Here is a 134,279-nt window from a genome sequence, read left to right as displayed (position 1 = left end):
GCAATTATGGGCTGTGAGGAAGGAGTGATAGATTTTGATGGGACAGTGAGTTGGATGGGCCAAATGGCCTCGCTTATCAGTCCCTTCACATTCACCATTGAGTCTATCCAACAAGTCAGCATGTTTTTACCACCAAATGCAAAGGGTCATTTTAATTTTGTACGATTGTATAAAATGGGCAATAGCCAGCCAGTTTTACACTTCTCCTGAGTTTTATTTTTCACTGACAATGGAGGAGATGTAAAGTTGGCTGGGTATTCAACTGGATTGATTCCTAGGGTGAGAGATTGAGTAAACCGGGCCTACATTCTCTGGAGTTCCAAAGATTGAGAGGCGATCTCATTGAAACGTATAAAATAGTTGGGGAACTTGACAGAGTAGACGCTGAGAGAATAAAAGCAAAATACCGTGGATACTGGGGATCTGAAATAAAAACAGAGAGCACTGCAGAAAATCAGCAGGTCTGTCACTATCGGTGGAGAGAGAAACAGAGTTAATGTTTTGAGTCCAATACGACCCTTCTTCGTAACTCTGACGCCGAGAGGCCATTTCCTCTGGCTGGAGAGGTCAGAAGTGGGGATATTCGCTGATGATTGCACAATGTTCAGCACCATTCACAACTCCTCAGACACTGAAGCAGTCCATGTCCAAATGCAGCAAGACCTGGACAATATCCAGGCTTGGGCTGATGAGTGGCAAGTAACGTTCACGCCACACAAGTGCCAGGCAATGACCATCTCCAACAAGAGAGAATCTAACCATTGCCTCTTGATGTTCAATGGCATTACCATCACTGAATCCCACACTATCAACATCCTGGGGGTTACCATTGACCAGAAACTGAACCGGACTAACCATATAATTACTGTGGCTACAAGAGCAGGTCAGAGGCTAGGAATCGTGTGATGAATAACTCACCTCCTGACTCCCCAAAGCCTGTCCACCATCTAGAAGGCACAAGTCAGGAGTGTGATGGAATACTCCCCACTTGCCTGGCTGAGTGCAGCTCCCAAACACTGAAAAAGCTGGACACTGTCCAGGACAAAGCAGTCTGCTTGATTGGCACCACATCCACAAACATTCACTCCCTCCACCACTGACGCACAGTAGCAGCAGTGTGTACCATCTACAAGATGTACTGCAGGAATTCACCAAAGCTCCTTAGACAGCACCTTCCAAACCCACGACCACTACCATCTAGAAGGACAAGGGCAGCAGACAGATGGGAGCACCACCACCTAGAAGTTCCCCTCCAAGTTACTCACCATCCTGACTTTGAAATATATCGCTGTTTCTTCACTGTCGCTGAATCAAAATCCTGGAACTCCCTTCCTAACAGCACTGTGGGTGTACCTACACACATGGACTGCAGCTGTTCAAGAAGACAGCTCACCACCACCTTCTCAAGGGCAACTAGGGATGGGCAATAAATGCTGGCCCAGTCAGCGAAGCTCACATCCCGTGAATGAATAAAAAAAAGCTCACTCATCTCTGTCTCATCACTACTCTCATCAATCCTCCTTGTTACTCTAATGTGCTGTAAACGTCTTAGATGGAATTAATGACAATGACCCTGCCTGATTATGTGTTCCTTTCTAACTCTGTTCTTGTTATTGGATTCTTAATATGTTCTCACTGTTCATGTCTGTTCCGCATTCAAGTGACAGCTGTGTTCAGTGGGTAGGCCCCAAGTTTTGGAATACGCTCCCCCAAAATCTCCGCCTCTCTACATCACTTTGCTCCTTTAAGTCTCTCCTTAAAACCTATGGCTGGGATTTTCCACCCCTGCCCGCCACCGAGATTGTCCAGTCCAGTCCCGGTGAAAGTCAACGGACTTTTGGCTCGGCCACTGAATCTCCTGCGGCGGGTCCCGCCACAAAGCGGGTGGAAAATCCCAGCTTACGTCTTTGACCAAGCTTCCGACCATCCATCCTAATATCTCTTTATGTGGCTCGATGTCATATTTTGTTTTATAATGCGCCTTGGGATGTTTCATTATGTTGAAGGTGCTTTACAAATGTAAGTTGTTGTTCTTGTTGTTGGAGCACTCTTGTCTGTTAGTCAGAAAGCTATAGTTTTCAGCCCAACCCCAGGACTGGAGCCCATGATCCCCAAGCTAACATCACACAGCAGTATTGAGGGAGCGCTGCACTGCTAGAGGCACTGCCCTTCTGATAAGGCATTAAACCAAGGTCTCATTTGTCTGTTCAGTTAGACACATAACAAATCTTCAAAGATGAGCAGGGTGACCTGACCAACATTCCTCCTTCAGCCATGAGCTTATTTGCTCATTCCTCCCTTTCCTGTTTGCGTGTAAAGGGATTTAAGACATTTCAGACCAGTCATCATATACATGGATTTGGATTTATATTTTACGTGACTGAAGTGAAAATAAATGTGTTTTGACTTAAAGGTAGAAAAACAATTTTGAATGTTTCTTAAAATTACCTGAGAAAATGGTTGTCAAGACTTGTTTTATGCTTTTGTTAACAGCATTGGAGGAGATGAATCGTTAAGAACGTCCACGACTCTGCCAAGTAAGGACATCAGAATTATGTAAAATTTTTATTTTGCTCATTCCTTGAACGTTTTGGAATGTTCCTACAAGGTAACTTTTAAACATAAAGATTACCTCACACTAGCTCAAACTGGTAAAAGTCAAACTAATCACTGATAATCCAGCAGTTCTTCTTCACATAAAGCCTGGTCCATGGGTTGCATCTCTGGGTAGAGGGGTTGAATCAAACACATTGGAATTACTCATAAAACAATTTAAATACTACATAACAAGCACTAAAGGGTCTTTCTGGATGGGTGGGCTGGGCAAAATAATCCTCAGTGTTGATTTTAACTGTTCCCACTGGGATGGGTGTCTGGAGGAGGAACTGAGCAGCAGTGGATGCTTGTTTTACAGCCTGCTCAATCCTATATCATCATGCTGAATCAATACTTTAGTGTGTTTCCATTACGCAAATGCTCCTAATCTTTGTTTTCACTCTCAAAATATTTTCACTTCATGCTTTTCAGAATTAACTTCCATCTGTCACCTGATCTCTGTGTTGCTCATGGCTCCGTTGCTAGCACTCTTGCCTTGAAGCCAGGGCTTGGTAGCAAAAATAAAGGCTTCCACTTGAGTGCAGTGCACAGCAAGTGCTCCACCGTTGGATGTGCTGTCTTTCGGATGAGACATTAGACTGAGACGCCAGGCTGAACTTTCACCCCTGGGTCAGGAGCTCAGGGTCAGGACATTTCCTGGCCCTGCAAGCCTGACCTGGGAGAAAGTGCCCCGGAAGTTGGGATTTTCATCTCGGGGTTGCGGGGTTCTCTGGAAGTCGGGTTGGGCGGCTCCGGAAGTGCGGAGGCTGCTGGGTGTGGAGGCAGGCTGGGCGGAAGGCCTGCCTCAGTGCACCAGCACTTTGTCAAAAGAAAAGCCCTCCTGCCCTCACTACCCTCGCACCCGCACATATTCCCCATGCCCCACACATGGCAACCCATGCACCTTGTGCTCTCTACCTACCCCCATGGCACCTCATATACTCCAGGCCAATCTATGCACTCCACCCATCCCCCAGCCCATCATACACTCTATGCCAACCAATGCTCTCCACCCACCCCATATCCCTTTATAGCCCCTATGCCACCTAATGCCAACCCATGCCCCCCACCCACCATCCTTTGCCCTTACACCTGCCATGTCAACTCACCCAGTATCCACCATGGGCAGACCTCAGGGGCGGTGCACGTGCTGAAAGCTCCCTGAAGGTACAGTGCTGTTTCAGGGAGCTGAAGAATTTAAAAAACATAAATAAAGAATTTAAAAATGTTAAAAACATGTCCCCTCACGTGACTCTGTCACATGAGCAGGGACATGTTAAGAATGAGTTTTAAAAGTTTTTATTTTTTAAATCATTGGTCGAAACCTCATCCCACTCGTGAATGAGGTTTTGCAAAAAACGCAAAGGCCCGCTTGGCCTATTCGCCCACCTGCCAACCGAATGGTTGGACGGGCAGCGAAAAATCTAATTTAATTAATTGATTAAGAGCCGTAATAGGTCTTTTAATTGTCAGCGGGTGCATTGCCACCTCTCGCGAGCGCCTGCCAAGCGAAATATTACAAGAGTGCGCAATGATGTCAGGACGCTCATCCGACGTCATCGTGCACTATTTTACTCTCGTTCGGGTCAGGCACGCGCCTGCCTGACAAGGGAAAAATTCTGCCCTAAGTGTCTATTGCAGACCTTTTTTTTGAAATTCATAAAAACCTATTCATTACAACATTCCTTCAACTAAATAATCCACATAAGAACACATATTTCATTCAAGTGCTTAATCTCATATAAAAAGAAGCATTAGAATTCATAGTCCCATTTCAAAGAGTCTATAACCACTTGGAGCTGTCAGTCAAACTGTGAAGTGGAAGGCACCCCACTGTGATATTGGAAGATTGTGAAATCAGCCACACAGCACAAATCCAGTAATAATAACCCTCAGCTTTATGTGAACAAACAGTGAAATAGCAAGCAATGATCTCTTCCAGCACTACACATCATTTTTTCAAAGCTTTAAAGGGCAGGAGTTTTAAATTCATTGACAGCATGACTGGCTTTTGACATTTCTTTTTGACACTTTTGACAGTTCGTCTTGACAGTTCCACTTGACAGTTGCTTTTGAAAGTTTTGAAAGCTTTTCTGACAGTACTAATGAGCTTATGCACTTTTACATGCACATTCATGTCTACTTTTAACAATCCCAAAGGGAACCTTCCCTCTCCCAAAGGCCACATGACCTGCCTAAAGGTGTCCCATATCAGATCCAAAGGGGCACCCTACCTCTCCAAAAGTGTACCCCACCTCTCCTAAGAACTCGGCAAAGTTTTGACCTGCTCCTACCAGTTTCCCACTCCTGGCCAATGAAAAGCAGACAACTGGAGGTAACTGCTGTTTTATATGGGCAGCTGCTTCTGTGAAATACGCACGTGCAAATCCTCACCTAGCCCCAATCCTGCCCCATGAGAATGCTGCGTTCAGGGGCGGGACTCCTGCATTTCAGCCACCTCTACTGTTTTTGCAATGATGGGGAGGCTGACCATCATTGCGAAAATTCAGGCCCCTGTCTTCCTCACAGGTGGATGTAAAAGATCACATGTGGCACGATTTTGAAGAATGGCAAGAGGGTTTCCCCCAGTGTCCTAGCAAATTTTTATGTGTCAATACAAAAAAAAAACAGATTATCTGGTCATTATCACATTGCTATTTGCGGGAACTTGCTGTGCACAAATTGGTTACCTCAGTTCCTACAATGCAACGGTAACTTCAGAAAATACTTCATTAGCTGTAAAGCACTTGGGGCTGACTGCTGGTTATGAAAGATGCTAATAAAGGCAAGTTTTTTTTCTCTCTCTGGGGCCATTTACAATTTTACCATTTGCCAAACCTCCAACTTTTGTGCCATCATTGAGTGTTTATTTAATTGTAGATATCACAGGTAAGGTGGAAGGATAATTATTTTGAACCCTAGGAGAAACTCATTTTGTTTGAGTGCTCCCCCATTTTATGAAAGAAAACAATGGATGAAGTGGGATTTAGTTTTGAATTTTTCACCCCTGAAATCTTATTACAATCACAGCCGTTTCCGCCATTTCTCCCAACACTTCTGTTAAGATTCTGGTTTGAGATTGGGAGACCCCCCGCCCTGCTGCATTGCTTTTTTTAAACTTCTTTCAAGGCATTTCAGGCAAGGCTCCATATTTGGTGTAACATTCCAGGGCTGTAACTTTCAGTGAGGGTATCGTAATTCCATATTTGGAAAATGTAGGACTGTAGCTTTAAGAATAATCCTGTGTTGTAAGATCAAATGGTCTGTGTAAACAAATGTGTTAGCAGCACGGGGAACCTATAGGAGGAGTTCTTTAGTTATGGAGTTTGATACACACAAAAAAAACAGCGAGACTTTGGGAGAGAGAACTTAAAAGAGCAAGACTTCGGGACAGAGAGCTTAAAACAGCGAGACTTTGGGACAGAGAGGTTAAAACAGCGAGAGTGCGAGAGAAGAACCCTGCTGCAGTCAGCAGCAGTCACTAGAGGATCTAGGCTATCTAGAGGATCGAGCATCAAGTCTATACTCAAGTAGGAGTAAGGGTAAAATAAAGCAAGGGTCCATATTCTATTTAGTTGAAATATGGGGAGCTCAGTTCCGTGATCTGCACATGCTGTGCTATGTGGGAAATCCTAGATGCTCAGACGACATAGAGAGGGGGATAGAAGATGAGGGGAGTCGCAATATTGATCAAGGAATCAATTATAGCAGTGAGGAGGGACGATATCTTGGAAGGATCATTAAATGAAGCCATATGGGCAGAAGTAAAAAACACAAAAGAGGCAAACACTCTGTTGGGTGTATACTATAGGCCCCAAAACAGTCAGGGAGAGATAGAGGATCAAATATGTAATCAAATTTCAGAGAAGTGTAAGAATAATAAGGCAGTAATAGTAGGGGATTTTAACTACCTAAATATTAACTGGGATAGTTTTAGTGTGCAAGGTAGGGAGGGGGCAAAATTCTTAAGTTGCATCCAGGAGAACCTTTTTAGCCAGCACATACCAAGCCCAATAAAGGAGCAGGCAGTTCTGCACCTAATATTCGGAAATGAGCCGGGGCAGGTGGAAGGCGTATCAGTAGGGGAGCATTTTGGAGATAGTGACCATAACTCAGTTAGGTTTAGGATAGTTATGGAAAAGAATAAGATTGGACTGTGAATAAAAGTTCTAAATTGGGGAAAGGCTAATTTTACTAACATGCGATACGATTTGGCCCAAGTGGACTGGGAGCAGCTAATTGCGGATAAAACTGTGTCAGAGCAGTGGGAGGCATTCAAGGAGGAAATAGCGAGAGTACAGGGCAAATATATTCCCGTAACAACAAAGGGGAGGGACCAAGTCCAGAGAACCCTGGATGTCAAAGGACATAAAGAGTAGGATTAAAAAAAAAGAGAAGCTTATGGCAGATACCAAGGGCTCAATACGGCAGAGTCCCTAGAGAAGTATGGAAAGTGCAAGGGGAGAGCTTAAAAAGGAAATTAGGAAAGCTAAGAGAGTGCATGAGAAAGCATTGGTGAGTAGAATAAAGGAAACCTCAAAGGGGTTTCTTCAATATATAAAGAGCAAGAGAATAACTAGGGAAAGAGTAGGGCCAATTAGGAACCATAGAGGTATTCTGTGTGTGGACCCAGAAGACATGGGTACAGTCCTCAATGACTTTGTGTCGGTCTTCACAATGGAAAAGGACGACGCAGGTATAGACATCAGGGTGGAGGACTGTGAATATTAGAGGAAGTTAACGTAGGGAGAGAGGAAGTACTGGTGGGTTTAGCGACCTTAAAAGTGGATAAATCCTTAAGCCCGGATGAGATGTATCCCGGGCTGTTGAGGGAGGCAAGGGAAGAGATATCAGGGGCCCTGGTAGTAACTTTCAAGTCCTCTCTGGCCACAGATGAGGTGTCTCACCTGAGGACTGCTAACGTTGTCCCATTATTAAAAAAGTGGGTAAGGGACAGATCAGGAAATTACAGGCCTGTCAATCTAACCTTGGTAGTGGGGAAGTTATTAGAAAGAATTCTGAGGGGCAGAGTATATCTGCAACTTGGAGGGAAATGGATTAATCAGGGATATTCAGCATGAATTTGTTAAGGAAGGTCGTGTTTGACAAATTTGATCGAATTTTTTGAGGGAGTAACCAGGAGTGTTGATGAGGGTAATGTATTTGATGTGGTCTACATGGACTTTAGCAACCTTTAGCTTTTGATAAGATCCCTCATGGCAGACTGGTCAAGTAAGAGCCCCATGGGATCCAAGGCAAAGTGACACGCTGGATCCAAAATTAGCTGAGAGGCAGGAAGCAGAGGGTGATGGTAGAGGAATGTTTTTGTGACTGGAAGTCCGTTTCACGTGGTGTTCCACAGGGCTCGGTGCTGGGGCCCTTGCTGTTTATGGTGTACACAAATGATTTGGACTTAAATGTAGGGGGTATGATCAAGAAGTTTGTGGATGACATGAAAATTGGTAGGGTGGTAAATAGTGAGGAGGATAGCCGTAAACTGCAGGAGGATTTCAATGGACTGGTCAGGCGGGCAGAGCAGTGGCAAATGGAATTCAACCCGGAAAAGTATGAGGTAATGTACTTGGGGAGAGCTAACAAGTCAAGGGATTACACTATAAATGGTAGGACCCTGGAAAGTACTGAAGATCAGAGGGACCTTGATGTGCATATCCACAAACCCCTGAAGGTAGCAGGACAGGTAGATGAGGTGGTTAAAAAGGCATATGGTATACTTACCTTTATTAGCCGAGGTGTAGAATACAAGAGCAGGGAGGTTATGCTGGAACTGTATAAAATGTTGGGTTAGGCCACAACTGGAGTACTGTGTGCAGTTCTGGTCGCCACATTATAGGAAGGATGTGATTGCACTGGAGAGGGTGCAGAGGAGATTTACCAGGATGCTGCCTGGGCTGGAGGGTCTGAGGTATGAGGAAAGATTGGATAGGCTGGGGTTGTTTTTCTTGAAGCAGTGAAGGTTGAGAGGGAACCTGATAGAGGCGTATAAGAATATGAGGGGCATAGATAGGGTGGATAGGAAGGCACTTTTTCCATTAGTAGAGGGGTCAATAACCAGAGGCCATAGATTTAAGGTAAGAGGTAGAAGGCTAAGAGGGGAGCTGTGGAGAAATGTTTTCACCCAGAGGGTGGTGGGAGTCTGGAATTCACTGCCTGAAAGGGTGGTTGAGTCAGTAACTCTTGTAACATTTAAGAAGTATTTAGATATTCACTTGCATTGCCATAGCCTCCAGGGCTATGGGCCAAGCGCTAGAAAATGGGAATAGCATAGTCAAATCTTTATTGACCAGCGTGGACACAATGGGCTGAATGGTCTCTTTCTGTGCTGTAAACGTCTATGAGCCTATCAGTATAGTTGTTGTTGCTGTCTTGTAAATAAAGTTAAATGTTTCCACTAAGAAAAGTTGTCTGAAGATCAACTCTATAACAATCTGGCGAAGAGGAGAAATCAGATTCGGTACTGTACCTCGCCCAGCGATTGTGAGTATCTAAGTTCGTTAAAAATAAAAGAAGATATACTCATCCAAAATGCTACAGTTTGGCAGAATCGATCCCTTTGAGCCAGCCACAGACGATTGGTCTCAATATATAGAACAACGCCTTGTGGATCTTTTTTCAAGCAAACAAAATCACAGGGGAGGAAAAGAAGAGAGCTATTCTCCTGAGTATTTGTGGGAGTAAGACCTACAGTTTAATTCGAAGCTCGACAGCCCCCAGCGCTCCAGATTCAAAGACTTTCAGTGAATTAGCCGACCTCGTTAAGGGACAATTTCAACCCAAGCCCTCAGTCACAATGCAGAGGTTCAGGTTCAATTCATGAAATAGAACCCCAAGGGAAACAATTGCTCCCTACGTGGCAAAATTAAAACAACCAATGGAATATTGTGATTTCGGTGAAACCCTGAATGACATGCTCAGGGATCGTTTAGTATATGGCGTGCAGGAAGGCACTATTCAGCGAAGATTGCTGGCTGAAGTGAATCTTGATTTTAAGAAAGTGTTAGATATAGCGCTGGTGATGGGAAGCGCTGTAAGGGATTCACAAGCAATTCAAGGGGAACAAAATGGCGGCCATTCTCCTAGTCGGGCGGGAACAGTCGCTGAAAGTGGTGTGAAAAGCCGGGACTCTGCCTCAAAGCGGGAAACAGCCCCTGCTAACCGAAAAATGAGAGGAAACAGCTTAGCAACTAAATCGAAAAATAGCATTCATTGATGTGGAAACAATCAGTCTTCTAGCGATTGGCAACTTAAAAAAGTAGAATGTTATTTTTGTCACAGGAGTGAACACATAATGAGACAGTGCAAAGCAAGATTTAAACAGACCTCCAAAGCCCAATGAAGTCTATAGTGTAGATGAGCTAGAAACAACCAATTCTGACATTTATTCATTATTCAACATGAAAGCTGGGAAGACAGAGCCAATACGTGTTACAATGTAAGTGAAAGGCAAACCATTAAAAATGGAAGTAGAAATGGGTTCTCCTACCACTGTAATAGGAGAACACACTTTCAGATATTTAAATAAAGGTGATCAACAATTAAATTTGGAACAAACATCTGCCAAGTTGAAAACGTACACAGGAGAAGAAATCCAAGTAAAAAGTATCACCAGAACAACAATTCATTATAGACAGCAATCAGGACAGCTACTAGTACTGATGCTATTATTGATGGTATTAGAAGGTAGAGGGCCAAGCCTTCTAGGCTGAAATTGGTTGAGTGAAATTAACCTTGATTGGCCAATGAGATTTCAAAAGGAAGCTGGAAGAGTTCCTGTCTTGAAAAGGAAACAAGGTAAGGTACTTCAGGTAAAAGCAAAATACTGCGGATGCTGGAAATCTGAAACAAAAACAGAAAATGCTGGAAAAACTCAGCAGGTCTGGCAGCATCTGTGGAGAGAGAAACAGAGTTAATGTTTTGAGTGCATATGACCCTTCTTCAGAGGTACTTCAAAAACAGCCTGGAGAGTCCAAGGACCACAATTAGATGAAAAAGGAGTGCGTAAACATTCAGCAACCTGAAGAAATGAAGACTGTCTTAAACAACGACATAGAAGAACAGCAGAAGAAGCTCAAGGAGATTCTGCTGAATGACAGGGTTCAAGGTGAAGCAAGTTAGCTTCGCCAAGAAAAGGAAAACCTGTTGAAAGACCTTCACATCCTACAAGATCTGTCTGGTCAAAGTTTGTGCCTTTGAAAAGTTACAAAGAGAAACAGGAAGAATTTAACACCTCTCTGAACAAACTGAAGAACCAGTTGACAGAGCAGATGCAGCAATGTTCAAGTTTCCAGGAGGAAGCCAACAGATACAAGAAGGAGACAGAAGAGCTGAAGAATCAGCAGAATGAAGCTAAAGAGGTTTTGAAAGTACAAGTCATAGAACTTTCCAAGATGTGAGTAGATAATGAAGTCATGGGTAGCTCAACTACTGAACTAAGACAATTTGAGGTGCATCTGAGAGAAGTCTGGCAGTCAGTGAAGTCAAAAAGAAGGCCGAGACTAAATTATGTGGTAGGAAGAAGAGGACACATAGAAAGAGGATGCAGAAATACTGACGAGGCACTGTCTTCAAACAAGGCTAAGCCTAATATTTCCCAATTTGGAAGGGAAGGTGGAGAAAAGTCAAAAGAACCAAAATAAATTCTTCTGATTTTTAACTTTTCTTTGAATTTGTTAACTGGTTGTGTAGCAGCAATTATTCTTTTCCACATAATATCTCCCAATATCTTTTTCTTCAGATATTCTTCGTGAATTTAACCCTTCACTGACTGGGTTTTCGGTTGGAAAGGGGAATCTTGAAAATCCCAGAACATTTCTGAATCAAGCTGTTCCTGGAGCCTTAGCTGTGTAGGTACTTGTGTTGCATTCCTGTGATTGTCATATCTATGAGGCAGAGTTTTATGCGGGAGTAATGCCAGTTCTTCAATGTAACTTGCACAACTGCAGCTGCACCTTCTTTAGGAGTCATTCTCCTTACTCCTCTCTTACCTTCCCACTTCCAGCAATTTTATTCACTCCAGATCATATCAAGAGATGGCTGAGGCACAGGATAAATTAAACGCTATAGGCCATGACAATATTCTGGTTGCAATACAGAAGTCTTGGGCTATAGGTCAAGCCATTCCCCCTAGCCAATCTGTTCCAGTACAGCTACAGCACTGGAATCTACACAGCAATGTGGGAATTTGCCCAGATTTGTCCTGTCCAGAAAAAAACAGGAAAATCAGATAGAGCCAATTACCACCCCACCAGACTACCCCTCAATCATCAGCAGTGGAAATGTCCATTCGGATCCTTACCTCATTACAGCCTTGGTTCAGACATGGGCAAAAGAGCTGAACTCCAGAGGAGAGGTGACAGTCACTGCCCTTGACATCAAGGCAGCATTTGACCAAGCGTAGCATCAATGAGCCCTAGTCAATAGGAATCAGGGGGAATACTCTCCACTGATTGGAGTCATACCTAGCACAGAGGAAGATGGTTGTGGTTGTTGGAGGTCAATCATCTCAGTTCTGGGAGATCATTGCAGGAGTTCCTCAGGGTTGTATCCTAGGCCCAACCATCTTCAGCTGCTTCATCAATGACCTTCCTTCCATCATAAGGTCAGAAGTGGGGATGTTCGCTGATGATTGCACAATGTTCAGCACGATTTGTAACTCCTCAGATACTGAAATAGTCCATGTCCATATGCAGCAAGACCTGGGCAATATTCAGACTTGGGCTGACAAGTGGCAAGTAATATTCATGCCACACAAATGCCAGGCAATGACCATCTCCAACAAGAGATTCTAACCACCTCCCCTGGTATTTAACAGCTTTTCTATTCCTGAATCCCCCACCTGAGGGTTACCATTGACCAGAGATTGAACTGGATCTGCCATATAAATACTGAGGCTACAAGAGCAGCTCAGAGATTGAGGATTCTGACTCTTCAAAGCCTGTCCACCATCTACAGGCCAAGTCAGGACTTTGATGGAATACTCTCCACTTACCCAGATGACTGCAGCTCCAACAACACTCAAGAGACTCTTGTTTGATTGGAACACCGGCTATCACCTTGGACATTCATTCCCTCCAGCATAAATACACAGTGGCAGCAGTGTGCACCATCTACACAATACACCACAGCAACTCAGCACACACCTTTGACAGCACTTTCCAAACCTGTGACCTCTACCATCTAGAAGGACACGGGCAGCAGTTGCATGGGAACACCACCACTTGCACGTTCTGCTCCAAGCCACACATTATCCCGATTTGGAAATATACTGCTGTCCCTTGACTGTTTATGGGTCAAAATCCTGGAACTCCCTCCCTAACAGCACTGTGGGTGTAGCTACACCACATGGACTGCAGCTGTTCAAAATGGCAACTCACTACCATCTTCTCAAGGGCAGTTAGAGATAGGCAATGAATGCTGGCGCAAGTCACTTTGGGTGTATAATAAGCTTGCTCAAACATGAGATGGACATATTATAATGAGATGCAAATCACAGAATCACAGAATTATTACAGCACAGAAGGAGGCCATTTGGCCCATCACGTCTACATCGGCTCCCCGAATGAGCAATTCACCCAGTGCCATTCTCCCGCCTTCTCCCCACAACCTTGCACATTGTTCCTTTCCAAATAACAGTCCAATCCTCTTTTGAATGCCTCAATTGAATCTGCCTCCACCAGACTCTCAGACAGTGCATTCCAAACCCTAACCACTCACTGCAAGAAAAAGCGTTTGAAGGAATAGGTCACAGGTCACATGACCCGTATCCTGCTATTCATGCCAAGCACAAGGTACGTTGGTGTGTTCCTCAGATCTAGTGTCGATCGAGGCAGTGGGTGTTGGGAGGGAGGGCAATATGAAAGCTTAGAAAGCCATAAACACCTTTGCAATCCATCACAGGCTACTGTGCATCTATGATTTTAAAAATATCTGAAGTTCCTGGGACAGGTGGGATGCCGCCCACCCTGCTATAGTGTGGCAGGGTTAGGGTTAGGGTTAGGATTAGGGTTAGGGTAAGGGTTAGGGTTAGTGTGGCAGGACTCTTTGGCCCACCAAACCCTAATTTAAATCCCCATATTCAAAAAAGCAAGAAGTGAAATCTGAAGGAGAAACGCTGTTATTATTCAAATGCATGTTTTTCTTTTAATAACTAGAGATCTTCCAGGGCAAGTGAGAAGATTAGTGGACATCATGAAAAATCATTCGGTAAGATTTCCCTAATTATATTAAATCTTTGCTTTCTGAAACTTTAATCCAAACTGGAAAGCCTCATTGATGAATGGGGCCTTCTGTTCATACATGATAACCAAATGAGAACAGTTCATGACCCTCAGTATAAATTAGACTGTTTTATATAATTATCTGCAACACATTCCAAAACTGTGCCTAAACTTGGTTGAATCATTAAATTAGCAGCAGTTGGATTCCATACAGCAGTTCTGATGAAGCTTTGTAGGCTCAAACTGGAGCATCTCAAGAGGAGATTGCATAACTCAACCTATTAACCAACAGGAAGCAAAAAGGTACATGACCATGAGACTACCAGCGATCACATTGGCACACCACAGTTCTAAGGCTTCTTATCCCTTTATCTCACTGAATTACCAGTGAACAAAGGGCTGTGTACAGGCCTTAAGAACATAAGAATTAGGAGCAGGAATAGGCCATTAGGCCCTTGGAGCCTGTGCCATCATCCAAAAAGATTATGGGCAGAATCGTCCCAGATTTGTACTAAGTAGCTCCCGCAGTAACGGGAGTGAACAAAGACGTTTTACCCTTTGGCCGCAATGGCGGGTTTTCGTGCCGTTTCGTCCCCTTCCCGCCTTGTGAATTATGCGGTCACGGGAAACACGCCGGGTCGCTGGCGGGTGGCCTCCAATTTGCCCGCCACGTCGTTACCTTGCTTTTTCCTCACACCGAGCGGCATATTTAAACTGTAGCCACGTGCACCGTTCTGAATGCCTGCAGCCCAGGACTGCTCCGGTGAAGACATGGCCCCAAAAGCCAAGAAGAGTGCAGCTCCCTGATTCAGTGACGCATCCCTGGGACGCCTTCTGGACACTAAGGAGGCCTGCTGCAATGTCCTCTACCCCCAATCTGGCTGCAGGAGGCCCATCAGCCTCACCGCTCAGTCCTGCAGTGTTGAACTCCATCACTGCCATGGTTGGCCTCCAACAATGTCAATGCATGAGGTGTGTGGGGCAACTCGATCTCACTCCAGCTTCCCCTTCCCCTCAAGGAGTCAGCCAGGGGCTGCTGGGCACCCGTGGGGAGGAGGACCAGCATCTCGACACCCCGGGGCCAATCACCCAGCTGACTCCGGGAACGTTCAGCTGATCCAAATCCCCTCTTCCTGTGATCCACACAGCTCCAGCACCACAGATCGCAGAGGGTGCAGCTGGCCCACAGCAGGGCACCCAAAGCATCCAGAGGAAGCATGCCGAAGCCATCACAGACAGGGCGTAGCAGTCAGCAGGCTGTCCGGGGAGCACCAAGACGTAGCGGCAGCGTTAGGAAGGTTAAAAGCCTGGGCACGGATGTCAATCAATTGTACATAATAGTCACTATTGTAAATAAACTCCCAAGAATGTGTCCTTGTCCATGGCTCCTTGTCATGATGAACAGTGTTTGTGACATTCAGATGAGAAACCTTGGTTCCTGCACAAGATAAAGGCAGGTGTCTCAGTCCAGGGCCTCTTCCCTGTGCAGTGTGTAACCTTCAGGCCAAAGTGATGGTCCGGCTTCATACTCACTGGACACATTATTGATGCCTGCACCTCAATGGTTCTTGTTATTGCTGCCAGGATGTTGTGGGCAGGGGTCACAGAGTTCCGTCATTTTCTCTGTGTGCTCTCAGCACTTTTGAGATGGGGTTGCTCTCCCAGCTGTTCAGTATCTGTGTCCGGTGACGCTGTTCTCCCGAATGCTCAGGTGCTGAAGGCTGACAAAGGATCAGGTGCATTTAAAGTTTCACAGTTGCATCTCCCATGATATGAGCCTGATCACAGAGTGCAAGCGAGCTGCCCTCGGCCAGACAGGAGTCAAGTATTCACAGAGGGTATGTGAAGATCTAATGGCGTGTACTCACTGCATGTCGTCATCATCATCCTGGAATTGATAAGGAAGAGCCAGCATGGATCTCTTAAGGGGAAATAGTGTTTAACTAACTTGCTGGAGTTTTTTGAAGAGGTAACAGAAAAGGTCGACGAGGGTAATGCTGTTGATGTGGTGTACATGGACTTTCAAAAGGCATTTGACACAGTGCCACACAACAGACTTGTGAGGAAAGTTATTGCTCATGGAATAAATGGGACAGTAGCAACGTGGATACAAAATTGGCTGAAAAATACGAAGCAGAGAGTAATGGTCAATGGATGTTTTTCGGGCTGGAGGAAGGTTTGTAGTGGAGTTCCCCAGAGGTCAGTATTGGGACACTTGCTTTTCCTGATTATATATATTAATAATCTAGATCTTGGTGTGCAGAGGACAATTTCAAAATTTGCAGTTGAAACGAGGCTTGGGAGTGTTGTGAACTGTGAGGAGGACAGTGTGGAACTTCAAAAGGACATAGACATGTTGGTGGAATGGGCAGATAGGTGTCAGATGAAGGTCAATGTGGAGAATGTGAGGTGATGCATTTTGGTCGGAAGAACATGAACAGACAATTTAAAATAAGGGGTAAAGTTTTGAAGGGGGTTCAGGGAAGAAAGACTTGGGTGTATATGTGCATAGATCATTGAAGGTGGCAGGACAGGTGGAGAGAGCTGTTAATAAAGCATATAGTGTCCTGGGCTTTATTAATAGGGGCATAGAGTACAAGTGCAGAGAGGTTATGGTGAATTTATACAAGACACTCCTTAGACCTCAGCTAGAATATTGTGTGCAGTTTTGAGCACCATATTATAGGAAGGATGTGAACACATTGGAGACAGTGCAGAAGAGATTTACAGGAATGGTTCCAGGGATGCGAAACTTCACCTATGAGGATAGATTGGCAAAGTTGGGACTGTTCTCTTTGGAGAGAAGCAGGCTAGGAGGAGATTTAATAGAGATATTCAAACTCATGAGGGGACTAGACAGAGTAGATAGGGAGAAGCTGTTCCTGCTCATAAAAGGATCAAGAACGAGAGGGCACAGATTTAAAGTGATTTGCAAAAGAAGCAAGTGTGATGTGAGAAAAAACTTTTTCACACAAATGGTTCAGGTCTGGAATGCACTGCCTGGAAGTGTGGTGGAGGCAGATTCAATCGAGGCATTGAAGAGGGCATTAGAAGATTGTTTTAATAGAAACAATTTGCAAGGGTTCAGGGAAAAAGCAAGGCAGTGGCACTGGGTCATAATGCTCATTTGGAGAGCTGGTGCAGACTCGATGGGCCAAATGGCCTCCTTCCATGCTATTAAGATTCTGCGATTCTGAGATTCTGTGAATCTAGCTGCTATTAAGGCCTTTGCTGCATCTCCATGACATGGGTGGGACGGGAAAATCTGGAGAGCCGAACAGCTGCCTGCCAGTGGCGGGGCGAGAAACTCCCGCCCTATGGCTGATCGTCTACATCAACTCCACCCTCCTGCACTATCCCCATCTCCCTTAATGCCCAAAAATCTATCGATCTCTGTCTTCAATATGCTCAGCAACTGAGCATCCACAGCTCTCTGAGGTAGAGAATTCTAAAGATTCACGACACTTTGGGTGTGAGAATTTCTCCTCACCTCAGTCCTAAAGGCCGGTCCCTTATCCTGGGACTGTGACACTGCGTTCTGGATTCCCCAGTCAGCCAGGGCTACATTGACCTATGACCTATGCACAATGCAGACAGAGCATTGAGGGAGTACTCTGCTGGCTCACACTGAATTCCATTGTGGAGCACACATTTCCTGTCTGCCTCACAATGAGACGCCACATTTGAAGATGTTGTGGGTCAGTGAATTGGCTATACAGTGTTGTAGCCCTATTCATGGTCCACACTCCCTTTGATGCATTTTTTTTAGGTTATGTGAGCATCACTGGCAAGGCCAGCATTTATTGCCCATTCCTAATTGCCCTTGAACTACCCCTCTTAAATATCTGCAGTAGGTCGATGCTGGATGGTCCATCTGGTTTTAGGCTTATTCACCTTTTCTGTGGAGGTTTGATACAACCGAGTGGCTTGCTCAGCCATTTCAGAGTTAACCACATTACTGTAGGTGTGAAGTCACTTGTAGGCCAGACCAGGTAAGGATGGCAGATTTCCTTCTCTGAAGGACATTAGTGAACCAACTGTGGTTCTATGACAATTCAGGATTTTCAGGGTTATCAATAATGAGACTAACTTTTTAATTGAAATGAAATTCTTCCACCCACCAAGGTGAGGTTTGAACTCTCATACCTGGACCATTAGTCCCTGGAGAGCTGCCTGAATAACTAGTCCAGTAACATTACCACTATGGTACTAACCCCACTCCCCTGCTCGGAGCATGAGATCAGTATATTTACCTCATGGCATTGTACCTGCGATAGGAATGGCTGAAATACTGACAACATTTCTCGTTTTTCTCTTCCAGAAAATTGATTTTCAGAATGACTGGAAGATTATCAACTTGTTTATTGGAGGAAATGACATCTGCAATTACTGCACCGATTCAGTAAGCAAGTCATTATATCTGTGTGGGAACAGAACGGCTCATGGTCTTAGAGTCCGAGGGTGCCCTTTAAACCTAACTGAACAGGCAGAAAACCCATGGGAAGGGGTGGAAAAGCAGCTTTACATTCCAGCGATTGACTTCACAGAGATTAAAATCTGAAGGGGTATAAAACTAGCGCCACACCAGATCTCCATAGTTTCCTGCTGGGTGGGTAAACTTACAACTGTCCCCATAGAATTATACAGCACAGGAGGAGGCCACTCAGCTTTTGTGTCTGTGAAAGAGCTATCTAGTTATCCCAATCCTCTCTTTCCGCACAGCCCTGCCAATGTTTCCATTTGAAGTGTCTATCCAATTCCCTTCTGAAAGTCGGGTGTTTTGACAATGTGATTGCAGAGTTAGAGGAGATGATTTTCATGGAATAAGCACTGAAATAATTTGCAGGTTGTCCTTTAAATTGTGTAGGCACATAGGAGGCATGCTATCACGTGAGCCGTGTTTTAAGTGTTCTCCCTACCACACTCGTAAAGCGAAATACCAAAAAAAAGCCAGATATTTATGGCGAGACTGGGAGAAAGCAGGAATGAGTGTTTGTGGCCAGAAATGCCACATTTACACGACAGGGCCTCATTAGCATTGTTTTTTACTCCGTCCCAGCAGTCAATAAGATTGACAGCTGGACAGGAACGCCTGCAGTGAAAGGCCACAGCTGGGGTTACCGGAGAATGGTCTCAGGCAACCAGGGAACATTGGGGTGTGGTTGGGGAGACTTGAAGAGCATCAGAAAACAGGGAGGGGGAGATTGCAGGGAAGTGGAAGAGACCATGGGGAGGGGGAGATCACGGGGGGAAAGATTTTGGAGAACTGTGGTTTGGCTGATCATGGGGAATGAGTGATTGTGGGGAAGAAGAGAGTGGGGGCAGGAGAGATTGCGGGTGGGAGAGATCAGGAGAGGGAGAGATTGCATGGAGGGAGATTTTGAGGTATGGAAAGATTGCGGGAAAGGAGAGATTGCGGGGAGGAAGAGATTTCAAAGGAAGAGGAAATTACAGGGAGGGAGAGATTATGGGGAAGGAGAGATTGCATCAGAAGATTTTTGGGAAAGATTGGGAAAATACTGTGCTTCCTCTGGACCATAAGTATTGCTATAAAAAGGAGTTACCTGCTGGAGGTGGCTGCTCCAAACATCCTTTAACAGATGATTCTGGAACGCTCAGATTATCGGTCCATAGGCATTGCGTTAAAATGCTTCCCAAAATCTGAGGTATAGAGTGTAATTTAAATATAACAACATTGCTGTCTCTCCGGAGTGAATTACTCAGAAACTCTAAATCTTACCACACTGGAGGTAGGCTTATTCATGGTGAGCTGTGTCCGTGCTTCTTATCATTGCTGATCCAAGCACCCCAAACCTCAATCACCCACCATGTGGCGGGTTAAAACTCCCCCTAATGTGTGCCATATGGCAGCTTGTGCCTTGTCAGTGTTAGAGTGTGGGCTATGCTCATCAAGTGGTAGTAGATGTACATCTGAGGTTTTAGTGTATGTTGGTTGGTTGGGGTTTTTTTTTAAGGTATGGCCAGCTGAATATCATCAGGTGCATACGCCTGACTTGCTGCCTGATTCCATTTTCAGACATGACCTGCTGGGAGCTAAGGTAGGCCTGGCTTCAGGCCTACATGATGGGGGCACAGTGACATTGTTTCAGCAACTTTGCAGCCTTTCTGGGTGCAAGCGGAGGCTTGTCAGCTGAGTGATTGCTGGTTCCTGGGTTCTTTGTATTTACAGGTTACTGAGCTTGTCTCACCTATTTTCCTTGTTCCTCTTAGGCTTATTTTTCTGCTATAAACTTTGCTAGGCGAATTGAAGAAGCTCTAGACATCCTCCACAAAGAGGTAGGTACACCTTACCCAAATCAATTCCTCAGCTCATTGGATTCTGTCCAACCTTTCTTTGGGGATTTTAAAAAAAAATGTTGGTGCTATAATGTCTTTTGAGGTAAAATATTAATATAATCCTAAAAAGAAATTGGACTGAACTGAGACAGTGCCCAAACAGCTGCCTGATGACTTTGGTGATGAGAGGATAATGGGTGAGCAACATGACAGTCATCCCGATTACAGCCTTTTGGAACTACGAGGTTAAGAGCCCTAGGCTGGGTGGAAGAACCCAGATCCACCTTATTTCCATCACTGTAGAGCTCTGTCTTAAATCCCAGTTGGGGAGTGGGCAGGACTGTCTTCAACCCATATCCATGGTCAGCTCCGGTGACCAGTTTGAGGGTGTCCTTGGGGTTACGCTGGGAATTCTGGCCAGCTCACCCTCCATAGGCCTAGCAGAAGGTTTGGTTTCACACTGGGTCTTAAGAAGGTCCCAAACTTCGGAGTGTGGAAAGAACATTGAGCCCAGAAGGAACTGGTTCCCTAATTTTAACCTGTGGGGGAAGGAAAACAGTTGTCTCTGACTTGCCCCCTTGGAGTGACAGGATGTCAGTGTTTCACTGAGCAGTCAGAGCAGCCACCCCTATCCTGCTCCTATAGGGTAGGGCCGCTCCTAAAGAATTTAAATGAGGCCATCCACATGATTTGGGATTGGGTCAACTCTAGGCTCCTGAAATCTTACTCATTATTCACAGAAACAAAGTAGGGCCCTTATTTAGCTCTATTTACTAACTGACCACTTGCCTAGATGTACAAACAAGCCCAGCAGATACTGAGGCAAAACACTTTTGTGTTACCCCTTGCAATGATATCAACCTGTCACCATGGAAGAATGAAGGCTTGCAGTTCCACGGCATTTTGTAATAACTCTCTGAAGCATCTCAAAGCTTTTCAAACAATGACTTACCTTGAAGTAATTGCTTATATGCGGACAGAAATGGCTGCTAAACCAAAGTTGCATGGTGTGGGAGAGCATCCTTCACCTGCAAAGAATTGGATGTTTCATTAGTAATATACAACCATACAAAAAAAACCTCAGAGTATTTCACACATCTGTGTATAAAACCTCTCCTCTAGCCCGATTCACAACTGTATATGCAGACTGGATAACCTCTGTTGTCATGTCCCCTTTAACTTTAACCTTTGACCTTGCTTCAGGTTCCGAGGGCTTTCGTCAACCTAATTGAGGTATTGCAACTCATTCCACTGAGGCGCCTCCACCAGAATGCCCAACTGAGCTGTCCCAGAACACTTGTGAAGTATAGTAATTCTATTTAAGTGCTTATACCTCTTTCTGTAAACATTCTGGCTTTATTTTTGGCCCAATTTTTAGCGGCAGTTGTGTGTGCAGGGATGTTATCTACAGGGATCTGGATTGAAAGAGACCATGGGGGACTTTTATGGAGGTGGCAGAGATCTGGGCTGTCGGCTTGAGAACCAATGAGAGACCTGCATTGCCTCCTTTGAATTGTGAGCCAATCAGGCAATTAGCAGAAAACCGGCGGGCCTTGCCAGGGATCAGGACCCTAGGGATGGGATGTTCCACCCACCTAGAACTGTCAGCCAAGCAGAGGCCAGCAGCTCTTTTGCTCAGCAACGTCACTGTCCCTTCCTCTGTTCGCAACAGGTAAGGTACAGACCGTACCCAACCGCCACGCTTGTAAAACTCAAAACATAGGGCAGAATTTTGCCCTTGTCGGGCGGGCTTGGCAGGGGCGAGTGGGAGCTGTCGGGAAGCTGACCACCGCCCAATTAAGGCCAGCCCAGCGTGAAATGCACAGTGCAGCGCTCAGTGCTGCCTGTGTGGGGAGCTGAAGATATAAGAAATCAAAAATAAAGAATTTTAAAATGTTAAAAAAAACATGTCTCCTCATGTGGCTCTGTCACATGACTGGGGACATGTTATTAATGAAAAGTTAAAATTTTTATTTTATTTTTAATTGCTGTTGGAAACGTCATCCCGCCCGTGGATGAGGTTTCCTAAAAAATGCAAAGGCCGCTTGGCCTTTTCACCTGCCCACCAACTGTAAGGTTGCATGGGCAGTGAAAATTTTCAATTAATTGGTACTTTAATGGCCTTAATAGGCCTGTTAATTGTCGGCGGGCGTGCTGCCGACTCCCGCGGTTGCCCATCAACCGAAAAATCGTGTGACTGCGCGGTGACGTTGGGACACTCGCCCGAAGTCATCACGCATCATTTAACGCTCGTTCGGGTCAGGCACGCGCCCGCCCAACGAGATAAAAATCCTGGCCACAGTGTCCAACATTAGATGTGATTCCACGATTGGACAACATTTGCTAAATAATCCTCAATGTGCTAAAAATTACGCTGACAACCAATTTAAGGTTTAGCCCTGACCTTCTATCTTGCTCCAGCCCATCTTAAACTGTATAAAATCCATCACATTTCTACTTTTTTTTAGCTCTGAAGGAGAGAATCATATGGACTCAAACTGTTAACACTGTTTCTCTCTCCACAAATGTTGCCAGACCTGCTGAGCTTTTCCAGCAATTTCTGTTTTTATCTCCGATTTCTAGCATCCGCGGTATTCTGCTTCTAACTTTATCTTAACGCTTATCTTAGCCACCTGGAACCATTCTAGTAGCAGTTTGAAATGATATGCACAGGGATGTAGTTACATAATTCATACTGTTGTCAGAGGAAGAAGGCTGCTTGTGACGGCTGAATAATACAGGATGTCATTCTGTTCCATTCACATGGCAGGGGGAGCAACAGGTAGATACTCTGGAGCCTCCCAGCCCTACACCAAAGGCGCATACTGTCATCTCAGTAGCTCAACAACCACTTCCAGCTACCGAGCAGGAAGGGGCACGCCACAGGTTGAGCACAGCTATTGTAGTAGACAGCTGATAGGCAGGGCTGCCATCTCAGACACTGACGTGTGGGTGGAGAGTGTGTGTGTAAAGGGCCGCAGTTCACAGAAGGTCAGGCATGCAGCCTCAGAATTGTCTATGAAAATGCTCTGAGATCTTCCTAATTCTGGCCTCTTGAGTATCTCTGTTTTCAATCGCTCCAGCATTGGTGGCCATGCCTTCAGCCACCAAGTCCTGAAGCCCTGGAATTCGCTTCCTAAACCTCTCCGCCTCCCCACTCTTCTCTCTTCCTTTAAGACACTCCTTAAAACCTGGTCATGGCCAGGTTTTTGATCACCTATCCTAACGTCTCCTTCTGTGGCTTGGTGCCTTGTCTGAAAATGCTCCAGTGAAGTGGATTGGAGCAGTTGTCTAGGTTTCACTGCCAGTGTGGCTCTTCCACTTTTAAAAGTCTGAGCCAGTTTAGTTTTGAAGGGTTAAACTAGAGAAAGTTATTTTATGCCATAGAGCTCCTGTTTAAGAGAAAACTGGTTTCATTCTTTTTCTCGTTTCTACAACATCTGGAAAATATCTTCTCTCTGTGTCAAACTGTACACAGTTCATTTGTGCATGTTCTGTAAATAAACCAGATATTGGGTCAAAGCCTGTTCCATGCCTCAGTCAAACACTTATCCAGTCTCCTTCTAACAAGGATAAATCACTTCCCAGAATCATAGAATGATAAATCACAGGAAGCCATTCAGCCCATCATGCCAGCTCTTTGGTAGAGCCATCCAGTTAATCCCATTATTTTTACTCTTCCCTCATAGCCCTGTAATTCTTTTCCTAAAATTATTTATCCAATTCTCTTTTAAATGTTACTATTGAATCTGCTTCTACCACCCTTTCAGGGATGATACCTCATGTCACCTATGGTTCCTTTAAATCTGTGTCGCCTAGTTATCAACTCTTCTGTCACTGAAACAGTTTCTTCTTGTTTGGTGTCATGCGGTATCTTTCAGTAGCAGTATGCAGAGTTATAATCCCTGGATATTTCCATAATTTACATAGGTATTGAGGGGATAAAGGACACATTCCAGAGTATAGGCGACACTGAGCGTGCTTACCAGGGCGGATGTTGATGCTAAACCCAAAGAATTGTAGGAAATAAAAAACCCAAAGGCTGTGATAAATTGGTTTTCTACTGTTTCCTTACAGAATGCTGTGTTACTGTGTGGTGAAGCCCACTGAAAACTCTCCAGAGTTACAGATGATGACCGAAGCAAACATTGCCTATCAGGTAGCTCACACCATTGCTAATTGCTGGCGTTGGTAGTGTGATGATATTGGGGATATGTTGTGCTGGTGTTGGAGTTGGTGTTGGGATTGTGTTATGCTGGTGTTGGGGTTGATGTTGTGCTGGTGTTGGAGTTGGTGTTTTGCTGGTGTTGGTGTTCTGTTGTGCTGGTGTTAGGGATGTGTTGTGCTGGCATTAGGTTGTGTTGGGGTTGGGGTTGGTGTTGTTGTGGTGTTGGGGTTGGTGTTGTGCTGGTGTTGGGATTGTGTTGTGCTGGTGCTGGAGTTGGTGTTGTGCTGGGGTTAGGGTTGCTGTGCTGGGGTTGGGGTTGTTGTGCTGGGGTTAGGGTTAGTGTGCTCAGGTTGGGGTTAATGTTGTGCTGGGGTTGAGGTTGGTGCTGTGCTGGGGTTGGGATTGGTATTATGCTGGGGTTGGCATCGGTATTGTGCTAGTTTTGGGGTTTGTGTTGTGCTGGTGTTGGGATTGTGTTGTTCTGGGGTTGGGGTTGGTGTTCTGCTGGTTCTGAGGATGTGTTGCGCTGGTATTGGAGTTGGTGTTCTGCTGGTGTTGGTGTTGTGTTGTGCTGGTGTTAGGGATGTGTTGTGCTGGCATTAGGATGTATTGTGCTGGTGTTGGTGTTGGGGTTGGTGGTGTGCTGGTGTTAGGATTGTGTTGTGCTGGTGTTGGGATTGTGTTGTGCTGGTGCTGGGTTTGGTGTTGTGCTGGGGTTAGGGTTGGTGTGCTGGGGTTGGGGTTGTTGTGCTGGGGTTAGGGTTAATGTTGTGCTTGGATTGGGGTTAATGTTGTGCTGGGGTTGGGGTTGATGTTGTGCTGGTGTTAGGATTGTGTTGTTCTGGGGTTAGGGTTGGTGTTCTGCCGGTGCTGAGGATGTGTTGCGCTGGTTTTGCGATTGTGTTGTGCTGGTGTTGGGGGTGTGTTGTGCTGGTGTTGGGATTTTGTTGTGCTGGAGTTGGGTTGATGTTGTGCTGGGGTTGGGATATTTTGTGCTGGGGTTGGGGTTGGTGTTGTGCTGGTGTTGGGGGTGTGTTGTGCTGGTGTTGGGGGTGTGTTGTGCTGGTGTTGGGGTTGGTATTGTGCTGGAGTTGGGGGTGTGTTATGCTGGTGTTGGGGGTGTGTTGTGCTGGTGTTGGGATTTTGTTGTGCTGGGGTTGGGTTGATGTTGTGCTGGGGTTGGGATGTTTTGTGCTGGGGTTGGGGTTGGTGTTGTGCTAGTGTTGGGGGTGTGTTGTGCTGGTGTTGGGGTTGTGTTATGCTGGTGTTGGGGTTGGTGTTGTGCTGGTGTTGGGGGTGTGTTGTGCTGGTGTTTGGGGTGTGTTGTGCTGGTGTTGGGGTTGGTGTTGTGCTGGTGTTGGGGGTGTGTTGTGCTGGTGTTGGGGTTGGTGTTGTGCTGGTGTTGGGGGTGTGTTGTGCTGGTGTTTGGGGTGTGTTGTGCTGGTGTTGGGGTTGGTGTTGTGCTGGTGTTGGGGGTGTGTTGTGCTGGTGTTGGGGTTGTGTTGTGCTGGTGTTGGGGGTGTGTTGTGCTGGTGTTGGGGTTGGTGTTGTGCTGGTGTTGGGGGTGTGTTGTGCTGGTGTTGGGATGTGTTGTGCTGTGGTTGGGGTTGATGTTGTGCTGCGGTTGAGGTTGATGTTGTGCTGGTGCTGGGATTGGTGTTGTGCTGCTGTTGAGGACGCATTGTGCTGGTGTTGGGATTGTGTTGTGTTTGTGTTGGGGTTGGTGTTGCGCTAGGATTGGGGTTGGTGTTGTGCTGGGTTTGGGGTTGGTGTTGTGCTGGGGTTGGGGTTGGTGTTGTGTTGAGGTTGAGGTTGGGGTTGATGTTGTGCTGGGGTTGGGGTTGGTGATGTGCTGGGGTTGGGGTTGGAGTTGTGCTGGGGTTGGTGTTGTGTTGGGGTTGGGGTTGGTGTTGTGCTGGTGTTGGGGGTGTGTTGTGCTGGTGTTGGGATGTGTTGTGCTGCGGTTGGGGTTGATGTGCTGGGGTTGGGGTTGGTGTTGTGCTGGTGTTGGGGGTGTGTTGTGCTGGTGTTGGGATGTGTTGTGCTGCGGTTGGGGTTGATGTTGTGCTGGGGTTGGGGTTGGTGTTGTGCTGCGGTTGGAGTTGGTGTTGTGCTGGTGTTGGGGTTGGTGTTGTGTTGAGGTTGGAGTTGGTGATGTGCTGCGGTTGGGGTTGGTGTTATGTTGAGGTTGGGGTTGGTGATGTGCTGGGGTTGAGGTTGGTGTTGTGCTGGGGTTGGGGTTGGTGTTGTGCTGGGGTTGGGGTTGGTGTTGTGCAGATGTCAGGGTTGGTGCTGGGTTTGGAGTTGTGCTGAGGTTGTGGTTGGTGTTATGCTGGTTTTGGGATTATGTTGTGCTGGGGTTGCGGTTGGTTTTGTGCTGGGGTTGGGGTTGGTGTTATGCTGGTTTTGGGATTATGTTGTGCGGGGGTTGGCGTTGGTGTTGTGTTGAGGTTGGGGTTGGTTCTGGGGCAGGTGGAACCTGTAAAGAAGGACGGGTTACACCTTAACAGGACTGGGACTCGTGTCCTCATGGGGAGGTTTCCTAGTGCTGCTGGGGAGGGTTTGAACCAGATTGGCAGGGGGATGGGAACCTGAGGGCAAATTCTGAGCGGAGAGGAGGAAAACTGGAAGTGGGAAGTAGAGAGGTATTAACTGTTAAGGAGGGTATATCAGAAAGTAGTATCAAGGTAGATTGAATACTTGGAGAGTTTGATAGAATTAGAGTAGGCAATATTAAGTCATTCGATGGAGTCAGAGTAAGGGGGAAAGTTAAAAAGCTTAAATCAGGATTAATGTGCATGTATGTGAATGCATGGAGTGTGGTTAATAAGATTGGTGAACTACAGACAGAGGTTGACAAATGGAACTATGATATTATTGCTATAACAGAGACCTGACTCAATGAAAGGCAGGACTGGACATTAAATATTCCTGGGTACAAGGTGTTCAGGAGTGACAGGAGAGAAAGAAAAGGGTGGGGTGGGGGAGGATGTGGTAATATTGATTAAAGATGGCATTACAGGACTGGAGAGAGAGGATGTTCCAGAGGGGTCAAGGACAGAACTCGCTGACTAAAGGTAAGGAATGAAAAAGGTGAAATAACATTGATCGGTGTAGTATATGGACCACCAACTAGTGGAAGGGATGTAGAGAAACAAATTTGCAAAGAAATTGTAAAGAGGTGCAAGAATTATAAGAGTAATTATAATGGGAGACTTCAATTATCCAAATATAGACTGGGATTGGAATAGTGCAAAGGGCTAAGAGGGGCGAGAGTTCCTGGAATGCATTCAAGATAATTTTCTGCAGCAGTATGTTTCCAGGCCAATGAGAGGGAAGGCTCTGTTGGACCTGGTTCTGGGGAATGAGTTGGCCCAAGTGGGTCAAATATCAGTGGGAGAGCATTTAGGGGACAGTGACCATTGTATCATAAGATTTAGATAAAAACAAAATACTGCAGATGCTGGAAATATGAAATAAAAATAGAAAATGCTGGAAAAACTCAGCAGGTCTGGCAGCATCTGTGGAGAGAGAAAAACAGAGTTAATGTTTCAAGTCCGCACAACTCTTCTTCAGAGCTAAAGAGAAGTAGAAATAGGGTTTAGGTTGGCCATGTAGATGTAAGAAACAATCCAGAGCTGGGATAATTAATTAGGGGGAAGTCACCTTCGATGGGATGAGAATGCATCTGAGTCGAGTGAGTTGGAATTAAATGTTGGCAGAAAAGACAGTGACTGATCAATGAGCCAACTTCAAAGAGAAAGTATTGCAGGCAATGTCAAGGTATATCCCCTTGAAGGGCAAGGCATGACAAATAAATCCAGAGTGTCCTGGATGACGAGAGAGATAGAGGTGAAGATGAAAAGGAAGCAGTACGTGTACGACAGATGTCAAATAGAAAATGCAATGGAGAATCAAGCTGAATATAGAAGGACCAGAGGGGAAATGAAAAAAACTAATAAGAAAAGCAAAGAGAGAGCATGAAAAGAGACTGGCAGCTAACATAAAAGAGAATCCCAAGGTCTTCTATAAGCATGTAAATAATAAAAGGATGCTAAAAGAAAGAGCAGGGCTGATTAGATATAAAAAAGGGGATGTACACGTGGAGGCAGGAGAAACAGTGGAGGTATTAAACGAGTACTTTGCATCTGCCTTTACAAAGGAAGAAGATGCTCCCCAGGCCAAGGTGAGAGAGGGGTAGCTGGTACATTAGAAGAACTTACAACTGAGAAGGAGGAGGTGTTAGAAAGGCTATCTTTAATTAAAATTCTAAAGGTACCAGGACTCGATAAGATGCATCCAAGAGTACCGAGGGAAGTGAGAGTGGAAATTGCAGAGGCACTGGTAATAATCTTCCAGTCTTCTTTAGACATGTGTGGTGCCAGAGGACTGGAGAATTGCGAATGTTACACCCTTGTTTAAAAAGGGATGCAAGGATAAAGCTGTCAACTACAGACCAGTCAGTTTGACCTCAGTGGCAGGGAAACTTCTCAAAACTATAGTACGGGACAAAATCAATAGACAAGTACAGGATAATTAAGGAAAGCCAGCCTGGGTTCATCAAGGGAAAATCATGTTTAACTGACTTGCTGGAGTGTTTTGAAGAGGTAACAGAAAAGGTTGATAAAGGAAACACTGTTGATGTGGTGTATATAGATTTTCAAAAGGCACTTGATACAGTGCCACACAACGGACTTTTGAGCAAAATTCTAGCTCATGGAATAAAAGGGAAAGTAGGCACTTGGGTATGACCATAAGGCATAGGAGCAGAAATTAGGCCATTCGGCCCATCGAGTCTGCTCCGCCATTCAATCATGGCTGATAAGTTTCTCAACCCCATTCTCCCACCTTCTCCCCATAACCTTTGATCCCCTTACCAATCAAGAACCTATCTATCTCGGTCTTAAATACACTCAATGAAATTAGCTGTGTGACAGGAAACAGAGAGTAGTGATAAATGGTTGTTTTTCAGGTTGGAGGAAGGTTTGTAGTGGAATTCCCCAGCTATCAGTATTGAGATCCTTGCTCTTCCTTATATATATATTAATGACCTAGACTGTGCTTCCTTATATATATTAATGACCTAGACTGTGCTTCCTTATATATATTAATGACCTAGACTGTGCTTCCTTATATATATTAATGACCTAGACTGTGCTTCCTTATATATATTAATGACCTAGACTGTGGTGTGCAGGGCATGATTTCAAAATTTGCAGATAATAAAAAGGTTGGAAGCATTGTCAACTGTGATGGGGATAGCCTTGAACTTCAAAAAGACATAGACATGTTGGTGGATTAGGAGACAAGTGGCAGATGAAATTTAATTCAGAGAAGTGTGAAGTGATTCATTTTGGCAGGAAGAATCTAGTGAGACAGTATAACATAAAGAGAGAAACTCTAAAGGAGGTGCAGGAACAGAGGGACCTCTATGTATATGTACATAAATCATTGAAGATGGCAGGGCATGTTGAGAGTGCAGTTAATAAATAATATCTTAGGTTATATTAATAGGGGCATTGAGGACAAGAGTAAGAAGGTCATGTTGAACTTGTACAAGGCACTAGTTAGGCCTCATCTGGTGTACTGCATCCAGTTCTGGGTGTCATACTTGAAGAAGGATTTGAAGGCATTGGAGAGAGTATAGAGGAGATTCACAAGAATGATTCCAGGGATGAAAAACTGGAGCTATGAGGATAGATTGGGGAGGTTGGGACTGCTTTCCTTGGAGAAAAGAAGGCTGAAAAGAGATTTGATATAAGTATTCAAGATCCTAAGGGGATGGACAGAGTAAATAGTGAGAAACAGTTCCTACCGAAGGGAGCATCAAGAACTACAAGCACAGATTCAAAATAATTGGCAAAAGGAGTAAAAGGGTGGTTGGAGTCTGGAACGAGCTTCTTGAGAGGGTGATGGAGGCAGATTCGATCGAGATACTCAAAAAGAAATTGGATTGCTATCTGCAAAGAAGGAATGTGCAAGGTTACAGGGATAAGGTGTGTTGGCATTGCAGGTGTTGGTGTGCTGGTGTTATGCTGGTGTTGTGTTGGTGTCGTCTTGGTGTTGTGCTAATGTTGTGTTGGTGTGTTTGTGTTTGGGTTGGTGTTGTGCCTTTGGTGTTGTGTTGTGTTAGTGTTGGTGGTACATTGGTGTTGGTGTTGTGTTGGTATTGTTTTGGTGCTGTTCTGGTGTTGTGTTGGTGTTGGTGCTGGTGTTGGTTCATTGATGGTGCTGTGCTGGTGTTAGTGTTGGTGTTAGTGTTGGTGCTGGTGTTGGTGCTGGTGTAGGTGCTGGTGTTGGTGCTGGTGTTAGTGCTGGAGTTGGTGCTGGTGATGATATGTTGATGTTGGTGCGGTATCAGTGTTGGTGCTGGTGTAAGTGCTAATGTTGGTGCTGGAGTTGGTGCTGCTGTGTTGGTGTTGGTGCTGATATTGTGCTGGTGCTGGTGTTGGTGTGGTGTTACTATTGGTGCTGGTGTTGGTGCTAGTGATGATGTGGTGATGTCGGTGCGATATTAGTGTTGGTGCTGGTGTAGGTGTTAATGTTGGTGTTGGAGTTGGTGCTGATGTTGTGCTGGTGCTGGTGTTGGTGTGGTGTTACTGTTGGTGCTGGTGTTGGTGCTGGTGATGATGTGTTGATGTTGGTGTTGGTGCTGGTGTTAGTGCTGGAGTTGATGTTCAGCTGGCAGTGGTGATGAATCCTGCCTCCACTGACACTAGTTTTTTGAATGCAGAGTTTGACCTATGTCCTCACTTAGAGAAACAAATTAGACAAAAGTGAAGTAATTTTTTTAGCTCCAGGCATCATTCAGCAGATATGCCTGAAGAAATGCATAAAGGGTTATATTTACGATATTGTTAGGGCTGAGGTTTCACTTTAAATTTATTTCAAGATAAGTATATGTGAGTATAAACTAGGGAAGGAAGAGTTCCACTGATTGTCTTTTTACTCACAAATATGAGTCCACAATGAATAGTGCACAGAGCAAATTTTCCTCATAGGATTAGTTTACTCTATATGCAACTGGCATTTATTCATGTAATTCTCGTTCCCTTCCCACCTCAGCACAGCAGTCAGAAACTTGTTGAATCAGGCAAGTACGATACTCGAGAAGACTTCACAGTCGTGTTACAGCCTTTCTTTCGCCATATGGAAATCCCAGTTTTAGAAGTAAGTGGTAATGTTTTCATGTCTCTTTAATACAGGATGATATTCCTCCACTACCCCCAGCCTGGCCTGCTCTGTCGCACACTCTTGATATATTTTTCCTTTTAAATTTCAGAACGGACACCCAGATCTCTCGTTCTTTGCCCCAGACTGTTTCCATTTAAGCAGAAAGTTCCACACGCAGATGTCAAGAGCTCTCTGGAATAACATGGTAAGTATATTCACTGACCTGTATAGACACCTGTTCTGGCACTGCCCCGATTTTTAAAATTCTCACCCTTGTTTTCAAATCTCTCTGTTGTCTTGCCGTTCACTATCTCTGAACCTCTTTCAGCCCTACATCTCTCTGAGATCCTTGCACTCCTCCAATTCTGAACTCTTGAGTGTCCTTTATTTAATTGGTCCACCATTGCCAGCTGTACCTTTAACTGCATAGGGCCTAAACTTTGGAGCTCCCTCCTTAAACTTCTCTGCCTCTCTAACTCTCTTTCCTTCTTTAAGATGTTCCTTAAAATCTACCTCTTTAACCAAGCTTTTGGTCGTCTGTCCTAATAGCCCCTTGTGTGGCTTGGTGTCAAATATTCTTTGATAGCGCTCCTTGGGGGATCTTCGGATGGTTTACTACTTTAAAGATGCCATATAAATGAAAGTTGCCATTTTGGTACTCTGCAGGACATATCTAATTCACTTTGGAGCCCACCTGTGGTGGCCAACTGGCGCTGGATAGAGTATCATGATAGCGTGGGCTAGATATCACTCCTGACATAATGCTTAAGGAACCAGAGTGCCAAGTGGGGTTTCAGGCACAGAAGATATTTAAGAGTATGTAATGAATCATTGTAACTGTAGCTGTAGATGAGTTTGTCTCCTGTCAGAAGTCAGGAATCCATGAGCAATGAATAGATATAAATAATAAGGATTGGCAGAGAGTGAATAATTTCAAGATTCGCTCTCCGTAACAAATTGGGGAAAATGGAAAACTGAAAGAATGCGGGAGACTGAAGACAAACATAAACAAGATAGGAAATTGGGTCAAAAGTGGTCAATATGTAGAAAATACATAGATAACCTGTTTTTTTCAGCAATGTTGGTTAAGAGACAAATATTCACCAGGACACCAGAGATAACACCCTTGATCTTCTTTGAAATGGCGTCGTGAGATCTGTTGCATTCGCCTGAGAGGACAGAGGGTACCTTGGTTTAATATTTCACCCAAATGATGGCACCTACAACAGTGCAGCACTCCCTCTGTACTGCACTGGAGTATCAGGCTAGGTATTTGTGCTTGAGTGACGGGAATGATTCTTGAACCCACAGCCTACCGACTCTGAAGTAATGGTGCTTCCAATTGAACCACAGCTGACACAAGAAGAGGAGTAATAATTAAGAGGTGGAATATATGAACAAAAGAAGTTAAACCTCGAATTTTAGCTGTATTTTTGATTGCCAACAGTGAGAAAAGAATTAATGGTCTTTCAGTAAAAATAGACCTTTAAGATTCCAAACTATTATCATCAGCAGTTTATCTGGCTGCCTCATCAGAAAACATTTAATCTATTTAATTTCATGTTGATAGGATCATAGCATAGGAACCACTTGTTATTGTTTTTGTTTATTTTGGAATGTGTAGTCACAATCTGGTCTCCATATCTAAAGGATTGAAATACAAGACGCCATACTTTAGCTTATACAAAGCCTTGGTTAGGCCATACTAGGAATAGTATGGGCACCCAAAAGATGCAATGACCTTGGAAGTGCAATGTAGTTTTACTAGAATGATACCAGGACTCCAGGATTTAATTAACAGGGACGTTACACAAACTATTGTTGCAAGGGGATAGGAGTACACAAGTGAAGAAGTCTTGCGATCACACCTAGAATATTGGGTCTAGTTTTGGTCTCCATATTTAAGGAAGGATATACTTGCATTGGAGGCAGTACAGCGAAGGTTCACTAGATTGGTCTCTGGGATGAGAGGGTTTTCCTACGATGAAAGGCTAAGTAAATTCTTCGGAGTTTAGAAGAATGAGAGGTGATCTCATTGAAACATTCAAGTTTCAGAAGGGGCTTGAAAGGGTAGACACTGAGAGGTTGTTTCCTCTGCCTGGAGGAATCTAGAACAAGAGGGCCCATTCTCAGGATAACGGGCCGATCATTTAGGACTGAGATAAGGAAGAATTTCTTCACTCAAAAGGTTGTGAATCTTTGAAATTCTCTACCCCAGAGGGTTGTGGATGTTCCATCGTTGAATACATTTAAGGCTGGGTTAGACAGATTTTTGGTCTCTCAGGGAATTAAGGGGTATGGGGAGTGGGCAGGAAAATGGAGTTGAAGCCCAAGATCAGACATGATCATATTGAATGGCAGAGCAGGTTCGACAAGCCATATGGTTTACTACTCCTATTTGTTATGTTCTTATGCTGGAGTTTAGAAGATTAAAGGGTGATTTGGTTGAAATTTATAAGATATTAAGGGGAACTGATAGGGTAGATAGAGAGTTGGTTGGGGAATTTAGGACTAGTGGACACGGACTAAAAGTTCAAGCCATGCCTTTCAGGAGTGATATTAGGAAACACTTGCCCATGCAAAGGGTGGAACTCACTTTCCTAAATGACATTTGATGATGGGTCAATTGATACTTTTAAATCTAAGAATAATAAATCAAAGATAATAACCACAGGTACATAGAGTTAGGTCTCTGATCAGCCACTATTTCACCAAATGGCGGAATGGACTCGAGTGGCTAAATGGCTTACTCCTGTCCCTATGTTCTGACACAGGAGATTTTAGGAAGCTGCTTGACTTGGGGAAACAATGAAATCTATTATTATACAGGCACAAAAGCAGGTTGAAGTTCCCATAATGAGTGATTTAGCGTATATAAGGCAGACGTAAAGTATAGAATTTTAGAATGTTCTCACCAAGCTATTAGTAATCAATCACCTCGAAGCCTTGTAGATGTTGACAAATTGTATCTCTTATATTACTATACCATATGTATAACCATTGTATTTTAACTTATTGCTACTTGGATTGGCTCGTTTGTAACTGTGATGGACATCTATACTTTGAAACAAGGTTCTCTCTCTCATCTTTAGAATATCAAAGACCAAATTTAATATAAATTACACACACCAGCCATGAATCTGTCAGCATCCTGTTGACAATTCCATGCTAAATAATCAATAATGAGCCTCTCACTGCTAAGTAGTTATTCAATGACATGGGATCCATGACAACATACCCAAGTGACAAGATCCTGAGCTATTTGTTTTCCATAGGTGTAAGTGGTCCTGAGATTGAATTATTAGCATGGTAATGGGAGTTATTAGCACCGGTAACACAAAGGAACAAATATTACAACAGACGCAACAAATATTACAACAGATTAACAAACATGTCTTAGTGTTACAAGTAAACAGCCACAGCAAGTAACAGTTTATCTCAATCCTGAGGTGGTCGCCCAGCCTTTCATGCTTGGAAGGGGCTCAGGGTTTTGCAGTGCATTTTGCAGCGAGTGAGACATCGCAGTGTCAGCTGACACAACAAGTCGCAATAAATAATTGTGGAGGAAGGAAATCCAAATTTCCTTGTCCAGCTTACCAAGAGAAATTCAGATTCAGATATAAATCCAGATGATCCGAACATGAATTTTCTTAATCAAACCTGGTGCCACCCAAACTTTGGACTGGCACAGCCTCACATTAGAAAAGAAGGCTGATATAATTCTGTATTAATACCTTCAACAATGCAGCACATCTTCAGTACTGTACCCAAGTGCTCAAGTTTCTGGAGTGGACCTGAGCCCACAGGCTCCTGGCTCAGAGATGAGAGTACGCCCATGGCTGTCAGCGGTATCTAACATGTTTGTTAATCTGTTGTAATATTTGTTGCGTCTGTTGTAATATTTGTTCCTTTGTCACACATTCCCACCTTTTGAACTAGCAGAGCCTTGCAAGAGCTTCATAAATATTCAAAAGTCAGGGTCCAAAGTTATCATTCAGAACCCGACACAGATTTTAACCAAGACCACAGGGGTCATGCACAGTGCCAACCTCAGAGGAGTCCAATCTGTTCCCACATAGATGGGGGTTTGAATCCCACTCCATGATCTGAGCACATAATCCGGAGCGGCATTTCAGTGCAGTACTAATGGAATGCTGCATTGTCTGAGATGCCACCTTTCTGATGAACTGAGCAATGGATAATAGCATAGTGGTAATGTTACTGCACTAGTAATCCTGTGGAGACATGAGATCAAATCCCATCATGGCAACTGGGTGAGTGTAAACACAAATAATAGGCCTGAAATAAATTGCTAGCCTCATTAATAATGATCATGAAACTACACATCTGGTTCACTGATGTCCTTCAGGGTTGGAAATCTGCCTTCCTGACCTGGGCTTTGCCTCCATTGTGGTTGACTCTGAAATGGCCCAGCTTGTTGTATCAAATTGCTAAAAGAGGAAAACTCTGTGGGTGTCGCTACAGCACATGGACTGCAAAGGTTCAAGAAGGTGACTCACCACCAACATCACGAGGGCAATTATGGATGGGCGGTTAGTACTTACCTTGCCAACAATGCAGACATCCCAAGAATGCATTGAAAAAATGTGACAGTGTCATAATCCCTCCAATCATTTGAGGTTAGTCAGCAATGCTTTAGAGGAATGCCTTCATTTCACTCCCAGGAACCTCTGTGGCCAGGCTTCTTTCTGTGGGTTGGGCCTACATGTTGCTGTGGGTCCTCGGCATGGCCTTTAGATTAAGCACGTCAGCCTTCTCCAATTCCCAGCTCAACCTCCTTCCTAGCATATCACGAGCTCGAATTTCCCCCACACCCTGCCAAATTGGCAGACGGCTAAAGCTAATGCCACCACTGAACTCATTGGACTGCCATCTTGTTCTGTGTGTCACAGGGAGATTTAAAAAGAAGAGAAAGAAAATCAAATTCATGTTGAGCAAAATAAAAGTAACTCTGCTTTTTTTTCCCCCTCAGTTGCAGCCTGTTGGTGAAAAATCCGATTTTCAAGATGTTACAGCAAATATCCTCCTGAGTTGCCCATCCCAGGTAAGAACTGTAAAGCTGCTGTTGGGGGGAAAGAGTACCTCTGGCCCCTCTTTGTAGCAACATTTTGAATCTCTTAAGGAATATTTCTTCTGTTTGGCACTTCATGTTCAAAAAGAATGTGCTTGTGAATTTTTCTGGAAAGATCTGTCCAAGGAAATCCTCATGGGTACATTTAGGCTGTTGCTATATACAGTGACAATAGCAATCAAAACATTGCTCACTTGTAACCTTATGCAGGGATCTGTCCACTGCAGGCAAAAGGAACATGTCCAGACATTGCACGGTTTTTGAATAAACAAAAGCATTGGGGGGCAATAACTTCCTTGTCAACTCACTATGGAAACTTCTCGACCAATCAGAGCTGACTTGCCAACCAGTCAGCACCCTTTTTCTCATGCAGTATAAATTGTTGTTCCCTTTGAAATTTGGCATTCTTGCATTTGTCCAGATGAATGCAAAACAATAAGCTTTGACAGCCTGTCCCTTTCGTCAGCAATACTGGACTGGTACATGCTGGGGAATAAAAATAAGAGGAGCTGGGGAGGTTGGATGGAGCAAGGCCTCAATTAGACTTTTCAATAAGAACGAGGATTTTGAAATTAATAAAATGGGGAAAGGAATGGATGGAGATTGGTGGGGGCTGATTCATGGATGAGCGGGACAGGGTAAGGTTTGGACAGCAGAGTTGGAGTTTGGGCAGGGTTGAACTGGCTAGGTTATGGAGACTTTATCAGTTCCAAAGTAGAGTTATATTGGACTCAAAACATTAACTCTATTTCTCTCTCTCACAGAGCTGCTGAGTCTTTCCAGCACATTCTGTTTTTTATTGTAGGTTATGGACACATGGGGGTGATGAATGGTTTAAAACTCAGCTCAGTTACAGGAAAGTCCCTGAAGTTGTCCACTCTTGGGCTTAGTGTGAGTGAAGAGCTGGGAAGCGGGATTTAGTAGGAGACTTATTGTCAAGAGCCAAAGACAGTGGCTGTAGACTTAATGTTGATCTTTGGAACATTGTAGGTTATTGATGAACAAAACACATTCTGAAGCTAACTCCGTCCTTATGGGTAGTGTCAAAGAGCAGCATGTAGATGAATGCAAAGATATTACTGGGTAACTGTAATTGGATTCTCCTAAAGGATCTCAGCCAAGCAGACAGAAAACAAAGACATAGGATGCTGAAAACACTCATTGGGTTGGATTTAATGTGCCCCCATGGGGTGTGTATTCATAAAATAGGGCAGGTGCCCAGCCCACCACCTTTACATCCATGCCCGAACTCACCCCTACAACAAGGTTGCTGAATCGGCAGCCCACCCGCCATATGGAAATAAATAATTAAGCGTCAAATGAGCTAGTTAACAAGCCAATATTGTGCTGTACTACACCATAAAACGGTTGGTGTGGGCAGACTGATGGGAGTGAGAAGCCTGATTTTATAAAAATAGATTTTAAAGCGCTGGGAAGGTGGGTGTTGGGGGGGTGTGGGGGGAGGTGGGGTGGGTGGGGGGGGTGGGAGTGTCCTTTGCACATCGGGAGCAGCCCCTGTTGGTAATGTGCCTTAAAGGATGGCAGCATGACATCACTAGAAGGGAAATGTGCCTGTGATCTGGTTTTAGCTTCACTTTTGCTTTGAGCAGAGCACACACACACACCCACACACACACAGCTCTGATGTCTGCAAGCTTTATACCAATGTATAAATGTTCTCATGTGCCCAGCCTTAATAAGTGAACCCAGAATGTGTTTACCCAATCCCTTGGAGCAATTGGTGATTATATCACTATAATAACATGTAGCCCCTACTAAGATAGCACCCCACCTTCCTTCCTACCCGCCTGCTCTCCAAAACCCACACTTCTGCCACCCCACCCCCCCATCCCCCTCCATAAGCTGGCCAAGCCCCCTCCGCCCAATGCCCCGGACTTAGCTCACTCCGGCATCCATTGGGCCTTCTTTTGGGGCTGGTTTCAGTCCTGGCAGCAGCTACTACTGAGCTCTCAGATTGGCCGACAACTCCCAAGGGTGGGACTTCAGCACTAGTGAGGGGCAGCAGTCCCATTGTCCACCAGCTTAGCTGTGTTATGGCTGTGGGGCAGGCTTGCATGGAGTGCGTTGGGTGAAGTGAGCTGTCTGCACCACACCCCAACCCCTGTAAAATACAACCCATTGTTTCTGATGAAATGGTATTAACCTGAAGCATTAGCCGTTTCTCCCTCTTCACAGGTGTACTCTGATCTGCTGAGCGTTCCCAGTATTTTGTGTTTTTATTTCAGATTTCTAGCATCCAGATTTCTCCCTTCAGCAAAACTTGAACCATTGACTGAAAGGGCTGAATTTTAACTTAAAAGATAGGACAGGTTTGGGCCGAGTGTGTGCTTAAAGTTTCAAAAATCTGTTTTTGACAGATGCAAACCAGCCTCCAAACCGTCCATTTTTGGCTTTAACTGAGGCTGGAGGGCAGACGGATGCTGAATCTGATCCAAGGCGTTGAGGTGCAGCTTTAAATATGATAATGAGGCAGATTCATTGTCATTGAGCTTTTGAAACAAACTTTTGAGCTGGCTGATGGGTCTCCGAGAGCTGGAGAACCCAGCAACTTCCTTAAAGAGAAAGAAAGGCTTGCACTTATATAGTGCTTTTCATGACCACCAGACATCTCAAAGTGCTTTACAACCAATGAAATAGTTTTTAAAGTGGAGTCACAGTTGTAATGTAGGAAATACGGTAGCTAATTTATGATCAGCAAACTCTCACAAACAGCAATGTGATAAGACCAGATAACCTGCTTTTGTGATGTTGTATGAAGGATAAATATTGGCCAGGACACTTGGGACAACTTCCCTCCTCTTCTTCAAAAAGTACCATGGGATTCTTTGCATCCACCCAAGCAGGCAGATGGGGCCTTGGTTTCATGCCTCATCCCAAAGACAACCCCTCTGACAGTACAGCACTCCCTTATTACTGCACTGGAAAGTTCAGCCTTGATTTTTGTGCTTAAGACCTGGTGTAGGACTTGAACCCAGAACCTTGTGTTTCTGTGCTACCAACTGCACCTTGGCTGACACTAGATGACGATGAGGTGGATTCAGGAGTAAGAGCCTTCACACCTACCTCCTCAATCCAGGTTCCTGTTTGAGAGCCTCTACGATTGAGGCCGCCGAAACAGCCTTTCTCCACCCCATATGCCAGCCCTGAGGCCTCTAACCTCCTCAGTGAGGCCTCCTGCCACCCTGCCTCCATCAGGCCCCAATCCTCACAAAGGCCTCCATCTCTCCTCACTGAGGTCTCTGATTCCATCTTCCCCCCCACCCCCCACCTTGGCCCCCTGCCCCCACCATGTGGTCACTGACCCCACCCCACTCAAGTACTCAACCAACCCCAGAATCACCTTCCCTCCCATTGACCCCACCCTATATGGTCGACCACCCATTCCTGGTGCAGACGTACCTGCTGCTACAGCCGACAATGACCAGCTCCCTGTCCGACTGGAGGCCCAGCTGTCAATCAGGCTGGCCCCTGCCTAGGCAACCAATCTGTGACGTCAGAATCACATTGTAGAGTTAAAATTCTCAAACTGTGGATTCCCAACCCCCCCAACTGCCAACCAACATTCTAACCAAACCCTGCGGGTCAGTCCACTAAAAATTCAGCCCAAAGAGGGTCAATGATGGGTGGTACTGAGTTAGCCCCCGTAATCTAGGGAAGGGAAAGCCATCTTTTGTACAATGGGTGGTTGTGGTTGAGATTGTTTATTTTGCACCATGGTGAAAAGTTAAAATTACCCCCAAAGACTTTATTAGAGTACGTGAATGAGTTTTGTGAAAGTAATCCAAAAATATAATTCTTATATAAGATACGGAAGAACCAAAGTTTTAAAATGGAAGTAAGTGTAAGGAAGGAATCTCCAGGAGAGGGGGAAGCTTCATTTCTTATAATGAGAGGCCTATCACCAAGTGTATATGAATTATGTTCTGTTACATATATTTTTGCAGTTAAAAGGATTCCTGAGGCTGTTTGTACTTCTTTATTCAATTATAGGATCAACCCTTTCTTAGAACATTCAAGAATAGCAACTATACTTACCAAGATCCGGATCCAATCGTCAAACCCCCTGAGGTAATCTCACCATTAAGTGGCTGTACATTTTGCAATAAACTGTCATTGTAACCAATTAACTATTGTGGGGTGGATGAGAGAATACAGAAACTATTTAACAATTACCATTAACATCCATAATAAACAAAAAGCATGGTCAGCAGATACTGTCAGAATTATCCTTTCCATATTATTTAGTTATAACAGATGGCTAAGAACTTCTAATTACTGACTCAAACGCAAGCATTTTATCTCAAAGACAGCATTTAAATCGAAGAGTTTAATCTTTTCTTCTTTGTTCATGGGATGTGGGCATCACTGTCTAGACCAGCATTTATTGCCCATCCCTAATTGCCCTTGTTCTGAGGGCATTTAAGAGTCAACCACATTGCTGTGGGTCTGGAGTCACTTATAGGCCAGACCAGGTAAGGGCAGTAGATTTCCTTCCCTAAAGGGCGTTACTGAACCAGATGGGTCATCACAATAACCGGCAATGGTTTCATGGACATCATTAGACTTCTAATTCCAGATTTTTATTGAATTCAAATTTCACCACCTGCCATGGTGGGATTTGAATCCGGGTCCCCAGAGCACTCTGGGTCTCTGGAATTCTAGCCCAGTGACAATACTACTATGCCACTAATTCTGAACCTGAACTGTTTTTAAAAGTCTCACATGTGGAAATTTATCAAAAACCTCCTGAAAAAAACGAATACATTATACCAGTGGATAGCTCCTCTTCCCGAGTTACACTCTTCCAAAGTATTCCACTTTGAATAGTACTTTCTTGATATTAATTTCACAGAGGCTATATGAACTTTTAACATCCTGGGAGTTGCCATTGACCAGAAGCTGACCTGGACCAGCCATATAAATACTGTGGCTACAAGAGCAGGTCAGAGGCTAGGAATTCTGCAGAGAGTAACTCACCTCCTGAATCCCCAAAATCTCTCCACCATCTACAAGACAAGTCAGGAGTGTGATGGAATACTCTCCATGTGCCTGGATGAGTGCTGTTCTAACAACACCCAAGAAGGCCAACACCATCCAGGTCAAAGCAGCCCACTTGCCTGGCATCCTATTCACCACCTTCAACATTCACTCTCTCCACCACCAACGTACTGTGGCAACTGTGTGCATGGATGCACCGCAACAACTCATCAAGGCTCCTTCGACAGCACCTTCCAAACCCATGACCTCTACCAAGAAGGACAAGGACAGATGCTGTATGGTAACATCACCACCTGCAAGTTCGCCCCAAGTCACACACCATCCTAACTTGAAACTATATCACCGTTCCTTTACTGTCAATGGGTCAAAATCCTGGAACTCCCTTCCTAACAGCACTGTGGGTGTACCTACACCACATGGACTGCAGCCGTTCAAGAAGGCAGCTCACCACCATCTTCTCAAGGGCAACTAGGGATGGGCAATAAATGCTGGCCTAGCTAGCGAAACCCACATCCTGTGAAAGAACAAAATACACTGGAATTGTGGCCTATGTTAGGATATATTCTTGCAACCAACTCCACAAAAGATGTTGATTTTGACCAGTGAATGACAAGGTCTGTTGAGCCTATTGCATGACTTTAGCAACTGCATAATACAAGCACCTGAATCATTGGATATTCCTAGATTTTCTGAGTTGGTGATACATTTTCTTTCAGAATTGGGGCAGTGATCTCTCTTGTTCAGAAACCCTACCATCAGAAACTGTACCAACATCAGGTCAGTAAAAGCTGATTTAGTTATCTTATTCCATATTTACCTATTTTGGGCCCCTGCTTTTTGTATTGGCCTTCACATCTATGAAGTTAAAATTCAATTGCCTTTCACACTGATTGGACTAACTAGGGGATAATGGATATTTTGGTGTAATCACATAAGAATAACCTAACTGAAAGATTAGGATGGTTTATATATAGAATAATGGACATCTGGTAGTGATTACAGACTGGAATCTAGTCAAGGAGTTCAGATGGTTTATATATAGAATAATGGATACCTGGTAGTGATTACAGACTGGAATCTAGTCAAGGAGTTCAGATGGTTTATATATAGAATAGTGGATACCTGGGAGTGATTACAGACTGGAATCTAGTCAAGGAGTTCAGATGGTTTATATATAGAATAATGGATACCTGGGAGTGATTACAGATTGGAATCTAATCGAGGAGTTCAGATGGTTTACATATAAAATAATGGATACCTGGGAGTGATTACAGACTGGAGAATGGGTTTCAGCAGTATATAGGTCGATGAGGCAGGAGGGGAGATGAGTGATGTTAGTTGGAAGTGGATGCTCTTTGTGATAGAGAGGAGATGGGTTTTAAAGCTCATCTTGGTACCAAGTGTGAGTTGGTTCAATCTGAACAATAGCCAGGGAGGTGAGCCGCTTGGATGGTAAGGGACTGGAGTGAGTGGCAAGGACTGAAGACATTGCCTTCAATCTGGAATCTAATCAAGGGGTTGAGATGGGTTCGCCAAAGCACTCCTGGGCCGGAATTTTATGTCCCGCAAGCGGGCACATGCCCGAGCTGAACGGGCATGAAATCGCGCAAGATGACATCGGACGAGCATCCCGACGTCATCATGCACGCAATATTTCACTAGGTGGGCGCAGGCAAAAGTCGGAAGAGTGCCCAATGACAATTAAGCGAGCGATTAAACTCATTAACAGCCCAATTGCAAGCAATTTTTCGTGGCCCATGGCAGACAAGACAACCAGCCAGGCCGGCTTTAGATTTTTGATGAAACCTCATCCAAGGGCGGGGTGAAATCTCCATTAGAATTTAAAATAAAAAGAAATAATCTGGGGACAACATTTTTATGAGGTATGCTTTCAGGTGCTTGATTGTGCTGCATGGACATTTTTTTTTTGCAGCATTTTTGTGCTTTCTCTTATTATTTGGAAGTCTGCAGCTCCCTGAGGCAACTATCTGCCTTCAGCGAGCTCAGTGGAAGTGCCCATCAGCGCCCACAGTGACGCTGGCGCCCGCCTTCTCTCCGCCCCCACCGGCAGTGCTGAACCTTTCTCCGGGCACGTTTCACAATGGCTGGCTGTTAATTGGCAAGCCAGTGTGAAATCGCAGTCGGGGGCAGATCGCTGTTGGGGGACCATTTCCCATCCCCCCTGGGGCCCGCCAATCAGACGCGGCCGACGAGCGCAAAATTCAGGCCCTGGTAACATTGAAGCCTCTTCCAATAAAGCCATGAAGAGCCTCATTTTATTGCACATAAGTATTTGCTTTGAAAGCAATAGATACTGAATAGTCTGAAGTAAGTGAAGATATTCCAGCCTTTGCTTTCAAGAAGTCTTTGTCAGCATCATATTAACTATTTTATGTCACCATCACATACTTTCAGCCTGCTCTTTCACCACGTGCAAAAACAGTAACAGATAGCATGTATTTGGAGTTGAAATCTTCTGTTTTGTTTTTCCACCATCCGTTCATTTATTTCTGCCTCTGTTTTTTGCCCTGCAGTTCACAGGCTTCGGCCTGCTGACATTAAAGTTGTTGCAGCAATGGGAGATTCTTTGACTGTAAGTATAAATTTTGCAAAGCCCCATCTAGGGCAATTGAGGCAACAAGAAAAACCTGCAGCCATTGAAGGGATAGTGGCTGCATCTGTGATGAGTCTATAGGTTGCTCTCAATACGAACCTCCTTTGGACTGTATGACCTTCTCTGTATTTATTTTGAGAGATATGAATTAATTATTTTTCTGCTCTAGTCATAGGGACCTCACAGCTGACTGGGTCATTGGGCTCTGCAGTTTTGTTTAAGATTCTCCTAGTGCCTTGGGACATTTTTCCTGCATCAGAAATGCTGTAGGATTGCAAGTGCCTGTAACAAGTGCAATAGGACTCGTAGATTCTCAGTCAAGACATCAAGCATTATATCAATAACACTTTTCATTTATATAGCACCGTAAGGGTAGTGAAACATTCCAAAGCACTTTGCAGAGGCCCAATCATAATGGAAGCTGAGACAAAGAATGAAATATTAAGAGACACAGTTAAATGCTTGGTCAGGGAGCTGAGTTTTAAGGAAGATTGTAATGGAGGAGAGGGAGATGAATAAGAATTTAAGAAGAGAATCCCAGAACTTGAGGCCCAAGCTAATTGAGCATGATACGAACATACGAACTTAGAGCAGAAGTAGGCCATTCGGCCCTTCGAGCCTGCTCCACCATTCAATAAGATTATGGCTGATCTGATAGTAACCTCAAATCTGCATCCTGCCTATGCCCGACAGCATATCACCCCCTTGCTTACCAAGAATCTATCCACCTCCGCCTTAAAAATATTCAAAGACTCTGCTTCCACCGCCTTTTCAAGACTCACGACCCTCTGAGAGAAAAAATTTCTCCTCATCTCCGTTTTAAATGAGCGACCGCTTATTTTTAAAAGGTGACCCCTTGTTCCAGATTCTCCCACAAAGGAAACATCCTCTCCACATCCACCTGTCAAGACCCCTCAGGATCTTATATGTTTCAGTTAAGTCGTCTCTTATCTTCTAAATTCCAGAGGATACAAGCCCGGTCTTTCCTCATAAGACAATCCGCCCATTCCAGGTATTAATTTGGTAAGCCTTCTCTGAACTGCTTCCAATGCATTTACATCCTTCCTTAAATAAGGTGACCAATACTGTACACCAGATGTGGTCTCACTAGTGCTCTGTATAACTGAAGCATAATCTCCCTACTTTTGGATTCAAATCCCCTCACAATAAGTGATAACATTCTATTAGCTTTCCTAATTACCTGCTGGACCTGCAAACAAACTTTCTGTGATTCATGCACTAGGGATACCCAGATCCCTCTGCATCTCAGAGCTCTGCAATCTCTCACCATTTAGATAATATGCTTCTCTTTTATTCTTCCTGCCAAAATGGAAAATTTCACATTTCCCCAAATTGTAGTCCATTTGCCAGATTTTTGCCCACTCACTTAACCTATCTATATCTTTTTGTAGTTTCCTTATGTCCTCTTCACAACTTACTTTTCCACCTATCTTTGAGTCATCAGCAAATTTGGCAACCATCCATCCATAGGAACATAGGAACAGGAGAAGGCCATTCAGCCCATCGAGCCTGCTCTGCCATTCAAATCGATCATGGCTGATCAAACACTTCAATGCCTTTTACCCACACTATCCCCATAACCCTTTACATTAATGTTAATCAGAAATCTATCAATCTTTACCTTAAACACACTCAATGACTGAGCTTCCACTGACCTCTGGAGTAGAGAATTCCAAAGATTCACAATCCTCTGAGTAAAGAAATTTCTCCTCAACTCGGTCCTAAGCGCCTTCCCCTTTATTTTGAAATTGTGTCCCCTCGTTCTAGATTCCTCAACCAGGGGAAATATCATACCTGCATCTACCCTGTCTATATCTATAAGCATTTTGTAGATTTCAATGAGATCATCTCTCATTCTTCGAAACTCTAGAGAATACAGGCCCAGTTTACCCAGTCTCTCTTCATAAGACAGTCCCGCCATCCCTGGAACAAGCCTGGTGAACATTCGTTGCACTCCCTCTATGGCAATAATATCTTTTCTGAGGTAAGGGGACAAAAACTACACAGAGTACTCCAGGTGTGGTCTAGCCAAATTTCTATACAATTGAAGTAAGACTTCACTACACCTGTACTCAAACCCTCTTGCAATAAAGGCTAACATTCCATGAGCCTTCCTAATTGCCTGCTGCATCTGTGTGTTAGCTTTCAGTGACGTATGGACAAGGACACCCAGGTCCCTTCGTACATCTACACTTTCTAATCTCTTACCATCTAGGAAATGCTCTGCATCACTTCATCAGTCATTTATATAAATTGTAAACAGTTGAGGTCCCAGCACTGATCCCTGCGGCACATCACCCGATACATCTTGCCAACCTGAAAAAGACCCATTTATGCCTACTGTCTGCTTCCTGTTAGCCAGCCAATCTTCTATCTATGCCAATGTTACCCCCTACATCATGAGCTTTTATTTTATGCAATAACCTCTGATGTGGCACTTTATCAAATGCCTTCTGGAAATCTAAGTACAGTACATTCCCCTTTATCCACGGCACTTGTTACTTCCTCAAAGAACTCCAATAAGTTAGTTAAACATGATTTCCCTTTCACAAAACCATGTTGACTCTGCCTGATTACCTTGAACATATGCACGTACCCTGCTATAGCTTCTTTAATAATAGCTTCTAACATTTTCCCTATGACAGATGTTAAACTAACTATCCTGTAGTTTCCTGCTTTCTGTTTCCCTCCCTTGTTGAATATGGAGTTACATTTCCTATCTTCCAATCTAATGGGGCCATCCCCAAATCTAAGGAGTTTTGGAAAATTAAAACCAATGCATCAACTATCTCACTAGCCACTTCTTTTGTGACCCTAGGATGAAATCCACCAGGACCTGGGCATTTGTCAGCCTGCAGCTCCAACAATTTACTCAGTTCTCCACTTCTCTGGTGATTGTAATTTTCCTGAGTTCCTCCCTCCCTTCCATTTCCTGATTAATAGCTGCTTCTGGGATGTTACTCTATAGTGAAGACTGATGCAAAATACCTGTTCAATACATCTGCTATCTCCTTGTTTTCCATTATCAATTCTCTAGACTCACTTTCTAAAGGACCAACATTCACTTTGTTAACTTGTTTCTTTTAAAAATATTTATAGAAACTCTTACTATCTGTTTTTATATTTCTGGCTAGCTTTCTCTTGTACTCTTATTTTTACCCCCTTATTAATCTTTTAGTCATGCTTTGCTGTTCTTTATATTCTGTCCAATCTTCTGACCTCCCACCTACCTTTGCACAGTTATATGCTTGGTTTTAAAGTTTGATACTATCTTTAACCTTTCTAGCTAACCATGGACGGTGTGTCCATCCTTTGGACTTTTTCTTACTTGTTGGAATGTATCTTGTCTGTGTATTCTGAAATATCCCCTTAAATGTTTGCCACTGTATCTCTATTGACCTATCCCTTAACCTATTTTTCCAATTCACTTTAGCCAGCTCTGCTTTCATGCCCTCATAATTGCTCTTATTTAAGTTTAAAAACATAGCCTCGGACCCACTCCTCTCTCCCTCAAACTGAATGTAAAATTCAATCATGTTATAGTCGCTGCTACCGAGGGGCGCATTCACTATGAGATCATTAATTACTCCCATCTCATTGCACAATACCAGGTCTAGTATAGCCTGCCCTCTGGTTAGTTCCAGAACATGCTAATCTAAGAAGCTATCCCAAAAATATCCTATGACCTCCTCGCCTAGGCTACCTTTGCCCATTTGACTTTTCCAGTCTATGTGTAGATTAAAATCTTCCACAATCCTCATCATGCCTTTCTGAAAGCTCCCATTATTTCTTCCTTTATGCTCCATCCTATCATCTGGTTACTATGAGGGGGCCTGTACATGACTCCCACAAGTGACTTCTTGCCTTTACCATTTCTCGTCTCTATCCAAACCGTTTCCACATCCTGGTTTCCTGAACTTAGGTCATCCTTCTCTATTGTGCTAATACCATCATTAACTAACAGAGCCATCCTTCTGCCTTTTCCTCACTTCCTGTCATTCCTAAATGTCCTGTACCCTTCAATATTCAGGTCCCAATCCATGTCCCCCTGCAGCCATGCCTCTGATGATGAATGAGTGATGGATGAGAGGGACTTGATGTGTAGCACAGCAGAGTTTTATATAGGCCAGAACTCAAAGAATGTAATGGATGGGAGGCTGGCATGGAGGGTATTGGAATAGTTAAGTCTGGAGGTGACAATGTTATGGAGGAGGGTTTCATCAGCTGATGGGCTGAGGCAGGAGTGGAGTCAGGCAATGTTAGTAGGAAGGGGGCACTCTTTGTACTAGGAAGGAGATGAATTTGGAAGCTCAGCTCTTGTTGAATTGGACATCGCCGTTGCCACTGGTTCAACCTCCCAGCCAGGGAAGGGATAGAATTGGTAAGAGTTTGTGGCGAGGACCAAAGACATTGGCTTCCATATGCTTGATGTTTAAATAGAGGAAAATTGCAGCTCATTTATGGTTGGATCTTGGTCACATCCCTGACAGAGGTAGCGGGAATGTGAGTAGTGAGGAGGGTGTTAAGAGGCTTCCAGATGACTTAGACAGGTTGAGTGAATGGGCAAATATATGGCAGATGCAGTACAACACAAATAAGTGTGAAGTTAGCCACTTTGGTAGGAAAAACAGAATGGCAGAGTATTATTTAAAAACTGATAGATTGGGAAATGTTGATGTACAAAGGGACCTGGGTTTCCTTGAACACCAATCACTGAAAGCAAGCATGCAGGTGCAGTAAGTAGTTAAGAAGGCAAATGGTATGTTGGCCTCCATTGCGAGAGGACTTGAGTACAGGAGCAAGGATGTCTTACTGCAGCTGTACAGAGCCTTGGCAAGACCACATCTGGAGTATTGTGTGCAGTTTTGGTCTCCTTGCCTAATAAAGAATATACTTGCCATAGTGGGAGTGCAGAGAAGGTTCACCTGACTGATTCCTGGGATGGCAGGATTGTTGTATGAGGAGAGATTGGGTTGACTAGGCCTGTATTCACCGGAGTTTAGAAGAATGAGAGGGGATCTCATTGAAACATATAAAATTCTGACAGGGCTGGACAGACTGGGTGCAGCAATGATGTTTCCTCTGGCTGGGGGGTCTAGAACAAGGGGTCACAGTCTCAGGATATGAGGTAGGCCATTTAGGTCTGAGATGAGGAGAAGAGAGGGTGGTGAGCCTGTGGAATTCTCTACCACAGAAGACTGTGGAGGCCAAGTCACTGAATATATTTAAGAAGGAAATAGATAGATTTCTAGACTCTAAAGGCATCAAGGGATATGGGGAGAGAGCGGGAGTATGGCATTGAGATAGAGGATCAACCATGATTGTATTGAATGGCAGAGCAGGCTCAAAGGGCCGAATGATCTACTCCTGCTTCTGTTTTTCTATTTCCAGTATCCATAGTATTTTGCTTTTGTACTTAGATGTGGTAACTTAGTGAAACAAGCTACTTGAATAAAGAGATCTGGAACATGGAGAAAAAAGAAAATGCTATTAAAGTAGTTATTGAAATATAAATTCTGTAAACATTAGTTTTTGTTTTTAAGAGAATCAGACCACTGATCTTAGCTATTAGTAAATAAGTCAGATTTATAGACGAAGACTCGCAGTTTGTTAAATTTCTATTATGGTTTCTAATAAGTCTGACATTCAGTCAAGCTATAATACTGCTAAGGAATGGGACTGCTGCTTAGTACAGCTCACAATGGGTTGACTGTCAAAAAGAGGCACAATTGTTGGGCTGTAATATGGAACTGCACAGATCTTGAATGAGAAACTGAAACAGGCTTGTCAAGGTTGGTTAGCACAATTTGCCTTCACCTCAGAACCTGGCCTAAAACCTAATCTAGACCAACAGAATGATGGCTTCCTTTTACCTGTTGGCTTTGACAACTCTTTCATGAAGCCCACTTGAGCAATGTCAACCCAAGCCAACCCCCTGTGATGCAGGAAAAATGTCATTTTTCACAGTGATGCAACGTGAAGCTGTTGTATTAGAGAAGGTTATAACATCCATCTTAACATTCAGTTCAAAATAACCTGCAGTCTTTGTCAGGCATACCTTCAACTTCCATTGTTAGTGCTGTGTTATGGTTACTGTACAAAATATCCTGTAGATTGAACAATATGTCACTTTTGCTTCAAGGTTTAGCTCAAACAATGTACCTGAAGTCATGGTCGTTGGAGAATCTTATTTATTTCTGATGTTTAGGTTGCGTTTGGAGCCAAGGCAAATACTTTATTTGGATTGCGAACTCAATATCAAGGCATTTCATGGAGGTGAGAATCTGTAAAGGTTCTGTTACAACAAATTCACATTAAAAACAAACATAAAGAGTGAGGCTGCCTCATCATGTGCCCTTTCAAATTAAAGCAAAACTAGTTTTAAATTCAAATAAACCAATTTGTTTAGGTTCAACTTCGAGTGACTCAATAATCATGACTCTATCGTCATAATAGAATAATACCAACGTTAATTCATTTCTCTTCTTTTGTAGCATTGGTGGTGACAAATCACTGGAGACTGTGACTACTTTTCCAAGTAAGTTTTGAGCTTGGATCTCTCATTGTGATTGGCTTTTTTAGCCTAGTCTTGTTGCACTGTACACGACGAAGATGATCAAATCTCCATGGGGACACAATGGTGTAAAAAGCACTTCATTGGCTGTAAAGCTCCTTGGGATGTCAACTCCTGCCATCTTCCATTTCTTCCTGCTGTGTGGAAAACAAGCCTCCATTTTGCTCAATTAGCATCCTAAGGGCCAGCAGACAACGGTAGCTGAAGAGTTATAACAAACAGGCTAAAACCTAGAGAGATGGTGGTGGTGTAGGGGCAATGTCACTGGGCTAGTGACCCTGAGGCCCACGCTAATGTTCTGCGTGCAAGAGTTCAAATCCCACCACAGCAGTGGGTGGAATTTAAATTCAATTAGTTATCTTGAATTGAAAAGCTACTGTCAATAATGGTGACCATGAAGCCATTGTTGATTGCTTTAAAACCCATCTGGTTCACTAGTGCCCTTTAAGGAAGGAAATAAGCCATTCTTACCTGGTCTGGCCTACATGTGACTCCACACCCACAGCAATGTGGTTGACTCTTAACTGCCCTCTGAAATGGTGTGGCAAGCCATTCTGTTTAAGGGAAATTAAGAATGGGCAACAAATGCTGGCGTCGCCAGCAATGCCCACATCTGATTTTGTCTTTTTCTTCCCTTTTTCAGATATATTGAAAAAGTTTAATCCAAATATCCGCGGCTTTTCCACCGGAACGGGAAAAAAGAATAGTAAATTCAATGTGGCTGTCCCAGGTTCAAAGGTCAAGTGAGTACTCATTGGGTGGTTTCAACTTCGGCCCATAATGGGGGTTAAGCAAGTGATGCGCTCACCACATTTGCCCAAAGCCACAGTTTAAGGACGAGCCATTTTAAGTTCTTGCCTCATTCAGCATCTGCAGCACCTGTTCAAGGGCCGACAGCTGGTCAATGCCCAGTCCAACTTGATCCAACATGCACATTAAAATTGGGGTTCAAGATTCCCCCCCCCCGAACAGAAGGAGGCCAATGGCTTTTCTTTGCTGTTCTTGCCGCAGGCCTGGACTCCAGACAAGCTCCAAATCTGCTCTTCTGCAGAGGTTCGTATTCCTCCTTTCATTTGACGAACCAGCCAAGAGATTTGAGAACACGCAACCTCGGAGTCTGCCATCTATAGCCACACTCTCCCCTTCACCACTGGCTTTGTTTGGAGCAGCCAGGGCTCCAACCTTTCGCGGTCCATTTAAAACTGCCGAGCGAGGCTAGAATATAGCGTATCCATCCTCCGCCCTAATTTTCAGCTCTTTCACTGAATTCCTGCCAGTGATACAGTGTGAGTGCTATTAAAAGGTCATGGAGTTTAAACAACAACTTGTATTTATAAAGCACCTTTAATGTAGTAAAACGTCCCAAGGTGATTCATAGGAGAGTTATCGAGAAAAGTTTGAAACCAACTCACAGAAGGGGATATTAGGACCAAAAGATTGGTTAAAGAGGTATGTTTTAAGCACAGTCTTAAAGGAGGAAAGCGAAGTAGAGAGATCGAGAGGTGTAGGGAGGCCATTCCAGAGCTTAAGTCCTGACAGATGAAGGCACAGCCACAAATAGTGGAGCGATTACAATCAGGGATGTGTAAAAGAGCAGAATTAGATCAGCTCGGGTTTTTCAGAGGGTTGTGGGGCTGGAGGACATACAGAGATAGAGAGGGTCAAGTCCATGAAGGGATTTGAAAACGAGGATGAGAATTTTTAAATCAATATTTAAATTTATAATTTAAAATTCCAGCCTTGATATTCCTCGCTATAGCAGACATCAACCTGACCAGCTGACCCAGAATATAAATTGAAAAGTGATGCATTTTAAAATGGTGATTTGATAACATCTTTTTCTCCTTTCTGCAGCGATATGCCTAAACAGGCTCAGACCCTGATTCAGCTCATGAAGAACAGTTCAGTAAGTGTTCTCTTGTGAGAGAGAGGAATGTGCTTTCTGCTGTACAGTGCTGCCACCTAGAGGACTGCAGACTGATCACAATACCAAACAATGTTATCTCAAGGAATATCTGAGAAGGCCTGTAAACACTGGGATGACAACCACAGTCAACCTATTTTAAGTTTCCCTAATCCAAAATGTTACCCAATATGAACCAATTCAGGTTTGGATGTCTATTCTGAATTCTTCTGGTTTCTAATGCTCAGAAACTGCTGACATGCCCCACCTTTAGAAATATAGCACAGAAGGATGCCATTTGGCTCATCTTATCTGTACCAACTCAGAGAAAGAGCTATCCAATTAGTCCTGCACACCTACCCTTTCCCCATAGCTCTGAATTTTTTATTATTTACCAAGTTCTCTTTTGAAAGTAATTTTTGAACACTTCCCTGAGTCTGTGGCCCTTGTATGGACATTCACTGAGGACTGAACTCACCAAGACTCCTTAGACATCACCTTCCAAACCCATGACCACTACCATTTAGAAGGACAAGGGCAGCAGACACATAGGAACACCATCACCTGGATGCTCCCCTCCAAGTCATTCACCATCCTGACTTGGAAATATATTTCCGTTCCTTCACTGTCGCTGGGTCAAAATCCTGGAACTCCAGCCCAAACAGCACTGGGGGTGTACCTATACCACATGGACTGCAGCGGTTCAAGAAGGCAGCTCACCACCACCTTCTTTCTCAAGGGTGATTAAGGATGGGTAGTAACTGCTGGCCCAGCCAGCGACATCCACATCCAATGGGTGAATTTTTAAAAACTGGATCGTAGTACACTGTGACCCCAACACGATCCCCCACCCTACCCCATTCCCACCACCCCCCGCCCACCACCGGATGAATAGCTCATTGGCCGCCTGCTGGTGATGCTTGCATATGAAGACTGGTCACGTGGGCCTGGATTTTTGCAAGATCACACTGACTCTGGAGGCCTTTAAAAATGGCAGACGAGACCTGATTCATGGATTCCCGCCCCCATTCCTGTTTTCTGCAATTTTCACTGGCATGGGGTAAGGGTGGGGGCTCACTACTGATACCCTGCACTCCCATCCTGGCTGGTTCCATTGCAGGGGTAGGCATCTCATACCCCATTGCAATTTTTGTGGAGTCTGGTCAGTTCCTTGCGGATCCATGGTTCATGGCTCCTCGGAGGCTTCGTGAGCCATCGTGTGGATTCGGGGACATCATTTTTGAGAGGAGAGAGAAAACAGTTGAAGAAGAAGAACTGTTTCCTTCTCTCCCGGTGGGAGAGAAAATGAACATTTCAATAAAAACTGTACTTTATTTTTCCATTTAGGAAATCAACTTCAAGCAGGACTGGAAAGTTATCACCCTTTTCATTGGAGCCAATGACCTGTGCGAGTACTGTATGGATAAGGTAGAGCTTTTTATTCACTTTTCGATTTTTATTCAGCATAATGACTGGTTTCATTTTATATTTAAAACCATCCATGAGACAACTCTCCTTGCCGAAAGAGTTGTTTTTGGATTCATCTCCGGGTCAGACAAATGGAGCCTAGAGTATGGCCTATAATTACTGAGGTTGACATGCAGCAGGATACTCGTGTTCACATGGCTCAGCGGTAATATCCCCAGCTCCGAGTCAGGAGGGTTGGCTTCAGGCCCCACTCCTGACAGCCCTGGTAAGTGTCGGTTCGAAATACAGGGTTGATGCCCAGTTGTGCCTGAAGGGTGTGGCTGCCTCCCCTCCCCTCTCCCATTATAATGAGTACATGGGGCTCTCACTCTTGTTTGCAGCCCCTCAAGAAAAAGACACTCCAAAGACCAAAACCATCAGGAAGACGATGGGAAACCAACTCAGCTGGTGAGAGGCTCCAGAATCTCATGTGAGAGGCTCGAGTTTAGACCTGTCCACAGGACAGAACACAATGGACAGGCTTTGTTGACATCCCTAAGTTCTCGGCAGCACCTTATGTACCATTTTCTGCTACACATCCATAGGCGTGGCGATGGTTTAATGGCTCCCGTGGGTACTTTGGGGTTGAGCTCTCTCTCTGTCTGTTGCTTTTTGCCATGTTTGCGTATCATGCATCTGTCTGATACGCAGGCGTTAACACGATAATTAAATAAAACATATTAACGTCTACATTCGAATAGCACAGACAGGAAATCATGCAAACTGCTGGGTTCCTAGGACACAGAAAGAAACCCGCCACCATATAATTAAAAACTTTATCCTTATTGCTATTTATTTTTTTAAATTGGTCTTTTTCTGCTGGACAAAGAAAATTAAGATGGCTACTACAAGTCACCTGATCACAGGGGTTGGCCCTCTGGGACATATCCCCACAAGTTTCAAGGGCAAAATAATTATTTTCTCAGTTTCTGGAATTTCACATTTCATTGTAAAGCCCCTTGCAATCAACAGAGGGAGAGGGGGTACAGACAAACTGGCTCCCCGACCCTGAGCTATCACAAAGGAGGAGAATCGAACCTCGAGAAGCCAATCCCATGTCATCTCTCTCCTAAAGAGGAACAATGGATCTTGGCCAGGAGCCAAATTAATTAATTGTGAAGCTGCAATTAGCCCTTAATAGGCCATGTCACAAGCCTCTGGCCTTATGGGCAGTTTAATATTATATCTCTGGTCTTCACAGCTAGATTGCTTCTTAACATCAACTGAACAGGACTGCAGCAGCCAGGTTGGGTGAGCAATCTGAACTCCACAAAGCCTGCTTGATTCCCTGATCAAGGCCTTTCGAGTGGTCAAAACACAAAAAAGACCATCGTGCAGCAGCATTGTTCATTTAAAGGATTTTTGTATTGCTTAACCAGCCAGAAACATATGGGGCGACATATTGGCATGAATAGAAGATTGGCTAGCTAACAGGAAACAGAGAGTAGGCATAAATGGGTCTTTTTCTGACTGTCAGGATGTAACAAGCAGTGTGACACAGGGGCTGGGGTCTCAACTGTTTACAATTTATATAAATGACTTGGATGAAGGGACCGAAGGTGGGGTTGCTAAATTTTCTGATGACACAAGGATAGATAGGAAAGTAAATTGTGAAGAAGACATAAAGAGGTTACAGAAGAACATAGATAGGTTAGGTGAGAGGGAAAAGATCTGGCAAATGGAGTATAATGTGGGAAAATATGAAATTCTTAGTTTTAGCAGGAAGAATAAAAAAGAAGCTTATTATGTAAATGGTGAGAGATTGTAGAGTTCTGAGATTCAGAGGGACCTGGTTATCCTAGTGCATGAATCGCAAAAGGCTAGTATGCAGGTACAGCAGGTAATTAGGAAAGCTATTGTAAGGAATCTTATCGTTTATTGTGAGGGGAATTGATTACAGAAGTAGGGCGATTATGCTTCAGTTATACAGGGCATTGGTGAGACCACATCTGGAGTTTTGTGTACAGTACTGGTCTCCTTATTTAAGAAAGGATGGAAATGCGTTGGAAGCAGTTCAAAGATGAGTAAAAGGTGACTTGATTGAAACATCCTGAGGGGTCTTGGCAGGGTGGAGGTGGAGAGATGTTTCCCCCTATAGGAGAATCTAGAACTAGGGGTCACTGTTTAAAAATAAGGGGTCACTCATTTAAGACGGAGAATTTTTTTTCTCTCAGAGGGTCGTGAGTCTTTGGAACTCTCTTTCTCAAAAGGCGGTGGAAGCAGAGTCTTTGAATATTTTTAAGGCAGAGCTAGATAGATTCTTGATAAACAGGGGGCATGAAAAGTTATCAGGGTTAGGCAGGAATGTGGGGTTGAGGTCACAATCAGATCAGCCATGATCTTATTGAATGGTGGAGCAGGCTCGAGGGGCCCAGTGGCCTACTCCTGCTCCTAATTTGTATGTTCATAGAAACACAGCGGTATGGAACCCCACCTCTGGACTCTGACTTTTGACCCTGGGACTCACAAGAACTAATATTCATTTTTCTGTGGTCTTTAAACTGTAAAGCTCCTTTTCTCTTTCCCCCTTTTACTGTGTGAATGTGCAGAGTGGGAAGTGGCAAACATTCCTTTTTTTGGGGTTTTGAATGTTTAAATAAACTAACCTTCTGAGTTAACCCTACTTCGATTTTGCTGTGGATTATTAGTACAATTAGATCACAAAACACAAGGGATTGGGAACACACATCACCACTTATTATTTTCAATAATTCAAAGGACCTTCTGCTTATGGACAGGTGGTAAGAGGAAGTCAGTTTGGTTGAACTGTCCCTCTCCTGTCCGTAACAAAACATATTAACAGACTAGTGCACAGAGGGAGTTAAACCCATTGATACTCATTAGAGAGTAAAATTGTTACTCAATTCTGCTTTTCCAATGATTGTTTGAAAAAAAATCATCTCAAACTTGTCCTTTACATCATGCCATAGCAGCACATGCACATGTTTAAAAATATTCCCTTGTAAAGCCTTGAGTCTTGCCTTTAGTAAGTTCTATTTTCTTCAATTTGGACCCAGTTGATAAATGGATAAAATAAAATCGCCCAAAACAGTCACTTTATTATTCCTACTTGTATTTCCGCTCTGTCTGCAGATCTTCTTTTCCTTTACCTTCCCCACAATTTGAAGGTCTGTAATACACCCATGGCCAATGGAATAAACTCTTTTTACGTTTGAGTTCCAACCATTTTGAGTGCCTTTACCTTTCCTTTTCTGCATCAACCCTCTATTCAGTATGTATTCCCCTTTTTCCCATTAATGCCGCTCTGCCGCCTTTCTGACCTTATCTATTCCTCTTAAATATAACCGAAAATGTTCATTTTCCAATGTTCTCCTGTTTGTGGCCAGGTTTCTGTTAATGCTGTTAACACTAGATCTTTATGGAAAATAATTTCTTCCGGTTCCCTCAGTTTATTGGCTTCATTCTGTTCGTTTTCCTGTGAGTTTTGTTTTTGTCTAAGCTCTTCGCTATCTTCACTTCCGTGCCTCCCCTGTTTATAACTGGTCCATTTGATTTAAGCCCCAAGAGGCTATTAGGATTGTGCAAATTTGTTGTCACTCTCATGTTATAAGTTGTTTTATATTTTCTCTTTACCTTTTCTTTGGATTACCCAAATGTCCCACACTGTAACCTAGCCATCAGCAGAGCAAATAACCGGCTCCAGACCTCCACCAATTTAATTCTCAAGAAAGAAAGACTTGCATTTTTGTTGTGCCTTTCATGACCCCAGAATGTCCCAAAGCACTTCATCACCAATGATGTACATTTAAAATGTAGTTACTGTTGTGAGCAGTGAGTTGCTGTATTTCCTTCTGCTCTTTCCACCCACCATCTGTTGTTTAGGTGATGGGTTTTTTGTTGGACCTCAGTCTTCGTTTATCTGTGGACCCGCTTTATTGCCCTCAAGCTTTGGTGGTGCTTCCAGTCCACGAAAGCCTTGTGCTTGTGATTTAATAGCTCCTGGATCTCCTGATTGTTCTCATCAAACCAGTCTTGATGTTTCCTGATGGAGAGACCACGAGCATCCTTTCACATGCTGATTATGTGGATCTAAGGGCAGACCAGGTACTAAGGACATTCTGTAGTTGCTTTTCATTGAGCATTGCCAGCTTGCGTGTGAGGTGCTGTCTGAGTAGGTCTTTCTTCGCAGAGTCCTTGAGTCCATCAACATTGATTTTCCTGTGCAGCAGTTCTTTTTTTGGGCCGGACTGATGGAGATAGTAGCCCAGGTTAAGCGATGGTCTGTCCAGCAGTGGTCAGCTCCTGTCATGGTACGGGTGATACAAACACCCTTGCCGTCCCTCGCTCAGACAATGACGTAGTCATGCAGGTGCCAATGTTTGGAGCGAGGGCGTCGCCATGATGTCTTGTATTTGTCTCTCTGATGAAGAAGGGTGTTCATTCTGATCAGACCATGTTCTAGGCATTTTGTCAGAAGGAGAACTCCATTGGTGTTAGCTTTCCCTACACCTTCCTTGCCAATCACACCTTTCCAAAAGTTTGTGCCCCTCCCAACTCTGGCATTGAAATCACTGAGGAGAATCAGCTTGTCTCCCTTTGGGACACTGGACAAAAGTGATCAAGGCTGGAGTAGAATTCCTCTTCGGCCTCATCTGTTGCTTCTAGGGTTGGGGCATATGCGCTGATGACTGTGGTGTAATGTTTCCGGGCTAGGGTGAGCCGAAGGGACATGAGACATTTGTTTATCCCATAAGAGGGCTCACTAAGACAGTCAACTAGTTTGTCTTTTATGGTGAGGCCAATCCCGGGGAGTCACCATTCTTCTTCTGATTTATCTTTCCAGAAGAAGGTGCATCCACTTCCTTGCCCCTTAAGTTGGCCTTCTCCTGCCCACCGTGTCTCACTCAGACCAGCGATCTTGTAGCGCTGGAATTCCTGGGACACAATAGCAGTGCGACATTCTGGTCTCTCGCTGCTGGGGTTGTCCATGCGTGGATTCTTTTAACATGGGGTGGCCGTTGCACAGCAGCTACCACATACACACACACACACACACACTGTTGCCCCAGCCCCCTCTATCCCGGGGGCCTGCAGTCCAGCTAGCTTGTGGGTCGAGTTCGAGGGGAAGAGAATCTGAGTCTGAACCAGCCCTACTGTGGCGTCATTCCCGCATGGGCCTCAGGATGGTAGCAACTCACTCACTCATTCAACACTCAACCATCACTCGCACACTCAACACTCACTCACGCACTCAACCCTCATCCACTAACCCTTTGATGCATCCTGGCATTCCTATTTGCTAGTGGAATGTTGAGTCAGGCCCCGACTTCTCCGCAGATTTACCCCGCGTCTTCCCCACTTGCTCTGGCTCTCCCACATTTCTCCCCCATAATCTCCGCAGCTCTCCCCATACTTCTGGCTCTCCGTGCTTCTCCCAGCACTAGCTTCCCGCTCTCACCACTCTACTCCGCTTCCCCTGGCTCTGCCTACTCCCATTGGCATGCGCTGGAAAGATGGTAGGTCTACAGACAAATGATGGCCGAGGTCCAACAAAAAACCCATGACCTAAGGGACTGATGGTGGGTGGAAAGAGTGCAGGAAATACAGCAACTCTCTGGCAGCCACAACATGCATAGTTTCTTCAGTGCAGTCAAGACCATTTACAGCCCAAGCACCCAAGGACCTATCGAACTGAGAGCTAAGAATGGAGTGACGCTCATCAAGGACAGAGAGGCAGTCAGCATGTATTGGAAGGAGCACTTCAAGGATCTCCTCAATCAAGACTCAGTCCTTAACCTGAGTGCCTCAATCACATCCCACAGCAATGCTACCCCACCACCACCTCAGCACAATCTCAGCCTGACAGCTAGGAACCAACAAGGCCACCAGCGCTGACGGAATCCCATCGAAATACTAAAATACGGTGCAGAAGTACTCAACATGAATACATGCCCTCATCTCCCTCATCTGGAAGGAGGAGAGCATGCCAGGGAATCTATAAGACGCTGTATTTGTGACCATCTTCAAAAAAGGAGGTAAGACTGACTACAATAACTATGGAGGGGTATCTCTCCTGTCCACCACAGGGAAGGTCATTGCAAGAGTCCCCAATCGCCTTCTCCCCATGGCTGAAGAGCTCCTATGCGGATTCCGTCCATTGAGAGGCACAATGGGCATGACCTTCACAGCAAGATAAGTCCAAGAGGAATGCAGAGAGCAGCAGCAACCTCTATTCATGGCCGCCTTTGACCTCAGAAAGGCCTTTGGCTCTATCAATCGGGACGGAACTTGGAGCATCCTCTTCAAATTTTGCTGCCTAAAGAAATCTGTCACCATTGTGCCTGCTGCACGATGACATGCAAGCCATGATCCTTACCAACGGATCTGCCACAGACTCAATACGAGTGCAAATTGGAATCAAACAGGGTTGCATCATTGCAGAAATGCTCTTTTCCATCTTCCTCACTGCAACACTCCATCCCATCTCCATGAGACTCCACACCGGAGCGGAGCTACTCTTCAAGACAAGCGGGAAACTACTCAAACCTACGAAGCCTCCATTCCAGAACCAGGATCACCCAACCTCTGTTATCATACAACAGTACGCTGACAATGCTTATGTATGCGCACACTCAGAAGTTGAACTCCAAATTATTAACACATTCATGGAGGCATATGAAAAAATGGGCCTTAGGCTAGACATTGGGAAGACAAAGGTCCTTTACCAGCCTGCTCCCGCTGCACACACTGCCCCCAAACATCAAGATCCACAGTGAACCACTGGACAATGTTGATCATTTCTCATAACTTGGGAGCCTCCTCTCAGCAAGGGCAGACATCGACGATGAAACTCAACATCGCTTCCAGTAAGCCGTCTAAGGAAAAGAATGTTTGTTGACAAATACCCCAAACCAGGCAAAAAGCTCACCGTCTACAGGGCTGCAGTGCTACCTGACCTCCTGTGTGCATCAGAAACATGGACAATGTACAGCAGATACCTTAAATTCCTGGAGAAATATCACCAGTGATGCCTCAGCAAAATCCTGCAACTTCAAAGGCAGAACAGGCGTTCCAATATCAGTGTCCTCTCTCAGGCCAACATCCCCAGTACTGAGACACTGGTTATGGTTAATCAGCTACATTGGGTGGGCCACATCATCCATATGCCTGACACAAGACTCCCAAAACAAGCTCTCTACTCCAAGCTTCATCACAGCAAGCGGTTACCCGGAGGGCAAAGGAAACGTTTCAGGGATGTCCAAAAGCCTCCCTGAAAAAAATGCACAATCCCCACCAATTTGTGGGAATCTCTTGCTTGAGATCATCCAAAGTGGAGGAGAAGCATCTGTGAAGACGCCAATCATTTCGAACGTCTCCAACAGGCCCAGGTGGCGGCCAAGCACAAACAGAAAGACCGTACCAAAATCCAAGTATCCCACCCACCCACCTCGTCAAACACTACCTGCCCCACCTGTGGCAGTGTGTGCTGATCCAGCTTTGGACATTTTAGTCACCTCAGGACCCACAACCCCCGAGTGGAAGAAAGTATCCTCGGTCCAGAGTGACTACTTAAGAAGAAGTAAGGCTGTTGTGATGTAGAAACATATTTGCACTCACTAAAGTCCCACAGAAAGCAATCTGATAAATAATCAGGTAATTTACTTTTTAGCTGTTGGTTGAGGGATAAAATATTGACCAGGATACTGGGGAGAACTCACCTGTTCTTCAAAATAGTGCCATGGGTTCCTTAAAATTCCACCTGAGATGGGTGATGGGGCCTCGGGATGTCCCAAGATGGCAGCTGGGGGTACACAAGAACTTCACTAGTATTTCTTCCTTCCCAATGGAAAGATGGAATAGCTCATCTCTTCTTCCTTCTGTTGGGATATTTCAGATCACAGGCAAAGAAGGTCCTTCGAACCATTTGATGTCACCCTTCCAGAATATCAGCTCCCCATCATCCCCTTGTAGTATCTAATTTTTCTGAAGGAAGTCCAGGTCTCTATCCAATTTTACTGTTCAGGATTTTTTAAAAATTCATTCGCGGGATGTGGGCTTCGCTGGCTAGGCCAGAATTTATTGCCCATCCCTAATTGCCCTTGAGAAGGTGGTGGTGAGCTGCCTTCTTGAACCGCTGCAGTCCATATGGAGTAGGTACAGTGAAGGAACGGTGATATATTTCCACGTCAGGATGGTGAGTGGCTTGGAGGGGAACTTCCAGGTGGAGGTGTTCCCATGTGTCTGCTGCCTTTGTCCTTCTAGATGGTAGCAGTCATGAGTTTGGAAGGCGCTGTCAAAGGAGTCTTGATGAATTCCTGCAATGCTCCTTATAGATGGTACACATGGTTGACACTGTGCGTCGGTAGTGGAGGGAGTGAATGTTTGTGGATGGGGTGCCAATCAAGTGGGTTGCTTTGCCCTGGATGGCATCAAACTTCTTGAGTGTTGTTGGAGCTGCACTCATCCAGGCAAATGGAGAGTATTCCATTACACTCCTGACTTGTGCCTTGTTGATGATGAACAGGCTTTGGGGAGTCAGGAGGTGAGTTACTTGCCACAGGATTCCTAGTCTCTGTAGCAAGACCTAGACAATATTCAGCTTGGCTGACAAGTGGCAAATATCATTTGCACCACAGAAGGGCCAGGCAATGACCATCTCCAACAAGACAGAACCTAACCATCGCCCTTTACATTCAATGGCATTACCATCTCTGATATTTGTAGGCACAGGATTTCTATGGCTAGACCAGTTCAGTTTCTGGTCAATGGTAACCCCCAGGATGATGATCGTGGGAGGTTTAGCAATGGTAATACTATTGAATGTCAAGAGACGATGGTTAGATTCTCACTTTTTGGAAATGGTCATTGTCTGGCACTTGTGTGGCGCAATTGTTACTTGCCACTTGTCAGCCCAAGCCTGGGTATTGTCCAGGTCTTGCTACATTTGTACATGGACTGCTTCAATATCTGAAGAGTCGTGAATGGTGCTGAACATTGTGCAATCATCAGCGAACATCTCCACTTCTGGCCTTATGATGGAAGGAAGGTCATTGATGAAGCAGCTGAAGATGATTGGGCCTCAGACACTACCCTGAGGAACTCCTGCAGTGAGGTCCTGGAGCTGAGATGATTGACCTCCAACAACCACAACCATCTTCCTTTGTGCTAGGTATGACCCCAACTAGCAGAGACTTTTCCCCCTGATTCCCATTGACTCCAGTTTTGCTAAGACTCCTTATGCCACACTCGCTCAAAAGCTGCCTTTAAGTCAAAGGCAGCCACTCTCACCTCACTTATGGAGTTCAGCTCTATTGTCCATGTTTGAACCAAGGCTGTAATGAGCTCAGGAGCTGAGTGGCCCTAACGGAACCCAAATTGAGCCTCAGTTAGCAGGTTATTGCTAAACAAGTGCCACTTGATAGCACTGTTGATGGCCCCTTCCATCACTTTACTGATTGTGAGTAGACTGATGTGCGGTAATTGGCCAGGTTGGATTTGTCCTGCTTTTTGTATACAGGATATATCTGGGCAATTTTCCAAATTGCCAGGTATATGCCAGTGTTGTAGCTGTACTGGAACAGCTTGGTTAGGGGCACAGCAAGTTCTGGAGCACAAGTCTTCAGTACTATTGCCGGAATATTGTCAGGGCCCATAGCCTTTGCAGTATCCAGTGCCTCCAACCATTTCTTGATATCACATTGAGTGAATCAAAATGGATGAAGACTGGCACCTGTGATGCTAGGGACCTCCGGAGGAGGCCGAGATGGATCATCCACTCGGCACTTCTGGCTGAAGATTGTTGCAAATGCTTCAACCTTTTCTTTTGCACTGATGTGCTGGGCTCCCCCATCATTGACAATGGTGATATTTGTGCAGCCTCCTCCACCAGTGAGTTGTTTAATTGTCCCCCTCCATTCATGACTGGATGTGACAGGACTGCAGAGCTTAGGTCTGATCCATTGGTTGTGGAATCGCTTAATTCTGTCTATCGCTTGCTGCCTATGTTTGGTGCGCAAGTATTCCTGTGTTGTAGCTTCACCAGGTTGCCACCTCATTTTTAGGCATGCCTAGTGCTGCTCCTGGCATGTCTTCCTGCTCTCTTCATTGAACCAGAGTTGATCCTCTGGCTTGGTGGTAATGGTAGAGCGGGGTATATGCCAGGCCATGAGGTTACAGGTTGTGTTTGAGTACAATTCTGCTGCTGATGATGGCCCACAGCACCTCATGGTTGCCCAGTCTTGAATTGCTGAACCTGTTTGAAATAGCATGGTGGTGGTAACACAACATGATGGAGGTTATCCTCAGTGTGAAGATGGGACTTCATCTCCACAAGGACTGTGCGGTGCTCACTCCTACCGACACTGTCATAGACAGATGCATCTGCGGCAGGCAGGTTGGTGAGGATGAGGTCAAATATGTTTTTCCCTCTTGCTGGTTCCCTCACCATCTGCCACAGACCCAGTCTAGCAGCTACGTCCTTTAAGGACTCGGCCAGCTCGGTCAGCAGTGGTGCTACCGAGCCACTCTTGGTGATGGACATTGAAGTCCCGCACCCAGAGTACATTCTGCACCCTTGCCACCCACAGTGCTTTCTCCAAGTGGTGTTTAACATGGAGGAGTACTGATTCACCAGCTGAGGGGGCGGGGGTTGGGGTGCAGCAGTATATGGTAATCAACAGGAGGTTTCCTTGCCCATGTTTGACCTGATGCCATGAACCTCATGTGGTCCAGACTCGATGTTGAGGACTCCCAAAGCAACTCCCTTCCGACTGTATACCATGTGCTGCCACCTGCAGGTGAGACAGGACACATCCACGGATGGTGATGGTGGTGTCAAGGACATTGTAAGGTATGATTCCATGACTGTCAGGCTGTTGCTTGACTAGTCTGTGAGACAGGTCTCCCAATTTTGGCACAAGCCCCCAGATGTTAGTAAGGAGGTCGACAGGGCCATTGTCGTTTCTTGTGGTCGGTGCCATCATTTGATACAGCGGAGTGGCTTGCTAGGCCATTACAGAGGGCAGTTAAGAATTGGGTCTGGACCAGGTAAGGATGGCAGATTTCCTTCTCTAAAGGACATTAGTGAATCAGATGGGTTTTTACAACGGTCATCATTAAACTTATTCCAGATTTTTATTGGATTCAAATTTCACCATTTGCTGTGGTGGGATTCAAACCCAGATCCCCAGAGCAATACCCTGGGTCTCTGATTCCTAGTCCAGTGACAATGCCACCTCCTCCCATTGGCATGAACTCTTATTGCAAAGCTGTTTTGAATTTGACTATTACTTGACCTCTTGAAGTGCAAATGGGCTCATAACTAACAGCATTTAATGTACAGTTACAGCATTTAATGTACAGTTACAGCATTTAATGTACAGTTACAAGGTACCTGTAACTTCTAAAACCACATCATTGTTAAAGAAACCTTTTGTGAGGAAGTGACCTATTAACTGGCTTTCCTGAAACAGGTATACAAACCACATGCTTCCTCATATAGGACTCTTCTCACTCAAAAGATGGAGAGGGGTGGGAGGGAGAAGTTGAATGAAATTCCTACCCTTTAAGCGAAAATGTTAACATGAGCAAAATAAAAATCAGGGCTCCCTGTCAACCTTTTCAGTACGTTTACCGATCAGAGAAATTTCAATCCCTGGTGACAAAAGAAAAGAATTAAACCTGATGCAAATGTAATGAGGAAAAGATGTCTCTCAAAAATTGACCCCGGTGATGGTTAAAAGGAAATATTATAATAATATCACCAAAAACATGGAGAGTTGATGTTGGGTGCCAGGATGTAGAAATATATCAAAACAGGGAGCCAAGCCTGGGTGGAAAAGCTAGAGGTCCAGCACCAGACAGTGGGAGAGGATTGTGGATGGAGTTTAAAATGGTATTTTCCATGAATCTTCGCTTTGTATCAATGTATATCAAAATTGGCATTATGAAGCACAATTACTGCACAAAGAACAGCTTCCATAAACTCAATTCAATCTGCTTTACGTTTACTTCATGCCTGTCCTGGATTTGATTTCTTGGTGTGACATTTCTTAAACTGCGCTGAAATGACATTCAGGTTTACAGTGGAACCTAATTATCCCTCTCGTGATTATCTGCAAACAATATTCATTGAAGTCAGGGTAATTTTGCATAAATCAGCTAAACTGCAATTGAATGTTTTTAATTGAACTTTTAGCGATCCTTGGTTATTGATTCAGCAGGGTAAACACAGCCTACACTCCTAATTCAAAGTTGACCAATTAAGAAAAATATTGAATTATTCACAGAAAGCTACAGCACAAAAGTAGGCCTGCCTGTGCTGCCCCTTTGAAAGACCAGTCATGTTTAATCCCACAGCCCCGCTTTTTGTCTGCAGCCCTTTAAGTTACTCATCCTCAAGTGCTTGCAGAACACCCTCCTAAAGTTATTTATGGTATCAGCTTCCATCACCTTTTCAAATAGAACATGCCCGTCGTGGCAACTCTCTTGAGTGAAAATTTTCCCCTCGTTAATTCAATTATCCTTTTGCACAAAAACAACTTTGGGATTATCATAAGTAGATTGTAACCTATAGCATCAGCTTTGGTTGTGATAACCCTCGTGTCTCTGCATCAGGAGATTATGGCCGGAATTTTCCAGCTCCTCATGCTGGCCGGATCTTCCTGTCCTGCTGATGTGAACTGATATTTCAATGGTTCACCGGCTCCGCCACTGGGAAACCTGCCGTGGGGGCGGACTGGAAAATTCCAGCCTATGGGTTTAACCTCCATTCTAGGAATTGGGTGCATGATTTAGACTTGACATTTCAGTGCGGTATTGAGGGGGTGCTACATCGTTGAAAGTTCTGTCTTTTGAATGAGGTGTTAAGTCACGGGCCCGACTCCTTTCTCAGGTGGATGTGAAAGTACTGGCAGCGCTATTTGATAAAGTCCCATCAAGAAAACCCAACCAGGATTGGTTAAAATACGGGTAAAACAGATAGGAATTCTCTTGGTCTCTCAACCAACAGCGTTAAAGATAAATTATGTGGAGTGAAATAGAGTTAATGTTAGGAGTCCAATATGACTCTTCTTCGGAAGAAGAGCGATATTGGACCCAAAACATTAACTCGGTTTCTCTCTCCACAGATGCTGCCAGACCTGCTCAGTTTTTCCAGCACTTTCTGTTTTTATTTCAGATTTCCAGCATCCGCAGTATTTTGCTTTTATTAAAATAAATTAACTGGCCACTCATCTCATTTGTGTCTATGGGACTTTGCAGGGCACAAATCACCTGCCACATTCGCCCACAGAACAATAGGGACCACACTTCAAAAGTAATTAATTAGCTGTGAAATGCTTTGGGATGTCCTAAGAATGTGAGCGGCACTATATAAATGCAAATGCTTTCTTTCCATAATTTGGAAGTGTGATATCTGCTAGAAATTAGTATCCATGCAACTCTATACTTAGCTTTTGATGACGAGACCTGCAGGAATAGGACTTCAGATCAAAGCTGGAGCTGACAGGCTTGTTATCTGAAATATTTCGCTTTGAAGGCGGAAGAACAAACGGAGAAATTTTCATCTTCAGTAACCTCCAGTACAGAGCTTCACACGCTGAGAGCGCGCATAGAGGGCACAGTGTGCCCTTTCCTTGAAGAAAGACAACTAAAAGCTAAGCAAACCTGTTCAAAACACAACTGTTGAACTTTCAAAGTACAAATCAGCTTTCAGTCAGGTTTCAGCTTTCAGTTAAGCACTTAACAGCCTTCCGGACTTCACATTGAGTTCAACAACTTCAGACCACGAACTCTCTCCTCTGTCTTCCCCTCAATTTTAATCCCAATGACTTATCTCTTTTTTAACCCCTTTTTCTACCCTTTTTCCCCAACCACCGTCCCTCGCCCCACTCCCCTCACCCTCACCACCCCCTCCACAAAAGGGCCATCTGTCACTCGTTCCATGTTGTTCTTTCACAGAGTGCTTACCCTTGTTCTGCTATTCACACATTCTGCTTTCTTACCTTTATGCCATTAACAGCACATTCTTCAGTACTTAACCACTACCATTAACACTCCCTTTGCCGTGTGTCCATGACATCTTTGTCAATCCCTCTTTAGCCCCCACCTATCACTGACCTTCTCTCCTGCTTCACCTGCTCCACCCCCTCAAACGGTATTAATTCCATCACATTTCTACTTCTCTTTAGCTCTGAAGAAGGGTCATAAGGACTCGAACCGTTAACTCTGTTTGTCTCTCCACAGATGCTGTCAGACCTGCTGGGTTTTTCCAGCATTTTCTGTTTTGTTTCAGCTTTCAGTCAAATTTGATAAAAGACTTATGTTTGTGCCAGTTTGATTCCCGGGTCCAGATTTATTCTCATCTTCGTGACAGGAAAGAGGCAGTAATTCCTTTCTTTTATGTCTTGCAGGAAACATATTCTGCAGATAATTATGTGAAGCATATTGAGGAGGCACTGGATATGCTGCACAAACAGGTAAACATTGGGATGAGATTTGACCAAAGATCTTTGCTACTCTAAAGGAGCCACATATGTGAGGAAATGGACTGAATTAACCCTGTCTCTGATATTTCCCCCTCTGCACACCTAAAGGCAGAGTGGAAATCATAGCATATACCCTGCCAATTTATTTGCATAGGATGCCAATGTGCCAAAGCGTTGTGCCACTGGTTAACCTTTACCTGAAAGGCAAACATAGGGCCATAACTCCCTCGGAGTGGCAATCAGCGTCAGATTGCCACTCCATGCCTACTTATCTATACCGAGTTTCTTCCATGCCTGTCTTGTCCGACCTTCCAACTCAGGCCAGGGTGAGATCCAGGCAGCGCAGCTGTCTCTGAAGTCCAGCGGCAAGGTCCAGCACAGTCGAATTGAAGCAGAACACGCCCCCTTTTCAAAATCTTGGAACTCCCTCCCTAACAGTACTGGGGTGTACCTACACCACATGGACTGCAGCAGCTCAAGAAGGCAGATCACCGCCAACTTGTCAAGGGCAGCAAGGGATGGGCAATACATGCTGGCCCAGCCAGCGAAGTCCATGAATGAATTTTTTAAAAAGCAGCTATGTTTAAAGGTCCCATTGAAATTGACAGGCCAGGGAGAAGTTAAGTGCCTAAGGTAAATGGAAAGGATTTGAGGGATTGGGGTGTTCGGAGGTTGGGTGGGGATTGGGGGAGGGGGTGGTGTGGGGGGGAGTCGGATATTGGGAGGGGCTGGGGGTGTTGGGCATTGGGAGGGTTGGAATCAGCCGGACATTCGAGGGGTTGGGGGGCTGGGGGGGGCGGGGGGGTTGGGTATCGGGAGGGGATGGGGTGTCGGACATTAGGGTGCTAGGGGGTTGGAATTTTGGAGGTGTGTGAGTCGAGAGAGAGAGAGAGTGGTCGGGTCGGGGGGTAGGAATCAGGCCCCGGGTGTCGGGTGAGGAATCCCGTGCGGGTGGGGGGAATCCCATGGGGGTTCTGCGGGTGGAGAAATACCGTCGGCGGGTGGTTAGTCAGGGGTGGGGGAGTCCCCTGGGGAGTCAGGGCTGTGGGGCAGTCCCAAGGGCGGATTAGTCTGAGTCTTCACATAATTCCCCAGAAGTTAGAAGAAGTTTTAATTCTTCTAACTTTTTCTGGGTAACTATTGGTATAGCTGACGGAACCAACTGAAGTTTGCAATTTGAGTTGCATTTTCAGATGGTTCCCAGAGGAATTGTGCATCTGGGCAATTGCCGTGCAAACCCTTACCTGGAAACTTCCCAGAGGGACTCCCCAGTGCATCTTTGGGGTACCCCCCATATCCGATGCTGGGGAGCTCAGATGTTAATGTTGTCTTGCAACTGATAGTTCAAGGACCTAATTATACTGTTTGACAATCTCGTCCAAACGATAACATGGCCCCTTAAAATCTGTTGAACTCCACATGCCCCTTTTGTTATGAAACATTTACTCCCATCCCACCACCACTATCCCCCCACCCCACCCCCCGTCCTGCCTCACCCCATAGTTAAATACAATCTAAACAATGTGAGACATTTTTTAAACAGGGTGCCTCGGACTTCTGTCCATGTGCCGAGAAGGGCCTGAGCAGGCGGCCTGGGATATTGCGTGCAGCTCCTGATCCATGCTAATGTCCAATGTGTTGATGGATTGTTTCTGCCTGATTCTCAGCACTGTACAGAGATATTACTGACTCTGCAAGATTTCAGTCCTGACACCAGCAGCCATTTCAAATGGCAGTGAAAAATGCTTTTGATAATATCTCCCAAGTGTTGCAGGCTGCGGTCTATCTCAAGTAAAATGTAGAAAAACCATCTTAAAGACACATTTTGTCAGTTAGTATTAATCTACGTGAGGTATTACATTCTGCATGCATATCAGATCTCCTCGAACAAAAGCAGGCAGGGATTTGACTGTCCCTGCATTCCATTTGATCTTGTTTTATACCAGAGATGTTATTTTTCCCTTTTTAAATCCTGATTGATCATTCGCAGGTCCTGGCAGGAATGGACATTGTTTATTCTCTGTAAACATATTTTTGTTTTACAATTTCTTCTTGCAGCACATACTTTTTTCCCCAAAAATATGCTTTATAGAATTTGTAAAAGTGCATTACGATACAATGACATGTGGGAGTACACAATGCAACACAAATCAATTTGGTTCAATTATGTGCATTCCAGGGTGCCTCACTGCTTTTACAACAACTACTACTTTCTATATAGCACCTTTAACATAATTAAACAATTCAAGGTTATTTCACTGGAGCATTATAAAACAAAAGAGGATACTGACCCACTTTAGGGTCTGTTAGGGCAGATGTCTAAAAGCTTTGTCAAAGAGGTAGGTGTTAGGAGTGCTTTAAAGGAGAAAAGTGGTGTAGAGAGATGGAGAGGAGGTGTAGGGAGGGAATTCCACAGCTTAAGGCCCAAGCAGCTGAAGACATGGCAAGTAATGGTAGTGCCGTTAAAATCAGCTGATGCGCAAGAGGCCAGAATTGGAAGAGCACAGATATCTCATAGGGTTGTGGGGCTGGAAATTAGAGAGATAGGGAGGGGGGAAGCCATGAGAGATTTGAAAACAAGGAAGAGAATTTTAAAATCAAGGTGTTGTTTATCTGGGAAGCAATGACCTTGTCTGTCACTCTGCTTTTATATTCTGTTTAAGCATTTTCTGATATGTGTACATCCGAAGGGATCTAGCAGCCTCTGCTGTTTATCACTGATTTACAATAAGCAGGAAGACCATGAAGTCACTGTGCTGAAGTCTGGCATGGCGAGTTAGCCCATTGCGGTCACCTCTAAGACCTACTGACCAGACTGACCACTGGCTACATGACTTCCAGGAAACACCACATAATAGATTATATTACAGCAACCTGCTCCTCCAATGGTGGGAGCCTGCACTAAATACAACAATGAAATTAACGCTCGGTGATGACGGTCATGACCTGAGGTCATGTGGCAATCTAATTTTTAGGGTAAAAAGCAACTGCAATCGGTTCACTGTAAGAAGCTCCGTGATTTTTAAAACACTTCATTTGTCCTCTGAGCTTCTTCTCCTTTAAATATTCATTCAACCAGGTGCCGAGAGCTTTTATTAACATGGTACAAATACTTGAGATGAGTGGCCTTCGAAGGATAAAAAAGAATACAATCGGTTGTGCATTGCTTCAGAAGTAAGTGGCAATTTACTTTAACCTGAATAGGGTACTGTTTAAGCACTGCTACAAGAATAAGGCATTGAGTAGTTATGGTAACGACTCAAACAGCCCACATGATAACCAGCAAGAATGCAGGAATTCATCAGGCAACCAATCAGCTTTCCAATAGCATTGACTTTGAAGACAATTGCAATTAAATAAATCTATGGGCATGTATTTTTTTAAGACCACAAACCATTTTGCTTTTTAGGTATGCACCAAATTTAAATTAAAACAGGATGGTGTTGGTTGATTACATTAGTACTATTGAGGTTTGTTGTCAGTTGAGACAATGTTACAGCTTGGAGCCGTACAGCTGATCATTCATATTGCTGCGCAGGAATGACATTGAAGACAGAGGCAGAACAGTAACAATGAAAGTTGGAGAGTGCGAGAGAGGCAAAGGTGAAGGGCAAGTTAGAAAGAGATGAAAAAGCGCAATATAAAGTGAGAAATGGAAAGGAGATAAGATTAGATAAGATAAGATAAGAAATAAGGGCAGGAGTAGACCATATGGCCCATCAAACTTGCTCCGCCATTCAATACAATCATGGCTGATCTTTGGCTTCAACTCCTCTTTCCCTCCTGCTCTCCATATTCCTTAATTCCCTGAGACATCAAAAATATATCTATCTCAGTGTTATTTAATGATGGCGCATCCATGGCCCTCTGGGGTAGAGAACACCAAAGATTCACAAACTCTTTGAATGAAGAAATTTCTCCTCATTCAGTCTTAAATGACCCTTATGCTGAGACTGCGTCCCCGGAGTTCTAGATTCCCCAGGCTGGGAAAAAGAATCTCTCTGTATCTATCCTGTCAAGTCTCTTCATAATCTTGAATGTTTCAATGAGATCACATCTCATTCTTCTAAACTCCAGACAGTAGAGGCCAAATTTACTCAGCCTCTCATCATGGACAACAGTCTAATCCCAGGAAAAAATCTAATGAATCTTCACTGTACTACCTCCAATGCAAGTATATCCTTCCTTAAATCCTTAAAACCATACAGAGTATTCCAAGTGTGGTATCAACAAAGCTTTTACAATTGTAGTAAGATTTCTTTATTCTTGTACTGCAACTCCTTGCAAAAAAAGCCAACATGCCATTTGCCTTCCCAATTGCTTGCTGAACCTGCATGCTAACTTTCTGTGCTCGTTGTATGAGTCTTTCTGAATATCAACACTTACCAGTTCATGCCTTTCAAAAAATGTTCTGCTTTTCTATTCTTCCTATCAAAATAAATAACCTCACACTTCCCTACATTATACTCCATCTGTCACCTTGTTGCCAATCACTTAACCTGTCTCTGTCTCTTTGCAGCTTCTTTGTGTCCTCCTCACAGCTTGTATTCCCACCTAACTTTGCATTGTCAGCGAATTTAGATACATTACTCTCTGTCTAAGTCATTAATTTGGATTGCAGAAATGAGGGAGACAAGTCAGGAGAAAGTAGGAAGCATAAGTAGCAGAGACAGGAAAGAATGGACCAGCAGACTGAGACAAATTGGGAGAAGCATGTTACAAAATAGCATGAGAAGAAAGACAGTGAAAGTGATGGAGAACATCAGGCATGAGTGAAACAAGATAGGAGAGGTTTACAATGAAGAGGAAAGCAAAAATTGAGCGAAACTATCTTGCTGTGTTCAGAAGAGCTGAGCAATTGTTAGATTCTATACTTGATAATATCCTTTCACTGACCCTTCACATTTCCTGCTCTCTGCAACATTGTCAGTTTCCACGGCTGCTCAGTGAGGTTACTATATTCGGAGCACATTTCCAGGTTGGCCATTGGATAACCCAACATCAACAGTCACATCTCTTAATTGTGATTGGACATCATTCCATGCAGCAAGTTGGAGATTCATGATCAATAGAAATGTTAGGAATCATGTCCTGAGTTATCAGAGCCAGATGTACAATTTTGATATGTATTGCTCCTCCCAATAGATAAAGTTTGAAAACTTGCCTCAATCCTCCTCCAACACTGGTTGAGCTCTTTTCAGGAAACATTGATATTTGTTTTTGTGTCATCATTTTACACAGAAACATGTGTCCCTGCTTTTTAAAACTGAGAGAAACCTCTCCTGAGTTGGCTGAGATTATGAGAATTAACAAAGACTACCAGGTATGTGCACAATGTTGTTAATGTTTAAACGAATAGAATGAGCTCCTCTTTATTTAATCATTGTTTTAATCACTTAGCAGGTTCGCAAGGTGAATATTAATACATTTGTTACTACCTAATTCCTTGCTCTTTGATTTGATCTGATTTTTGAAGTGTAAATTCTTTCATATTGCCATTAATTTAGAATTTTATCACAAGCCCCCATTTCATGCGTCTCTTTGCCAGTTTTAGAATTTCCAAACTGCGCACTGCTCCTTGACCACAAGAGGCACAAACCGTTGTTCCCAAGTATCTGCTCATGTAAGCTGGAAACACATCACTCCCTGCTTCTGGTCAGTGAACAGTGGTTGTAATAGAGCATCACAGAGACAGTTGGGGAAAAATAATTTACTTACGTTTTAAAATTAAAAAGAGAGATTAGATTGATTCAACTATGATCCTTGCACCTCTGGAGACTGATGAGGTGATATGTGGATTGAGTTTGAAACGGCTTCATCTAGTCCTTTCAATCATTTTATTAGAGTGTTCCTTTGCTAAATAAAGTAAACTGCCATTTGTTTTCTTTATTCAGACCAAATTGACTGCATTGATCTACAGTGGAAAATATGACACACATGAGGAGTTCACCGTTGTGTTACAACCCTATTTGTCCAACACAATTGTTCCATTAAACAGTGTAAGTTTAATTTTGTTGGTTACATTTTTGACACCCAGGCCTGGAGGTATGAATTTTGACTATTGCCATATATCTCTCAGCCACTCTTGGTGCAGGTTTTACATTATGGCCAACTTCACACGTTTACTCTTCAAAAGCACTCCATTGCCTGTAAAGCACTTTGGGGCATCCCGAGGTCATGCCAGGCTCTATTGAAATGCAAGTATTTCCCTTCTTTTGTTGCATGGCCAACTGCATTGCTCCATCCCAACCCAATATACTAGGAACTGGAACAATCCCAGGAGTTCATTGTTAATGGTAATAATTATTTAGTATCATATGTTTCTTCACACTGCAAGAGAGTTGGTGCAAATTTGGATGTGGAAGAGAACAGCTTTTTTCAGTCATTTCCCCCACTACTGCCTGCATGCAGCAAATTGATAGATGTACATTTCTCAACAGTTTTCTAATAGCTCGGTCCAAGGTTGCTTGATACTGTTCAGGATGGGGCCCCAAAATGTCTAGGGTCCTTTCTAGGGCACACTCATTGCAAATCCTGCTGCTGTCAGCTGGCAGGGCCAGAACTTAGGCTAGGACACAGATGCCCCTGATCCTGTCCTTGCAGTCAATTACTGCTCAGTATGAGGCAAAACGAAAGAACAGGTCGGCGGCTGGGGCTCCAAATGCCCTCATTCAGCAGGGGTATGATCACGGTGTTGCTGGGGAAGGAAAAGAAAAGGTACTGGCATGGATCTTTTGTAAGCTACTATCCAATTGCTTTTTAAAAGGACACCTGAACTCTACTTCACACATGAACTATGTCCAAAAGTAAGCCTGTATATTCTTTGATGTCTGACATTCTGATACTAGCAAGATAATATACAATGCTACAATCACGCTACCTATATCCCAATCAATAAGTCTCTTGCCACCAGCAATTGTTTCTGCCACTTGTGACCTAATGTTAGTGAGCTTGATGGTTGTTTGTGGGGTTGGAAAAAAATCACAAAAGCCCCTGTAAGTTATCATCTATTTATACGTGGTTTAGATACACTACAGTATTTCAGTTCAGTAAACCAGTTACTTCATCATTTATTAGTCTGCCCTTCTCTTTTTCCAGACCGGCCAGCCGGACCTGAGCTTCTTTACAGTCGATTGTTTCCATTTAAGAGAACGAGGACAAGCGGAGATGGCCATTGGCTTGTGGAACAACATGGTATTTCTTCCTCCTTAACTGTAACTTTCTGGCACGTTGTTAACAGAGAATCTTGTTACAGCCTGTCACTCCAAAGGCTGTGAATTAGATTTCATACCAGTGATCCCTGATTCAGCAACTCAAAGATGACCATCCAAATTTCACCACTCTTGGTCAGCTACTGATCACCAAGATCACGCCAATGGCAATTGAGGCCCAGCGTTTTCCCCAGAAGCGCATGCGAAAACAGTTTCTGTTTCCATCCTTTTAGGGAAGTGGATAATAGCGTTTACAGGTCAAAATGTGGCACATGGTAAAAATGGCTGCCCCAGCACCTCAAAGCTCATTGGCAAGAGGGATAGAATTGAAAAGCAGAGAAGTTATATTAAACTGCATTGAACATTAGTTAGACCGCATTGGAGTACAGTGCACTGTCCTTGCCTCCATATTATAAAAACGATATTGAGGCATTGAAGAAGGTGCAAAAATAATTTACTGGAATGATACCAGAACTGAGAGATTACACCATTTGGGAAAGATTGAGCGGGCTGCGGTTCTTTTCTCAAGAAAAGAGAAAATGGAGATGTGGCCTGACAGAGATCTTTAAGACTATGGAAATGTTTGATAGGATACATGTAGAGAAGATGTTTCCACTTGTGGGTGAACTAGGGGTCATAAACATACAATAGTGACTAATGTACAAAATGTACAGGAATTCAGGAGAAACTTCTTAACCTAGAGTGGTTCAAACGTGGAACTCATTACCACAGGAAGTAGCTGAAGCAAGTAGAATAGACGCATAAGCACATGAGGGAGAAGGGAATAGGATTTTTTATGAGATTAGATGATGAAGGGCTGAAGAAATAAAGAGCAGCATGGGCCAGTTGGGTTGAACGGCCTGTTTCTGTGCTGCAAATACTTTGTATCTTTGTAATTTTGATATTTCTGTTCAGGCATAGCATGGCCAATGAAAAAAATCATATTTTATGTGGCAGAAGCTTTTTTCCATCAGTTACACTGGTGTTCTGTCTACTGCAGTAAATCTGTCAATTGCACCTTACTGAGAGAGTTATCTAGCTCTGTTGTAAGTGTATCTTGAACAATTTAGTAATTTAAGTGCCCTTGGGCAGTGCCATTATTGTCATTATTGCTGTTGTATGCTGATTTTCATCAAAGGCTTTTGTATCCATGTGGCATTTAATGCGCAATGCAGACACAACACAGCAGTCGGGTTTCACTTGCTCAGGCAGCACCTGCTTAACCCATTTGTGAAACATTCATTTTGTGCTATTTTAACCTGTATTTTTAAAAGATTTAACAACTCCCTTATTATCTCACGTAAAAAGATTAAGCAGAGCAACTTAAGTCCCTTAATATTTGAACTGAATGTTGCTTCCTAACTTTAGATTACAAATAGTTACATTTGAGTACGCAGCACAGGAACAGGCCACCGGTCTAACTGGCCTATGCCGACCCTTAGGCTCCACATGAGCTTCTTCCCACTCATGATAGCATGTCTTTTTGTGAAATTCGTCACTCACATGGAGGGTTTTGAGTTGATGAGAGTCTGAATTTGGATTACCAAGTAATGGATTCCAGACTGCTGATTCAGAATTACTTAGAAAATTGTACAGATTTCAGCATAGAAGGAGGTCAGTGTCCACTGAGCCTGCCCTGATGCTTGCCCCACATTGTCTAGTCTAATCTAGTCTAATCCCATTTCACTGTCCCCTTTAATTTTTTCCGACTTCTTCATGTGCTTAACTAACTCCCTCTTAACTGCTGTAATTTCAAAAGCCGCTGTTGGCAATACATTAAAAATGCCAATAAAGCTGTTCTTTAAAATTATTATTCTTTCAAGGGATGTGAATGTCACTGGCAAGTCCAGCGCTTGTTACCCATCCCTAATTGCCCTTGGACTGAGTGGCTTGCTAGTCCATTTCAGAGGGCAGTTAAGAGTCAACCACATTGCCGTGGGTCTGGAGTCAGTCACATGTAGGCCAGACCAGGTAAGGACGGCAGATTTCCTTCCCTAAAGGGCATGAGTGAACCCGATGGGTTTTTACGACAATTGATGACAGTTTCAAGGTCACCATGACGGAAACTAACTCTATATCCCAGATTTATTAATTGAATTTAAATTCCACCAGCTGCTGTGGTGGGGTTTGAAGCTATGGCTGGGATTTTCCGGCCCTGCCCGTGGCTGGGACTTTCCGGTGTCACCGAAAGCCATTGGACTTTTGGTTGGCTCTCCAATTTTCCATTCGCGCCCACGGTGGGTCCCATAAGATCCCAACCCATGTCTCCAGAGCATTAGCCTGGGCCTCTGGATTGCCAGTTCAGTGACAGTACCACTACTCCACCGTCTCCCCTGAATAATGAAACCATTTGTGTGTACCTTTCCTGCTTTGAGCACTAATGCTAAGTTCGCTTGTTATCAATTCACTGGTCATAAATATTGGGGGCAATTTTAAAACAAAAATAAAAATACCTGGAAAAACTTTGCAGGTCTGACAGCATCTGTGGAGAGGAACTCAGTTAACATTTCGAGTCGATATGACTCTTCAACAGAGCTAAGGAAAAGTAGAAAAGAGGTGAAATATAAACTGGTTTAAGGGGGGGGGGTGGGACAGGTAGAGCTGGATAGAGGGCCAGTGATAGGTGGAGATAGCCAAAAGATGTCATAGACAAAAGAACGAAGAGGTGTTGCCGGTGGTGATATTATCTAAGGAATGTGCTAATAGTTGACATTAAGGGTAAAAAGCAGGACGAGCAAGGTACAGGTAGCCCTAGTGGGGGGTGGGGTGGGAAGAAGGGATCGAAATAGGCTAAAAGGTAGAGATAAAACAATGGATGGAAATACATTTAAAAATAATGGAAATAAGTGGGAAAAGAAAAATCTATATAAATTATTGGAAAAAAGGGGATCGGAAAGGGGATGGGGATGGAGGAGAGAGTTCATGATCTAAAATTGTTGAACTCAATATTCATTCCGGAAGGCTGTAAAGTGCTTAGTCAGAACATGAGGTGCTGTTCCTCCAGTTTGCGTTGAGCTTCACTGGAATATTGCAGCAGGCCAAGGATGGACATGTGGGCATGAGAGCAGGGTGGAGTGTTGAAATGGCAAGCGACAGGGAGGTCTGGGTCATGCTTGCGGACAGACCGAAGGTGTTCCGCAAAGCGGTCACCCAGTCTGCGTTTGGTCTCTCCAACGTAGAGGAAACCGCACTGGGACCAGCGAAAGCAGTAGACTAAATTGAGGGAAGTGCAAGTGAAACGCTGCTTCACTTGAAAGGAGTGTTTGGGCCCTTGGACGGTGAGGAGAGGGGAAGTAAAGGGGCAGGTGTTGCACCTTCTGCGGTTGTATGGGAAGGTGCCGTGGGAGGGAGCTGAGATGCATGGGGTGATGGAGGAGTGGACCAGGGTGTCCCAGAGGGAACAATCCCTGCGGAATGCTGCCGGGGAGGGTGAAGGGAAAATGTGTTTGGTGGTGGCATCATGCTGGAAATGGCGGAGGATGATCCTTTGAATGCGGAGGCTGGTGGGGTTATAAGTGAGGACAAGGGGGACCCTATCATGTTTCTGGGAGGGAGAGGAAGGTGTGAGGGCGGATGCGCAGGAGATGGGCCGGACACGGTTGAGGGCCCTGTCAATCACTGTGGATGGCAATTTTAAGCTATTGGCATGCTGAGGCAATTGGGTGCAATGCTAGTTTTATACCAGGGGTTCTCAAACTGTGGGCTGCAACCCCACTGGGTGAGAAACTGAGGTCGTGAGCTCCCTCCTCCGTGGCAACAGTGGTGACCATGGAGCGAAGACTCAGTTGGGACAGTCTGAGATTACCTGCGAGGCCCCTTGACATGAACACGGGATTTTTTTTTCTTGCCTTAGTCCAGCGGGCACGGCCTAATGAAATCAGCTCTGAGGCCCGCTCACTGCCTCCATCAGAGCCTGCAAAACGGTAGGCGAAGAAAACACTGCTGCCTAGTTCTTCAACAGTCCACTCTCACAACTCACCCCCCGCCCTGCTCAAACAGCTCTATCCTCCTGCCCCCCTCCTCAGTTCTCACAGCTCTCCTCCCAATCTCACAACTCTAACCCCCTGCTCTCACAGCTCTATCTTTCACGCTGTATGTGATTCAGGGCCAGCCAGTGTGAATTGCGCGCTGCAGCGCTCACCGCTGCCTGTGTGGAGGGAGGGAACAGGGTGAGCACTGAAGTTCGCGCATGTGGGCAGTAAAAGCTCCATGAAGGAGCTGAAGCTTTTAAAACGTAAAAAATAAAGAATTTTAAGATGTTAACAACATGTCCCCTCGCGTGACTCTGTCACATGAACAGGGACGTGTTACAAATCAGTTTGAAAATTCTTTTTTTTTTAATCACTGGTCGAAACCTCATCCCGCCCGTGGACGAGGTTTTGCAAAAAAGTCCAAAGGCCCCCTGGCCTTTTCGCCTGCCCGCCAACCATAAGGTTGGATGGGCAGTAAAAAATTTCATTTAATTAGAACTTTACTGGCCTTCATAGGCCTGTTAATTGTCAGCGGGCGTGCTGCCACCTCCTGCGCTCGCCCGCCAGCCGGAACATCACGTGCGTGCGCAATGACATCAGGACGCACGCCTGACATCATCACGTGTCATTTTATGCTTGTTTGGGTCGGGCGCGCACCTGCCCGATGAGCACAATATCCTGCCCTATGATTCCGGCCTCTTGAGCATTCCCGACTTTAATCACTCCACCTTTGGCAGCCGTGCCAGCAGCTGCCTCAGCCCTACTCTGGAATTCCCACTCCACACTTCTAAATCTCTCTTTCCTCCTTTAATGTGCTCCTTAAGACATATGGCTGTGGGTACTGGGAAAATTGGAGCTTTCGAGACTTAGATCGGTAGATTTTTGTTAAACAGGGTTATCAAAGGACATGGAGCAGAGGCAGGTAAATAATACAGATCAGGCATGATCTGATTGAGTGGCAAAACAGGGGCTGAATGGCCAACTTCTGTTCCTGTGATCCTAGATAGTTCCAGTACTGTCGCTTCACTGCTCTGGCCTGCAGTTCCAGTCAAGCGTGTGTGCCTGTTTGCTTCATAGAAGCAATGGCTACATTATGTTAATCTTGCTGTGGTTCAGATTCTAAGACACTAGTCTACATGGTGATGGTGGTGGTGGTGGTAGGGGAAAGTGGTGAACCAGGGTGGGGTGCTAGCAGAGACAACTATTTCCCCCTGCCCATCCTCTATCACAGTACCTGACTATTTACTGACTGGGGTTACGATTTTAATTTACCTTCCTTGAGTTCAGGGGTCTGCAATTTTGTTCATCTGAACAGCCTTTTTAAAAAAAAAAATTGCCTAAAATAAAAGTCATTGGGAGCTGCAAGACAAAAATCCGGCATTTCTGTATTAATTGAAAAAAGTTAAAATTTAAACAAACCTAACTCTAAATATCACAATTTTTGACATTTTGTTCCACTATAATTTTGTCAGTAAAGTCATCTTTAAAACAAACTTTAACTTAAAATGTGTAGAATTAAGATAATATTTTGGCTTTTGATTCTCATGAAGAAAAAATAGCTTCTAATGCAGGTTCAGAATAATTTATCGTCTGAACCACATTAGAAACAATACTGGTCATGACCTTAAAGCCTGTTCCTCAAACCAAAGACATTATCCATAACCGTGGTATACCACTCAAACAGGTTATTTAGAGCATGATGATTTTCATTTAAATTATCATTTGAAACTGTAAAGTGCAGCATAATGATCAGCCTTTTCCCCCTGCAATATAAAGATGGCTCTTACTTTTCTTGATTTAATTTTTTTCACATTGTGTCTCCTGCCAATGCAAGATGACCTCCGTTACCTGTCAAGTGCACACGCGCAGAATTTAATGGCATCATTTGCAGGAGACACAGTGCCCGTTAGATCTTATTTAGATCCTGAAGCCATTCACCCAGTTCCTGGGGTGGACAGTTGGGGCTTGACCTCCCCGCAGTTCCCTGGGATCAGGGTGGGGAGGAAGGGGAGGCTTCTGATCCACCTGGTGATGGCCACAATTCTGTTTGCAGCTCCAGGGCTTGTTCCCCGTGACAGATCTGGATTAAGGGGAAGAGACTCCGGAGCGGGAGATTCAGGAACTGCGGGGAGGCTGCAGTTTCAAGCAATATAAAGAGATTGTTTCCTTTCAGTAAGAGGTGTTAACTTGATGCTGCTGGTGCCGTAATATTTGCAATTCCAGGGCCAGTGATGGCCACGCATGTGCCCTGCTGCACATTGCCCCCTCGGAAGGTGTTCCTGCTTGTAAAAGGATCAAGAACGAGAGGGCACAGATCTAAAGCGATTTGCAAAAGAAGCAAATGTGAAGTGAGAAAAAACTTTTTCACATAACGAGTGGTCCGGGTCTGGAATGCACTGCCTGGAAGTGTGGTGGAGGCAGGTTCAATAGAGGCATTCAAGAGGGCATTAGATGATTATTTGAATAGAAACAATGTGCAGGGGTACAGGGAAAAGGCAGGGCAATGGCACTAGGTCATAATGCTCATTGGAGAGCTGGTGCAGCCATGATGGGCCGAATGGCCTCCTACTGTGCCGTTAAAATTCTGTGATTCTATAAAGATGACAGATGCACATGTGCTCTGTTGCACATTGCTCCCTATAAAGATGGCAGCCGCATCAATAGTTGCACTTAAGGGAGGTGGTGGCAAAGTCTTATTTTTGCTGACTGGTATTCCAGAGACCCAGATTAATGCTCTGGGGGACCTGGGTTCAAATCCCACCAAGGCAGATGGTGAAATTTTTGAATTCAATAAAAATCTGGAATGAAAAGTCTGAAGATGACCATGAAATGATTGATATAAAAACCCATCTGGTTCACTAATGTCCTTCATTTAGAGAAGAAAATCTGCCATCCTTACCTGGTCTGGCCTACTTGTGACTCCAGACCTCTAAACAAGGGCAATTAGGGATGGGCAATAAATGCTGGCCTAACCAGCGGCACCCACATCCCATGACTGAATTTTTTTTTTTAAACGCACGGTGTTGGCAGCAAACGCAGCTTTTTAAAAAGTTTTTCTCATGTTAATGCAACTCAGCTGCAGGTTGCAGACCCCCTACTCTAATTAAATGTTCATATTCCACCAATGGAGATCTCAGGCTGCTGACCTTCAGATCTTACAAGCTTCAGGAACTGGACCTGCATTGCTTGTTTTTAAGAAAAAAATGGTAGTTATTTAACTCGCAATACAAATGAACCTGTCTCAATGTTTTTTTTAACACCTGTCTCTCTTCCCATTCTCAGTCAGACACATGTAGAGATTTCTATTTACTAAATGTTCTTTATTCCACTTTCTGCAGCTGGAACAAATTGGGTACAAGCAAAATTACAACAATTTCACCCATGACCGAACCAAGTTGAAGTGTCCTAGTTCTGTAAGTAAAGAGCTTTTATATAGTGGTGTAATATACATTATTGGCAACCAATTATAGCTGTACTACTTGTAACAGTCCTCAACTACTTCTAGTTCACACTTAAGATGGGGCTTTACCAGCGGTCTAGGGATAGGCAGGGAGGCATGGGTGGCCCCTAAAATGGAGAGGGAAGCCGTAGGGTGGAAAGCCCATCGCCTTCCTGCTGCCAAGATATTTTAAGAACGGTGCGTGTGGTGGAGGATGCCGCTCCCACCCAGGGGCCAATTGAGGCACTTAAGTGGCCAACTAATGGCTTCTTCTCACTGCCACTGGCATTTTACCAAGGACAGGTAGACCCTTTACCATGTGGGGAGACTGCCTGGTGAAGCTAGGGGGGGAACCACCTATTCAGGCACTCTGTGGCCCACAGAGGGGCTGTGCCTGGCTGCATTGTCCATCTCTCTGGCAATGGCACCTCCTGCCCTCATCAGGGCCTGCCTGACTGGCTTGGGTGCCCCTAAGCCCCACTTACCTTGTTGGGAGGGCATGTCCTTCAATGGCATCCTGCTCTTCCAGTTGCAGTCCCAGTAGTTGCCATCACTCCCAGTGGCGCTGCTAAGACTGCTGACCTGTCGGTGAGCCAATTGGCCAGCAGCTCTTAATAGGGAGCGGGTACACGTCCCTTAAAGGGACAGGAGCCCCAACAGCATCTAATTAGTTGCCGGACCACTGAAAAATTCAGCTGGATGTCCCATGAATGACCAAGGGAGCGTTGTCCCTGTTGTCAGGGTCCCTGCTGCTGATAAAATTCCAGCCAAAGTGTGCAACAACTCACCACAAAAAGCACTCAATGGGCATTTGCCTTCAATTTGGTGCTCTTCCTACACCTTGGAACTAAACATGCCAGACAGTTGTAACACAGGGTTGTATCAGGGGTTCAGATGACTTTCAGGAGTCTTTTGTGTTTCACTCCCAGTCCTTGGGTTGTGATCTGAACCCCAAGAGAAAGTTACAGCTCTTTGACTGATTAAAGTGATTGCTAACTACTTTCCAGTTAAACCAAATCACTTCAGTATGAATATGTAGTATACTACTTCAGAGTTACAGCACAGAAACAGGCCATTCTGCCCAATTGGTCCACTGTTGATGTTTGCCCCCCACGAGGGCATGTACTCCACAAATCACCCTGTCCCCATACCCCATTATCCCTTTCTCCTTCATCTACCTATCTAATCCAATCTTGAACGTTGACATAATTTCTGCCTCAACCACTATTCCCGAAGTGAAATTCATTGCCTCTGAATTATCCATGAGAAGTTATTCCTGCTCTCTGTTCTAAGTCCCTTACATTCTAATCTTGTATCCATGGCCCCTCATCCACATGGAAACAATCAGCTTCTATATACCCTATACAACACTTTCATAGTTTTAAATGTGTCTATCTTATTGCATAATCTGTGATGTTATAATGAAAGAAGCCTTATTTAAGACCATAGCATTGATTTTATCCTAAAACACCATAGAAAACTTCAGTGTAAAATGGATAAGAACCTTTCATAAAATGGGTGAGTACTTTCATTCATTCTAATTAGTTATAAAATATTTGAAGTGCATTAAAGGGTGAATGATGAATTTTGAAATTCTGATTCTAATACAAGTAGTTGTTATGCAAATTAGGTAGGTAAGTGCACGTGCAACCTTCCTATCCAGACAAACCAAGATATAAAGTATACAAATTTTTATTTGCATATTTATTTTAATTTTCACACCGAGAATCTGTGCTCCATCTAAAACAGAAGACTTTAATCTGACATTCACCTTAATTAGGATTGCTCAATATTGCAATCATTATAAGCAATAACTCAAATCCAAATATAAATGTCATGAGTTATCCTAATCACTTTTATTTGCTTTTCACATTCCCTCTAGGAGGCACCTTATTTATTCACATGTAGAAACAGTGCAGCAGAACCAGAAGGCACATCCAGAAATCCTGAACCAACAACGGTGTCCACTACAGCTCAAGGAGTATCTATGGTGGAGCAGAGAGTTTGGGTTGTTGTTCTAATAGCTGTGACTACAGTGATCTTGGAGCAACACTGCTCCTGATCCGAAAGCTGGAACCCTCAGAATGGAGAAAGCAGCAGGAAAAAACACTCAAAATAAATGGAATTAACATGGCCAAATGTTATTAAGAGATTTTTTTTAAAAAACACTTCAGTTCTTAGTGGAAAATATATAACAGCAGAATAACAAGGCAGGAGAAGGCCTTCAGCCCATCATGCCCACCGATCCACAATATTCCCTTGGGACATTTCTAATATGGGGAGAGGATCTTATGGGGAAATGGCGGCATGTGGTGATGTCACTGGACTACTGATCCAGAGGCCTGACTAATGCCCTGAGGATATGGGTTTGAATCCCAGCACAGTAGCTGGTGGAATTAGAATTCAATTGATTAATTAAAAAATCTGGAATTGAAAAGCTAGTCTCAGTAATGGTAACCATGAAGCAATCATCAAGTGTCACAAAAATCCATCTGGTTCACTAATGTCCTTTAGGAAAGGAAATCTGCTGTCCTTACTTGGTCTGGCCTACATGTGACTCCAGACCCACAGCAATGTGGTTACCTCTGAAATGGCCCTAGCAAACCACTCAGTTCAAAGGCAGTTAAGGATAGGCAACAAATGTGGACCTTGCCAGTGACACTGATGTCCCTTGAAAGAATTTTTAAAAATTGAATCCTGTTTGTTGAAAATGACCTCTTTGCATTTACATGCTATACTCCTTTCTACAAATTCCACCATTCTCTTTACTCCTTTAACGGCCCGGGAGCTGACAACTCTCTCGGGCCCCGATACCTCAAATATAGTTTCATGTCATTCATAATCCTTCCCTCTGCTAAATATAAAAACCTTTCCAATTCCCTGTACTATATTTTCTCTGCCAACTAGTGGAGCTTGTCCAATTTCTTTTATTTGTGGAATGTGGGTATCATTGGCTAGGCCAGCATTTATTACCCATCCCTAATTGCCCTTGTTCAGAGGGGTCTTTATGACAATTGGCAATGGTTTTGTGGTCATCATCAGACTTTTAATTCCAGATTTTTTTTCAATTGAACTCAAATTTCACCATTGGCTGTGGTGGGATTTGAACCTGGGTCCCCAGACCATTACTCTGGGTCTACTATATTACTACTGACAATGCCGTTATGCAACAGCACCCCCCTTACAGGAATACAGTAATTTGACCTCTTCTGGGGAAGAGTTGGATCAACGTATTTCAGAAGCGAATCAAAGACTATTTTAGTCAATGTTATATTATTTTTCTATCTTATAATACACTTTCCACATTCAGTTTGCACATCCACCTTTCTGTGGGAGGAGAGTTTCATCTCTTCACTGTCACGTTATCACCCGGAAACAGCTGTGTGGTTTAGTGCTGTTCAGTTCGTACCAGTTCAAGAAGTCCATCAGTTTTCCTGTGGAGGGGCATCTGTTCCTTATAACCACAGCTTCCGCCTGCAACAGGAAAGAACTACCTTTATATATTAAATAAGCAGGGGGGGGGGGGGGGGGGGGAATGGGATGTGCAAGGAAGGGCATCATGCAATGAGGATGACGGCATAGTGATATAATATCACTGAAATAATAATCCAGACGCCCCGATTAACTCTTTAGTGGAATTAAAATTCAATTAATCAATAAATCTGGGATTAATAGTGTTATGGACAGAGAAGAGAGGCAAACATGAACTCTTTTATTTTCTCACTGTCTGTAAGCAGAGGTATTTTAATTTTTGAAATAGGCTGTGGTTTGTTTCCCCAGATCCTCAGTTTGTGAGGTCAATTCTTAAAGTGACTCATAGCAAACCCTCTTTAGAGCTAAATCAGAAGTATTGTTTATTCATACATTCAACCCCGGGGGTTGGTCACAATTTCATACACACACACAAGCACAATAGGAAAGAAATTTACAACTATGAACAACTTAAAAGAAAAAGCATCACAGATATGGATACCAGTTCATGTGATTGCCAGAAAGTCAAAGTGCATTGAGGGTTCCTTCACGGAGGAGTTACAGTTCAGGCGGGTTCAGCTAGCTGAACCAGGAGTTGCAGAATTCCTTTAAAGTTGATGGTAATGCAGTGAGATGATGTTGGTATACCAGAGACTTGGCCTGCTTGGCAGGCGATGGCAGGAATCTTCCAGAGAAATACAGAGAAATAGGCTTTGAGGAGGCTTAGACTTAATGGTCAGCCTGGAGACTTGCTTTGATGTTTGTAGGCTAGAGGTTAAACAGCAGACTGAGTTGCAAGTCCAGAAATGTAATGTTAAAACTTTCCAAAGGCCAGAAGCTTAGGCCATGTGTTGTCGCCCATTAATGAGTTAGTTGCAGGCTAACAAGCTGTTCCTATGCCCTTGGTCCATTGTTCACCTTAGGAGATAGATGGTGGCTATTGGTGCCTCTGCAGTTATAATGAGTTTTGATGGCTCTCCCTTTGTTCTAGGACCAGGCTAGTGAGACAGACCATCTGCTTGTACCTGGTTTCATTGATTGTAACGTGCCCTCACAATAAGAGGTGTGAGATTCCGCAAGGATGAGGGTTGAGCTTTTGTCCTGTAATTGCTATGAAAATTTCCAGAAACTGTAGCCAATTTGTGAATCATGTGACCTGCAGCAGCCATATTTTGGTTCGGCAAAGTTCATTTTTTAAATAAGCAAAAGTGTAAGATTTGATTTAAATGGTTTATGATCTCTTTCATGTTTTAGGGACAATAGTTAGTCTTAGTAATGGTGACCTTAAAACTCCTGGACTGTTATAAAAACCCACCTGTTTCACTAATGCCTGTAGGGACGGAAATCTGCCATCCTTACCCAGTCTGACCTATATGTGATTCAAGATCAACAGCAATGTGGTTGACTCTTAAGTGCCCTCTGAAATTACCTAGCACTGAGGGTGTCAAGGGCACTTTAGGTGGGGCACTTCAATGTCCATCACCAAGTCTGGCTTCGTAGCACCACTACTGATTGAGTTGGCTGAATTCTGAGGGATATAAGGCTTGACTGGGTCTGCAGCAGGAGGTGAGGGAACCAGCAAGAGGGAGAAACCTCACCCTCACCCTCACCAACCTTACCTGTCACAGATGCACCTGTCCATGACAGTATTGGTGGGAGTGACCACCACACAGTCCTTCTAGAGATGAAGTCCCATCTTCACATTGAGGATGCCCTCCATCATTTTTTATGGTACTACCACCGTGCTAAATGGGATAGATTCAGAACAGATCTAGCAACTCAAAACCGGGCATCCATGAGGCACTGTTGGCCATCAACAGCAACAGAATTATATTGAACCCCAGTCTATAACATCATGACCCAGTAGATCCTCAACTCTACCATTACTATGAAGCCAGGGGAACAACTCTGGTTCAATGAGGAATGCAGAAGGGCATGACCAGAAGCAGAACCAGCCATACCTAAAAATGAGATGCCAACATAGGGAGAGGTGGTGGCATAGTGGTATTGACACTGGACAAATATTCTAGAGACTCGGGGTAATGCTCTGGGGACCCAAGTTCAAATCTCACCATGGCAAATGGTGAAATTTGAATTCAATAAAAATCTAGATTGTCTCCATTGCTGATTACTGTAAAAACCCATCTTAGGATGGCCAATGCCCTTTAGAGAAGGAAATCTGCTGCCATCCTTACCTTGGCCTACAGACCCACAGCAATGTGGTTGACCCTTAAAGGGCAAATAGGGATGGGCAATAAATGCTGGACTAGCCAGTGACACTCACATCCAATGAATTAAAAAGAAACATATTGAAGCTACAACATGGGACTACTTGCATGCTAAAATAGTGAAATCAGAATGCAATAGACAGGATTAAGGAATCCCACAACAAATGGATCAGATCAAAACTTTGCCACATCCAGTCATGAATAGTGGTTAAGCAACTCACTGGAGGAGGAGGTTCCATGACAACCCTCATTTACAATGCTGAGGCAGCTTGGCATGTCAGTGAAAAAAATAAGGCTGAAGTAAACATATTTAGCAAGAAGTGCCAAGTTGATTATTTATCTAAGCCTCCTGGCAACACAGATGTCAGTCTTCAGCCAATTCAATTCATTCTGCGTGATATCAAGAAATGGCTGAAGGCACTGGATATTGCAAAGGCTATGGGCCCTGACAATATTCCAGCAATAGTATTGAAGACTTGTGCTACAGAACTTGTCGCACCCCTAGCCAAGCTGTTTCAGTACAGCTACAACACTGGCATCTACCCGGCAATGTGGAAAATTGCCCAGGTATGTCCTGCACACAAAAGCAGGACAAATCCAAACCGGCCAATTATCACCCCATCAGTCTACTCTCGGTCACCTGCAAAGTGACGGAAGGGGTCATCGATGGTGCTGTCAAGCGGCACTTACTCAGCAGTAACCTGCTCACTGATGCTCAGTTTGGGTTCCGCCAGGGTCACTCAGCTCTCAACCTCATTACAACCTTGGTTCAAACATGGACAAAAGAGCTGAACTCCAGAGGTGAGGTGAGAGTGACTGCCCTTGACATCAAGGCTGCATTTGACCGAATGTGCCAAGGAGCCCTAGCAAAACTGGAATCTATGGGAATCGGGGGGGGAAATTCTCCACTGGTTGAATTCATGCCTAGCACAAAGGAAGATGGTTGTGGTTTCTGGAGGTCAGTCATCTCAGTTCCAGGAGTTCCTCAGGATAGTGTCCTAGGCCCAATCATCTTCAGCTGTTTCATCAATGACCTTCCCTCCATCATAAGGTCAGAAGTTCACCAATAATTGCACAGTGTTTAGTGCCATTCATGACTCCTTAAATACTGAAGCAGTCTGTATCCACATGTAGCAAGACCTGGACAATATTTAGGCTCGGGCTGTTAAGTGGCAAGTGCCATTTGTGCTACATAGGTGCCAGGCAATGACCATCTCCGACAACAGAAAATTTAACCATTGTCCTTTGACATTCAATAGCATTACCATCACTGAATCCACAACATCCTGGGGGGTTACCATTGACCATAAACTGAACTGGACTAGCCATGCTAATACTGTGGCTACAAGAGCAGGTCAGAGACTAGGAATCTTCTTGTGAGTAACTCACCTCCTCACTCCCCAAAGCTTGTCCACCATCTACAAGGCACAAGTCAGGAGTGTGATGGAATAGTCTCCACTTGCCTGGATGAGTGCAGCTCCCACAACATTCAAGAAGCTCAACGCCATTCAGGACAAATCAGCCCACTTGATTGGCACTCCATCCACTCTAATGTTCTTGTGTTCATGGTGTCATTAATGACTATTGTTGGAGTCTTCCAAGCTAGGGCTTAACATCATCTTTATTTAAAAATAACATCTAGAATGAGACTTCATCCTTGCCACCAGACTGCAGGAGAGAACCCACTCATGATAGTCATGTGATCTTACATCACTTACCAAAGTTGATGTGAATTGTCTTACTTACATATTCACATTAACCCTTTACATTCATCTCCACACCACCCCCCCACCCCCCCGCCCCCCCCGCCAAGACTTGGACTTCATCTCTGATTCACAGAGGCAAACGCTATGGCGGTTTGACCAGTCTACCCGACTGAGTTCTCAGCTCTCTCAGAAAGGATTGAGAACTTGAGCCCTCTATGCATTCTCTCGGTCTCTGTTGGGCAGAATGAGAATTGTCAGAGGAATAAAGTTCACCATTCAGGCTATCTTCCAGGTCACCTGAAGAACTGGTCAACTCTGTAGAAATAAGGGCACGCCTGTTCCTTTGCACTATACCTATACTACACTATATCCGCTGTCTCCACAAGATAGGGTCACAGATGTGGCACTTTCTCAAGAGCTTGGCCTTGATGAGTTTGTTCATGAATCCACACTGAATCTCTAGGCTGGAAGTCTGGTAGTTTGTGTACCCTGTGCTGATTATTTAGTTCCGCGTTTGACTGGAATGGTACTCATCCTCCTTCTCCCTCACCTTGTCCAAATTTGCTTCTGTCAGACACAGCATAAGTGTGTGCAGAAAAGCAGGAAGCTGAGTCCTCAGCCTCCTTCCCATTGAAAGCTCACATGGAGCCAGACTATTCTGGAATGGGGTAGAATGAAAACTTAACAGTGCCAGGTTAATGTCATCATTCATTTTTAATAAAGCCTTTACTGTCCACACTCCCCTTTCAGCCTCACCATTAACTTGCAGGTATCTTGGTGAACTAGTCATGTGGGCAAACCCATAAGATTCAGTGAGCTCTCTGAAGTATTCACTAGCAAACTGGGAGCTGTTGGGCTGTTGTCCAAAATGATGAGACTTGGAATCCCATGTGTGGCAAAAAATTCTTTCAACAATACAATGTCAGCCTCAGATGTATGACCACGCAGACCTTTTACCTCTATCCACCTTGAATAGTAGTCAACCACTATCACCCTTTGAGTTCAAGAAGATCCACCCTCAGACATTCCCATGGTCTGCATGGAAATGAGGATAGCATCAGTGGTTCCCTCTGCTCCTGCCAATGGATAGCGCACATGATGCAATTGGATATCAACTCTTCTAATGATTTGGAGAGCCCTGGCCACCACACAGAATTTCTCGCTCTAGTGCGACATTTCGTGATATCAAAGTGACCTCTGAAGTATATCGAGTCATAGGACTCTAGGACTAACCAGTCTCTCATCGTAAATCAGCAAGTTATCCACAACACTGACGTGTCTTCTTTGCTTAAAATATTGCCTCAGAATAGGATTTTGTGGTGTATATTCTGGCCATCTTCTGATCTAGTACTCACGAATTTGACCACATTCTTCTTCTGACATTTGTGCATTTCTCACCTCATTTAAGCATTGTGTTGTAGCTGGTAGATATTTGGTCATTAGTGAAGTAAAGGTCTCCATCTCTTCAATAAAATTTCTATCCCCTTGTTCTGGCCTTGCTACAGGAATGCGCAACAACACATCCGCTGTAGACTGTTTTTTTCCTTGCACAAACTCAGTTGTATCAAATCTCATCAACCTCATACAAAATCTTTGCACCCTTGGCAGCATCTTTGCTAATTCCTTCACATTCAATAGAGTAACCAAAGGTTGGTGTTCAGTCTCAGTTGTGAATTGAAGACCCATGGTGAATTGAAGACACATGATCTGCACGCTTCTCGCGAACCCAGTTAGCAGCTAAGACTTCTTTATCAATAACTGCATACCTTTGTTCTGTTTCGGTCAAAGAATCAGATGCATGGTACACATGTCTATGTTTACCATTTCTCTGCATCTGGAAAAGTACTGCCCCCAATCCAGTCGATGATGTACCTGTGGCAACAATCACAGGCAGTACTGGATCATAATAATCCAACGTGTCCGGTGATATTAACATTTCCTTGATTCTTTCAGACAATATTTGTTAGGCTTCTTCCCAGCACCAAGCCTGCTCTTGTCTTAGCAGCTGACGTAACGGTTCATTCATGTTTGCAAAGTTGAGTAAGAACTTCCCCACCAGCCCCGTAAATCACTGGAGCTTGGTGACATTTCAAGCATGTGGAAATTCTTGGATCACCCTAGTTTCCTGAGGATCTGCACTGTCTCCTGACCCATGTACAATATGTCCTAGGAATTTAATAGCCGGTTGCAAAAACTCACATTTGTTATTCAGAGTAAGTCCCCCTTTTTGTTATCAGTTCTTACTCTGGCATCATGTTCAGTTCTAGTGGACAGTACTCATGTGGCAAATTACTCACTCCAATCCTTCCGGATACAGGTCATCATCCACTGAAAAATCTCGGGTGCAGACGTGATACCTAAAGGTAATCTCTTAAAGCAATATCTCCCAAATGGTGTAATAAAAGTTGTAAGCAAATTGGATTCCTCATTCTTTTTTTCTTATTCACAAGATGTGGGCTCCGCTGGCTAGGCTAGCATTTATTGCCCATCCTTAATTGCCCTTGAGAAGGGTAATTGCCAAAAGCCACTATTCGCGTCTAGCTGAGTGAAAATCGAACTCTTTCCCAGCTTTGCCAGACTCTCATTCACAGACAGCATTGGATGAATTTCTTTTTCAACAGTTTTATTCAACTGCGTGAGATCTACACAGATTCTTTGTGATCCATTTGATTTTGGTACTGGAACCTTACCTGAACACCAACTTGTGGGTTTTGTTACAGGTGAAGTTACTCCTAGTCATAATATTGAGTCAACCTCCTGCTTTACCTGCTGCAGGAGTGGGTGAGGAACTTTCCTCGGTGTAAACAAATGCAGCGGCTTTGCTTCGGGACGAAGCTGATGTGATAAGCTGTTTTCCTTTGAATAATTGTGGAAAGCCTGCTCCGAAAATCTTTAAGATGCTCTTGGTTTTCCAATTCCTCCACTCCGTAAATCAATTGTAAATCTGTACGAACTCTTCTGTTTAAAAGTGAACAATACCGATTCTGGGTTACGTATAAGATTCAGATAATTTTCCTCTCTTTCTATTGAAATGTTGCATGTCCCGTGACTTTAAGTTGTTTGCCTCCTGGCCCATGCTGTTGTGTGCTTGATGGCTGAAGAAGATCTCACTCCAACCACAGTTCAGTGTTGGGGAGAACTGAAAATCCAGCTCTAGTGTTCAGTTTAAAACATGTTTTATGGCCTTCGTCTTAAATTTCAGCACTCCAACAACCTCCGTTGACCCTTTAATCTCACCGAGGAACAGCACCTCTGCATCATTAACGTCTGCAGATTTGCAAATCTTTGAGGGTTTTTCTTTTTTCTGCAAAGTAAACTCCTTGCTATGTCCTGCTATGACACACTGCTTTAAAATGACCCATCTTCATATAAAATTAGCACTCTGGAGTTTTGGCAGGACAATCTCCGCATCGATGTTGCCTTTTCCGGCCACACTGATAACACTTAGTTATGACAGTTGCTGCGGATTCTTCACGTTTTCCCTGTTTCTTTAACATCTTTACTCTGAAACTCAACAAACTCCACTGAGTAGGGGCTGCTTTGCAAATGAATCGAAATACTGAACAATTCTGTTTCCTAACCTAATCAACTGATTTGGTTAGTGTTAAGTCATCCCTCAACTGAAAGAGATCTGACAAGTTTTCATCTAAGACTCCAAAAACAATTCTATCTCAAATTAATTCTTCCTTTAAGTTGCCATACTCACAACTTTCTGCCAGCCAGTATAGATTATTAACAAATGAATCACTTCCCCCACTCCAGTCGCCCGCTCAACAATGGTATTTTTCCTCAGACTGAAGTAGGCATCAAATGTTTTCATTAACTCATTGTATGCAGCGGTTTCCTCATCAATTCTTTGTCTGACTAGGACGTTGTCTGCACAACCACCCATTGTGTGCAGAAGTGTACTGACCTTCCCCTTGCTTGGCTTTGTAGTGTGTCCCAATGTGGTGCAGTATCTTGCAAATCTTCTGCGCCAGTTCAGCTACGCTTCAGGTTAGTTTGGGTCTGCAACTTGCTCAAAGAAATCAGTTAGGGCAATGACTTCTCCATTCTGTTCCTTTTTCATTTCTTTTCTTCTTTTTAATCTGCTGCTTGTTCACGTGCTATTTGGTTTCTGCCCGTTCATTTTCTTGCTGTCAGTTTACCTGCTGCCCACGTCCAATGTTCTTATGTTTGAGGTGTTGTTGATGACAATTATTGGAGTCTTCTGAGATAGGGTTTAACATCAACTTTATTCAAAACATAACAAAGAATAATAACATTAAAATGAGACTTCATCCTTGCCACCAGGCTATAGGAGAGAAGCTGATCATGATGGTCATGTGATCTTACATCACTTACCCAAGATTATGTGAACTGTCTCACTTACATATTGACAGTAAACCTTTACACTACATCCTTCACCTTAACATTCACTCCCTGCACTTCAACGCACAGCAGTGTGTACCATATACAAGATGCACTGCAGCAACTCACCAAGCTTCCTTCAGCAGCACCTTTCAAATATGTGACCTCCACCTCTAAGGACAAGGGCAGCAGATGCATGGGAACACCAGCACCTGCAAGTTAACCGCCACATTACACACTGTCCTGACTTGGAAATATACCTCCATTCCTTCACTGTCACTGGGTCAATATCCTGGAACTCCCTCCCTAAGAGCATTGTGGGTGTACAGTCTCACAGATGAGATGAGAAATTTCTTCACTCAGAGGGCAGCGAACCTGTGGAATTCTCTAACATAGAAGGTTGTGGAGGTCAAGCCATTTAGGACTGAGATGAGAAATTTCTTCACTCAGAGGGCAGCGAACCTGTGGAATTCTCTAACATAGAAGGTTGTGGAGGTTAAGCCACTGAATATATTTAAGAAGGAAATAGATTTCTAGACTCTAAAGGCATCAGGGGGTATGGGAGAGAGTGGGAGTATGGTGTTGAGATAGAGGATCAGCCATGATTATATTGAATGGCAGTGCAGTCTTGAAGGGCCAAATGTCCTACTCCTGCTCCTATTTTCTAGGTTTCTATGTACCTGCACCACACGGACGGCAGCAGTTCAAGAAGGTGGCTCATTACCACCTTCTCAAGGGCAATTAGGGATGGGCAATACATACTGGTGTAGCCAGTAATGCTCATTTCCCATGAAAGAATCAAAACAAATCTTCTGTCCTGCAGGTTGCAATGCCAACTTTGCAATATATCCATTAAACCTTGAAGAGAAGGAACAACAACAACATGTATTTATGTAGCTCCTGCACATAAAGAAATGTCCCAAGCCAGTTCACAGTGGTTTTATGAAACAAGATATGAAGCTGAGCAGCATAAGGAGATTTTAGGTCAGATGACCAAAAGCTTGGTCATAGAAGTATATTTCAAGGAATGCCTTAAAGGAGAGAGAGCTTAGGGAGCGAATTTCTGAACTTAGCACCTAGGCAGCTGAAAGCACAGCTGCCAATCACGGAAAAATTAAAATCAGGCCTACTCAAGAGGCCAGACTAGTGCAGATATCTGGGAGGGTTGTGGGGCAGGAGGAGATTATAGAGATAGCGAAGGGCAAGTTGATGGAGGGATTTGAAAACAAAGATAATTTTAAAATCAAGACGTTAATTGACCGGGGTCAGTGTAGGTCAGTGAACACAGGATTGCTAGGTTGTGTCATGATAATAGTTGATTGTGGTAGTGGACTTCAGTATTCGATACTATACGGCACTCTGTACTCAATAGAGGGTCACCTGACCTGGGAGTTGAAGGTACAGAGATAGGTGTTGCGTTCATCCAGCTTGACCTGCCGGAAGCCTGAACTCGCATCCAAGACTGAATAGTATTTAGCATCAGCTAGCTTACATGTGACCTTTTCTGCTGTGGGCAACTGGTAATGCTCTCTTTGTAATGCCTGGTTTAGGCCTCTGGGATCCAGACAGACTTGCAGATTCCCATCTGATTTTTCTACAATTACAATTGGAGTAACCCACTTTGTCGATTCTTCAATTTTCTTCATGATGGGAAGTTTCTCTATTCTGTCCAACCCTGCTTTCAGTCGGTCTCTCAGCATTAGTGATATTTTCCTGGGCAGGTGTATTTTGGGTGTCACAGTTTCGTCGATCTTGATGGTGTGTTCTCATTTTAGGCAACCAATCCCCTGGAACACATCTTTATACTCGCTTAGGATGTCATCAATGGTGACAATCATTATTCTCTTGATTAGCTTCAGATTTTCACGAGCTTTAATTCCAAGAATGGGTTTTGCATCAGTTTTCTATGAATGGAAGCGCTTGAGACTGTTTTTTTGTAGTTCACATTAAGTGTGCACTTGCCTTCTACTTCAATTTTTTCATCTGTATAAGTAGACAGCTTCATTTTTGTTTTAGTTAGCTGTTTTTCTTTGCATATCTTACAATACAGGCTTATGGGAATGACATTTGCTTGTGTACCTGTGTCAAGCTTGAAGTTCACCATCATGTTGGCAATTTTTAAATCAACCTTCCATTCATCTTCTTTGAACTTTGTTGTTACTGCACCAACGAAAAATTCTGTTTCAGTGTCTGTGTTAATCGTGTGCTCTTTCTTCGATTTACGCATCTTAGCAAAGTGATTTAGTTTATCACAGTTCTTACACTGCTTTTTGTAGGCTGAACAATTGCGTGTAATGTTCTGCATTGGCTGTATTTAAATGTTTTAACAGCAGTTTTGTTCTTTTTACGTTCAGACTGCCAATTTGTTCTTTCCCGGCGCTGTTTCTGTTTAACTGTATCTAACTGTTTGACCGTGTGCGGCTTATCATCTTTTCTCATCTGTTTAATCTAGCATTTCGTTGTCTCTGCCGCTCTGCAGATATTTTTGCTTTCTCCAATGTGAGATCAACTTCTCTCAATAGCCATTCTCTCAGAGAGTCATTTACGATTCCACAAATTATTCTATCTTAGATGAGTGATTCTTCAAGCTCTCTAAAGTCACATAATTTAGCTTGTTTCCTAAGCTCAGTTACATACTGACTAATGTTGCCACTGCCTTGCATGCACATAAGAAATCAATATCTTTCATACGTGATGTTTTTCTTAAGGCTGCAGTAGGCTTCGAATTTTTCCATTATTTCTTTCAAGTAATTTTGTTTCTCATCACTTTCAAACATGAATGTGTTATAGACTTCTAGGGCTGCTTCCCCTGCTAAATGAAGAAAGATGGAAGATTGTACCTGAGGGTCTTTTTTATCACTGCCCATCGCTGTGAGGTACAGCTCGAATCGCTGCCGGAACCTCCTCCAGAGTTCGGCGAGATTTCCCTCCAAACTGAGCTCTGTCGGTGGTTTCAGAACCTCCGTTGTTGCATTTAGTTTACTTCTGACACCATGTCTTGTTTTTTGTTTCAATGATGCACACAGGCCATCGACATTGTAGCTGAACGAATTTTATTGATAACATATTTCCCTAACATAAACACATATCTGCAGGAACTGAATTCTATCAAGACAGGCTCCAAATTATGCTATCTGACCTGCAACTCCCAGGTCAGGTGACTCCCTTGTTAGTGCAGAGTACCGTATAGTATCTGATACCGGAGTCCATTATCACAATCACTATAATCATGACAGGGTGAACGGGACTTAGTACAAGTTAAGACACTGGCAGCAGAGTTGTAGATGATCCCAAGTTTATGGAGGGTTGGATGTGGGAGACCAGCCAGGAGTGCATTGGAATAGTTGAGTTTAGAGGTAACAAATGCATGAAAAGGATTTCAGCAGCAGAACTGAGATGGGGACACAGCTGCAGGAGAGCATACCTGATTGAAGGGATTCAAACATGGTGTTTCAGGAAAGATAGACACGAATTTGTCATGCAACAACATGTTTAAGGACTTTGGAAGGGAAACAAAGGTTGGAGACAGGACGATGGTTTGTAAGGACGAGTCAAGGGATGGTTTTTTTTGAGGAGGTATGTCATGATGGCAGATTTGACGGAGAGGGAGACAGTACCTGAAGAGAGGGAACAGCTAAGAATATCAGCTAACATGGGAACTGTACTGGAACTGCTTGGCTAGGGGCACGGCAAGTTCTGGAGCACAAGTCTCTAGTGTTATTGCTGGAATATTGTCAGGGCCCATAGCCTTTGCAGTATCCAGTGCCTTCAACCATTTCTTGATATCACATGGTGTGAATCGAATTTGCTGAAGACTGACATCTGTGATGCTGGTGACCTCCGGAAGGGGCCAAGGTGGATCATCCACTCCTCCATCATTGAGTATAGGGATATTTGTGGAGCCTCCTCCTCCAGTGAGTTGTTTAATTGTCCACCACCATTCATGACTGGATGTGGCAGGACTGCAGAGCTTAGATCTGGCCCGTAGGTTGTGGGACCACTTAGCTCTGTCTATCACTTGCTGTTAATGTTGTTTGGCACGCTGGTAGTCCTGGGTTATAGCCTCACCAGGTTGACATCTCATTTTTAGGTATGCCTGGTGCTGCTCCTGGAATGCCCTCCTTGAACCAGGGTTGATCACCTGGCTTGATGGTAATGGTAGAATGGGGAATATGCCGGGCCATGAGGTTACAGATTTTGTCCGAGTACAATTCTGCTGCTGCTGATAGCCCACAGCGCCTCATGGATGCCCAGTCTTGAGTTGCCAAATCTGTTCGAAATCTATCCCATTTAGCATGGTGGTAGTGCCACACAACACGATGGAGGTTATCCTCAATGTAAAGGCGGGACTTCGTCTCCATAATGACTGTGCAGTGGTCACTCCTACCGATACTGTCATGGACAGATGCATCTGCGGCAGGCAGGTTGGTGAGGATGAGGTCAAGTATGTTTTTCCCTCTTGTTGATTCCCTCACCACCTGCCGCAGACCGAGTCTAGCAGCTTTGTCATTTAGGACTCGGCCAGTTTGGTCAGCAGTGGTGACACCGAGCCACTCTTGGTGGTGGACATTGAAGTACCCCACCCATTGTACATTCTGCACCCTTACCACCCTCAGTGCTTCCTCCTAGTGATGTTCAACATGGAGGAGCACTGATTCATCAGCTGAGGGAGGGCTGTACGTGGTATTCAGCAGGAGATTTCTTTGCCCGTGTTTGACCTGATGCCACGAGACTTCATGGGCTCCGGAGTTGGTTTTGAGGATTCCCTCCTGACAGTATACCACTGTACCGTCACCTCTGCTGGGTCTGTCCTGCCGGTGGGACAGGACATACACAGGGATGGTGATGGTGGTGCCTGGGACATTACCTGTAAGATATGATTCCGTGAGGATGATGCTTGACTAGTATGTGAGACAGCTCTCCCAGTTTTGGCACTAGACCCCAGGTGTTAGTAAGGAGGACTTTGCAGGGTCGACAGGGCTGAGATTGCCATTGTCATTTCCAGTACCTAGGGCGATGCCGGGTGGTCTGTCCAGTTCCATTCCTTATTGACTTGTTGTTAACAGTTTAATACAACTGAGTTGTTTGCTAGGCCAGTTCAGAGGGCATTTAAGAGTCAACCACATTGCTGTGGGTCTGGAGTCATGTGTAGGTCAGAGCAGGTAAGGACAACAGATTTTTTTCCCTAAAGGGCATTCAGTGAACCAGGTGAGTATTTACAACAATTGACAATGGTTTCATGGCCATCATCAGACTTTTAATTCCAGGTTTTTATTGAATTCAAATTCCACCATCTGCCATGGCGGGATTCGAACCCTGGTCCCCAGAGCATTACCCTGGGTCTCTGGGTCACTCGTCCAGTGACAGTACTTTGCTGTCGAACTCAGAAAAGGCATGAGAGGATACTGGAGAGTTAATGGAGAAAGATACAAATTCAGAGCTTGGGCAGAGAGGAGCACACATTCACATTCGTATCTCCCTCCACTCAACCTTATTTTTCAGTTAACTTATCCTCTGATCCACAGTACAGGGACCATTATGTCAGTAGAAGGAGACTCACTACAGAAATATTCATAGCTATAGCCTCAAAATATCTAAATATATTCCTGATATCTTAATGGGACTACCCAGGGATTAGGGCCAGGAAGAGAAATCATGAGCCCCGGTGCTTCTCCTGTCCCTGGGCCCCATATCCCGCCCACCCTTAATCGTCCCCTCAACCATACATGATTTTTTTTCCCCCTGTCAAGATAACAATTTCATGCAAGGGGTGTAATTGGATTCTACTTTATCAGTAATCTCACAAGTAGAAAGATCAAATGACCCCTGAGCAACAAAGTGAAATGATTGAACAGGATAAGTCTTCACTGTTCAGTGAGAAGCATTGGAGCACGGAGACGCCTCTGTGTGATACAACTTTTAAGAGACCAGTGGACAAAGACTGTACGGTCCACGGGTGTATCTGTGTTTTAGAACGTACTGCTCTAAGAAACTGTCCTGCAAATAGTCTATGAATTCATTTTCCAGGCTACTTTTGCCAATCTCATTCATCCAATCTACATGTAGCTTAAAGTCACCCATAATTACTGTGGTACCTTTATTACATGCCCCATTTATTTCTTCCAGTATACTCTACCCTATTGTGTAACTACTGTGGGGGGTGTCTATAAATTACTTCCACATGTAACCACCTACTTTTCCTATTTCTTATCTCTACACAAAATGATTCTTCATCTTGCCCTTTTGAGCTTAGGTCATCTCTCACTATTGTACTATTGGCATCTTTAATTAACAAGGCTACTCCAACATATTTTTCTAGCTTCTTATCTTTTTGAAATGTGAAATACCCTTCAATATTCAGGTTCCATCCTTGGACACCCTGCAACCATATCTCTGTGATGGCTAACAGGTTATACATATCTATTTCTATCTGCGCTAACAATTCATCCATTTTATTATGAATGCTGTGCGCATTCAGATACAGAGCCTTTAACTCTGTCTTTTTTACCATTTTTGTAATCTCTGGCCTTTTCAGCTGGTGCACTCTTTGTACTCTCTGTCTTTGCCTGCCACACTCTGGTTATCATTACCCAAATCACTACCCTTCTATAGTACCTTGTTGTTATCCTCTAATTTAATACATCTCCTCTCAAATGATCCCTTCCCCCTACTATTTAGTTCAAAACCCACTCCATCACCCTAGTTATACAACCCACCAGAACACTGGTCACCCTGGGATGAGAGGGTTATCCTATGATTTTGTAGCATGGGATTTGCAAGTGCGGGCGGCTACTGTGCAGTGGCTACGCAAGTGGTATTTTCCACTAACAGGATGCTGCCATCAGTTCAAAGGTCATTCTGCCTACCACAATTGAGCAAAGTCATGTATGAATTTCAGTGCTTGTGAGATGTCAGGTACCTAGGCCGTACATCCAAGTGATTGCTTGTTAAAGAGTACAGACCATTGTGAACCAGCTCACATTGCAAAACCCAAAACAAAATGTCTACAGTTAGATGTAATTTCATAACTGAGCAGCACTTGCTAAACAATCCTGAGTGCACTAATAGCTACACTAACAACCAATCTTAGATAGTCAGTTGAGCTCATAATGTGGCTTACTTACACTTGCTTGAGGCAACATACATTGAGAGACAGGGGGTCGTTCTCTGCAAACAAAAAGAATATGTTCAAGCCTTGCACCTTTATTGAATTACCCGGGATTTTGGAGTGCCTTATGTTCTCCATTGCTTTCTCTATGGCAATGCCTCAGCCAATTGCCAACCAATCAGCACCCTTTTCTCCTGGAGTATAAATACAAATCATATTCTTGACCTATGGCTAAATGACTTTCAGTTTCAGCCTTCATCTGATTGATCTATTCTCAAATTCCTGGCGCAGTAAACGTGGCCATCCGTTCTGTAGAGCTGGAGTCAATGCTTGGAATCTAGGCCGCACTATTTCTTTCTTAGGCATCGCTAAATAAGCAAAGTAATTTTACTTTATAACGTGATGAAAATAATTGCTATAATTTTCATTCTGTGTGCAATTCATAATATTGTGTTTATTTACAGATTTTTTTATCATCCTTGTAAAACCTGTTGATTCTGAAATGTAACCAAAATGTGAAACTTTAATGGCCAATAGGTGGTGCTATTTACTAAAATATGTCAGAGTCATCCTCAGCTGAATAAAGCTGCACAGAGACAGATTCACAGCACACAGATCAAAATACAATACTGACATAGGATAAATGCAAAATATTGCAGCTCAGGCAGCACCTGTCAGGGAGGGAAACAGAGTTGACGGGGTGGATTTTCCTGGTCCCGTGAAAGCAGGTTAGGAGGCAGGACCTGGGACAAATATGTAAAAATGGGGTAAGACACCTGACATGTTCCATCTCTCAGAGATCTTGCTAGAGACGGGGTCAGCAGCAGCAGCAGGTAGGCAATTAAGCCCATAATGACCGACTGGGAGAAAGGCAATGGCACCACAGGGGCCTTCCTGACGGTGGACAGGCCCCCAGCTGAGGCCACCCCCGCAGTCTCTCACCTGCCTCAGCAGTACTTACCTCTCCTGTGGGGCTGCTCACTGGATTTTCAGCACCTTGGAGGCAAGTTTGGAGCTGGTGTGGAGCGGGAAAACAGAGGAAAATGGCAAATAATAGGTTGGTCTAGTTCTCTAATGTATTCCCACCTCCTCACACTTTTACCAGAGGTGGCTTCAGAGCAGTGATGCCCAACCTGCCCATCAGCTGCAGAAAGCCAATTAAGGTACAGTAATTACGGAGACAGTCAGTGGGCATTTTTGGAAGGCTATGGAATTTTGCTAGCCGCACACAGGATCCCTGCTGTGCCCATAGCTCACAGGAGGCAAGAACGGAGTGGGATTAATCACTATGACAAGTTTCCACTAATTGTACCCATTTGCAGGACTTCAAGGAGGCTCTTAAAATAAAGTTGTTGTTTTTTTCAAGTGCATGAACACTAATTTTGAAAGTTTTAAATTTACAAAGAAACAGAGCTACTCTATTCCCATGAAACTAGTGAATGATACTGTATAGTTTATCAGAATCATTTTCGGTTGTTAGAATTGGGTTACTTACAGGTAACCGTGAGACTCTAATTAAAGATGCTTATTTCTTGTGATAAACCCAACTTCAGCGCATTAACAAAACTTGACCAAGTCACCACTCGGAAACACATTCAAGGAGTATTTTCTAGTACAAGAGGGGAGAAAGAAATTACATTTTAAAACACTGTTCAGCTTTGCTGGCTTATTGAAGATTTAGTGCCTTGTACCATAATTTCACTTTGGAAAACTAATGCAGTTTCAAGCACAATTTGCATCCGGATTGTTGAGTGGGCCCAAAGTGGATTGAAGCTGTGGTCTCTCCAGAGGACGCCCAGCCAGACCAATGCTTGCAAATTGTTTGCTGGTCACATGTAGGCGTGAGGGATTGGCTGCTAGCCCCATCAGCATTACGGCACCTCCATCTTGTGCCACCCTGTCCTTCTCCATTCGCCTCAGCAGCATTCACAGTGGATCGGAGAGCACTCCTCGCTTCAGGCACCCTGATTGGCTCTCCCGCATCCTCAGGCTGTGTGCCATCCCTAATTGGACACCACTCTTGGAGGCGGTGCCTTAATTAGCCTTCTCTAGGGGAGACCACCCTTGATATCCCGCCACGCGCAGGAATGGAAAAACTGAACCCTCTGTCTCCCTCACCATAAATGCTGGGCGTATCTGGCATCTTTGCTTTCTATTACTGACAAAGACATTGGCTGTCATTCCCCAGCCCCATCGTGGTGGGACCCGCCACGGGAGATTCGGCTGCCCAGCCAAAAGCCCACCGACAGTGGGGACCAGGCAATCCCCGTGGCAGGCCGGGCGGGAAAATCCCGCCCATTGTTTATTGCTCAGGCGAGAAACTCCAGGAAAGTCACAATTAAATGGATACTAAATGAATTATGCAGTTAATTCCTGGGAGCTTTTAAGCCGTGAGGAGAGTCTCAGGTACATTATCTGAAGCCTGAATTCCACTGTGCTACAACCTTAAAGCCACTACTTGGGTAGAGTTTCCACTTTGGGTGCACTTAACAATCCAGTTTCAAATTGTGCTTGAAACTGTGTTAGCTTTTCAAAGCGAAGTTATGGTTCAAAATGTAAAATCTTCAATAAACCAATGCAATCAGCCAGTGTTTACCACCCCCCACCTTGCATTAGAAAATATTCCTGGATATAGTTAGAGTGATAATCTGGTGCAGTTTTACTGATAGTGCAGAAATTGGGTTTATCATAAAAAGTAAGCATTTTTAATGAGAGTCCATCACCTGTGAGTAACCCGATTCTAAATTACTGAAAAATGATTCTGGAAAACTATACAGAATCAGATCTTTTCTTAGGGCCAATTAAATATTTCTTAATATTTAAAAATGTTAAAAGTTCCTGTTACCGCTCTTACGGCTCATAAAAAGCTTTATTTTAAGAGCCTCCTTGATGACCTGCAAACAGGCACAATTAGTGGAAACACTGCATGGTGACTCATCCGATTGGGCGGACTGGGTACCTTAGTGACGTACCATGCATTGGATCATGTAATAGGATTCAGGTATTACCAGGTTATTTTTAACAGTCGGTTACTAGGATAGAGAATAACAGGAACTCATGTACATTCTGCTCTAGCCCTGGAATTATCTCTTACAGTTATATTTATTTTTCAAACATGTCCTTATTTATATGTCATTGATTCGGCTGGTGTAGCAAGAATGGTGCTTGTGATGAACCCATGGAAAATCTACGTATCAGTCACCCCTAACCTAGGGCTGAATTTTGCCAGCTCTATGATGACTGGCTGGGAGGTAGAAGGGCAGGCAATACGGTGGCGGAAGACATAGGGACAGGAGCCTGGCTTCTTCCCATCGCTTTGGCATACTGCCAGTGGCAAGAACCTCAGTACATGGCCACTCACCAGGTAGCCAATTGAATCAATTAAGTATCTAGTTCAGCGCCACTTCTGGCTCCCACTGGTAGTTTATCTGCATCAGGAGGGCCTGCTGGCACATGGAGAGATGGCTGCGTAAACCCTGGCAGTCTTCCAGCAGGTTCCCCGGGTGGAGCACTCCGTGAAATATCCACCGCCAACAATTGCCAGGCTCTGTCTGCCAGACCCTGGCTTGTTCAACAAAATGCACCTCGTCTTCCAGGGTGCGTCCTTTATGCTGCATTCTTGACGGTGGCCCCTCGCCCCCCTTGATGGCGTCCTTGAGGCTATTGAGCTGCCAACCTTCTGATTGGGCCGGCAGCACTGGGAGGCAGGCCTCCTTCCTCAATTGGACAGGTGGCAGACTGTTAATTTGCTGCTGCGGGTAAAATGCCAATTGTGGGTCCCACCGCCCAACAACGTGGGCTCAGCTCCTGCTTTCAGTCCTGGTGGTGGAAATTCTCAACACCTGAGAAAATCCACTCCCTATTGTTAGGTATCAAGATATATGGCGCTCAGTTGTGTCAATAAAGTTGAGGTAGAAATCAGTGATGATCTAATTGTATGGCAGAGTAACCTCAAAGGGTTGAAAGGCCTACTCTAGTTCTTATATTCCTCTACTCTTTGCATGCACAAACATATTGGTGGCAGTGCATGCAAAGAGTAGAGGAATATAAGAACTAGAGTAGGCCTTTCAACCCTTTGAGGTTACTCTGCCGTACAATTAGATCATCACTGATTTCTACCTCAACTTTATTGCTACGTCTTTCACTCATTAAATTGCTTTAGACATGAGTGTGTGCAGCCTACAACAAAACAAATTTACAGAGGGCCAAATTCTCGCTCCCAAGTCGGGAGCACACAGTCGGGAAATTTCCCAGATCCGCAAGCTCAATTTGGGAGAAACTTCCCTGAATGGCCGGATTTTTGTTTCGGGAGAACAGGATGTGCCAACCCCGGAACCAGAATGGAGGCAGACACAGGTGTCAAGGTGGGCTGTTTGGTGGCATAGTGTTAATGTCCCTGGGCTAGTAATCCCAGAAGCCCAGATTAATGCTCTAGGGGCATGAGTTCAAATCTCACCATGGCAGCTGGTAGAATTTAAATTCAATTAATGTAAAAACCAGGAAATATAAAGCTTGTCTCAGTGATGGTGACCATGAAACTATCAATAATAATCATAAAAACCCATCTGGTTCACTAATGTCCTTTAAGGAAGGAAGTCTGCCATCCTTATCTGGTCTAGCCTACATGTAACTCCAGTAATGTGGCTAATTCTTAACTGCCCTCTGAAATAGCCGAGCAAACCACTCAGTTTAAGAGCAATTAGAGATGGGCAACAACTACTGGAGTTTTTTGCGGATGTAACTAGCAGAATAGATAAGGGAGAACCAGTGGATGTGGTGTATTTAGATTTTCAGAAAGCTTTTGATAAAGTTCCACAAAAGAGGTTAGTGTGCAAAATTAAATCACATGGGACTGGGGGTAATATATTAGCATGGGTTGAGAATTGGTTAGCAGACAGGAAACAGTGAGCAGGAATAAATAGGTTTTTTTCAGAGTGGCAGGCAATGACTAGTGGGGTACTGCAGGGATCAATGCTTGGGCCTCAGCTATTCACAATATATATCAATGATTTGGATGAGGGAACCAAGTGTAATATTTTCAAGTTTGCTGAGGACATGAAACTTGGTGGGAATGTGAGCAGTGAGGAGGAAGTTAAGAGGCTTCAAGGTGATTTAGACAAGTTGAGTGAGTGGGCAAATACATGGCGGATGCAATTTAGTGTGGATAAGTGTGAAGTTATCCACTTCAGTAAGAAAAACATAATGGCAGAGTATTATTTAAAGGTAAAAGCAAAAAACTGCGGATGCTGGAAATCCAAAACAAAAATAAAAATACCTGGAAAAACTCAGCAGGTCTGGCAGCATCTGCGGAGAGGAACACAGTTAATGTTTCGAGTCCGTATGACTCTTCAACAGAACTAACTAAAAATAGAAAAGAGGTGAAATAAAGCTGGTTTAAGGGAGGGAGTAGACCTGGTAGAGCTAGAGCTGCTCTATCCAGCTCTAACCACCCCCCCCCACCCACTTAAACCAGGTTATATTTCACCTCTTTTCTATTTTTACTTAGTTCTGTTGAAGAGTCATACGGACTCGAAACGTTAACTGTGTTCCTCTCCGCAGATGCTGCCAGACCTGTTGAGTTTTTCCAGGTATTTTTATTTTTGTTTTTAATTATTTAAAGGTGATAGATTGGGAAATGTTGATGAACAAAGGGACCTGGGTGTCCTTGTACACCAATCACTGAAAGCAAGCATGCAGATGCAGAAAGCAGTTAAGAAGGCAAATGGTATGTTGGCCTTCGTTGTGGGAGGACTTGAGTACAGGAGCAAGGATGTCTTACTGCAGCTGTACAGGGCCTTGGTGAGACCACACCTGGAGTATTGTGTGCAGTTTTGGTCTCCTTACCTAAGAAAGGATATACTTACCATAGAGGGAGTTCAGTGAAGGTTCACCAGGCTGATTCCTGGGATGGCAGGATTGTCGTATGAGGAGAGATTGGGTTGACTAGGGCTGTATTCACTGGAGTTTAGAAGATTGAGAGGGAATCTCATTGAAATGTATAAAATTCTGACAGGGATGGACAGACTGGATGCAAGGATGATGTTTCCTCTGGCTGGGGGGGGTCTAGAACAAGGGGTCACAGTCTCAGGCTATGGGGCAGACCATTTAGGACTGAGATGAGGAGAAACTTCTGCACTCAGAGGTTGGTGAACCTGTGGAATTCTCTACCACAGAAGGCTGTGGAGGTCAGGTGACTGAATATATTTAAGAAGGAAAAAGTTAGATTTCTAGGCTCTAAAGGCGTCAAGGGGGTTTTGGGGAGAGCACAGGAGTATGGCGTTGAGATAGAGGATCAGCCATGATCATATTGAATGGCGGAGCAGGTGCGAAGGGCTGAATGACCTACTCCTGCTCCTAGTTTCTATGTTTCTATGTAAATGCTGGCCTTGTCAACAACGCCCACATCCCATGAAAGAATACATTTTGTAAAAGGCATGCGTCAGTGCTCTGGAACTTCAACCCAGTTGTAATAAAAACAGTAAATCAAACAATAAACAGCCCTCACCCCTCATACCTTCTCACCCCTAAACACATCCCATGCCCCATCCATGCCCACTCATGCCATCCCATGCCCCTTACCCATCCCTCCATGGCCTCTCATACCTCCCATTCCCACCTATGCCCCTCTACTCAACTCTTCATAGCCCCTATGTCAACTTACTGCCAACTCATGCCAAGCCATGTCAGTACTTTGCCTGTGCAAACAGCCGAAGGGACCTGCTGTTTGATACGATCCCACAGTTTTTGGGACGTATGGCCCACATACCTGGCATCTGACTGGCACTGAAATTCATATACCATGTTACTGATTTGTACAGTAGGCAGGACATCTTTTTTGCTTGATGGCGCATCCTGTTAATGAATGTGTTGCTACTGCATAGTAGCAACGAGAAACGGCTAGCTTTACCTGTTGCTCAATTGTTTTAGGTATCTTGCCCTTCCAGGGTAATCTGAGGTAGACTGCGCACTTTTCAGGGCTGAAAATGATGTCCTTAGGCCTGTTCATGAGTTTGCATGATATAGAGTGAGCAGTGATCTGATCAGGGTAGCCATTATCTCGCAGGATGGCTTTGATGCGCCCTATTTCAGTATCAAGCTTGCATGGTGAGCTAATTGCTCGGGCCCTATTTATGAGGTTGCTGATAAAGCCAATCTTATAGTGTGTGGAACTGTAGGAACCCTAATGCACACATTGAGCACTGGAGGTAGGAAGACAGTAGTAGAGAACCCCCTGGCAGATTTTTCAATGAGCACATCAAGGAAAGGGAGCTTATTTGACTGCTCCATTTCAAAGGTGAAGTTGATCTCAAGATGGAGTCCATTAAAGTGTGTAAGGTAATGCTTACATGCAGCTACAGATTAAAATATAGCAAACGTTTCGGAAATATGCACCCTGTCCTGATGAGTGTAAGACAAAAAGTTTCGGCAGAATATCTCTTCTTTCAGCAATACGCAAGATCTACATTAGTAGCAAATAGTATATTATGCTTTACATGATATAATGCTCCTGTCACGAGAATAAAGCTTATCATCTCTCTTACTGTGAGCCACACAGTTGGAGATCCATTTTGGCTGACACTTCAGGTGCCATCTTTCAGATGAGACATTAGACCTAGACCCTCTCATGTGGGCCCAGGAGAACCCACAGCTGGGGAGCTTTCCTGGCATTCCAACCAATATCTATCCTCCAACCAAAACATAAAACAGGTGATCCGGTCATTTATTTCATTGCTATTTGTGGGGTCTTTCGGTGCACATATTGGCTGCTGCATTACCTTCATTACAACGATTGCTACATTTCGAAAGCGCTGACCTGCTGGAAAGTACTTTGAGATGTCTGAGGCTGTGCAAGCTCTTTGTAAAAGGATGTGTTTCAAGCTTCTACCAGTTCATCTGCTGTCTGGTTAAGGTAAGAAATTAGCTGTTTCTTGCTCGTTTAGTTACATCAATTTATAGGCAATAAATGCCAGCCTGGCCAGAAATATCCACCTCCCTTGAACGAATATACACTTCATTCCTTTTAAGCAGATGCCTGACACTACAATGGTATCAGCCACTGTAAACAAGATATCAATATTAATGTATTTTACATTAGAAAGTCACTATTCAACAGCAATGTGGAATACTTGATGCTTGAAGCCTGTCAGCGAATTTAATACAGTTATCACCTTTGAAGTTCACAATATTTTCTGAACCCCTCAAATGAATCTTGCAATCAACTGACAGGAATTAAGTGAGATCTATTTATTTTCCTTCAAAATTAAAAAGTGGACCGGAGGCTATGTTTGGTCATCATTTATTTTTAACAAGAGTGTGACCCAATAAATAATAGATCAGCTGAGTCACTTCTGGGAGATGTAACTTCAGTCACGAATCTCAATTAGCAACCATTTCACATCTGATTGCTCCATATATTTTACTGTAAAAGATTCTATGAGCATTTGTCTGTGATCCCATCATGACACAGCCTTTTTTGTGCAAATAGGGCTTAAGTGAAAATGTGTGAATGTGGCTGTGTAAGCATACGAGTATGTCAGTGTGTGAGGGCCATAAGCCAAACAAAATAACCACCTCTCACAACCAAAGAGCACAATGCAGTGTATGTACCAGTTACACAGTCATAGGATGTAGTTCAACTTCATTGTCAATCATAAAGAGATCAGGAGAATTGAAACTAATTTCCTCTGTACAAATCATTTTAGTATGAGGCAACATTAATAAGACAAATAGCAGCATATTTATGTTTATATCATCAATGAAACAGGCCTTGACTTCTGTGGGTACTGAGAAAAACCGGTTAGACACCTCAGTTAAGGGGGCCAGAATGGATTACAGGTAATGGACACCTTTACTGGCGCCTCCAAATCCAGAAGAACCCGTAAAAACCTGCTACATTCGAAGCTGGTGCTCTGGGCAGCAATTTGAATAAAACCCTTTTATTCTTACTTTTCCATACTTTAATTTATGTCTTATAAGCACATGCTGGGCCTAGGATCAAAATCCATAAAATCCCCAAATCCAGCACACATCCAGTCCCGACTTTCCCGGAAATGTATAGGATTTCACTTATAACAGAGCCATATAGGCCAAGAAGTCCCAGGTTCTGTCTGTTGAATTAACTGATAGGGTGCGATCACTAGCTTCAGAGCATGGGTTTGGGATTGGAAAACTGTCCAGGGTTTCTGCTATACTGTGATCACTCCAGAATTCCTCGTGTTCGAAGTTGGATGAGGACAAAAATAGGTTGGGGTGTGATGTTCTTCATGGTAAAATAGCAGACTGACAGTACTAGACTCCACCATGGGGTCAACAAGGACAGGAGAGCAAAGTAGAGCTGAGTAAGCTGAACAAAAAAATTGCTTCTTTGGTAATGGAAAAGGAATTGGCTGGCTGTAGTACATTGATGGAAGAACCAACCTTCATTTTCACTTTCTCATTGTTGACATTACACTTAAATGATGTGATGACTCCCAATGACATAAATTACATCTTTGCACTACAAGTGACATCATCTCATTGCATTGTTGAAGAACAGGGCTCAGAAAGCCAATGGACACCGTGTTAGTCCTTGTGTTACAAAGGTGACAAGATCCAAAATGAAAGGAGCAATGCAAGAAAGAAGACAGAAAAGGTTTGCATTTGTATGGCCCCTTTCACACCCTGACGACATCCCATTGTGCTTCACAGCCAATGTAGTACATTTAAACTGCAGTCACTGTTGTAACGTAGGGAGACCAATTGAGCACATCAAGGTTCCTTCTAAAGAAATGAAACAAATGATCTATTAACCCGTATTTGGATGAGGTATAGACATCAGCCAACAAATTGGGACATATACTGGGGAGGCAGTGGTATAGTGGTATTGTCACTGGACTAGTATTCCAGAAGCCCAGGGTAATGCTCTGGGGACCTGGGTTTGAATCCCACCATGGCAGATGGAGAATTCAATAAAACAAAAATGTGGAATCAAAAGTCTAATCATGACCATGAAACCAGTGTTGACTGTTGTGACTCCATGAGAAGTCACAAATATCCCTACCGGAAATGACAAAGGCAATCACAGCCCTGTCGACACAGCAAAGTCCTCCTTACTAACATCTGGGAGCTAGTGTCAAAATTGGGAGAGCTGTCTCACAGACTAGTCAAGCAACAGCCTGACATAGTTATCCTCACGGAATCATAGCTTACAGACAATGTCCTGGACACCACCAGCACCATCCCTGGGTATATCCTGTTCCACCGGCAGGACAGACCCAGCAGAGATGGCAGGACAATGGATACAGTCAGGAGCGAGTTGCCTTGGGAGTACTCAACATTGACTCCGGACCCCATGAAGTCTCATGGCATCAGGTCAAACATGGGCAAGGAAACCTCCTGCTGATTACCTTTCTCAGCTGATAAATCAGTGCTCATCCATGTTGAACACCACTTGGAGGGAGAACTGAGGGTGCCAGGGGCACAGAATGTACTCTGGGTGGGAGACTTCAATATCCATCACCAAGAGTGGCTCGGTAGCACCACTGATGACCGAGCTGGCTGAGCCCTAAAGGGCATAGCTGCTAGACTGGGTCTGCGGCAGGTGGTGAGGGAGCCAACAAGAGGGAAAAACATACTTGACCTCACCCTCACCAACTTGCCTGCCACAGGTACATCTGTCCATGACAGTATCGGTAGGAGTGACCATCGCACAGTCATTGTGGAGACGAAGTCCCACCTTCACACGTACTAAATGGGATAAATTTCAAACAGATCCAACAATTCAAAACTGGGCATCTATGAGGCGCTGTTAGTCAGAAGCAGCAGAATTGTACTCGAGCACAATCTGTAACCTCATGGCCCAGCATACCCCCACTCTACCATTACCATCAAGCCAGGGGATCAACCCTGGTTCAATGAAGAGGGCAGGAGCAGCACCAGGCATACCTAAAAATGAGGTGTCAACCTGGTGAATCTACAACATAGGACTAATTGTGTGCCTATTAGCATAAGCAGCAAGTGATAGGCATGGCTATGCAATTACACAATCAACAGATCCAATCTAAGTTCTGTAATCCTGCCACATCCAGTCGTGAATGGTGGTGGACAAAATTAAACAACTCACTGGAGGAGGTTCTACAAATATTCCTATCCTAAATGATGGATGAACACAGTGCATCAGTGCAAAAGATAAGGCTGAAGTATTTGCTACAATCTTCAGCCAGAAGTGCCAAGTGGATGATCCATCTCGGCCTTCTGCAGAATCACCGATGCCAGTCTTTAGCCAATTCAATTCACTCCACATGATATCAAGAAACGGTTGAAGGCACTGGATACTGCAAAGGCTATGGGCCCTGGCAATAGTACTGAAGACTTCTGCTCCAGAACATGCCGAACCCCTAGCCAAGCTGTTCCAGTACAGCTACAACACTGGCATCTACCCAGGTATATCCTGCACACAAAAAGCAGGACAAATTGACCTCGGCCAATTACTGCTCCATCAGTCAAATTTCGATCATCAGTAAAGTAATGGAAGGGGTCATCAAGCAACACTTGCTTAGCAATAACCTGCTCACTGACACCCAGTGCCACTCAGCTCCTGACCTCATTACAGCCTTGGTTGAAAAGAGCTGAACTCCAGAGGTGAGGTGAGAATGACTGCCCTTAACATCAAGGCCGCATTTGACTGAGTGTGGCATCAAGGAGCCCTAGTAAAACGAGTCATTGAGAATCAGGGACAAAACTCTCCACTGGTTTGAGTCAGACCTAGCACAAAAGAAGATGATTGTGGTTTTTGGAGCTCAGCTCCAGAACATCACTGCAGGAGTTCCTCAGGGTAGTGTCCTTGGCCCAACCATCTTCAACTGCTTCATCAATGACCTTCCTTCTATTATAAGGTCAGAAGTGGGGATGTTCGCTGATGATTGCACAATGTTCAGCACCATTCACGACCCCTCAGATACTGAAGCAGTCTATGTCCAAATGCAGCATGACCTGGGCAATACCCAGGCTTGGGCTGACAAGTGGTAAGTAACATTTGTGTCACACTGGCAATGACCATCTCAAACAAGAAAGAATCTAACTATCGCTCCTTGACTTTCAGTGGCATTACCATCGCTGAACCCCCCACTATCAACATCCTGGGGGTTACCTTTGACCAGAAACTGAACTGGACTGACCATATAAATACTGTGGCTACAAGGGCAGGTCAGAGGCTAGGAATCCTGCGATGAGTAACTCACCTCCTGACTCCGCAAAACCTGTCCACCATCTACAAGGCACAAGTCAGGAGTGTGATGGAATACACTTCACATATCTGGATGAGTGCAGCACCCACAACACTCAAGAAGCTTGACACCATCCGGGACAAAGCAGCCCGCTTGATTGGCACCCCATCCACAAACATTCATTCCCTCCACCACCAATGCACAGTAGCAGCAGTGTGTACCATCTACAAGATGCACTCCGCAACTCATCGAGGTTCCTTGGACAGCACTTTGCAAATCCACGACCACTACCATCTAAAAGAACAAGGGCAGCAGACAGATGGGAACACCACCACCTGGAAGTTCCCCTCAAAGTCAATCACCATCCTGACCTGGAAATATATCGCCATTCCTTCACTGTCACTGGGTCAAAATCCTGGAACTCCCTTCCTAACAGCACTGTGGGTGTACCTACACCATGTGGACTGCAATGGTTCAAGAAGGCAGCTCACCATCGCCTTCTCAAGGGCAACTAGGGATGGGCAATAAATGTTGGTCTAGCCAGCGAAGCCCACACCCCATGAATATCTTTCTGAATGACAGCTTCTTTGACTGTGAAGCACTCCCTCACTATTGGGCAGAAGTGCCAACCAAGAATATGTATATTCAAAATTTTGCAGTGGGACCAGAATCCAGAGCTTTCTGACTCAGGTGTGAATGATATCAGTGAGCCTTATCTGACTCTGAGAGCTAAGCTTTAAGTTAGGAGAGGATATATAAGAGAGAATGATATAGTTTTTTTGAATTCTTAGGCTAGCTGGATGCACCACAATGGTGTTTTCCAGTCTTGTGGCAACATGAGCAGATCCGCCGGCCAGTAACTTTTGTCACCTTCATATTCACATTCCCTGGCCTGATAGAGAGACACAAGTAGAATTATGTCAAATGCAGCTGCCATTATCTTGTTATTTCTGCCACTAAAGGTGGTTTTCATCTCTGTCAGTCTGCTTGCCTTCAAGTCGATAAACAATATGAGCTGGATTTTTACTAATGAAGCTGAAATGCTCAAGAAGGGAAATTTCCCGATTTGGCAAATCCATCTCCATATAAATAGCCCTCACACGCACTATTTTCACTCCAGAGAGGCAGGGCTGGTATTGCGTCGGGCCCACTGACCCCGGAAGCAGGTCAGATACAGCCACAGAGACGAGTGAGTGCCAAGGGGGCCCGGTTATAAGATCCACCTCAGTTCTCTCATACTTCATCCCAGTTGTATTTAAGGTTGTTAGGCCCTCTAATCCTCACCCCTCACACCCCCCACACCCCTCACCCACTCCCCATGCCTCTCCATGCTCCCCTGCTACCTTCATGCCCCCATGCCATCTCTATGCTCACTCGCCCAGTACACATTGTGTAAACAAACAAATAACCCATATAACAGTGGCAATCCTTGAAATGCTCATGAAAAAGCGCCCTTTCAAAAATTTATTTTAAAAAAAGCTGCTGCTCTTAGAAGTGTCAATCAGACACAGCCATTATAATATCAATAACAGAAGCTTTGCCTCATTTCACACCTCTTAATCTTGTCGAAATAAATATACAGACATTGAAAAAACAGATCAATGAAAGGATAATTTATTATTCTTTTTCTTTATTCTTTCATGGGATGTGGGCATCGCTGGCAAGGCCAGCATTTGTTGGCGATCCCTATTTGCCCTGGAACTGACCTTGCTGGGTCATTTCAGAGGGCAGTCAAGAGTCAACCACATTGCTGTGGATCTGGAGTCACATGTTGGCCAGATCAGGTAAGGATAGCAGATTTCTTTCCCTAAAGGACATTAGTGAACCAGATGGATTTTTGCAACAATTGATGATAGTTTCATGGTCAACATTACCAAGACTAACTTTATATTCCAAATTTATTTACTGAATTCAAATTCCACCAGCTGCCGTCGTAGGATTTGAACCCATGTCCCCAGGGCATTAGCCTGGATCTCTGGATTACTAGTCCAGCCACATTACCACTACGTCGCCATCTCCACCTCATAGAGATGTCAATCAATCGATCAAAATAAACTTCCACCTGTCTAAACAGACCACTGATGAAGTGATCCATTAGCGAGTCTTGGGGCTCAGGCAAGCATTCATAATATGGCCATCTGGCAACTGTATCAACCAAAACAGGCAATCAGACATCATGCTTTTTTCTAGATGGCTTCATTATGAATGGTTGGCTGGATTCCAAGACTCACTAATAGAGTCTTAATGACTCCATGGATTAGCCCATTGGGGATTTGTTTAGATAGGCCCAGGTAGGATGTTAACTTTGATTGATTGGCATCTTTCTGAAGTTATCATGTTATTCTTTCTTTGATTTTTTTTTTTAATGTCTTTGTTTATTTGGACAAGAAAAAGACTTCTGAATTGAGGTAAAGCTTGTTATTGATACTCTAATGGCTCTGGCTGACCGACACTTTTATATATTTGTAAGAGCAACAGTTTTTTTTATAAAGCAGATTTCTGAATAGGTGTTTTGTTTTCATGAGCATTCCAAGATTTGTCATTGTTATTACATGGCTTCATTGGTTAGTGGATACTGGGTGAGTGCATAGATGGAGGTGGCATGGGGGCATAGAAAGGATATGGATGACACTGAAGGGGATGGAGAGCATTTAAAGAGTATGGGGGCATGGAGGGGGCAAGGTAAGACCTTTAAAAGATATTTTTCAAAAGGTTCCAGAATCCAGGCTGGATTCATGACTCTGAGAGGCTGTGAAGCATGAGTCCTCAAGAAGCTGGCCCAACTCCACAAAAATTAGAGGGCAGGGGTATGACATGTCTTCCCACATAATGGAACAAGCCAAGTAAGGGGTACGGGGTGCAGGCTCACTACCCACACCCTTATCCCACACTGGTGAAAATTGCCAGTGCCAGGAATGGGGACGGCAAATGTATCTGTTTGTCCTTGTTGCATTAGGGTTGCTCTAAGACCTGTCTCACTGGTGTCACACTGCAGGTGAGTTTATCGTTGATGTTACAGTACTTCAGCACTGGTGTTGCCATCACTAGTTGTTTGATTTTAGTGAATGCTGCTTCTTGTTCTGTTCCCCAATACAACAGTACCTCCTCGGCCATGAGCTTGCGTAGTGGTTCACAAACCGACGACAAATTAGGCAAACATTTTGCTAAGTAGGTCACAAATCCAACAAACAGTTGCACTGCTTTCACATTTATTGGTCACTGCATTATTGCTACAGCTCCCACCTCATCAGGATCTGGGTGAAGACCTTTTGCTGTCAATACGTGACTCATGTAGTTAACTTCAGGGGCAGAATTTTCCCCCCGTTGGGGGGGATGTTGAAGAGTGGGCGCACGGGGGCGCACTTCCGATCAGCGCCCCCGATCGGGGGTGCACCACCATTTTATGTGGGCGGGCCAATTAAGGCCCGCCCAGTGTGATGTCCACACAGAAGCGCTGTGCAGGTGGGGGGGGATTCCCTAAACCGAGAGTGTGTTCTTTCTCGCATGCGCACGAAAGAGCGCACTCATCTCCCTGAGGCTAAGAGCTACCTCAGGGAGATTGGCTGTACATTTAAAAATCTGAACAATGGAAATAAAAATCCCTGACATGTCCCCTCATGTGACACTGTCACATGAGTTGGGACATGTCCATAACTTTTATATACACTTCAATTACATTTTTTAAAACCTACATGAAACCTCATCCCACTCGTGGATGAGGTTTCATGCTTTTTCTAATGCCCGCCAGGGCTCCTGGCCTGCCCGCCAACCTTAAGGTTGGACGGGCAGGTCCATTAATTACTTCAATGGCCATTGACAGGTCGGCGAGCGCACAGCCGATTCTGCAGAGCCCCTGCCTACCTGAAAATTTAAATGGGGCGCGGTGACGTCGGGAGTTCCGCCTGATGTCACCGCGCGACATTTTACATATCGGCGAACGGGCCCCCGCTCCCCACTCCCCGCTCACCGACCGGGTAATCCTGGCCCAGGTATCTTCAATCGCAATTTTTTCTATAATAAATAAAAACAGAAAATGCTGGAAAAACCCAGCAAGTCTGACAGCATTTGTGGAAAGAGAAACAGAGTTAACGTTTCGAGTCCGTATGCCTCTTCTTCAGAGCTAAAGAGGAGAAATTTGACGAAATTTATACTGTTTAAGGGGGTTGGAGCAGGTGAAGCTGGATAGAAGGCCAGCGATAGGTGGGGGCTAAGGAAAGATTGACAAAGGTGTCATGGACAAAAAGACAAAGGGAGTGATAATGGTAGTGGTATGGGCTAAAGGAGGTGCTGATTGTGGCATGAAGGTAAGAAAGCAGAACGTGTGAATAGCAGAACAAGGATCGGCACTCTGTGAAAGAACAACATGGAACAAGTGACAGATGGCCCTTTTGGGGGTGGGGTGGAAGAAGGGGGCAGTGGTTGGGGGAAAAAGGGATAGAAAAAGGGATTAAAAAGGAGGAATATAAAAGGGGATAAAGCAATGAATAAATGAATAAAAATAAAAATAAATGAAAATAAGTAGATGAAAAATAAAAATATTTTTTTAAAAAGGGATAAAATTGGGTGAGGTGAGGGGCAATTTTTTCTGGTTCATCTGGCGGGCTCTCTCCAGCAGTCATGTTAAATTCTGATCATTGTCAGCTATGGCTTCTTCTATTGTGTCTCCACATCCATAGACTAGCAGGTCATCCACTATGGCTCCCACCGCAGGAAAATTACTATCTCATGTTGTCTGCGTTGATACTCTTCCAGAGCCGTGGGAATGCCAAACGGCATGCGCAGCCATCTGTATCTTCTGAATGGCATCGAGAGTATCGTTAGGAAGCTGCCGCTTTCATCCAGCTTCACTTACCAGTTACCATCCTTTGCATCTAGGGTATTAAAGATCTTTGCCTTGGCAAGTTGCAGTAAAATTCCTTCGATGCTTGGCATGGGATCGTGAGATCTCTTCAGCGCTTTATTTATATCCTTTGGGTCTAGGCATACTCACAGCTTTCCCAGTTGTTTCCCTGCTACCATGCTGTTAATCCAGTCTGTAGGAGTTGTCACTTTCTTGATTACTCTCTTCTTTTCTAGCTCTTCTATCTTGTCCTTTAGGCTTGACTTGAGGGCAGCCGGAACTCTTCTTGGCAGATGCTGAATTGGTCTTACACTCTCGCCTACTTCTAGATGATATTCTCCTGGTATACATCCCAACCCTGTAGACACATCTTTGTGCTCCTTTATGATTTACTCTGCCATCAATGGTTTTGTGTGCTGTGACAGGTTGTAAATCTCTGTTGGCACGTTCAAGATTATCAGTCCAAGCTTTAAACTTGCTTCACCTGAGACTGTTGCATCCCATCTATGATCTCAAACCCTAGATCTTCCAACTTGCCATTGCATTGGGCTCACAGACTAATTCGTCCTCTTGCTATGAGTATTGTGCCATCATATAACCTCAACCTTACTTTCGAGAGCTTCATTTTCAGATTGCCATGTTGACCTACTTCGCACAGATCTGTGATGGCCATGATGTTGCATGATGCACCAGTGTCTATCTGACATTTCTTGTTCATTTGATACTCTCCTTCTGCAGTCATCATTATTACAGTCAAAAATCGTTTTTCACCAATAGTCTTGATGGAACCAACCTGTTGGATCGTGTATCGCTCTTCAACAGACTCTTGTGCTGATATATGTCCAGTGGCCATCTGTGTAGGCTTGTATTGCTTCTTTCTGGCCAATTAATTGTGTGTGAAATGATTCAGCTTCTTTCTGTTAAAACGCTGCTTTCCCCACATTGGACAATCCTTCCTTTCCTTACTATGATGTTGACCACAGTATTTGTATCCTGCCCTTTATCTGCGATTGCTTTGCTCTTTCGGCATAAAAATTGTTACGTTTGAATACTTTGTATTCAACACTAGAGCTCAAGGTGAAAAGGAAACCATTGAACAGTATGTGACTGCAGTAACACAGCTTGCAGGATCATGTGAATTCGGACAGCTAAAAGATGATCTGATTAAAGATAGAATAGTCTTGGGCGTACAAGAGCTCTCGGTAACAGAAAGTCAGCTGAAAGATGAGAAACCAATGCCTAAGAAAGCGATAGATATGTAGAAATGCAGAAGTTGTAAAATGCCAGTTAGAACAGAGCAGACCAGGAAATACATTATGCTGAGAGATATTCTAGTTTGAAAGAGCAGAGCTTCTCAGTGCTTTCTCAAGGTAGGTCTTGAACTGATCTCAAGGCGCAGCTTACAGAGATTACCTCATGGTAGAGGTCTGACTGCAGCAAGCCAGATAGGACAAGTAGTACTTGTTCTGATGAAGAGTCTTACGGGTTCGAAACGTTAACTGTATTCCTCTCCGCAGATGCTGTCAGACCTGCTGAGTTTTTCCAGCTATTTTTGTTTTTGTTTCAGATTTCCAGCATCCGCAGTATTTTGCTTTTAACTTAGGACAAGTAGTTGTATTTCAAAACCCAATCACAAAGTAGAGTAACCGAGCTCCTTTCTGTACATTCTTGTGGCTCAGGTGGATGTTAAAGATTCTATGAAGTTGTTCAAAGGGAAAAAGAGTTCTCCTGGCAATCTGGTCAAAATTTCCCTCTCAATTAAACGAGGAGACACCCTCTGAAGTAGCGTCATTTTTTTAAAATTTAAGACAACCACAGCTGCCTGGCTGTGATCATGGAGGGACAGCCCCTCTACAGGACAGCCAGCGACCACAGTCCTTCACAAATTTTCCAGTCTGTCCCTGAAGGTGGAGTTGATGTTGGTGAGCGCTAGGAGGGAATATTTTATGGCCATAGTTCCCTAGGAGATTGGTGCAGGTTGCCTGGAGGGAAGTCGTGTAATCTGTGCCAGAACTTGTCAGCCAATGAAGAAAGATGTTCAATGACCCGACTGACCATGACAAGCCAAGGCTATGGTGCCAATCCATATCCTCTAGCAGTCAGCCAGCTTCACGCACTTCCTTATCAATCTCTATATATTATATATATATATACTATACAATATATACGTTTTTTAGCACCTGGGTGATAGGGCAACTCACTGCTGCAAAGGAAACCTGTCAAAACACTCAAAAGTACTCTTTCAACTGACTTTGACTACAAGAGTTGCTGCTGAAAAAGAGAGAAAGGTGCTCCAGGAAGCCTGTCTCCATTTGCCTGTTGGGTTCTGCTTTGATCCTTAGTTGTATCTCCACACAGCAATCATGTAACAAGCACTATTTAATCCCCACTTTTCTCTCCACATCTGAAGGGATGATGCTTTTTTTAAATCTACTTCCAAAAGATAAATGGTCAAATGAGCTGGGCTGGGGTTAGGAGTCATGGCTAGTAACCACTGAGTCTGTGCACAGCCAACAGAGTTATTAGCCTTCCTCAGTGACTGTCTCCGTCTCCGACTTACCCCACGTGGATTTCAACTGAAGTTCCTCCCACAGTGACTGTCTCTGCCTCCGACTTACCCCACGTGGATTTCAACTGAAGTTCCTTCCACAGTGACTGTCTCTGTCTCCGACTTACCCCACGTGGATTTCAACTGAAGTTCCTTCTTCAGTGACTGTCTCCGTCTCCGACTTATCCCACGTGGATTTCAACTGAAGTTCCATCCCTCATGTTTCGAACCCACCCAGGATTACAGGTATCTCCGGGACAAACAACGCTCCTCAGACTGCTGTTCTCGTCGCATTCTGAGATCCACACTCAGTGCCATGCGCCGCCATATGAACACACTCGACCTCTCCCTCCAGCAGCACCACCGCACCAGTACGCATGCCCCCAGTTTCATTTTATTCTTCGTCTCATCCAATGCCTCAACAAGAAACTTTGTCTTTTTCTTTCAGGTGAAAAGGAACGCAAGCTCCAACAACTCATCGACACCAACACCCATCCAGGACCCTCCACCCCTGCCTGTCCCTCTGTCCCCATCCCGTCGTCCAATCACAGCCCCAGCCGTATATTCACCATACCCCCCTGACCTTCCCCTCTCCGACGCTGAATGTTCAGTGCTCAGCAAAGGACTTAGTTTCATACCCTTACGCCCTCATCTCAATGAATTTCGGACTCGGCACGATGCTGAACTCTTCTTCCGCCGCCTTCATCTCCGTGCTCATTTCTTTGGGCAGGAGTCCTCTCCCCGTTCAACGGATCCTTTTACCCACCTCCAATATTCTCCCTACACCTGGACCCCTCCGTCTGGATTCTTACCTTCTCTTGATCTTTTCATTGAGAACTGTCGGCGTGACATTAGTCATCTCAATTTCTCTGCTCCTCTCACCCATTCTAACCTGTCTCTCTCTGAACTTGCTGCACTCCCATTCTCTCAGGTCCAACCCTGACATTGTCATTAAACACGCTGACAAGGGTGGTACTGTTGTTGTCTGGCGCACTGACCTCTACCTCGCGGAGGCTGAGCGTCAATTCGCAGGCACTTCCGCCTACCTTTCCCTGGACCATGACCCCACCACTGAACATCAAGCCATTGTTTCCAGGACTGTTACTGACCTCATCTCCTCTTGCGCTCTTCCTTCCATAGCTTCCAACCTGATAGTCTCCCAACTTCGGACGGCCCGCTTCTACCTCCTACCCAAAATCCACAAACAGGACTGTCCCGGCAGACCGATCGTGTCAGCCTGTTCCTGCCGCACGGAACTCATTTCTTGCTATCTTGACTCCATTCTCTCTCCCCTTGTCCAGTCCCTTCCCACCTACATCCGTGATTCCTCTGACACCCTACATCATATCAACAATTTCAGTTCCCTGGCCCCAACCACCTCCTCTTCACCATGGACGTCCAATCCCTCTACACCTCCATGCCCCACCAAGATGGTCTGATGGCTCTCCGCTTCTTCCTCGAACAGAGGCCCGAACAATTCCCATCCACCACTACTCTCCTCCGTCTGGCTGAACTTGTTCTCACACTGAGCAATTTCTCCTTAAACTGCTCTCACTTCCTCCAAATAAAAGGTGTGGCTATGGGTACCCGCATGGGCCCCAGCTATGCCTGTCTCTTTATGGGGTATGTGGAACATTCCTTGTTCCAGTTCTACTCCAGCACCCTCCCACAACTCTTTCTCCGGTACATCGATGATTACTTCGGTGCTGCTTCATGCTCTTGTCTGGAACTGGAAAAATTTATTAATTTTGCTTCCAATTTCCACCCCTCCATCATTTTCACATGGTCCATCTCTGACACTTCCCTTCCTTTCCTTGACCTGTCTATCTCAATTTCTGGTGATAGACTGTCCACCAATATCCATTACAAGCCGACCGACTCCCACAGCTACCTCGACTACAGCTCCTCACACCCCGCTTCCTGTAAGGACTCCATCCCATTCTTTCAGTTCCTTCGCCTCCATCGCATCTGTTCTGATGATGCCACTTTCAAAAACAGTTCCTCTGACATGTCCTCCTTCTTCCTTAACCGAGGTTTTCCACCCACGGTGGTTGACAGGGCCCTCAACCGTGTCCGGCCCATCTCCCGCGCATCCGCCCTCACACCTTCTTCTCCCTCCCAGAAACATGATAGGGTCCCCCTTGTCCTCACTTATCACCCCACCAGCCTCCGCATTCAAAGGATCATCCTCTGCCATTTCCGCCAACTCCAGCATGATGCCGCCGCCAAACACATCTTCTCTTCACCTCCCCTGGTGGCATTCCATAGAAATCGTTCCCTCCGTGACACCCTGGTCCACTCCTCCATCACCCCCTACACCTCAACCCCCTCCCAAGGCACCTTCCCATGCAACCGCAGAAGATGCAACACCTGCCCCTTTACTTCCCCTCTCCTCACCGTCCAAGGGCCCAAACACTCATTTCAAGTGAAGCAGCAATTCACTTGCACTTCCCTCAACTTAGTCTACTGCATTCGTTGCTCCCAATGCGGTTTCCTCTACATTGGAGAGACCAAACACAGACTGGGTGACCGCTTTGCAGAACACCTTCGGTCTGTCCGCAAGCATTACCCAGACCTCCCTGTCGCTTGCCATTTCAACACTCCACCCTGCTCTCATGCCCACATGTCCATCGTTGGCTTGCTGCATTGTTCCAGTGAAGCTCAATGCAAACTGGAGGAACAGCACCTCATCTTCCGACTAGCCTTCCGGACTGAATATTGAGTTCAACAATTTTAGATCATGAACTCTCTCTTCCATCCCCACTCCTTTCCGATTTTCCCCCTCCTTTTTGTTTTTTCCAATAATTTATATAGATTTTTCTTTTCCCACCTATTTCCATTATTTTTAAATGTATTTCCATCCATTGTTTTCTCTCTACCTTTTAGTCTTTTTCGATTCCTTCACCCCACCCCACCCCGACTAGGGCTATCTGTACCTTGCTTGTCCTGCTTTCTACCCTTAATTAGCACATTTCTTTAGATAATATCACCACCTTCAACATCTCTTTGTCCTTTTGTCTGTGACATCATTTGGTTATCTCCACCTATCACTGGCCCTCTATCCAGCTCTTCTTGTCCCACCCCCACCCCCCCTTAAACCAGCTTATATTTCACCTCTTTTCTATTTTTCCTTGGTTCTGTTGAAGAGTCATGTGGACTCGAAACGTTAACTGTATTCCTCTCCGCAGATGCTGCCAGACCTGCTGAGTTTTTCCAGGTATTTTTGTTTTTGTATTAGCCTTCTACCTTGGATATGGATGAAGCAATGAGTTAATATCAACGGAAAATCATCATACGATATGGGTGGAAATAGTATGAAACAATGGCAATGTTTTCCCAGTAATGGTAATTAGATTTTTCAAGCAGAAATCTGAGACAGTAACACTGATGAACTGAAATTGCTTTTAATAATAGTGTTTGGTACATCACAAAGTGCTATGAATAGTCTATTATGTTTGAGCAATCCATTATTTAGTGGCGGGTTTGAACCGTGAGCAAATTCCCTTCAATAACAATTTACAGAAGACCTGTAAACTTGTTAGCTTCAGTTATTAGTGTGAAGTAGAAAATGCTACATTAAGCACTTCGTGGCAATTTTTGAAATTGGGAGTGATTTTATTTTAACCCACCTGATGGGAAAAAGGTGGAATTGAATGGCTTGTCTCTTTTACAACTCTGCCTGATTTTACTTTTCACTGTTTTTGGGATGTGGGCAACATTGACAAAGCCACATATTCACGTTCCATGGGTTTAGTGCCCACTGATGTAATCTTGTGTTGAAACCCTGTGGAGGGTTTGTTGGTGGGGCTCATTTAATCAGGCGGGAGGGAGGTGGGTGGGAACCCCACCATCTTCCCACCTCCACCCTGATTAAGTCCATGGCAGGAAGGCCCTTGGGTGGCCCTCCCACCCCATCACCAAGTGAGGCCCGCTTAAGAGCCTCATGGTGCCACCACTCGTATTAAGCCAGCAGCAGATGGCAGGGCTCATCGTGTGGTAAGCACAGGGACCTGGCGTGGGAATGAGGGCACCCGCTGAGTGCCAGCCTTTGCTGCTGACCCTCCTCCCCCACCACTCTTCACCTCACCACCCCCCCCCCACCACCCACACCTTCGCCAATTACTCTGCTGCAATCACTCACCTCTAGCCTGGGATCTAGTGATGATCCTAGACCTCGGGTGCGTGTTCCTAGTGGCATTGCCATTCAATAGAGCTTTCAGCCTCTGACTGGCCAGCAACTCTCGGCAGGCGGGGCATTTTTCACCAGGGTCCTTGATCCTAGGCAAAGGCCCACCGCTGGCCTGTCAAGTACCTAAGTAGAACAATATGCGGTGGGTCTTCCCAAAAAGTGGTGACACGGAGTTCGTGTTGCTCTCCAGACAGCAGTCAAGACCCCCATCACCTCCACAAGATTTCACCGCATATATATTTGAAGTATTTTTAAGGGTTATATTTTGATATTCAAGCATAACATTTTGTGACATATTAATAGTGCAATAAGGGTATTAGCAATCTTTTCCCATTTGTCAATAAACAGGGCACTCCCATACTGTTATTACCACTGGACTGCATAATGTCTGCTTCATGTTTATAACTAAGCCTCTCTTTATTGTACTGGTCCAGGCAGTGACAGTCACGGCTTGTTCCCACAGGCTGGTAAAAGAAATGGTGCTAAAGCACAAAACTAGTATTCATTATAACCCTCATCAGATTGCAACGCTATTCACATTTGTTCCCTGTGCCATTCATATCTGCTGCAAAGTATAACGCTTCTCTGTTTTAAACTCATACAAATAAACAAAAAATTCATCTGATGCGTTGCATAAGAAGGAATAGTATGTAATTCATGTGAGTTTGTAGATCTTACCACCAATGTCCATTACATTGTATAATTGCTATTTCTCAATTCTATGTTACTGTTTTTTCCAGTTGAAACTTAATTTCAAATGGCCTGACTTCCCTCCCACATTGTCAGTGAACAACTTGTGATAATTTCACTGACTTTGAGAATTGTACTAGCAATCAATGTACCCTTTAAGATTTTTTAAAGTGCACAGGCAATTTTGTTTAAGTGCATGGCCCCTTTAAATACTTTTAAACATTTGTACACACGCGATAACTTAAAGGAGCCGAAAAAGAAAGTCACCGCAGTCCTAGAGGGCAATAGGCTGCTCTCTCATTAGAGAGAGACCACGACTGGTGGTAAGTTTAACCTGAGGGTCACTATACCTCAGGCAAAGGGCAAGGTTGAGCCTTCATGGATGACCTCAGCTAGTACAGGGATTGAGCCTATGCTGTTGGCATTACTTTGCATTACAAAGCAGCCATCCAGCCAACTGAGTTAACTGGACTGACTTGTGCGTGACTTGAGGGGAACTTTTGGGTTGGCGCATGGCCGTGTGGGAACATTGCAATCAATCACCAAGTACTGACAGAGAGTACTCCTCCTTTCCATTCCACTTAAAATGCAATTCTTTTCTTACAAAAGTTGGGCAAATACTAACAATCTGGAACTCTATATCGTGTACAAGCCAGAGCTAGGCAAAAATTCTGACTGTATCAAAGTGGACTGAATTACGCACTTTCACAAAAAGTTGCAACATTTGAGCAGATTTCATGGCATACCACAAGAGAAGGCTGCACCACCTCTCATTATCACTCTTAGCACATGCTCACCAGCTGCTTGCTGCCTTTATGGCACCTTCTCTCGACTGTAAACACACAAACATTCATCCAAACAAGCCTGCTCCACCATTCAATAAGGTAATGGCTGATCTAACTGTAGCCTCAACTCCACATTCTGTCAAATCCCTGATAACCTTTGACTCCCTTGTTAGTCAAGAATCTATCTACCTCTGCTTTAAAAATATTCATTGAACCTCCCTCCACCGCTCTCAGGTGAAGAGAGTTCCACAGACTCATAACCCTTTGAGAGAAAAAATTTATTCTCCTCTCTGTCTTAAATGGCAGACACCTTATTTTTAAACTGTGGCCCCTAGCTCTAGTCCCTCCCACAAGAGGAACCATCCTTTCAGCATCCACCCTGTCAAGTCCCCTCAGGATCTTATATGTTTCAATAAGATCACCTCTCATTCTTCTAAACTCCAATGGATACAGGCCCAGCCTCTCCAACCTTTTCTCATAAGATAATGCCCTCCCATCAGTCAAGTGAGCCTTCTCTGAACTGCTTCTAATGCAATTATATGCTTTCTTAAATAAGGAGACCAAAATGTACACCGTATTCCAGATGTAGTCTCACCAACGCCCTGTACAACTGTAGCAAAACATCCCTACTTTTATATTCCATTCCCTTTGCAATAAACGTTAATCTTCCTAATCACTTTCTGTGCCTGCATACAAACATTTTGTGATTTATGTAAACCTACAAATCATCTCCTGCCTCCCTTTTCAATTCACATTCAATCATTTGACTTCCCACTCAGTCTCTGCCCATTCTGCTTGCTTTGTCTCTTTCTCACCTTGTGTACTATACTCAGAAATCTTCTTAGTAGCTACTCAATTCTCCTTCCGCAGGCAGCAGAAGGGAGGAAGATGAATGGAGGAGCACCAGTTATTATGGCATTTACCCAAATGAAGCAAGAGGCAATGGTAATCTGTGGCACAGCAAGAGCTGCCAACATTGAAAATGGGGAGGCTGGCAACTCCTCTGAGCAGGACTGACTGCTTATCACTTGAACCCTTTCAAGAACAACAAGAATTGCACATTCAGGCAGTTTTAAAGCATCAACCAGTGGGGTCAAGCCATCTTAACTCTTATCCCTCTCATCTTTCATCAAAGCTCCACTTAGCAACCTGATCAGCATCTGGTCTAGAAGAGGAGACATCCTCCCCAGGTACAAGGGCGAGTTACATAGTGAGTTACACTTGGTGGAGCACACAGCATAAGTGAACAGGAGTTGATACTGGTACCAGGAACAGAGCAAGCGGCAACTCTCCAGATGGCAATATCCTCTTTTGATTCAGCCGAGCAGGACAGAGAGGTAAATTTTCACAGCTCAACCTTGAAAAGAAAGGCACTTGATGCACAACAGGGACACTAGGAGGTTTTGAAAGACCTACCAAAGGCTTTGAGCACCATGTCTGATAGTATGGCAAAATCTGCTTTCACAATGTGTGAAGTTTTATTGCATGGCATTTATACTCTGCAATCTCCCTAGCAGTACACAATCACCTCCAGAGGCACAGGGCAGAATCGCCCCAGATTGTTCTAAGTGCAATAGCGGTCGGGAAAAAGAACGTTTTACCCACCGGCTACAATGGCAGCTTCTCATGCCATATCATCCCAATCCCACCTCATTAATCATGCATTCCGGGGAAACACGCTGGCAGCCTCTCATTCGCCCAACCGGCCGTCATCTCAGGCCTTCAGTAAACCGGATGCCATGTTTAAAGGCCGCCCCTGCACAGAGCTAGCACTCTTCGAGGGATAGGAAGCTGCTGTGAACTGATGGCTGCCAAAGGGAGGAAACATGCTTGCCCCAGGTTTAGCGATACCTCCCTTGAGAGCCTACTGGATGCAGTGGAGGCTCACTGTGATGTCCTCTACCCCGACTCTGGGTGAAGACCAGCAAGCAAGATCACCAGCCAGCATGGGAGATGGTGGCAGTGGTGGTCAGCACCAATGCCCTGCAAAAGAGGGCAGCCAGCCAGTGCAGGAACAGGATGAATGGTCTCATCCGTTCTGCCAGGGTGAGTCAAGCACCTCATCACTTTCAACTCTCATACTCACAAACCCATCACATATTCATAGGGATCTCGCACCTCAAGGGACAACACCACTAACTCTCACACACACCCTCACATCTCCATCAGGCTCACATTCTATGGAGCTTCGTGTCCTCATCCCGTCCATGGCTCCGCTCCCAAACAAACATTCCATGCAGTGCCATGTGTCCCACTCACACTCTCTCCATCTGTTTTCATGCAGGGGAAGCTGGCTGACAACAGCAGGGAGAGGTCCCAGACTATGGGTGGAATGGCCCACATTAGGCCCCTCACACACTTTGATAAGCGTGCCATCACGCTGACTGGCGAGGATGTGGACCATGCCTGCAGCAACGGTGAGGTAACCGGTGAACACCCACATGAAGATCCTGCACCACATCATCCCTCTCTCAATGCAAATGTGAGTGCTCTCTCTCCTGCTTTTGACTCTGCTGCCATGCACTGATCATCTCTACTTTGGTTCACAGGGAGCTCTGCCAAGTCACCCTCAGCCAGCCAGTCCCTCAGCTCCATCCAAGAGCTGTAAATAAGCAGCCTGGAAGACCAGTCACAGCGCTTACCCACACCCTCCACCAGCACAGAGACACACACCTCAATGGGACCTAGATCTAGAGCAGGCTTCGGTTTACAATCTGGTGATCACTGCACAGACACGCGTCCGCAGCAAGAGGAGGCAGGTTCAGCCGAGCTCCCCGGCACTTGGAGGGCTGCTGGGGAAGAGGCATCTGTGAGGTCCAAGTCAGATGACAAGCCTTTAGATTCGACCTTCCAACTCATCGTGGAGAGTCAGCAGAAGGCGAGGGAACATCACAAAGAGTTGTTGGAAGCCCTCAATAGAGCGGCACACTAGTCAGACGAGTGTGTCCGCCTGCACCACCATGAAGTGATGCCCACATGTTCACAATGGAGTCTCCATGGGAAGGATGGCAGATGCCATGGAGACCCTGGTCCAGCAGAACACAGAGATGCCTGCACTCCAACACGGGAGCCATGGGTGAGTTCCTGCAGTGGCAATGTGAGATAGAAACGGTGCACTTCGCCATCCCTCCAGGTGCTCTTTCCCCTTGAGGAGTCAGGCCGGGCCCCTCAGGCATCCAAAGAGGGAGGACCAACAGCTGGACACCCCTGGGTCCTCCACTCAGGAATCTCAGAGGCTGTCCTCTCCTTCTGAGTCTCCTTTGCCTGTGATCCCCTCAACCTCATCCTCTGTCAGTGCAGAGGGAGCAGCTGGCCCACAGGAGGACAGCCAAAGCAAGACTTCGGCTGTCCAGAGGATGCACACCAAAATCATCAGAGGCAACAGGGCCAACCATTGAACAGTTTGTCTCCACCCCTGCTGCAGATGTCAGCGCAGCACCTACAAGAAGTGTTAGGCCCTAGAAAAGTTAAGAAATTCTGATCACAAATGGTTGCATGGATGAACACATTTTGTCACTTTGTAATCTGAAAATACATTCACTTTCACTGAATAATGTGTAATAGTGTCTTTCAGCTTTATTTACAGGCTTCGAGGGGCCTCCCCTGTGTCACCCCCACTAGCAGCCGGCCCATGAGTGATTCTGGAGGGAGAAGCATGTGCGTGGCAGCGCCTTTCGGAGCCTCGTGCAAGCACTCTCCCACGCAGTGGATCCTTCATCCATCACACTCATCTCAATGTCCTGAACATTTTCAATGCTTCCTGCTGGGGTTCACTTTCAGTTGACCATCTGAGCTGACCTGCATCTCCGCCCACCCAATGCTCACACTCCCATGCAGCACCTATGTCCGCCCAACTTGAGGCTCCGCTCACTTTCAGTTTTAGAAGCAAGGTACTGGTAAAGTTTGTCTTCAGCTGCTTACCCCTCCCCCAGCCACCCACTTCCTTTCCCCCATCACCATCCACTTCTCCACCGTTACCTGCCACCCTTCCAGGGTATCCAGGTGAACGTGTATGTTCCCTACCCTCCCGAGAATCCCACCCCCATCCACATCGACCTCCCCGACCTCCTACTTCCCACCCCCAGGGTCTGTGTCTGCCTCTGAGTCCCCATCAACCACCCTTGCCACTCCTTCTATCTCTACTGTCACACTCTCACCCTCCCACCCTATCGGCTCCCTCTGCCCTCATACTCACCATTCCCTCCTACCATGCCCACCCTCATTTCACTCCCCAGGAGACAGTCATCAACTCCACAGACCCCTCCCTTGCACATTCACTTGGGCATCTCCCTCCTTACTCCGTCCTCCACTCTTATTCCTTCCTCCACCCTTACTACTTCCTCCATCCTTACTCCTTCCTCCCCCCTCTCCCCAACCCCCGGACTCTTTCCTCCCCTGGACTCCTTGCCCCCTCCATACTCCTTCCCTGCTACAAGCTCCTTCCTCCCCGCTACGAACTCCTTCCTCCCCATACAAACTCCTTCTTCCCCCTACAAACTCCTTCCTCCCCTCAGGACTCCTTCCTCCGCCGGACTCCATCCTCCACCTGAAATCCTAACCCCCTCCAAGCTCCTTCCCCTCTCCAAACTCCTTCCCTTACACCTTCCTCCTCAGTTGTTGTATTCCCGTTACACCCGCTCCCCCCATACTCCCTCCTCAACTCCCAACCTCACCCCTGCCAACACCATCATTTGCCGCCCTCCCAACCTCACCCCTCCCGGTACACCTTCCTCCCCCAGTCAAACCTACACCTTCCTCTCCACCCCCTCGATGATCATCCATAGCAGACCATGGCCAAGACACTGACGTCCCGAAGCAGATCCTCAACGGTGACGTTCCGCCTTCCTTGAGCTGCTTCATGGTGGAGCCATGTCCATGAGAATCCACCAGCATGCGATGCACATGTTCCTCCAGGGTTTGATAGTTATAGGGCTGCAGCACCTTCTGCTCCCCAGCTATCTGCGATGTGAGCAAGGCCCTGACTGTAAGCCCCAACTTCTGCATGTCACACTTGTCAAGATGTGTTCTGCACCAGCGTGTTTTCCTGCCAACGTGGGTGGTAAATTTGATGTGGGGGGATGATTCCGGTGAGCTGGGCTTATAATGACATGCAGATGTATTACAATGAAGTTCCGACATGCGGTGACAGGAAGCGTGGCCCGCCATTGATGGGCGGAGCTGACGATTGCAAACTGGTTTCACGACAGCGTGAAACCGATTTTTGGCCTTCCCACCATATTGTCCGCTCACGCTCACCATGACGCCTGACGCCAACAGGCAAGGAAGATTCCACCCACTGTAGCTGAGCCTTAACAGCAGGAATATGTACCACCAATCCTTGTAGCATTGATGGAAGCTCATGCAGCTTCAGTATCTACACATGTTGAAGAGACTCATGCACCAGATGGGTAGACTGGTGGACAACATGGACAGGAGCTTTCAAGGCAGCACTCGTCTCCTGCACTCTACTGTCCCGCAGATCCAAAGGAGTGATGAGCTGTAGCCCAGGGTGGTGCTACGGGACAGGCAATGTTTCCCTTTCTCAGGTAGCGTTTGCTTCCTCACTACTCATCTCAACGAATGCCCACTATATTACCAGAAAGCCGGCAAGGCCAGACTGTCCTAACAACAACCAAGGGCCTAGTCTACAGCTCTGCTGTTAGGTGGCTTGAGCTCCCAGACGTCAGGCATCTTCTCAAGGGTCCCAACAGACTAAACAGCTAAAGCTACCGACAGACCCTTTCACGGATGCGAAAAAGCAAATAAACCCCTTTTTTCAAAAAAAAAGTCACAATGGATTGATACTCGTATATTTAGTTGTCTAGAGCAGCTAATCTTGTTTAGATGGACATTAATATCTTGATGACTTTTGGCACCTTTGAGTTTGTACAGCAGCGTTATGACTCAGTCTTGCCATGAAGTCAAGATATGAAAATTGAACGAATGATTTCAATGTGAGAGAATGCAGGATTAAAGGAGTGCCTTCCAGGGCTGTTATTGCAGAGAGTTTTGTTTCAGTGCTCAGGACAGGGAGATGAGTAATTCAGCTGAATCACTATGCAATTCAAATTCATCCCTTGCATTTCCCTCTGCAAGGCCTGGTGCTGTCGCTGTCGTCCTCAGTTAGCTGTTCCTCATCAGAGTGTGATTTTTCTGTCTCATCCAGGTCCACCTCATGCTCCTTATTCCCACCAAGCTGTTCATGGTTCCCTCTCCTCAGGTACTGTTCCCCCCATTCCCTCACATCTGCCATCATCACCCCTCTTCTTAAAAAATTCACCCATGACCCCTCTGTCCTTGCAAACTGCTGCCCCATTTCCAAATTCCCTTTCCTCTCCAAAGCCTTTGAGGGTACTGTCAGGTACCCTACCATGGTTCTGTGGGGGAGAGGAAGGTGTGAGGGCAGAGGTGCGGGAAATGGGTCGGACATTGAGGGCCCTGTCAACCACAGTGGATGGGAAAGGAAGAAGGAAGACATGTCAGAATTGTCATTTTGGAAAGTGGCATCATTGGAACAGATGTAAAGGAGGCAAAGGAACTGAGAGAATGGGATGGAGTCCTTACAGGAAGCGGGATGTGAGGAGCAGTAGTCGAGATAGCTGTGGGAGTCGGTGGGCTTGTAATGGATATTGGTGGACAGGCTATCATCAGAAATTGAAACAGAGAGGTCAAAAAAGGGAAGGGAAGTGTTGGAGATGGACCATGTGAAGGTGATGAAGGGGTGGAGATTGGAAGCAAAATTGATCCATTTTTCCAGGTCCAGACGAGAGCATGAAGTGGCACCGAAGCAGTCATCGATGTACCGGAGAAAGAATTGTGGGAGGGGGCCTGAGTAGAACTAGAACAAGGAATGTTCCACATACCCCATAAAGGAGTAGGCATAACTGGGGCCCAAGCGGGTACCCATAGCCACACCTTTTATTTGGAGGAAGTGAG

At 44.6% G+C, this 134,279-nt stretch overlaps 1 protein-coding gene across 1 annotated transcript; it reads left to right on the top strand.

The window, feature by feature from the left end:
- The first annotated feature begins 13,800 nt into the window (after positions 1-13,800).
- plb1 (phospholipase B1) lies at positions 13,801-85,361 on the top strand. The gene is made up of 23 exons (XM_078542869.1): positions 13,801-13,815; positions 18,151-18,231; positions 20,061-20,126; positions 21,330-21,430; positions 24,204-24,285; positions 31,360-31,464; positions 31,577-31,672; positions 36,461-36,532; positions 40,571-40,648; positions 42,295-42,355; positions 44,113-44,171; positions 50,422-50,489; positions 50,708-50,751; positions 51,431-51,530; positions 52,642-52,693; positions 54,038-54,118; positions 68,530-68,595; positions 71,684-71,778; positions 73,846-73,927; positions 74,499-74,603; positions 75,703-75,798; positions 83,125-83,199; positions 85,108-85,361. Exons 1-23 carry the CDS (start codon positions 13,801-13,803, stop codon positions 85,285-85,287), a joined length of 1,860 nt encoding a protein of 619 aa, XP_078398995.1. The 3' UTR covers positions 85,288-85,361.
- Positions 85,362-134,279: the final 48,918 nt, after the last annotated feature.

The sequence above is a fragment of the Cetorhinus maximus genome, chromosome 5 (genome assembly GCF_964194155.1).
Source record: "Cetorhinus maximus chromosome 5, sCetMax3.hap1.1, whole genome shotgun sequence".
In the NCBI taxonomy this organism is placed as follows: domain Eukaryota; kingdom Metazoa; phylum Chordata; class Chondrichthyes; order Lamniformes; family Cetorhinidae; genus Cetorhinus; species Cetorhinus maximus.
This window is presented reverse-complemented; position numbering and strand designations above follow the sequence as displayed.

What these genes read in the sequence shown, in the direction of transcription:
- plb1 (XM_078542869.1), top strand. An exon ending in AAGCAAACATTGCCTATCAG is followed by an intron (nt 24,286 to 31,359) that starts GTAGCTCACACC and finishes TTCCCACCTCAG; the next exon opens with CACAGCAGTCAGAAACTTGT. An exon ending in GAATTAACAAAGACTACCAG is followed by an intron (nt 73,928 to 74,498) that starts GTATGTGCACAA and finishes TTCTTTATTCAG; the next exon opens with ACCAAATTGACTGCATTGAT.